The sequence below is a fragment of the Podarcis pityusensis genome (assembly GCF_964106645.2).
Source record: "Podarcis pityusensis genome assembly, chromosome: 1".
NCBI lineage: Eukaryota > Metazoa > Chordata > Lepidosauria > Squamata > Lacertidae > Podarcis > Podarcis pityusensis.
Genome location: NC_138028.1, coordinates 86,486,512 through 86,630,690, shown reverse-complemented (window position 1 = coordinate 86,630,690; position 144,179 = coordinate 86,486,512). Strand labels below are relative to the sequence as shown.

The following is a 144,179-nucleotide window of genomic DNA, read 5'->3' as shown; positions in this document are numbered from 1 at the left end:
AGAGGCTCCAGCAATGCACACCTGCTGTGCCCAGGTTGCTTTCTATATCTGGGGGTGATACACTCTGCATTTCTTTCCAATTATCCGTTGACAGAGGGCAATTGGCATAATGGGGCCAAAGCCATTTGGTGGCTTTACGATAAATGCCTCCTGTCACTTGGTAGACAGGGACATCAGACCATTAGCCCATCATCTGAAAGGAATCTGCAATGCATCACAGGGAGGGGGGGCACACTAATTTGAAATATGCTTCTTCGGCTGCTGCTCTACAGCTGCGTGGAAAAAGGATGCTTTGAGCATATTTTATTGCCAGCACCAAAGTCTTCAGAACAGCCTTTGCTAACCTGGTGCCCTCCAGCTATTTTGGACTACAGCTCCCATTAGAAGTTGTAGTCTAAAACTTTTGGAGGGGCATCTCCAATCATTAAGCTGCTGTAGCTCCTTGTTAATGTTACCAGAGCTTGCTCAGGCTGTTCCAAAAGTTTCCACAGGGATCGATAACCTTGCTTGGCATAAATAAATGAATCACCAGAATCAGACCATTTCCTAGCTTCCTAAGGTAGCCTCCTCTCTGCAGGGGAGCTGTACTCTCTGAAAAGGCCAGCCAGTAGATTAAAGGTGCAAGCCAGCTTCCATGATTGCCTCTATCCAAGCTGGCACTGGCAGTGTCAGCTGCTCCCAGCTTCTGTTCATTACCCACTTGTCCTGCCGCCAACCATCACCTAGTTCTCTGCTCTTTCTAATCATCTGTGCTGAAAGGCCAGGCCCCTGCTAACTGACCATACTTGCACAGTACTTTTTGCATGGTGGCTGTTTTCATCTCAAGGGCTTCTTTCAGGACACAGCTTCCATTTCCCTCTCCTCCTTCCCCACTTTGTGTTCCAGTTGCCTCCGCTAATGCTCACCATTCTGCCTCATTGACAGGTGTTGCTTCAGCTGGGAATGCTCATTTAAACTTGCTGAAGCTAGAGCTCCGAGCATTATTTGATGCAGCAGATATCTTTGGGGTACTTGTGAAGCAGGGTTTTCCACATCTCTTGTTTTTCTGTATGTTATTTATTTAAATTATTAAATTTATTACATTATTTCTATACTGCCTTTCAACATCACAAGGCAGTGTACAAAATATATAGTAAGGCTAATGCTTACAGAAAAAAGAAAATAAGGAGCAAGCATATAAGCCCAAAAATACATAGAATTACTCCTATATATTTAGGAGTGAAGCGTCTGGTTCTCATTTTTTGTTGACTTAGTAATATTAATGGAAGGCTGTCTTTTCTACATGAAAGGAAAATGCACTTACAAAACATTTGAAACCAACATCATTTAAAAAATAATAATAATCCTTGTTCTGCTCTAGGAAAAGGAAAGCCCCACGAACTGTACAAGTTGTGCAAGTTAATAAATCATTCCCCCATTAACCATGTTTGAATGGAGAGTGCCTAGCTTTATTAGACCACACAGTCCAGATCACAGTGTGCCACACAGAGAGAAAGAGTTATGTTCAGAACAACCACACCATAGTCACTCTCTCTCCTTCCTTTGAGAAAACCCCATCCTGACTCTAATGCTCTGTGTTTGCTGACATCACTGCTAGCTGCCCTTTCTCTTGGAATCCCTCACCTCCACTCCCCCCACAACACACACACACAATCATCCACACTTGATCCAAGCCAATAAGCTGATTAGGACATAAGCACAGAGCAGCAGATGCTTTTGAAGTTGCTGCTTAAAGGGGCAGTCACCATGTTCAGGATAGGCAGCATGGCTGGGTTGGGGAGTGAAACATGCTTTGAGGGCATGCTGGCCACTTAGCACATGCTGGCATCAGTGTGCATCTCCTTCAGAGGTCTTCATCCTCCAGTTGTAATGTAAGCTGCCTTAGCAATGCTGAGAATAAAAAAGGTATGTTCTGAGAGACCATGGTTCAAATGATTCAAATACCCTCTCGGTCATCATGTGGGGTGACCTCAGGCCAGTCACCATCTCTCAGCCTGACCTACCTTACAAGGTTATTGTGAGGATGGGGAGAGGGGAACATGTACACCTCTTTGAGCTCTTTGGAGGAAAGGTGGGCTAGAAATGCTAGGGGGGGGGGGAAATATTATGGATGGAGATCAAATACTAAGAATTATCCTAGCTAAATCACACAAGACCTTTTGCATTTGTGCAAAAAAAAACCTCTTCCAAGGCAGGGGGTGGGGGGCAGAGAGAGAGAGAGAATGTCTTATACCTAGTCAGACTATTGGTCCACCTAGCTCAGTACTGGCTACATTGACTGGTCATGGTTCTCCCAGATAGGAGAACCCATGGTTTCAGATAGGAGGTTTTCCCCCTGCCCTACCTGGAGATGCTGGGGATTGAACCTGGGAGGCACCACAGAGCAATGGTCCTTGCTAAAGAGAGAGAGATCTATGAGGTGTTTCCCCTTGTTATTATCATCACCCCATATCAGTGGGAAATGTGTAAACACTATAACCACATAGGTAATAATCCAGACAGGTCTTTCCCACCCTGTTTCTTAAAATGTTAGCGGTTAAAGACACTCAGTGGAGAGCCAGAATGATGAAGTGGCTGGAGTGTTGGATTTATCTATGAGAAACCCAGATTAAAATCTCTGCCTACTAATATGATAAGCCAGTCAAACAGCAGCTGAAAAGATATACATCTTGTAAGGAGATGTGATCACACTGAACTGGAGAAAGAGAGAGGGGGGGGGAAAGGGGTTGTTGGGGGAGCTCCCCCTCCACCTTGCTAAAATCAATAAAAGGCTCTTCTTCACTTCAGTGGCGCTAAGATTTTGCCATCTGTGCAATTTGATTATGCCCTTCCTTGATAGAAGAGACAAGGCACCATTAAGAATCACCTGCTGAGGTTGCTGCAAAAGCAATCAAAATGGTCCACTATCGACTAAAAAAGGTGGGGGGGGATACATACTAAAGAAGACCTGGACTTTTAGGAACATGTGTTCTCTTGCACACAAGCTAGCACTGCATGCTAGTAGAGTACAGCTCTGAAGACCTGCACCTTCTTGCTCTTTCTGTCCTGACTGCCTATGGGTCATGATGGATGCATGAGGATGATTTGGTCAGACTGGAGTTGCAGGTCCTTGGATACCCCTAACCAGACAATTTGGTCGCTTCCAGACAACCCATTTATTGAGCATTTGTCAGAGCTGCTTCCAGATCCTAGCTCACAGAGGATCACGCTAGCCAGCGATCATTAAATAAAAGTCTTTATTGAGTTACAGTTTCCATTCTCAAGCTGCTGCGTGCAACTCTACGTCTCATGGTTAGATCGGCGAAGCTCCATCTGAGTCTCCGCCCCTTGTACACCAACTTAATATCCTAGCCTTGCTCCACCTTTTCCGCCTGACTGTTCTTCTCTGGGTCCCTCTGCCCCCCGGGGTCTCTTCCTTCCGGGATTCCTCTGACGCTGACGCTGACCCCCCTGACTCTTCTCCCTCCTTTCGGCGGGCTTTAGGACCTGGCTCCCTTTCCGGGCTGCCTACTGCGCCACCTTCCTGTGCATTTGAACTTGGCACGCGCGCCCAACCTTCCACCTTCCGTCTGACCGTTTCTTCGCTCCCCGATGGAGGTGTGGCCACTCCTGACTCGTGCCCTCCCCCCTGTTGTGAGCTGCCAGCGCTTGATCCCTGGCGCCCTTCCTCTTCCCTGCTCTCTGGCGGTGACGCTGGTCCTGATTTCCAACTGCTCCCCTCTGAGTCCCCTCTGGCTCTATCTTCCTGGGGTGTCCCCCTAGGCTCCCCCCTTGCCCTGGCCACTGGTGCTCCTTTCTGTGAATCTTCTGATTCACTGGAAAGACTCGGAGATCTCGGGTCGTCGTCATCACTCATCTTTTCTTCTGCCTCCTCTCCCTCGCTCTCTGTTTCCTCCCTTGCCCTTGCCTCTGCTCCTGAACCCCTGACAGCATTCATCCTGATTTGTTTGCAGGGAGATTAGATGATGCCAAGTATTTGTTGAAATTAAATGTTGTAGCACCAAGCAAATGGTATCTCACATTTTCTAGTGCATTTCCCCATCACTTTCCTTATTACACAATGTGGGGAAGGGGATTAGAGGGAGAGCAGGCATGTTGCATAAGACCTCCAAGACAGCTTTAATTGCACAACCTAAATTTGCTAACATGTAATGAGAATCCACTGGGGGATGGGAAGCAACAGTCTGCATGTGCCCCAGTCTGGAATGCAATTGCAACCTTTTAACCATGGTTAGGCAACCTAAGGCCCAGGGGCCAGATGCGGCCCAATCGCTTTCTCAATCCGGCCTGCGAACAGTCCGGGAATCAGCGTGTTTTTACATGAGTAGAATGTGTCCTTCTATTTAAAATGCACCTCTGGGTTATTTGTGGGGCATAGGAATTCCTTCATCTCCGCCCCCCAAAATATAGTCCGGCTCACCAAATGGTCTGAGGGACGGTGGATGGGCCCACAGCTGAAAAAGGTTGCTGACCCCTGCTTTTAACCTTCTTGAATTACTCTCCCAGGCTCTGCCCCAATCCTGTAGAGTGGAGAGCTGTAAAGGAGCCGTCCTCTAGCCTAGAATCTCAATCACCTTGTTCCTTGCCTGCACTAGTGAGAGGTCGCTAGGGAGCATGAGGCCACTGATATAAAGGGAGGTAGTGACTGAAGAGAATCTGACTTAAAAGGAATTCAGTCTGGAGGCATCTGGCTCACAGGGTTCCTGGCATCAGGGCCCAGGTCTGGATTCAACACCTTGTTCTGCTGGTCTTCCCAATACAGCTGAGTCAGAGCCCTGGCTGCAGCTCAGCGTTGAGTCATGACAACAGGTTCTTTCAGGACAGCACTTTAAAGGCAGAACTCTTTTATTCTGCCTGGGATTCTCTACACTTTCTCGGATAAGATTGGACTGAGTGACAGATTGATCCAATCCAATCCAGCCCATGGGCCTAGATCAATCAGGATCTTCTCTGTTGTTTTGACAGGATTATGAAACACACTCCACAGGGATGTCTGCTTGGTCCCATCTCTGCCCAAGCAGAGGGCATAAAAAACATATCATTTTCAACAGGCTGTGAGTTGACTGATCTCATTTACATTTTAAAAAGAGAGTACTAAGGATGCTTGCTGAATTTTATTCTGTTTGTGTGGGTGTTTTGCACTGTGGTGTTTGAGCTTTAAGCAATCTTTAGTCTATTTTGGTAGTGTTTGATGTAATGTGTGCTGTTATTCCCCTGTTAGGAACTCTGAGTATTTTAAAACAGAAAAGTGAGATAAAAAGTGCCCTGGTATGTAATAAATAGCCATTACATACCAGCTCTCCTGTGTGTCTGACCAGGAAAGAAAACGCTTTGCTGAATAAACCACTCGGTGACCTAAGAGTGTCCTGGGATTAAGTGATATGGGTCAGCCAGGACGTCAGCACCATGGACAAGGGCTGGTTTGTTTTGCAGCTCTTGGAAACCCAGCCTTTCGGCACTTGTGCTTCTAGTAAAGGGAGGTTAGGGTGAGTGGCACTCTCAATTGGTGTCTTGGAGAGCGCATCCTCTTGGAGCAGTGGAGAACTGAATTCACACAATAGAGAAGCAGAGTTTGGAGGCTATGAAGCTATTCTGCCATGTAGCCAGGGCTGGAACATAGGAATCATCCTATTGGTCCATCTATTTCAGTATTGTTTATGCTCACTGGCAGTGGCTTTCCAGGGTCTTTCCCATCCCTACTTGGAGTTGCCCAGAATTGAACCTGTGATATTCTGCATGCAAACCAGATGGTTTACCACTGAACTATGGCCCTTCCTTTGTCCGTACTCTGCCCTTCTCCTTGCAAAAGAAAGCTTTACACCAGAAAAAACCCCTTCGCACTTAGATAATTAGCTTTACACCAGAAAAAACCCTGTACTTAGATAATTCTAAGTACAGAATTTCCTGTTCTTAGACCACCAGCCTAAATTACACCATTTCATTTTGTGTTAGTGTTATCTTAAATTCTGAACCAGAAGGCAGATTCCATGTTTTAGATTTTGTTACTATGTGTGTGCTCTAGAAATAACAGCTGCCCTCTCCCCACCTGTTATGTATGCCAACCCAAGCTTATGCCCTGTGCAAGTCTTTAAGGTGCAGAAGAGTCACTGTTGTTTAGAGAGAAGAAGCTATCTAAGGACTCAGACATGGATACGGAGCTCTGCTCCATGTTGTCCACAAACCCAGAGCAGCTTCCAGCATCCTGCTGTCTAGCCCAGCCCCTGGCTCCTTGGGGTGTGTGAAAGAGCTGAAGCACACAGTCTGTTTGCATTATAAGCACCCAGGAGATACCCAGACATTCCAGTGACAGGGGCCAAGGAGATACCCAATTAAAGAGTGATGCCTGGAAATGATACCATGGGGATGTTACTATGGCTACCAGGAATGCTTTCGTTAGAAAATCCCGTTCCTTGGTCTCTGCCTGAATACAGAGTGCAGCCATGCACAGATCTGTTCAAGGTTTTAGTTATTCAATGAGGGCTCACTCTCGTTCTCTGTCTCACTCGCACACATATATGCACACACCTTCCTCAGAAAGGGTGCCACAACTGCAGCAGAGGCGCTGTTCTGTTATCCATTAGTCTTTGACCCAGCCCAGCCTCCAAGTGTGGTGCACGTTTCAGTCACTAAACGACAGCTCGGAATAGACTGCAGCAAAATCTAACCAATCAGGAAGCAGGCACTCCCTGGGCCATGTGGAGCATGCCTTATTCACAATTTTTAGAAAGGAATCCCTAATGAGGTTCCCGCCCCACTACAATTAGCTGCTGCAGACTGGAGGAGGAGGAGGGATTCCCCCCTCCCATTTATTTCTCCCTAGTGGATGAAAATGCAGAATAAATGATTTGATATTAGGGACAGGGGAGGAAGAATGGGATGGAATCCGACACATGCATGCCCAATCCCCACATCTGTTTGTTAGATGGTTTGTCTGTTGGGGACACCTGCCTGTCACATCTGGTGGCAAGCTCAGCCAACTGGTTTGATAAGTGATGATGCCGACTTAATCAGAATGACTGGGGCAGAGGAGAAAAAGCTGTCTCCAGTTGCTTCTTGATTGCTCTTGTACTTCGTGCTATTGTCTAACAAGGAGTTATAATGCTTGAGCCTTTCTAAGGAGGATTTGGAATTTGTTTGTTTTTTAAAAAGATATATAACTTGCATTGTAACCTGAACATTGTAACCTTTACATAATCAGCAGGCTTCATCATCATTTAAAACAGGTTTGTATGATCTAACATAACAAGCACATCTCATTTTTGGTGAAACATAGACCCCTGGACAATGAGAGCGATTAATCACTGGAGAAGGATAACCTGGAGCAAGATAAATTGAGGCCATTCTGCATAAGGAGAAAAAACTAGTTCCTGCTTTATTCACACCCTAGAAAGGGAGGAGGGAAAGAATAACTATCTGACACAATCAAAACTGATGATATTAGCTGTGCAAAGGATTAGACTGTGAAAAATATGAAAGATCGATGGATTCTGAGGCCCCTTCTCTGTTATTCCCCTCTGACTTGACACTCTTTACTTTCTCCTGTCAGTTTGAAGTTCCCCTCCAGAGGGCCTCCTTCAAAGCTAAGTGAAGCATTTCCATGAGGTTTGGCTAAAGCTCATATTGATTCTCTGCACAAAGGCAGAGAAGCAAACTGTATCATTTCAGCCATGAGCCCTGTAATTTTAGGGGTTGAGGGAGGAAAGCCACGAAGAATGAAAGAGCATACACTAGATGTACTGGGTGAATGATGCTATTGTATTCTGAAACGAGACAAAGGATTTTTAAACACATTATTTGGCTTACCAATTATTTGGCTTACCAATGCCAGAATGTCTGTGTAATCAAAACCTATTTTATCAAGTATCACTGTTAAGGATGCAGTTGTCACTGTTTGTATTTGACTGCATTTCATTTTCCACTGACCTTACATTTTACAATCCCCCCATCCAACACAAATACTTAGGCTAATTGTGGTCCATGAAAGCTTATGCCATAATAAATGTGTTAGTCTTCGTTTCTTCGATGGCTTTGCTGCAAAAGACTAACATGGCTATGCCTCACTCCTACCAGGGTCAAGGGACCTCTAAATGTGATTGTATGTGCAGACTGGGGTCAGTTTTCAAAGAGCCAAACCCCATTTCTTATGTATCAGCAGCAGAACATGGGATCAGAATACGTAAACTGCTAGCACAAAGGGGGCCATTGGCCCATTTAGGAGAAGCTTCTACACAAGGCATGGAGGCCAAATCCAGCCCACAAGGCTTCTTAAATGTCCCCCAGCATTGCCTCTGATTCCAAAGATCCTTCCTCTAGAGTCTAGCATAATGTGTCGATCTACTTAATCCTCTTCCGGGCCACATGGGTAGGATTCTTTAAGCCTGCACTCACTCAGTTGTAACAGCAACAGAGCCTCTTTCAGATTTATACGTCTTTGTTGTTTCTACCATAGGTAAATGGGCTTGAGCCTCTGGGTGCATAATAAGTGGAAAATTCTACCCATACTTCTGATGGTGAAAGGAAGCTGACGGTGAAAGGAGCTCTTTGTCTTTATCTTGGTTTGCATGGAAACAAACTCAGTGGACAGAGGAAAAGTTCGTGGCACTTTAGCCCTGGCTTGGTTCTGAATTTCACCCTCCTTAAAAATGAGTCACCAAACCACATTCTCCATGGCAGAAAACCCATGATCCTTTTTCAGGATGAAGAGTGCCTGGTAGGGGAGAATGTCCATCATCTGCCCCCTTGAACCATCCTGTTGAGGTCCACCATTGGGGTCTTTTGCTCCTAACATCAAGTGTTCTTCACCAGGATCTGAAGTAAGGGAGGTTTGCTTCACACTGAACAGCTTGTGGGGTGGGGGGAGAACTGATGATTTGTCTGATTCCGAGTGTTGTTTATAGCTGCTGCACACTGCCAGTAAATGAAATCTGGGGGAATGTAGGAAGTCCTGCTACTAATGCAGAAGAAAAAGAAGGCTGTTTTATTTATTTAAAAAATCACCAATCACTACAAATGTAGTGTAAATGCTTAGGCATAAGTATGCAAATATTCGGGTGACTTCCTGCCATTTCAAATTCCCACACAATTCAAGGGTGTGGGGACTGCTCAGTCATTATACTTACAGCCAAAACAGAAGTGATGCAGAAGATCCAATCATGGAACTCCCAATCATTATTTTTATTTTAAAATGTAAAGCACCAGAGTTGTCTGTGGAGGGGATACATTGATTGAAAATTGATTGCACTGTAACTGTATTGTAACTTTTGAATAAATGCTGTTGTTGGTTTCTTTAAAATGTAAAGTACGGTACATGCAGCATTTGCAAAGTATGGGAACCAGTTTTGACTGGAACAGCAATGCAGGGGGAAGAGATGTTTTAAGCATCCTTTTGATTGAAATCACGCCACTCAGCTGCTATTAGCTCCACTGGTTGGAAAAAAGATAGGCATTCCCTTTCCTTTAGTGGGGCAGTGTGTGTGTGTGTATGCACACGCACAACTTCAATGGGGAAATAGTGCAGGGGAAGGGGTTAAACTCTCCTTCCCGCAACCAGGGCTCTGATTAAAAACCTATCCCAAGATCTACTTTAGAGTTTAAAAGCTGGGGGGGGGGGCATCCATCAGATCTTCTGCATTGGATCTGCCTTGATCCTTATCAGCAGCAGAAGCCCAACAAAGCTTACCATGTAAATTCATCAGACCCTAGCAACGATATGAATCTGTCTGATCCTGCCTTAAGGCACTGGGTGGATGATTGGCAGCCTTATAATTCCATGTCTGTGGGTATAGAAATATGAATATAAGTATTTTGTGTGTATTTATGATTCAGAATAAATGGTTCAGAGTCTTTAAAGAATGGCAATCTGCATTATCAAAAGTATGATGTCTGTTGTCAAAACTGGCAGCATCTCCATCTTCCTTACAGTGTGTATTTCTCCTTTTTTTGCATTTGGCTTCATCCCTGGTTCCTACAAATTGCAGTTGAGGATGTAAGGGATTTGCTGTTTTTGCTGTACCACTTCAGAATGCAGACATAAGGCTGGTCAACACTTCTGCTTGTGCCATGCCTAGAAACACGGGTCCAAGCAGTTTTTCTCCTTGCCCTGCTTCTTTCCAAGGAAGAACCCACTCATTAGCGATAAATCAGAACAAATGACAATCCGGGGAAAGCTGCCATTGCCATTTGCTGTGATTGAGCACTACAGAGCAGTCGGGAGAAGTGGGACAAAAGGAAGTGTGGATAAGTCCAGAAGCTCATATGACTGAAAGCTCTTTGTAGCGTGTGAGAAAATGACATAGTCCCTGCACATAGAAAATAAGCATAGTGAAGGCTAGTGTAGAACTCTTCACCCTGACACTTTGGCTTTCTATATGCAGGGTGTTCACCACCTGACTGCACTGGGAATGAGACCTTCATTTGCTGAAGTTGGGCAGCAACGGCACAAACTGCCCTCACACCTGAAGCTTTTTCATACCAAGATTGGTGGATTTGAAACGTAATAGATGGCACCAGACTTCAGCCTGCAGCATCATTCTACTACGCAGTCACTGCACTGGGAAATCCTCTGCTAGGAACCATTGTTACCCTCCCCGCCCCCAAAAAAGGCAGTCTCCATTCACTTCTTTCTCTGAGCATTGCCTAGAACCAGCTAAACACATAAACACACACACACTAATGCCAGATTAAGCACTAATGCAAAGCCATGGCCTGAACAGCTGGGGAGAGTGCAGGTCTTGACAAAGAGCCTTGAGCCTTCCATTTTCAGGGGCAGGGGTGGGGGAAACTTCATTAACAGGAGAGGAAATGATCGCTGTGCAGCAAAGCATTCAAACCTACTGCTCATTCATTTGTAAACATCCTGAGCCTGTTCTGCCTGGACGGCTCACTTGCTGATTGATTGGGCTCCTGTTGCTGCTGTTTCATGTAAATGTGGAGGCTTCCACACACACTAAGCACCAATTTGTCCTAGGCTTGACCTCTTGCTTACTGTCAGTGGCACGTGAGGAAAAGAATATCCTACTTAGAGTTATTAAGGTGAGAGGCAGAGAGAGAGCGAAATATTTTCTTGTGGCCTCTTAAAGACTACCAGATTGATTATGGCATCAGGGGCGGAGGAAGGGGGGTGCGGTGGGGGTGGTCTGACCCAGGTGTCTTCGCTGAGAGGGGTGACATTTGGCGCGCCACCCGCCTGCAATTCCCAAGCCTACCCTGAGCTGTTGGGGGAAGGGGGGAGCTGCGCCGCTTTGCTGGCAGCATTCCCCCTTCCCCTGACAGCTGGGGGAGGCTTGGGAGTTGCAGGTGGGTGGTGCGCCAAATGTCTGCCATCGGCGGCTTGCTCTGCCCCCGGCTGCAGGGTGCGCACGCCACTCCAGGCACCCAAGCGGCTATCCCACACCTGGAAGGGCACCTGGGCAGTGCGGGCATATGCTCCGCCACTGTATGGCATAAAGCAGGGGTCAGCAAACTTTTTCAGCGGGGGGGGGGTCCACTGTCCCTCAGACCTTGTGGGGGGCAGGACTATATTTTTGGGGGGGAAATGAATGAATTCCTATGCCCCACAAATAACCCAGAGATGCATTTTAAATAAAAGGACACATTCTACTCATGTAAAGACACACTGATTCCCGGACTGTCCACGGGCCAGATTTGGAAGGCGATTGGGCCGGATCCGGCCCCCGGGCCTTAGTTTGCCTACCCATGGCATAAGCCTTCATGGACTAGAGCCCAACTCAACAGATGCATAACATGTTAACAATGGATAGCAAACAGTCAGAAACACTTTATTACATTTAGATTCCACCTTTCCTCTAAATTGTTCAAGACAACATACCGTATTTTTCGCTCCATAGGACGCACTTTTTCCCCTCCAAAAATGAAGGGGAAATGTGTGTGCGTCCTATGGAGAGAATGCAGGCTTTCGCTGAAGCCTGGAGAGCGAGAGGCATCGGTGCGCACCGACCCCTCTCGCTCTCCAGGCTTCAGGAAACTATCCGCAAGCCTTGCAAGCCCGGTGGGAGTTCCCGCGGGCTCACAAGGCTTGCAGGCAGCAGCCTGCAGCCCCGGCGAGTGTCCGCAAGCCTTGCGCGCCCGGCAGGAGGTCCCGCCGAGCGCGCGAGGCTTGGGGCGGCAGCCTGTCGCCCGAAGCACGGGGAGCCCTCCGGAGGGCTCCCCGTGCTTCGGGGGAGTGTCTGCAAGCCTTGCGCGCCCGGCAGGAGGTCCTGCCGAGCGCGCAAGGCTTCGGGCGAGTGTCTGCAAGCCTTGCGCGCCCGGCAGGAGGTCCCGCCGAGCGCGCGAGGCTTGGGGCGGTAGCCTGCAGCCCGAAGCACGCGAGGCTTGGGGCGGCAGCCGCGGCGGGGGGGGGGGAAATAATTTTTTTCATTCATTTCCCCCCCCCCCAAAAAACGAGGTGCGTCCTATGGGCCGGTGCGCCCTATAGAACGAAAAATACGGTATTTGGTTCCTGCTTCTCATTTTTTCTCTCACAACAACCCTGTGGGACAGGTTAGACTGAGAGGTACTGACTGGTCCAAGGCCACCCAAAGAGCTTTATGCTGGGGAGGGGACAATTTCAGTCTCGCTTTAGATAGCACTATCCAACATTGTAACCACTGCACATTGGTTCTATACATACACACACACACACACACACACACACACACACACCCCAATGGTCAAATTATTTGGGTATGTGTGTCACAAATGAGGCTCAACCCCTTAACTTTGTGATGAGCCCCTCAACTAATGTTTTAGAAAGATACAGGGGACATGATTTGACTTTAGGTTTCATTAAAGGTAAAGGTAAAGGGACCCCTGACCATTAGGTCCAGTCGTGGCCGACTCTGGGGTTGCGGCGCTCATCTCGCTTTGTTGGCCGAGGGAGCTGGCATACAGTATCCGGGTCATGTGGCCAGCGTGACTACGCCGCTTCTGGCGAACCAGAGCAGCACACGGAAATGCCGTTTGCCTTCCCGCCAGAGCGGTACCTATTTATCTACTTGCACTTTGATGTGCTTTCAAACTGCTAGATTGGCAGGAGCAGGGACCGAACAACGGGAGCTCACCCAGTCGCGGGGATTCGAACCACTGACCTTCTGATCAGCGTCCTACGCTCTGTGGTTTAACCCACAGCGCCACCCACGTCCCTTAGGTTTCATTAAGCCCTCTATATTTCCCCCATAATTTGAACATTGATACATTCTTATTCTCTCTCTCTCTCTCTCTCTCTCACACACACACACACACAAATGCAAACAGGGTAGAAAGGTCATGAAACACTATAATCCAGATCATTAATAAGGAAACAGGATAAATTCATCAGAGGGCCAGTTTCCTACCAGAGGAGTTGATAGCAAAAGTTTGTGTGCACTTCACATTTCACAGCACAATCTTATACATGTTTACTTGGAAGTAAATCAAACTGTGTTTTGTGACTCTTATTCCCAGGTTAGTAGGCATAGGGCTGCAGACTTAATTTCTTCCTTTTTAAATATAATTTTTATTAAATATTTTCTTGGTTTTCCAGTCAACCCCTAATAATAATAATAATTTATTATTTGTACCCCGCCCATCTGGCTGGGTTTCCCCAGCCACTCTGGGCAGCTTCCAGCAAAGACCAAAAATACACTAAAATATCACACATTAAAAACTTCCCTGAACAGGGCTGCCTTCAGATGTCTTCTGAATGTCAGGTAGTTGTTTATCTCTTTGACATCTGATGGGAGGGCATTCCACAGGGAAGGCGCCACTACGGAGAAGGCCCTCTGCCTGGTTCCCTGTAGCTTGGCTTCTCGCAATGAGGGAACCGCCAGAAGGCCCTCGGCGCTGGACCTCAGCGTCCGGGCAGAACGACGGCAGTGGAGACGCTCCTTCGGGTATACAGGACCGGGGCTGTTTAGGGCTTTAAAGGTCAACACCAACACTTTGAATTGTGCTCGGAAATGTACTGGGAGCCAATGTAGGTCTTTCAAGACCGGTGTTATGTGGTCTCGGCGGCCGCCCCCAGTCACCAGTCTAGCTGCCACATTCTGGATTAGTTGTAGTTTCCGGGTCACCTTCAAAGGTAGCCCCACGTAGAGTGCATTGCAGTAGTCCAAGCGGGAGATAACTAGAGCATGCACCACTCTGGCGAGACAGTCTGCGGGCAGGTAGGGTCTCAGCCTGCGTACCAGGTAGAGCTGGTAGACAGCTGCCCTGGATACAGAATTGACCTGCGCTTCCATGGACAGCTGTGAGTCCAAAATGACTCCCAGGCTGCACACCTGGTCCTTCAGGAGCACAGTTACCCCATTCAGGATCAGGGAGTCCCCCACACCAGCCCGCCCCCTGTCCCCCAAGAACAGTACTTCTGTCTTGTCAGGATTCAACCCCTAGTATATGTGTGGGTTTTGTGTCAGTGTCAACTGGGTAGGTTCTCTTTCTATTTGCTTATTACATTTCCTTAGTAGTGAGAGGGATTGGGGGCAGGGTGTGGTTGGTTGTCTGTAGTTGGCTGCAGTGAGGTTTGTTTGCATTTGTGAGGCGGGGAGGGATTGTTGTGTCAAGTAAGCCGTATTGATTTGTATGTTGTTGGTGGGTTCTTGTTGTTCTCTTGTTGGGCTGTGCATGTAATAAAGTGGAGCCATACTGGGGTGAAGGCATCCTCTTCTATGTGTCCCAATTGTCAGTTTCAGACTGTTGGTTAGCTTTTCTAGTAAGGCTGTTTCCCATGTGATTCAGTACCAGTGGTCCATATTCACTTCTGGCAGGTCTCTCCAGTGCCTGGCTATGAGGCTTCTGGCTGCTGAGAGTAGGTGGGTTATAAGCTCTTTATAATGTGAGTGGGCATTATTATCTTGGAAAATGTTCAGTAGGGCCCATTCTGCGGTGAATTCTAATACCTGTTTAGTTATTTTGCATGTCTCTTGTAGGACTGCTGCCCAGAAGGGTTGGATTTTGGGGCATTCCCACCACATGTGAAAGTATGTGCCTGTGGAGCTGCAGACTTAATTTCTCTTGTCTCAGCATGATAGACATCAAGTAGTCTCTAACAATGCACATTATACATCATGCACATGGTACAAAGCTCAGGAATGTTTCACTGCTGAGTAGTTGTGAATACAGACAGAAATCTGAGCTATGCATAAATGACTGCATAATATGAACAAAGATGTTTCTCCATATATTATTATTAACTTTGTCATGAAGCCCAACTGAATTCAATGGAGCTGCTTTCTCAGCAAATGTGTCTAGGGTTGTGCTGTTTGTCTGCTTGCTGGTTATTCCCACTTCCCTGGGGAAAGTAGTTATGTCTGGAGATCTCTAACAGAGAATCTCTAGCCTCTTCAGCAAACCATCTTTTAGAGCTCTAAAGCAGATGTGGTGTGGTGAACCTGTGGTTGTTTGGACTCCAGCTCCCATCAGCCCCCAGCAAACATAGTCAATAGTCAGAGATGATGGGAGTTGTAGGGCAGCAGTATCTGGAGGGGACCAGGCTCCCTATTCCTAACATAAATGACTGAGCCCTGTGTGCCAAGAAGACCATATTCTCTGCATGCAGCCCTCCCTGTCCACTGAGGTTGGATGGAGATCATGCCCTTTCATCAGATCAAGTCAATAAATGAAGGGAGGGATTCAGGGACTTCTCAGCAGTGGTTCAGCCAACATTGTGGAACTTCCTTCCTAGGTAGAACCATCTGGTTACTTCCCTCTCTGTCCACCAACCAGAGAAGACTTGCCTGTTTCAGCATCATTTTTGCATCTGCCTTGGGCTGAGATGGAAGTTGCACAGAAACTACACACACACACACACACACACACACACACCCCTATCTTTTTTATGTTTGTTATGTTTTTGTTCTTTTACTTGCTTTATGCATAGCTTCAGGAAAGCACAATGACAGACTGACTGTCAGACAAGAAAGAAAGAAAGAAAGAAAGAAAGAAAGAAAGAAAGAAAGAAAGAAAGAAAGAAAGACATCTCATTGCCTTGTACTTTGCAAATAATTACCCTGACCTTGAACAGTATGGACTTAGGAAGCCAAACTGACTGCGTTTGGAATCCAAGTATTGCCCCATCTTTTACACTGACAGATCTGGATGTTATCTCAAATGACTCAGTGGGTTTTTTCTGTAATTGGATGTTTTGATATCCGCTTCTTTTTAATTTATTTATGAAAGGATTGTGAGAATGGAATTGCTACAGTTGCTTACTTTGCAAAAAGCATAAACAAAAGGAAGGGGAGCAGGGAATCTGAGCGTTGTTTTCATTAGAACCAAACCCAACCCCCATACCAGGCTGGAAACCAAGAGCTGCAATAAACTACTAGAGATCTACACTCTTCTCCTGCACTGAGCTAAAAATACTTACAAACACGGCTTAATTTGTGGCCGGGAATGACTGGGGCTCAGCATGGGTTTTCAGTGCCATGGTTCAACCCTGGAACAGATGGCAAAACTAGATTAAAATTTTCCTGAGCAGGTGCAGAGTGCATTTCCCAATAAACAGTTACAGAGAGACTCCACATATGGTTGGAGTTTCCAGACAGATTTAACTCTCAGCATATCTTTTTCCCCCTCTAGAAATCAAACATAGCACTTCAAACAATCTACCAATGAATATACACCCCCTCCCCGATGGTAGGGAATTCCACAATATGACTAGTAGCTTTGGGCGTTGCATCTAATAACTAGAAAATATATCCCTCCTCCTCACAACCTAAATCAGCCCTCTGTCCCAGACACATTAACTGATTAGGCAGTCCAAAAAATAAACACAGGTTGGAAATATGGATTGTTGTTTTCTATCCACATCTACACCCCCAAGTTTTCCCTGCAACTACCTTTCTTCAAGGTCCAGCATGAAGCAGGACTCCCTGAGGGCTGAGAGAGTAACAGTTGATGACACCTGAGCAGATGGAGAGGGGGGATTTAACCCTTTCTTCTCCTGCTGTGGTCTTGAGGAAAAACCCTTTCCCTGAAGCAAACATTTGCTTTGGGAAAAATCCCCACTGGTACAACTTGAAAACTCTGGGAAGCAGATGGGTCAATGGTAACTACAGTGGTACCTCAGGTTACATACGCTTCAGGTTACAGACTCCGCTAACCCAGAAATAGTACCTTGGGTTAAGAACTTTACCTCAGGATGAGAACAGAAATCATGCAGTGGTGGTGCCGCAGCAGCAGCAGGCCTAATTAGCTAAAGTGGTGCTTCAGGTTAAGAACAGTTTCAGGTTAAGAACGGACCTTCGGAACGAATTAAGTACTTAACCCGAGGTACCACTGTACACATAACAGTTGGTATCTAAATCAAACCAAACTATATGGATCCTGGTGCTTTTGCAGTAGCTGATAGATTACCGACATCAATCTATGGACTTACACAATGCTATTTTTCTAGAAAAAGAGGTTCCGGAACTCACTATGAACACCACCCCCATTCTCTTAGAATGGCAATGGCGCCCACCTGAGAGGTGCTGGAACTGAGTTTTGGCTGAAACAAAGTCCTGGACTTACACTTATTTAGACAATCTAACACAATTTCCAAAATATTATTTTTGGTGCTTGTTAATAAAGATAAATTGTTGTCTTTATTAAACGTCCTGAGAATACATATTGGTAACCCATACTAATTTATTGATTAAAAGCAAGACTCTTAAAAGTACTCAATAGCTGGCATTCTTGGACTAAAAAACCATCCCCCTTCTTGTTCTCCTTTAATAGCTAATCTCTGTATATCCATCTGCATACTGCTCTATCTGAAAGGGGTTTAGTAAGCCTGGAGGTGTGGAGGTATAGCACAGAGGTTTGTCCTTGGACTCTGAATCCTGCTTGTTGGTAGAAAAGCACTAGTTTAGAGACGGATATTTAGAAAACAGGTTGGTGATGCAGCTGATGCCAAACAAGAAGGCTCCTAGGCCACAATCCTATACTGAAAGTCCACCAGTTAGGGGGCTATAGGATTTGGTGAAAGCCTCACTGGTCCAAGGAACATGTCAATGTCCAGAACATTGTTGGGCAGCAGGTATGTCTAGGCTGCCATTTTCTCTACAGCCGATTCTCTTAGGCCCGCCTGAATGATGGGCACATCTCTGGGACAACCTCTGTCCTCAACTGTCCTGGCATGCCCAGAACCATAGTGGCTGGATCTCCATCCTCTGCTGCTCACCCCCAGGCATGCACATACCTGGTTGGCATGCCATGGGCTCCCCAACCCACCCAGTGACCTTGGCGCAGCAAGCTAACATCCAGCTGCTCCATCCTTACTCTAAGGCCAGTCCAATAATGCTGTGTCATGGGGCCAGAAGCATTTGGGGTGGGTGGGATGACAGCCACTGCAGACCATCAGGATCTTGGCCTTGGTGCTGGCCTCTCCTCAGCAACCAGAGTGATCCCAGGAGCATCCTGGCCCAACACTGCAGACATGATGGCCAACCTCCAACTCAGGGTCATGTTGTAGAGGATCATGTGGACCACACATCTCTCTCACACATGCCACAATATGGAGATACCAGAAATGCAACTTCCCCAACGATACGTGTTTTCTGGTAGTATTGTTCAGTGAGTCTCACCAAGCCCAGGGCAGCCAGAGTGAGTGTGGCACTGTGTGGGACTGTGAATGTTCTCCAGTGGCCTCATGAAGTATCTTCTTCCTGTCCGTACACACATCACTTCCTGCAGCTGTGGCAATGGATGTCCAGTTGGCTTTTCTTCCCCTGCCCTGGTGCATCTTCTTTCAGGAAGGTCATTGCAAGCAGTTTGCCACTGGTTTTGTGGACAGTGCCCTAGAATTATTCCCTTGGTACCTGTGGCTGCTGCCATGTTTTGCTTCCTGGGCATATGGCAATGTAATACATGTCTTTGTTGGCCCTCCAGAGCCTGTGGGCCCTGACAATCAGATCCTGATGCTGGGCCACCCCCACCCTGATAAAGGGAAAGGTAAAGGGACCCCTGATCATTAGGTCCAGTCATGACCGACTCTGGGGTTGCAGCACTCATCTCGCTTTATTGGCCAAGGGATCCAGCGTACAGCTTCCAGGTCATGTGGCCAGCATGGCTAAGCCGCTTCTGGCGAACCAGAGCAGCTCACGGAAACGCCGTTTACATTCCCGACAGAGCGGTACCTATTTATCTACTTGCACTTTGACGTGCTTTCGAACTGCTACCCCCACCCTGATATATTGGCCAGTAAAATCCAGGACAACAGAAGAGGGTATAGAAAGCGGGCCCTGGTTGGTGGGCATGGCCAATATTTCCTGAGATGCAGCAGGGGTCTCTGCTGCCATTACAGCATTTTTCACTTTCCCACATGCGTGCCTTCCCAATCTCTCCTCCTGGGTTGAGCACACATTGGATACAGCTGCTATTCTGCCAGTGGAACAGAGGTGTGCCCCCCACCCCGGCAAAAGGTGAGTAAAGAATTCCTCTTTCAATCACTATTCAGGTGTAAGTTGGATAGTAAGGTGCGTGAGAAATACTCAGCAAATTCCTTTTAAAAAAAAATTATGAAAATCAGCCCCATGGACTAGGCTTCTTAGATAAAGTAGACCTTGTCATGCCATATTCTTGACCGCAGCAGAGACCAAGTTGCCAGGCCCTTATTCGAAGATAACACCAATACCTTTCATAAATATCTGAGGCAGCTGCTGTGACTCCTGCCCAATTCTTTCACACCCTTTTTGCAATTCTATTATTCTTTCCCAACCTGCTGTAAGCAGTAGAATGCTCCTTCAACCTAGAGCAGGTAAATTGAATAAATAATTATTCCTGCATTGCAGGGAGATGGACTAGATGATCCTTGTGGTGCCCTCCAATTCTACATTATACTACAAAAAGCAAGAAAAGCTTTCCTGCAGTTTCCTGAATTCCACTATTTAAGATTCTCCGTGCCTTAAAGTCCAGGGTCAGCAGTGGATACATCGGTGTCTGAGCATTTGCTTATTTACACATTTTTGGGCTATGAAGTAATAGCTGGGCAGCAGCAGGAAGTACAATGCTCAAGGTAGAACTGGTCCAGGTCCAAGATGCTTCAGCCAAAGCTCGGCTGCCACTACCCAATGCAGCTCAGGACAACAAACCTCCCTCCCTGCACCCCATTCCCAGCCTATTCCTTCAGTTCCTGAGCTGCTTTTCCTATTCAATTTATCTGATGCACAGGGAAATCTAACTACTTTCAGATATTTTATTGTGTCTCTGCCATGAATGCTTAAGTTGAACTACTTCAAAACAATGCACCCCACCTTGATTCGCTTGGCTCTGAAGGCTCCAAGGGGAAGGTGGAACTTCATCAGAGTTGTATGATACTATGAATTACACAAGTTCGCATCACACAATTTCTCCCACACTGCTATTGACTGTGCCAAACGTCCTCCTTGTCCTGCATTGTGGAACATCTGTGACCCACTATTTTCTGGTTCACAGCAAACATTTTCAGGCAGCATCACAGGTTGCTCCTCACTCTAAAGTAAGTTTTCTAGTCCCTAAACTGGGGTTTTCCAAACTTGGGTCCCCAGCTGTTGTTGGACTACAACTCCCATAATCCCTAGCAAGGAAGACCAGTGGTCAGGAATGATGGGAACTGTAGTCCAAAAACAGCTGAATACCCAAGTCTGGAAAAGCTTGCCCTAAACCAGGCATCCCCAACCTGCGGCCCTCCAGCTGTTTTGGCCTACAACTCCCATGATTCCTAGCTAACAGAACCAGTGGTCAGGGATGATGGGAATTGTAGTCCAAAACATCTGGAGGGCTGAAAGTTGGGGATGCCTGCCCTAAACCATCTGCTTGCTGCCTACCCACATTTTTTCTCATAAACACTCTACAATGCAGGCCACACATCTGGGTACTATGTTGCTGGAGACCCTATGCAAGTCAGAAGAAACAATAGTGGACCAGAAGTCTGACTTGGTAAAAGGTCTTTCATATATCCATAGTAATAACCCTATTACTTAGAGTGCAAAGACTTCTGCCCATCCCCAAGAGTTTTGCCATTCTAGATAGCAATTAATTTAAATGATTGAAAAAAGGTCTCTCAGACCTTCTCTCCACCCTACTGATGTAAGCAGTAACACTTGGGAGTCTAGCATGGCTAAACCCTCCTGGAGGGGCAGTCTCTGGGCCATAAGTACTATATGAATTGTGGCTCTCGTTTTCTTCCCCGTTGTGGTATTTACTGTTATAGAAACCAGCCACTGGAAAGCAAGCATATAAATTGGGGGGAAATAGAATGAACGTTACAAATCTGTCAAAACTTTGCGTAGTGCTGAGTTGTATGTGCTTTGGGGGCAGAGCCTATGAGTAGTCCACACACTATTCTAAGAGATCCCATCCAGCGGGACAGGGTCTGCCCAAGATGGAAGCAAACATGGTTTGTGTGGATCTCTTCAACTGAAATCTTCTCTGACATACATGCATAATGAGCTACAGCAAGCAGATTATATACATGGAGCAACATATAAAGTTTCAGAGGTGGATTCAGTTTTCAGAACACAGCTTTCATGGGAAAGATAGTTATAAGCATCATGAATTGTAAACACTGACTTTTCTGAAAGAAGGGGACATTTGCTTACAAAATTAGAATCAGGGATCATGAGTAAGAATGTGTATAGTTATCTCAGTATCATGAGTGACATGTCAGTATTGAGGGTGCCCCAAATAGTCCTTGCTATTTTAAGAAGGTGATGAAATTATAAATTTTCTCCAGCTACACTATTAAAAAATCTATTTTTTTTAAATGGCATCTGCCATTTGGTTGGTTGGTTGGTTGGCTGGGGGGGGGGGATATAAATACTTGCCCATCTACCCCCACCCCACATTGGACAGCAATTAAACCAAACACATGATCTGAGTGGAGTCTTATGTATGTAGCACCTAGCTTCAAAGTACAGGATTGCAGCCTGCAGCCTTAAACTGTTAGATGCCTATCTGTCTACATAAAGTCTGTTGACTTAAGGAGCGTCCCTATCAGGATGCATACTTTAGACAACAACAGCAGCAAAGCAAAAGACACCAGATGGCGTTTGATAAGGACCCCCTGTTTTTGCTTACAAAGGAGGTAACTGTCTATGAAAACATAAATAATAAAACACAAAACCAGGCTGCCCCCTTTCAGAACTGCTGTTCTTATTTGCAAATGTATCCAAATTTAAACCAATTAAGATGGATAATCAACTAATATTTAGTTGGTTGTCCTCAGCTATAAGCTTTTATGTGCTTCTCCACTGATTTAAAGCTGTCTGGGGCATTTGAGGCTGAAGGGGAATCCCCCCCCCCAAAATCACACTTGTCAAAAGGTCAAGAGAAAATGTAAGCAGATGGAAGGCTATTAAATCACATTTCTCCATGCTCTCAGAAGCAATGTTTTTGAATTGTCAAGACATAATATTCAAATTATAGAAACATAGGTGTGCTTGAGACAAAACTTTAGTCTCCACTGAAATTCTAATCAACTCATGAAACCAGCCATCAGCAGTACTAATGCAGCCTTCCCCAGCCTGGTGCCCTCCAGATGTTTTTGACTACACCTCTCACCAGCCCCTGCCAGCACAGCTGATGCTGAAAGGAGTTATTGTCAAAAACATCTGGAGGGCACCAGGCTGGGGAAGGCTGCACTAGTACATGCTAGCTCTCATAGTCAGAATAATAGAAAACTATGTATGAGTAGCATAAAGGCCTGTAAAATTGTGGAAGCTATAGGTGCAGTTAGTGGTGGAGTCAATTTGCTAATGCACAAGATCTGAACTATGGCCCTCTGAACATTATGCTGGACCTGGCTCCTTTATCTTGACAGTTTTTAAAAAGAAGCAATAATGAAGCAGGCATACCTTACAATTCAATCTGTAGTGATTGAAACACAGCCTGACAGAGCCAATTCTAACATACAGAAAACTGGAGTCAATTATGAAGTGCATTATTATCATAGTAAGTGTTAATTCTGCATAATCACGAAAACCATCCTTGATCATGCTGGCTCAGGCTGAGATTCTACAAAAGTTGGAAGGCACCGGATTGGTTACCTCTCTCATAGACCAGGTGTGGTGGGGAACCTTTGACACTCCAGATGAACTACAACTCCCATCAGCCAATTTTTTAAATTAAATTTTTATTTGCCCATTTAACAAAAAAGGGAAAATAAGATAAATAAATAAAAAGTAACACAAAAAAAGCCACCACCATTTCACAATGTGAATACAATAATGCCAATGGCCAGAGTTGATGGGAGTTGTGGTTCAGCCACACATGGTGGGCAAAAAGTTCCCCACAGCTGCTGCAGACAGTCAAAAAATGCTTTTGGCACATGACTGCCATAATATATCCAATAAATGTTTGAATTATTCTGTGCCAGAAAAGCAAAACTCAGATGTCAGATATTGTATCACTCAGTAGAAAACCACCTTCTAAGTCTGAATTAATATTCCATAGTTATGAAGGTCTAGTTACTCGACACAACAAAATAAAGGAATGAAGCTTTAACATGGACTAGTCATAGCTCTCCTGTCAGAGAAGGTGGTAATACCGCAGCCCTCCATTGTGAATTCATCACACACACAGTCCAATATCATAGAAAATTGATTGGCTCAGCTTATCTAGTTGCATGTTGCAATTCTGGAATAAAAATCCATTTAATCTGTTCTATTTCAAATTCAAAATCATTATCTCAATTCCTAGCCATTTCACTAGTAAGGTTAAGGCACAGGCCAAATTACACAAGGGAGTTGTATGGCAGTTAATACTTAAAGCTGCCACTGACTTGATCATTGCAATAAGAATCTCCAGTTTTATTTAGTCACATGTCCAAACTATCTTCTAACAAAAAAATTCCCTCTCCAAGTTTCTGTTTATCAACATGTTTCAGACAACTGCAGGGGTGTCTTAATAACTGAAGTGGCATTGTTAGTTCTTTTAAACACCCTCAACCCAGTTCTTTAAAAAACCCAAAAACAATCCAGGGTGGTTGAGGGGCAGATTGAGGCAACAGGAATAGCCCACAGAATTCAGTACCTTGGACAGCTCGATTTAAAAAATCCATTATGAAATTAAAAATGAAATCTGTATTAAGATGGAGAAGCTACAAACAGCATCATCATGGCTGTATAAATGCAAGCAGGGAAGAAAATGGTTTTTTAAAATACTAAATAGTGGTGGTGAGGAGATGGAAGGAACAAGACTGCATCCAAAACCATACTTGTCTCCTATCCTAATGTAATTAAGGGATTGCAAAGCACAGCATAAGTTGTGGCCCATCAGCATTCTTCAGAGGACTGAGCATTAGGACTGTCAGTCTGCAAACAGACTTCCTGTCTGGAAGAAGCACACAATAAGCCAACAATGTGCTCTTAATATATGCAGCTTTTTTTGTTAGCTGCACTTTGATACATGACAGCCAGGCTGTCTTGTTTGGTCAGCAGGGGACATTCAGGATTGCTTATAAGAGCTCGCTCTCTCTCTCTCTCTCAAAAGAATGTTAGGCATCCAATCAATTCCTACTCTGATCTTGTCTGTTTGGAAGATATCAGCCATAGATTATTTATTTTTAAATTCTGCATACTTAAGCAAACAAGACTAATGGCAAGCAATTTCCTTCTTTGTCTTTCTGTACATTTGCAGACATTTTAATTGGAGACTATGCGTGTTTCATTTTAAAATTAGTTCTTGACTAATATTTGCCCAGCCAGATCTCAAGAAAACAGTGTGTGTCCTCATCTAAAAGGGCTCCGGAATAAGATGAACTGCAGTTCGATATCAATTCCCATTAGCAAGTCTGGGATCTCCTGCCAACACAGCCATTTAGGAAATCATCAGCCAAGGGCTAATGCACCATTGATGCTGACCGTAAACCCCCCCAACACAAATTGCCATCCTTTTCTTCCCTCCTCCCTTCTTTGCCAGTCCCAATGCATTCTGCATTCCTCTTCCCATACACCTGCGGTTCTGAATGATCAAAGGATTCCAAAGCTCCGCTTTGACTCATTATTTTTATCTCTTTTAAATATACAATATAAAACAATATGTTATTGTACATTTGAGCAACATTGGCACAGACATCCTGTAAGTCAAACATTGTTCTGTTACATTCAAACACCATGAGACAGCTTGTTTTCAGCTTCGAGAATGTGCAAATGTATGTCGGTCTAAGAGGCTAGCACCCTGGACAGCTCCTAGCCTCTGCTTCAGATGGGAGGGGACTGGGTGGGGGAAAGGAGGCGGCAGGGAGAGAATGGGTCAAATAAGGGCCATTGAAGGATAGCAGCACAGCTTCCCCAGGACTTCCTTTCAGTGTTGGAAGCAGATACACACACCTCACTCTCCCCCATCCCCATCCCCACCACTGCGATGAAGGAGGGAAAGAAATGATGAAAGGCATTTGACTTTGCAGAGGTGGACAGCAGTAGTATATAACCATCATCTACTTTGTAGAACAACCACTATGGCAGAGCCATCAAACAGCAGGAAAGGGCAAAAAACATGCAGGAATTGCTTCACTGGAAAAGTAAAAGTAAAATACAAGATGGAATGCTCTGAGCTGTACTGTGATTCACAGTAGCAGCAAAGAGATCCAAAACCATGGATACACTGGTGGGGCTTCCACAGGTGAGGTCACAGCAGCTGCTTTTTCCTGCAAAAGGCAGAACTTTGTCAATACGTAATGCCTAAGGTTGACCCATTAGTCTAGGAATTCTCCCCATTTGGAAGGAGGAGGAGGGGAAGAACAGCCCCTCCCTCCCGGGATGCACCCACAGGGCCTGAAGTGCACCCAGCTGGGACAAGGTAATAGAGAAGGGGCAAGTTCTCCTCCGAGCCAGAAGGCAACAGTACATCATGGGTCAGACACCATCCCCATCCCCCAATATTCAGGTGCTGCAGTTGTGGGAAGGGGCTGATGTAATTTTGGGTGTGGCCCACAAGATGGAGGGTGGAAAGACTGGACTCCAGCAAGTCCTCACCCACCCACCCACCCCAAAAAAGCCTGACTGGCTCATGGAGAGCAGCACTCCACCCTGTACTATGGGGTGGGGAAAGGATATGTCCCTAGCAACTCCCCAATCCCAAAACTCCCCAGAGTTTTCCTGCCCCTGTGAAATCCTGGCTGAGAAGAGCTTGGGAGGGGAGAAGAGAGAGAGAACGAGGAGCAGTGCGTCCGGAAAGGTGGAGGGAGGAGATGGCGGGGGTCGGGTGGGGGGTGGTCGGGGCTCTCCTAGCGGTCCAGGCTTATAGTCCAGTGTTTGTTGGAGCCGGAGTCCTTTGTCGGCGCACCCTCGCTCTCGTTCTTGAGGTCCTGGAAGACCTGCGTGAAGAAGTGCGGGTCGGCGTTGATCTGCAGCATCTTGGCGCTCAGGCCCTGGATGATGGCGAGGCAGCGGTCCCAAAAGCGCTCCTTGTCGCCCTCCACCAGAAAGGGCTTGAGCGGGTAGGAGATCTCGTTGCCCATGTAGGAGTAGGCCAGGTAGAGGCAAGTGAGAAAGGAGGCCTGCAGCTCGGCCTGGCTGCCCACCTGGTCGCCCTGCAGCGCCTCGCGGCACAGCAGGTACACGAAGACCAGGTTGGCCGGCGTGATGAAGCCCTGGTCCTGCCAGCCCTGCAGCAGCAGCGAGCGGTCCACGCTGCGGAACCAGCCGATGACCTCGCCGGGACTCAGCTCCTTGAGGCGGTAGCAGCGGCGGCACACGAAGTCCCCCAGGCAGCGGAGCAGCTCGCCCGTCGAAGCCTGCACGATCACCCGCCGCGGGGAGCCGGGGGCGGCGGAGGCGGCGGCGGCGCGGTTGCCGGGCAGCGGCGGGGGAGGCGGCGGCGGCGGCTGCTTGCCGCCCTCCTGGGCGGAGGCGGGCACGGTGGGCACCGGCACGGCCAAGGGCCCCTGCTTGGCGCCGTCGGGCTGGGACTTGCGCGCGTTCTCGCGGTTGCGCTGCTGCACCAAGGGGTCGGGCGCGCCCGCGGAGCCCGGCTTGGGCGTCACCTTCTTGGCGTTCTTCTTCTTCTTGGCCGAGGCGGCCACCAGGCGCTTCCAGGTGAGCGCCGAGATCAGCACGCCTGGCCGCTTCAGGCGGCTCTCGCCCTTGCCGTGCGCCCGGCCCGGGGCCGCCTTCTCGGCCAGGACGCCGCCGCCCTTCCCCGGCGCGCTGGGCGACAGCGACAGCACCGTCCCCATCTTGGATGCTGCTGCTGCTGCTGCGAGCGAGCGGCTGCTTGGCGCCTTGGCTCCGCCGCCCGAGCGCTTACAGCTGCTGCCCAGGCGCGCCCGGCGCACCGGCCATGGGCTGGGGCGGGACGCAGCAGCTGCGCCGGCGCCCTGAGTCGGAGCTTGCGGAGAAACCTCGAGGAGCCGCAGTGAAGCGCGCCAGGACGTACGAGGACTCGGGTCAAGCGGCGCTCAGCAGCTCCCCTCTCCGCACTGGCTGCCGCACTAGCCCCGCCGCGCCCCGCCCGGCCTCTTCCCGAGCAGCCAATCCCGTGCCGCGGCTCCCCCGCCCCTCAGCCAATCGCCGCGAGGCATCGACCCCCAGGTGCCTTCCTTTCCCGCTGAGAATGAGAGAGAGAGAGATCCTTGTGATGATGGTAAGAACAGCTGCACTTCCCGGATCCCAAAATTCAAGAGAAATAATATTGGGGAGGGGAGGGGGGCTTCCAAACAACAACAAAAGAGAGAGCTTGTTTCCCCCACAGTTCCTCCCTGCCAGAGCTTAATCTGAGCCAGCTGAGCATGTGCAGAGTACCTTGTCCCTGAGCACCTATTTGTTCTTATGCAGGTTTGATCAGCAAGTAGGTTTACCGTCAGGAGTGTGTTTTACAGGCGGATATAAATCCTGGTGTCTCCCTATTAGGAGAAGAACTATTAGTCTGTCTCTTTTCCTCACTCCTCCACTAACGGCTTCGAGTTGATGCTTAGTATCTCTTAGGTCTGAGGTTGGCAACCTGCAGCCAGAGGGCCCCCATGTGTCCCCGATTTCAAAAGCTTTATGCAAGTGATCAGTTCAGGCCTCTGGCAACAGAAAGTTGTCCCTTGGCCAGCAGCCAGCTGGGCAGCAAGGAAGACAGAGTGGGAGACAAAAAGAGAAGAAGGTGTGATGTCACCCACACACCCATGATTGGCTTCAGCTGGGCCCACAGTCAGCATGCGGCCCCTAACAGATTACCCCTGGAGATTACTCATGAGAGGTCCAGTAACGGGCCTTTCCTGCAGTGGCTCCCCACTTGTGGAATGCTCTCCCCAGGGAGGCTTGCCTGGTGCCTTCATTACATATCTTTAGGTGCCAGGTGAAAAGGTTTGTTTTTGTTTCTATTATGTATTTTGTGTACCACCCTGTGACCTTCAGATGAAGGGCAGTATAGTAATTTAATTTTAATAAATAAACAATAATAAGGCCTTCATGAGAAAATGGTTGACTACCCTGGCTTAGAAGACATTTCCTAAAGCAGGTGTGGGGAATCTTTGGCCCTCCATGTGTTGCTTAAATACAGCTCCTATCAGCCCCAGTAAGCATACCCAATGGCCACAAGGGTACAAGGCCTAGTACCTTGCACTGAGACCAGAAGTCAGTACAGATTAGCCAAAATGGGTATCATACAAACTTTCCACCCAGCCCCTATCATGATTGATTCCATCCCTATCATGATCTGACGGGCATCTGCAGTCTGCACTTACTGAAGCTTCCAAACTGTCTCCAAGGTGAGGCCCACATAGAACACCATACAGTAGACAATGCATGAATATTGGCAGCCTCGAAGAGCAGGGCTGGGTTCAGGAAGACAGCAAAACTGTGAAATCTAACACAAGAGGAATGCTATCGTGTCGATATTCTGACCTCCCCAAGGTCACCAAAGCTGCCCAACCACAGCAATGGTGTGCGGGTTCAGTTTCAATGAACCCCAAGTCTGCCTCTCAACAGGAACTCAGAAGAACCAATGTTGCACCTGAATTGGCTGAGAAAGAAAAGCTGTATGCCACTGATGGCACTTCCCAAATGTTGGACTATCTATTAATGTCAATCATATAGACCCTTGCAGGACTCTTTATAATAAAAATCCAAGGGGGTTAAGCAGAAGCCACTCTTTAAATCAGGGGTGAGATACCCTTTTTCAGTCCAAGGGTCACTTTAGCTAATGGGCAACCTTCAAAGGTCAGCATTTCAGTGGTGGGCATGGCCAGAACAAAAGTGGGAGGAGCAACAGGTGTAAAAGGCAGAAGTTTCCACATACAGTGGTACCTTGGTTCTCAAACTTAATCCGTTCCGGAAGTCTGTTCCAAAACCAAAGCATTCCAAAACCAAGGTGTGCTTTCCTATAGAGAGTAATGCAAAATGGATTAATCCGTTCCAGACTTTTAAAAACAACCCCTAAAACAGCAATTTAACATGAATTTTACTGTCTAACGAGACCATTGATCCATAACATGAAAGCAATAAATAATGTACTGCAGTCACACAATCAATCAAACAGTAGCTGAACTGGGTTCCACACAGTCACACAAAAAAGCTGCAGAAACAAACACACAAAATAAATAGCAAAAACAGACAGACCTCAGTGTAACACTCAAAACAGAAGTGTGGCACTCAAATCAGAAGCATAATACTCAAAATGGAAGTGTGGCACTCAAATTGGAAGTGTAACACTTAAAATGGAAGTGTAGCACTCAAAATGGAGAATGTTTGGCTTCCGAAAAATGTTGGCAAACCGAAACACATACTTCCAGATTTGCAGTGTTTGGGTTCCATGTTGTTTGAGTACCAAGGCATTTGAGAACCAAGGTACCACTGTACACACATATAAAATTGTGGTTTTATGTTGTAACCGCCCTGAGACCTACAGATATAGGACAGTATACTACTACTACTATTACTATTACTACTACTACTAATAATTATAATAATGATAATAATACCCACCACCACCATACACACACCAGATAAGCCAGAGGTGCTATCACAGTTCAAAGATGCATTTCAGCCAGGCAAAAATGCTTGAGAAGGTCACAGGGGAGGGCTGTTAATCTGTATAGCCTGGGGAATGGGTGTGGCTTGTGAAAAGTCCTGGGGGCCAGACAGAAAAGCCTGGAGGGCTACATCCAAATATACCCAGATAGGAAGGAGTAGAACTGCAGTGGAAATCAATCCCTGAACTTTCCAATCTACCAAAGGATTGCACAAAGATTTAGGGGTCAAGAGTACCAAAAGCTGCTGAGAGGTCCGGCAAGGCCAACAAGCTCAAAGTCCCATGTTGATCTCCAGTCAAGATTGCCCACCAATGGCTGTGGCAGGAACACACTCGGATGTGTCTTGCTCACCCTGCAGCGAAGCAGCTGTAATGACTGTGCTAGCATACTTGCACAGCGCCAGGCCTTTGTACAACAGCAAAAGGGTGTTTGCTGATGACCTTACAACATGTTTTGGCCTGCCTTGTGTGTTTATCCTATGCTTTACCTTCTCAGTGGCTTTAACTGAGGCTAAGGTCTATAGTGTTCACACTCATATTGTACTTGGATGTCTGTTCCACTGCACACCCTAAGGATATTTGTTAATATTTGCTCAACAACCAATTTCTGAGAAAAAACATACAAGTCTGGGATTCATCAATCCAAGTAACAGAATTATCACTCTATCCATCTATGCTGTGTACATGAGTACAGCAGTTTCTTTACCTCTTTTGCTGGAGAACATGGTAAGAAGGAAGTAGATGGTAATCATTCCCATTTCACAGGCTGAGATGTTTCACGGTGGTCTGTCTATCACCTTCAGATTCAGGGAGACTCCCGAGATCATGGAACCTATGCATTACTGTACAAAAGGACCTATCATGAGACAAATGAAATGCAAAGGATATGTTATTTTACTCTTCATTGGACCTACATAGGTTGGTGTGAGTGCATATGCACCTTTGAGCTTCTCAAAACTCTTAACCAGATAAATGAAACCCGTCTGTTTAAAAGTGCTGTGAGAGTTTAAAAAAGAGCGCACTCCTACACCAGCTTGATAATAAATAATATAATTGTACGTACTTTACACCATGTATCCTTGGGATCAACATCAGAATAAGTGAATTACTGGGGGGCAGGAGAGTATACAAATATTCTAACTCATTCTTCATAAACCAGAGACGGTACTGAAGTAAAGCACTTTAGGCGAATACTAAATGTACTAAGTCTTGAACCGGTTTAAACTGGTTAAAAGAATATGTTAGCATGTTTTGTTGGCTGAGAAAAACAAGATGGAACAGCTCAGATCTTATGATAAAGTTAGCAAAAAAAAGAGGAAAGGAATTTGTAGGAGAGCCTTGGATGAGGAGGGGTTGTGGCCTCACTGGATGACCCAGAGAAGGTCCCCTGACACAAGAAAAGGAAAAGTGTGCATTTACTACAGATATTACTCAATTCACAGTCAAGTGCCTCAGACAACATTTCACATTGTAGAGCCATTCCATCACCCCACCTTCACCCCACTTCTCACAAAGAGCAGTGGTGGTAGGCCTTTGTCTGAACTGTACTATTTCAAATTTTATTCACATGGTAGTTTACTACACAAACACATGAGATTCCTACAAATTAGGGAGAAGGCAGGCAGACTTTCACCCTGACATCTAGATCTGCTCTTTTAACAAGGCCTATGCCTAGAGGTTCTTGCTTCAGGAAACTTATCCAGCTCACTGCCACTGCTGGGACTGGGAGTTCTTTTCTCCCTTCTTCAGAAGCACCAGAATAATTCATGTATAAGCATGCTGACAACTCTCTCCATCACCAATTAATCCAGACACAACTTCTCCTGCTCTAGTGTTTTTCATGCTTTCACAGGTGTTTTCCATCACACTGTAATTCTGTTTCTACTTACTTTGAAGCTCCATTGAAATCAGCAGGATTTACTGCTAAGTAAATGAGCAAAGACTTCTAATTGCATTCCAAATACAAGATCACACACAATTTGAATCAAGGAAACGATCACCAGTTACGTTTCTAAACCACACAAATTAAAGACTATTCGTGTTTTTTGAGTGGGCTTCATCAAACCAAATGTTTGGGTTTTTTTGTTCTGAGTTTATGTCAGCCAATGGCACACAGCAGACACACAAAAGTTCCTTGCAGCTCCCTAAAGACTTACTAGATTTATTATGGTGTTTGCTTTCTTGATTTACATTTCACTTTACCAGGGATAAGATTGCCCTATCATTTCTTGGCAGGGCCTCTTGTGCCTTTAAAAGCTGCATTCAACAGGTGCTGCTTTTTTTCTCAGTCATGCTGCTGCTACTTTGTGACATGAAAAATTGCACCTCTTGAGACCCTAGCAAGAAAAAAAGTGGCATTCCCTACAGGGTAATTGGGAAGACTGGGGAGGGGGGAGTTGTCTGGGCTGGAAGTGAATGACATCAATAAAATGCTGTTTGCATATGAGCTCTGTCTGAAACTGTTATCAGATCCTTGTCCTTCCCTAGTCTTAACTAACCATTTCAAAGGGAATGCAAATGCCTGTGTCTTGTGCCTTGGGTGCAATAAAGTAATGTTGCCTCTGTTTTTGTGGTTTTGTCAGGTTGCCCAGCACATAGGTTTTCCTATGCCTTATTTCAGAAAACAAGTAAGTCTTACATTAAATTGATAAAAGCAATGCATCTACGCAGCATTCATTGTTCTTCTAACATACACACTCACCCCTCTAACCCTTCCCATGTTTTCTTAGCCCCAAATCCCATTGAGCTCAATGGTAGTTACTTCTTGGTTGCAGCACTGTAGCCTGATATTGGAGCAACCTTGCCCTTTAGTCCAGGGATGGAGACCCACTGGGCCTCCAGATGCTGTTGGACTACAACTCCCATCTTCCATGATTACTGGCCATGCTAGCTAGGGCTGATGAGAGATACGGCTATTATAAGAAGAAGAAAAAACTGCTTCTTTTCCCTTACGGGTTACCAAAGAGCCCGTATAGAGTCCTCATGTAGGTTTTCTATCGGTAGGAGAAAATAACAGAGGCCAACCAGAGAATATTGAGAAGCAAAGCAGCTAGTAAGCCTGATCTTTATTAAAGCTGTTGCAACAGGGGCTCCCCAAACACACAGGAAGGAGGAGGAGACCCTGAACATTGGTGTGCAAACTCTTATATAGACATTTGAAATTGCCTCCCCTGTAGCTCAAAACCACCCCCAATACATCATACATACATCACAGAAGGGGCGGTTAGAGACAATGGGGAGGCTTTTCCATTTCCTTCCTCCTTGCAGAGAAATATTTGAGGTGACTGAAAGAATCAAAATGGCTTTAGGACTGTTTTCCTGTACTGTTTCCAGACATGTGGTTTATATATTTATGTATGTGTTTACCTTGTACAGTTATGAACATTTATTTTATATACAGTCATACCTTGGGTTACAGACGCTTCAGGTTGCATTTTTTCAGGTTACGGATGCGCTGAAACCAGGAAGTACCAGAACGGGTTACTTCTGGGTTTTGGTGGTCACACTTGCACAGAAGCAGAAGCGCTAAATCATGCTTTGCGCATGTGCAGAAGCACCGAATCGCAACCCATGTATGCACAGGCGTGCCGCTGCAGGTTGCGAACGTGCATCCTGCATGGATCACGTTCGCAGCCCGAGCGTCCACTGTATATAAGACCTTAACATTCCTATAACAGGGTGGTAGTCAACTAATGTGTTCTGTCAGTGCAATAATTTCCACTTGTGCAAAGGGACTTTGCCTCCCTCTCTTCTCCCTGTGAATGCCCCACACCCTATCCAAATCTGCTGCAAAGGGCTGGGGAAACCCCCAGAGCATATTTGGATGGTGCGGGAAGGAGGTGAGAACTTTCCATTGCAAACAGAAAACCTTTTGCTGATGGAATGTTCACAGAGTGCTGCTACGCTTGTTACAACCCCTGGAACCCACCAACACAGGTTCCCCATCCTTGTTTTAGTCAGTGGTAGAGCACAAAAAATGATCCCAGTCCATTCTACAGTGGGATTGCAGACAGACAGACAGACAGACAGACAGACAGACAGACAGACATTCTCTCTCCTGCAGTCTGAGGAGAAACAGTCCATTCTACCACTTCAGGACTGTTGCACCTCATCCTCTCCAGATTTTACAGCATGTGCTACTGGTGACTCACTTCTGGTCACTAGCCTAGTTTCTGTGCTTAGCTTGCTTACAACTTCCCTGCTTTGGAGATTTTACTTCCATCTTTTATGCTCTTCTATGGCAGATGGGGGAGCGGTAAACCAGAATAAAGCTCATAGTTGACACCTGAAGAGTTCTGCCAGTGGATATGGTTTGGATAAGCACGCCACTACTGCTGCTTAGCATTTCTGAAGCTTTAGCTGAGTGCTGTATGCTGTGCTACAAAACACAGAAGTGTTGGTGTCACCCCATGGCTTGCAATTTACACAAGAAAGACAGGGCAGTGAGGGGTGGACCAGTGAGGAAGGCCTGTGGGTATGGAGGATCAAGCCACGTGAGGCCAGGGGGTTCACAAAAGCCTGCCCTGGGGCTTTTTTCCTCCTCGATGTTCCTGCTTGGAACTGTAGAGGGTGTGTGTGTGTGTGTGTGTGTGCACGTGCGCATGTGTATCAGAGACAGAGCGAAAGAAGCATCTGCAAAATGCACTGCAGAGCCCTAGAGATAAGCTATTTCTGTGCTTCCCCTGGTGTGCTCAGCCCTAGAAGCCACTGATGTGTATGTTATGAAGGGCAGCTCGAAGAAAAGGGAGCATGGGGAATGGGAAGGCAACTAAGCTGTACCTCTGGGTGGCAACCAGCATGAAGCGGAGGAGCAAGACTTTCAGATGCAAGAGAAGGATGATTGAATCCTTGCCTGCAGCGCCAACATACAGTATACACAGGAGGAGACAGTGTGTTGGCACAGAGGCCATGTCTCCCAGCCTTTGCCTAGTGACCAACAATTAGCTTTCAAGGGTGTTTGTTTCTCCAGCTAAGGGAATACCTTCCACATTGTCAGGACCAAAAAGTCTGAGTCTCTTTGCACCTCACATGGAAGCCAGAGGCTGTTGGAATGAATAATGCACCTTCTTTCTCTGCTTTCAGTGTCTCATGCAAAGGGAGACTTTGTGAAGGGAGAGTCCATGTGCTCTTGTGGATATATATATCCCTCCATGTGTGCATATGTAGATGTGAAAGTTATCCCTTTGCACCAGGCGTCAGAAGGGTGAAAGGGGGAGTGTGGCTCACTTGCACATCCCTTGCTTTGGCCTCACATGTGAGACCACTTGCAGACACCCACAGGAGCAAAGTGGTCCACGAGATAAAGATCCGCTTAACTCCTGCCACCCCTATGTCAAGTTGCATAGTTACTAGTCACAATGATTATATTCTATCTAGACTGACAGAGGCAATATGTCTCGGAATGCTTATTTTTAACAGGTAAATTTGATTGATTGACTGATTGATTGATTGATTGAATCAAGTGAGTTTGCCAAAGGACTGCATAGTCCTCTTTGAGGGGGCATGGGGAAAGAGGAAATCTGCTTCATCCATCCATATACTCTCCAAAATTACAAACCTTATTGTAGCCTTCATAGGTATTGCTCTTAGAAGCTTGTGGGACGCTGATTTGGTTAAGACTGGGGGAACTCAGGATGTGAGGCTTGAGGGTTTCAAAACTCCCCCAAAACACACCTCATTTCCTATATTCAAGCATTTGTCCACTTTCAAAGCTTAATTTTCTTCCCTATCAATATTTCAGTGGCTTGAACTAACTGCTACTTTCTCTTTGGAGCCCTCTAGTGTCCATGAGGCTTTATGGCTTTAGGCACTTTCCCCATGAAATTATTACCATAATATCCTTCAGTTCCCATCATCCCATACCATTAAAACACCTGCAGCATGTTAGCCCCCTTGCAAAATTTAAGTGCCTTACCACACTACCAGCACTACTGATGGCTACCAGCTACCAGCTTTCACTCTTGTAGGCAGTATGCCCCTGAACGCCAGTGGCTGGCATCACAAGTGAGGAGAGTGCTGTTGCACACAAGTTTTCTTTTGAGCTTTCCATAGGCATTGTGAACACAGAGTACTGGAGAAGATGGACCATTGGCATGATTCAATAGGGCTTCTCTTATGCCACAGTACTGCTCTATGGATGGAGAATGAATGGTGGTGTCAGCACACCTAAAAACATCAACTCCCAGACTATTACTCTTCACAGTATCTGACTCTGCTCTGCTTATTATCCTGCACTCCCAGTTTTCTCCTTGCCTACTCAAAGCACCAATTATGCTAAATGTACCAGCATTAGTTCCTGTGTTTCCATCAGGGCTTATCCACATTTGAGCATTATTTTGTTGTTAATCCTTGCTTTCTCAATTAGAATTCAACCGGAGTAATCCAAACCTGCACGTACTTGAATTTATATATAAGGCACAACTTTGGTCTTTCCCGTTCATACCAGTAGGAGTTCCCTTTTGTGTTTGCCCCAGCCTTCTGATATGTTGGTTCTGTTACACCAGTTAAGTACCAACAGGGCATGCATGCAGGTAGCTGCTTGCACACATTTCAAATAAACAAATCCCATACAAAAAGTGTGGAAAAGCACGTAGTCAGGCCATTGTAAAATTGCTTGCAGTTTTCTATTTTTTGCAAATCTGAGCGATCAAATGGGGGAGGGGGACCTTCACTCAAGAGCACACCAAAAATAGTTACATGAGCTCTGCCAAAAAAGAAATGAAAGCATTGTGGAAGACACAAGAACTTCCCACGCTGGAGGAATGGCAGATGAAACTTATGGACTATATGGAATTGGCGGAAATGACTGGTAGAATCCGTGACCAGGGAGAAGAGTTGATGGAGGAAGATTGGAAGAAATTCAAAGACTATCTTCAGAAACACTGCAAAATTAAAGAATGTTAGAGTGATGTTGGATTGAAAATAAGTGGTTTCCAGCTGTACAGGTTAAAGTTAATGATAGACTAAGATTAAAGATTAAGATTAAAGATGTTTAAAGAAATGGAAATTTGATATTAAGAGGGAAAATTTTAATGTTATATGATACTAAGACCAAGGATTAGGTTTAAAGAAGTTGAAGTTATATATCTTAATATTTTATTAAATTAAAGTTAGGGATTTAAAAAGTGGAAAAGAAACTGCTGGACAAATAATTTGGATTGGAATACAAAAGAGGGAGGTATGAGGAAGTCCAGAAAGTAAGTAATTTAAAAATGGAAATGGAAAAGAGATATTGTTTTTAATTGTTATTTTGTTGTTGTTGTTTTTTGTTGAATTTTGTGTTGCTTTTTGTGTGTGTTGTCGTTATATGTATTGTGTATGTTTTTTTCCCTCTTTTTTATTGTTTAAAACTTTAATAAAAATTATTTTAAAAAAAAAAAGAAATGAAAGCATTGAGGAAGTATTGGTCATGGAAGGGAAATAGCAGAAAGCAACAACTGATCCACCCACACCAAAGCACAGAAATAAACTGTCTGCTACCCCCAGTGGAGTGGTTTAAAGCTTGATTCTCCCCCCCCCCCCCCGTTTATTGAATTATCCCTATACTGAGTAAACCCAAACTTACAGGGGAAAGCATGAAAATTTGTGTTTTTTGAGGGTACTGTCATGTGGACTACACAAATTAATCTGTTTGATCAATCTGTTTGACAAGATTGTATGACTGACTAAGGAACTAAAGACCTCACCCACTACCCATTGCTTTATCTTCAGCTAATACTTAAGGTGAAGCTATCGTAGGGTCCATGTTTTCTTCCCCCCTTTTAATTACCTATTTAGCTTTCTGACTGTTGTGCTTTGATTCCATATCCTTAACCAACAAATGTACAGTATGTTTTCTGATTGACAAACCAATTAAGATAAATGCATATCTGATAATTAATCTTACCCATTTTTCTTTCCCTTTCTTATCTCACTCTTAATTGCTTTGTGTGATAAAGATCTAGTTACGTCATGCGATTAAGAGTGAGTTATTAATTTCACTCTAGAACATTTTCATGTGTCTTCTGTTACTATAGCAAGTACTATCAATGTTGTTGCACACTGTATAATTTTGGATTAGGCATGGGTGACCTGTCTGTTTTGGGTGGTGTTATATCCCACCTTTTCCTCAAGGAGCTCAGGGTTATCCCTGCTCCTCATTTTATCACCACAACAACCGTGTAAAGCAGGTTAGGCTGAGAGGCAGTGACTGGCCCAAGGTCACCTAACGGAATAGAATGGTGGCCCTTTGGAAGTGTTTCTCTTTAGCACAAGGCAGGGCACCTGATCTTTGTGGACCCCTCTTACTTAATGCATCCCCACTGTACTCCCTAAAAGCATTTCCAGAGGATTTGGAGATCCTCTGGAACAGTATGGTCTGTGGCACAGAGCACTGCAATTGGTAGGAGGAGATTTGCACACCTAACCCATCAGGGCTTATTTCTGATTAGAGCTGCCTAGGAAGGAAATTCTTTTTTAATAATTTCTATTGAAATACTTTCTTGGTTTACGAAAGTACATGCATTCTCTCGTTTTTTCAGGTTGTAAAATCTTTTCTACAGATCAGTTACATTTGCTATGATTAGTGTTGTGTACAGTATAAGGTCGGGGAAGAAGAGAGCGGGGGAGAGGAGGGGGCTTGTGGTGAAACTGATATTCTTTTACATAGTGTACGTGTGGGGTTTGGTGTCAGCATCAACTGGACAGGTTCTCTTTCTATTCGCTTATTACATTTCACAGGAAGGAAATTCTAATTAGAGGTAAGCATGGTAAAAAATGAAGCAGGGCAGTTTTCACTCTGGATTAGTTAATCCAAAATAGTTTTGTCTGTGGTTTTACCCGTCATACCCTCTAAGTCTGCCAGCTGTCAGTATGTGGCCGCAAAGATTACTCTTGAGGAACTGCAGCTCAGGAGATGCCAGGGACTGAGCCTGAGTCCTTCTGCATGCTCTACCACTGAGCTAAGGCTCTTCCCCAATAGAGTGGCGCCCTCTGCTGCACATGAGGACAGCCAGCTTGCTTGAGGAGTAGGTTGCATGGCACATACATACAGCTCTGTCCATGAATCCCCCACAACTGCTCCCTGTCCCTCAGCACCTGCCTCAGTTCTGCTAATGGTAGTAGTAGTAGGGTCTCACCTTGCAGTCATAGGTTCATGGGCTATTTCTCTACTCCTGTCCCGCTGAGTGTGTTTGCAAAGCTCCTGATTCATCTGGGCTCCCTCGTCTTCAGGCTAACTATATACCGGTACTTGTAAAATCCAATATGCTCAAACAGGTGGCGCTGCATCCTCACCATTATTCACACTGAAAAGGTAACACAGAAGCAGCCTTCTGTAGTTATCGCCTAGGTAGTTTATCTCATAGCAACCTTTTCTGGATCTCTTGGGGGCAATTTAAAAGAACTCGACAAGTAGTCAGATCCCTCAGCAACTACTCTGTTCTTCTGCAGGGCAAACAAACGATACCATAATGTGGAAACGTTGACTACCTGAAAGATCAGGGATAGCAAATGCAGTGCCCTCCAGAGATGCTTTGGACTACAAGTCTGATTGGCTATGCTGGCTGGGGCTAATGGGAGTTGTAGTCCACAATGTCTGAAGGACACCATGTTGTCTACCCCTGCTGAAGGTATTACTTACATAGAATCACAGAATCATAGTGTTGAAAGGTACCCAAGGGTCATCTAGTCCAACCTCCTGCCACCCAGCCAGATTTGCAGGGTATGAATATGATGATAATGATTCAGGGATATACAGAATTCTTGAGTAGGCATGGAAGCCTACCAAACTTAATCATTAAATAGTACTAGTTAATATTATTCACTTTTAAAAAATTAGTAATACAGTGGTACCTCGGGTTAAGTACTTAATTCGTTCTGGAGGTCCGTTCTTAACCTGAAACTGTTCCTAACCTGAAGCACCACGTTAGCTAATGGGGCCTCCTGCTGACGCTGTGCCGCCGCTGCACGATTTCTGTTCTCATCCTGAAGCAAAGTTTTTAACCCAAGGTACTATTTCTGGGTTAGCAGAGTCTGTAACCTGAAACGTATGTAACCTGAAGCGTATGTAACCCGAGGTACCACAGTAACCATAGAAATATCTTAATGTTAATGTGTTTAAATAAACTTAAACACTTGCTGTAGCATGGAGATATGGGTATATTTGTGAAGACCTAGTTAAAGTGGATGGGGTTTGCTTAAAATAGCATCCGGCTAGAAGCCAGGCTTTTTTGGCAAAAGTACGGTATGTTAATATTCTTTCGTTACTGTGGATGCATGTTTCCTGAATGGGCATCTTTCACCCTACAGGGATGGGGCCTACAACAATATGTACCGAGCTGAGAAGTAAAACCATTGGCTGAGTTTGAAGGACAAAAAGGAGACAGAGGGAGGGTGTGAAGAGAGGCAAGGGTAGAACATCAGGCTTTGTTACTTCTCTGTATGAGACTTGGGAGCTTGTCTTCCTCTATGTATGTATACTCTACAAATGAAGCAAACATTACAAAGCTCCTTAAGTCTCCAGTGCCCTTTCAACCAAAGGAAACTAAATCCAGAAGCACTCACATGTGTGCCATGTAGTGGTTAGAATGTCAGACTAGGACTGGGTTCAAATCCTCACTCAGCCATGGGCCTTCAGCCATTCACATATTAACCTACCTCACAGGGATGTTGTGAGGACCAACTAGGGGTGGGGAGCCATGTATGGTCTCCTGAACTGCTTAGAGGAAGGGTAGGGTTAAAATGTAATACATAAGTAATAACCATGAATTTTTCACTGCCAAGGGAAGTGGGGTGGGCATGTGTCTGCCTATCTTCTGCTCCCATGAACATGCCCACGACCAGCAATCTTTCCATCCATTCATTTAGAGGACTAATTCCCAAGGATTGCACCAAGGCACATTAGCATGCCATGGAAGAACTCCTGGTATCTAGTTAGAAATACATACATTGAACCATGAAACGCTCCTGCTCTCGCTCTCTCTCTCCCCCCTCTCCCTCTCTCTTTGGACTCACCTCCTTCCAGTCACCTCAGCTTTGGAAGTGAATAGCTTTGGTGCATCTCTGCATCAGGTTCACCTGATCTTGCAGAGTTGCAACAGAATTACCTGTCCTTGAAGAACTAACTCACCCAGACTCACCCACAGACATAGGAACTGGCATCTTATGAAGGTGAATGGCTGTTATTCTTGCACTCTAAAAGTGAAAAATTAAGTGTGTGTGTGTGTGTGTGTGTGTGTAAGTGTATCTAATTTGGGAAACAGAAGTTTTTGGATAAGAGCCAAGCCAAGCTCCACAGTTCTGATTCTTCCCACCAGAGGGGGACACTAAATCTACGACCAATCCACAATGCTTTTTGTATGTTGTTATTGTATGCTGGTCTCTGTTTGTCCATGTATCTCTTCCCTTCTGGAATGGAGAAAAGCTACCAAGTTTTCCTTGTGCTTGTTATATGAAGGGGACCATGAATTGCCCCAATTCTGCTGCCCCTTCTGAGATCAGTGTGAGATCAGCACACTACATAGCAGTGATAAAATTATGGGCCCTGGGGTGTTCTTGGATCCAGTGGAGCAAGGCAGGAAAAAATAACAGTAACTGCATGTGTGAACAAAAACAGAAAGACCAGTTTAGGCAGCACCTACCTTTTAGGCCCTTCAGGTGTTTACACCCATTTCCCCCCTTCTTGACTCTTTCACAGGAATAATCAGCTGAGGTTCCTAATGATGGGGAAACGGCTCTGTGAAAGTCTGACTTGCTGTTCATATTGTGGAACAGGGAATCATTAAAGAGCCCTGGGAGAAAATGGCTACAGGGCATAAATGGGGGGGGGGGGTTCGGGGATCCGTGGCTGTGCTTGGGTCCAGCTGGGAAGTCTTTGGATGGGTGTTGATTTTTGACCCCAGCCTCTTCTCCACTTTTTCTACATACATGCACCAGGGAGAATCAAGAGTCCTTGGAAAGGGCTAGACAGAACCAGCCCCTTCTAATATGCTACAGGAGCTGCTGGTGTCAGTCTTTCCCAGAGTCCACAGCAGGTATGGGGAATGGTGTGCTCGAGATGTTGTTGGACTCCAACTCCCATCAGCCCCAGCCAGCATAGCCAATAGTCAGGGATAGTGGGAGTTGTACTCCAATACCTCCTAGAGACCCAGAGCTTCTCCATCTCTGGTTTAGAGGGCATTTTACTGCTGGCATCGACAGCAAGGCTGCTACCTTCAGACAGCTGGGCAGGAAATAATTGCCACTTGTTCAGAGATTATTGGCCAGAACATGGAGGGGAATAAAAAGAGGAATCTGTCATTGCAAGGAATATTAAACACTGTGGAGAAGGAGGAAGGGGAGTGGATGGAGAGAGTTTTATTGCCTCCGTTTTGGAACTGTGTTCAAAGGCCAGTTAGCGCTAGTTCAGTACTACTTTTCACTGAATGGAACTGATCGCTGGGAAGAAAGCTCTGGGATTTGGCCAGGAAATACCTTTGTTTGGATGGTAACATCGGGCTGTGAGTTATCCTGAGTCCGGTGTTGCACTTCCAACAGCAGCCATTTCTGGCTGTCTTAGAGGAAGAGCAGAGCAGCACAGTGCAACAACAGGAGCAGAGAAGACAACTGATGATTCACTATCAGCATGAAGTAGTTAATGCTGAGGAACACTTTAACCTGTGTGTACAAAGCAGGCCCCTCAACACACACACACACACACACACACACACACACACACACACACCAAGAGTCCCAGCCAGCCCAGTATATGTCAGCTCCAGAAATGACAGGTACAATATTTTAGCAATCCCACATCATATGCACACACTCAAATCTACTGATCAGGTCTCTTTGTCCGGTGTGTACAAGACATTCACCGCACCCCTCCTTGCTCTTCCCTTACTCATCATGGCACAGAAGGTCTTTGTTTTGCCTGTCTGTTATCAAGGAGACCTGCCATCTCCTCCTTCAGCAGGATGGTTGGTGGGGGCACAGGTGGAGAACTAGTGGAGGCCCAGGGCTGAGAACCATAAAACAACCGGGGCGCAGCTGGGAACAGAGGAGTGAACAGAGAGAGGGAGGGAGGGAGGGAGGGAGGGAGGGAGAACAAGAGCAAGATAAGATAGAGAGAGAAATGCAAACTATGTCATGGGAAGAGATGGAGGGTGCATGTGGAAAGCTACCCTAGGCCCATGGGAAAGGAACTCGGGTCCATGGGCTGCCTCCTCCCCCAGCCCCTGGCATCAAAGCCTCCTTGCCTGTCAGTGTGAGAGCTGCCCGCCCGTCACCCACACACCTGCAGCTTAAGTGGGGGCTGGGACCAGACAGAATGTTGCTCTGTCACACAGAGGGGGAGCTGGACTAAGTCACCTCCCCCACCCAAGTTTCTCTCTGTGGCTGCCAGAGGAATGTGACACCCGCCCCGAGACCAGACCCACTGGTCTGACACAAAGAGCCAAAGCAGCAGCAATTTTGCGCCACCACCCATCCCAGCCTGAGAATTTAAACAGATACCCAGAATCTGTTTGCAGTGCTACAACATTGCATATCAAATATACCGTATACCAGAGCACCCTGAAGCATCTGCAGAGAGACAGCCGGGCCATGCACACATAATATTGGTGGGCAGGAGGCAGGGAAAGAAGCTCCTTAAATCTCTCTGCACTTACCTATCTCAAATCTACCTACCTATCTACCTACCCAACTATCTACCCATGGGCATAGCCAGGGGGCAGGGAGGCAGCTGCCCCCCCAATCAAGTAAATAAATAAATAAAGTTAAGTATTTTTCAGTTAACTGACCAATCATATTGAAGATAGCTCAGTTCTGCTCCCCCCCCCAACACAAATCCTGGCTGTGCCCATTTATCTACCTATTATATTTATATCCCACCTGTCTTCCAAGGAGCCTAATATGATATATATCATTCTCCCCCTCTCCATTTTATCCACAAAACAACCCCACGAGTTTGTTAAGCTCAGAGGCTGTGTCTGACTCAAGGGCCCCCAGTGAGCTTCATGGCCCAGTAGCGATTTGAACTTTGGTCCCACAGCATCCCTTCCAATTCTCCTGAGGAATGGCAGCATTCCTCTTCTATGTTACATTTTCAGGATGCAAGCCTATACCTGTGTATCTGGGAGTTAAGCCCCACTGAGCTTCTGAGACAGGTACGAGATGGTGCCGTGAGCCAGTAATGCTCACCTGGATATTGCCAAAGGCCAGAGAGTACAGTATTTTAATAAAATCTCATCAGCCGGGCAAAACAAAGGAGGATCTAATCCCAGAGGAATAGGAAATTCAGTCCCTGGAGTACAGAACAGTGGAACAGCCTTGCCAACCTAGTGCCTGGCTGTGATGGATGGCCGTCCTAGTCCAAAGCATCTGGGGGGCATCAGTTTGGTGAAAGCTGATGGGGCCTCAGAGCTCATTTTAATGTTGCTGCTGGGTACCACCCCAGAATCTGCCACCAGGAGGCAGGCTTGTTCTTCTCTGGCTTCTTTATTCCCTTCACCTTGTGGAAGCTGGCTGGTTCCTTTTTGTTAAAGCCCGTGCTTGAAAGATTACAGCATGCCAGCATATGGCATGGAAGCGACCACTTGCACAGATAACCTGGGATGTGGACTAAGCTTTTTGTCCAATCTGGTTCACAGCTGACCTGCCCACCTGTGTCTGTTCAAGAGCGGAGAGCAGCAAATCCAGCAGAAATCATCCATGAGCAAATGCAACATCCTTGGAATACAGTGACAATGCTAATTGCTCCATTCCCAATGCACTGGGGAAGGGGCTGCCCAAAAGGGGCTGGGAGAATGATGAGACAAAATATAATGCAAATGGGCTCAATCCGGGGGTGGAGGTAGTGTCCTTTAGCTTACCATGGGATGGCTGCCAGATATATCACATTGGTGTGATTGCTTCTGGCAACTGAATCTAACAATTTTGCTGGAACAGAAATTTCCCTGTGGGTGATCCAAGCCAATCAGAGATCATGTAATGAGCAGAACAGCATCAGAACACTACACTGGTCTGTCTCTCACTTCTGCCATGGAGCTCATTTGGTGGCCTTGAGCAAGAATTTCCCCTTCAGCCTCTGTCCCCCTCTGCAACACAGAAATAATACTACTACCTTACAGGGATAGGTTGTAAAAATTAAAAGAAAATGTAATCCCAGCTCTTTGAACACTTACCAAAGCACTATATATGTAAATGCTTATTTAGTATTACATCTGGCATTATGATGTTCTTCAACACCAGTAAATAAAATCATGGGAGTAAAAGCAACCAATTGGATTTGGCTGTATATGCTGGCATCAGTATTGGGAAATGATAGCAATTTTAACCAAAAAGCAAACATTTTTGCATAGTGTCAAAAAAGAAGGCATTTTCCAGCAATGCCAAAAATGATTGCAAAAAGTGATGAGTAACTTTAGTTCAGTGCTGTCCTTAACGAAGTGTTGCTTACTTCTGGATAAGTTTACATCAGACCTGTATGTGAAAGTTTTCCTAGCTGATTCTATGAACACATTTCAGTCTGGATTGTGTCACCCCTGAGGGCTATTAATGCAGGACAGAAAGTGGAATGAACTGTCTAGCCAATGTAAGTGTTCTATTTGAATTCCAGATGTAGGAAACCTCCCCACAAAAAGAAAGAGGTAAACATACTTTCTGAAAAATAGCATTAGCAAGTACCAGATTAACCGGAAATGTGGATCCACCAAACACACAAACTGGGTCTGCCTCCTAGTGGATCTCTTTCTTACCTGCTCAGAGATCCACATGCTTCCACTTATTCTCTTGGTCATCAAATTGACTGCTCAAAGGGATTGCCTTAATCCTCATCTAGATGATAGTTTAAGAAAATTATAAAGCTAAAACACAGGCACCTCCGTGGTTGGTTGGTTGGTTGGTTGGTTGGTGGGTGGGTTGGATGCTTTGTGATGTCATTGTTGCTACATGTCCACACAAGTGAAAATGTCCCTTGCTGGCAGAAGAGCATGGAAAGATAAGAGAGGTAACATCTTGAGTCTAGCAGGGTCACCAAAGCAGCTCATCTGAAAAGAAAGACTCTCTACAGCCCTGGTTACAGTAGTGGTGGAAAGACACACTCTTGCTAAAGCATTTGGCAACTCTTTGCTGGTTGGTGGGAAAACATTGATGCTTTGTGAAGTCACCACTGCTGTTATGTGTCCACATAAGTGAGAAGACCACCTGGAGGTAGGAAGAGCATGGAAGATTAAGAGGAGGCAACATCCCAAGTCTGGCCGGGTCATCCAAGCTGCTCAGCTGGAAGAAGAACACTGCACAGCTCTTGATCCATTTCTACTTGTAACCAACAAAGATGGCACAGGAAGTAGACTGGCTCAGCAGCCAGGCTGGTGTGTGCAAGATAAACCTCTACAGCCCTGATACACATAAAGACCAGGAACGTAAAGTGATTTGCTTTGTCGACGTTGCCAACCTGAACTCAAAGGAGAGAGATGGAGCTACTGGTCGATCCAAGAACATCTCTGACCCTGACAATGAGCTGGACTTGGCGAATATGGAAGAGAGGGAGGTCATCATAATCAAGGACAATGAGCAAAACAGCTGCTTTAATACTGAAGGAGCAGTTTGCCTTTTCAAGCAAGGCTCCATTGATGATGACAATGTTGTCAGCTGGCTCAACAATGACCTCCAGAAATATGCAGTTGGATTCCAGCATGCGCTGTCATCCTTAAGAAAGCCTCGCAAGACTAAGGTACTTGACTTAGCATCCAGGAACAACAACAACACTTCTTCCAGCGCCGGTAGTGAGGGAGGGAACTCAGATGACATTGCCTATTACGCCAATAAGCTCTGCAACTTAGTTGTTGAAATGACACGCAAGGAGATCAAGGAGAAATGGGAAAGCTCAGGGAAATGCACCCGCCATATCATTAGCCCCCACAGCAACAGGAACAAGGTGAATATAGCTGAGAATATGGAACGATGCAAGACGCCTCCAGAAATCAAGAGGGACGACCCATTTTCAGGTGACATGGCAAACCACAATGACTTCAAGCAACATGAAGCCATGTATATGGACAAAGAAAGGAAAGCAGACGACATGACTTCCATAAGCAAAGGGATGATGGTGTATGCAAATCAGGTTGCTTCAGACATGATGCTGTCTTTCCTGAAGACCATGAGAGTCCAGAAAGGTAGGCACCCTCCGCCAGCATGTGCCGTTTTGAAAGAGGTACTTATGAAGCACACCAAGGAAATCGTATCAGACTTAATAGACTCCTCCATGAAAAACCTGCACAACATCACAGGGGCGCTCATGACAGACTCTGATTTTGTTTGTGGACTGAAGAGGAACCTTTACAAGGCTGGAACCCAGAAGACAGCAGAGGTTTTGGAAGTCATGGTGAAGCGCTTGTTTAAACTCATCTTGGGAGATGATAAGCAGTACAGAGCTCAAAACTTCACCTTTGCAACCTATAAAGCAGGGGGGCCCGGGGCCATTGCAGCCAGGGCATGCAGTTTTCATCCATGAAAAGGGAGTCTTGTGACTATGGAAAGGAAAGAGCAGGTGGCCCATGCCCAAGGAAACATTTTCCAGCAGGAACCAAGGTGCCGGACAAGCAATCCCTGGATATGTATGCCAGAGAGCTTCTGGTAACAGCATTGCAGCAGATACAGCAGCACCTGCTGGAAAAGAACAAAGACTGTAGACCTCGTGAATGCAACACCTCCTCATATGGCTACATTCCCCGTGACTATGATAGGGCGGAGGGGAGCTGTGGCCCAAAATTCTCACACAGGTCATGTGACAGAAAAGCAGACCCCTGCCATTCGGACAGCCTGAAAGATAAAGGACATCTCATAATGTCCATGGTCCAGAAGATTTTGGATGAGGCTGGCTTAAATCTAGACGAGAACTGCGGGGACAAAAACAGGGGATAGGAGCAGAGGCCTTGGTGGGGAAGGAGCTTCCCAAACCAGAACCAACATAGCAACATCAAATGCATATGACAATATGGAGCAAGATGGATTCGAGCACATTTATCGACCAATTGATGGAATCTGTGATGAAGATGATCTCTCTTTTCATAACTAAAGGCATTTGCTCTGGTATTAGCTAATTAGATACCATCATCACAGCCCCACTGCAAGCAGCAGTGGCATGAATTCAAACTGGTTGATAAAACGGTAGCTGGGCAAGATCATCGATTAAAAGCAAACATTAAAAAGTCAGAAGAGGAGAGAGGCCCTGTTATTAATTCCCTCACCCAAGCTTAACAAAAGTAGACCGGTAACAGCCAGCTAGTTACTAGGTGTTACCCAAAGAAACAATAGTGCCTAACAGGACTTCTTCTGGTAGGTGGGACAGGGTTAGAAAGTACACCACCATCCTCTTCTCGATCCTGTACATCTTAGGAAGGCCCCTGTTTCAGCTAGCTCTTCTCAGCTTATCAAAAGCGCATTTGGATTAAATCTACCAGAAACCCAATCAGGTCAATGTTTTGTTTTGCATTAGAGTTTGAAATGCTACCCTTAAACATGGCAGCAGCCCTTGCAAAACTTGGTGCCTTCCAGATGTTTTGGACTACAACTCCCAATAGTTGGTGGCTGGGGCTAATGGAAGTTGTGGTTCAAAACAAGAGGGCACCAGGGTTAGTGAAGGTTGCATGAGAGGAGCTCTGAATAAATGGGAGATCAGTTAGGGCCCCTCCTGTCCTCCCTCACTTCTAACACTAACATCTGTTTAGCCGGATGATGCTCTTTCCTTCATGGTCTCTCCTTTGTGGCTGGAATTTTGGTGAACCACAGACATGTCTGAGATCTGAGCTGGAACACACACACCACAGCTGCAGGGGGGCGCGGAGAGTAGGTGTAGGAGCCCCTGCAGAAGCAGCTTCTACAGAGTTTCACATGTGTGAAGAGCATAGCAGCCACTGGCATAAAAAAGTGTGCCCCCTAGAATGCCAATGAGCTCATTGCGGCAACAATTCTGGTGCTCAAAGACCTAAGAAAGTGGCAAGTACATGGCTGTGTGTGAAGTGTAATCAAATGCTGTTCGGTGTCAAAGCCTAAAGTGGTCACTTGAAAGTCAAGGGCAGATCCACACTGTACATGTGAAACACATTCAATGCACATTTAAAGCACATGACACACACACACCCAAGAATCCTGGGGACTGTAGTTTGTTAAGGGTGCATGGAATTGTAGCTCTGTGAGGGGGGAGGGAACTACAGGGAAATACTCCTATCTCTTTAAGTTTTTTCTTTTGAACTTTAAAGCTGTCGCATAAAGTAAATGGGGGAAGGGGCTCTAATTTTATGGGGTGGGCTCTGATTTTGTTTGGAGCAGCAGTGCTGGGGAGTTTAATGCTTCTGCCCTTTCCCAGATCTAAACTGCCCCTCCCATATCTGCTTCACATTTAGTTTCACAGTGGGGGGAAATGCAAATGCAATGCAGGCACCTGTATCCTCACACTGCACTTATTTTGGCCCTGAAATGCACACACCATCTATAAATCAGTGCATCACATTCCCTGTGCTACTCATATACATCATAAACACTGCCTCCTACTCATTAAAGAGTTCCAAGGATTCCTTTGTAGACAAACAGAAGGGACTAACTGGGCTGATTGATTCTCTTAATATTTTGTCTTTCAAAGGACTAGTGATTTATTTTCCCCTAATTTAATTAGGAAACAAACTCCCAGAATTCACTGCATCAGCACGTGATGTATCCTGTTCTCCAAGACTTCTGGGGAGCACTGGAGATTTGACAGAGACTTCCTTTTTGTGTCATCTTGCTTTGGGGGGCTGGAGAAGATTTTAATGTTTCAATCTCAATTGAGAATTCTGTGTTGACGAATACCCATATTTATACAGTTCCTGAAGTAATCAGAAGAAAAGTCATCACTTATGTCAATTTCCACTTGTATGACACAGCACAATTTGGAATGGGGGGAAATATATAGGTAGACAAAACAGGTTGGCATAAGTCAGTGTGCGGAAACCGTTTTCCTAAACAGCAACTGACAATCTTCCTAGAGCACCTATCTCATGAACCATGGCATCTGCATCCACAAAATGTATGACAAACTATAAGTATTGAGGTGTAACAAAGCCAATGGTAACACTTCCAAAGTTACCAACAAAGAAACTTTTGGAAGTTCTACAGCAAAGTATCAAAACAGCTTGGTGCCTTCATTATCTATCTTTAGGCACCAGGTGGAAACATTTCAACCAGGCATTCGGCTGATTAACATTCTCTGGCTTTTTAAATGTGTTTGTGGAATGGAGTTTTAGTTTTTTGTTTTTATTATGTGTTTTGTATTCTCATTTTGTATTTTTCTTTTGTGAATAGCCCTGAGATCTTCGGCTGATGGGTGGTGTACTACTGCTACTACTACTACTACTATTACTACTACTAATAATAATAATTACAATTAGTATGAAAGGGTGAACTGAAAGCCATGAACCTGGATATCCTATCATATCCTCTATGGTACCTTTTTGGATTAAAATGAGAGGCTGGTCAGTGCAGAGAAGGAAGCAGCCTCCTCCTGGCTGGAAGCCCATATCCAAAGGGCCAGTGACTCAGGGCAGGAGGAAGGGACTAAGTGAGAGGCTGGAAGGGGTGGCACCGCAGCAAAAGCAATCCCCCCCAATGCTCCCCGACACTAATGAAGATGAAGTGAGCCAACTCCTTTCTTCTCAAAGGGAAATTTAGTAGCTAAGAGAGAAAAAATGCTTTCAAGTGTATTCATCTAGAACAGGGCCCGGCGGCTAGAGATTCCTGCGGAGTGAGCTGGGCCTGGAGACATGAGTGACACGCCGAAAACAAAACAAAACAAAAACCCAGACATGTAAATGCACATAGCAAAACACAAAGAGATGGATGCAGGTGCATGAGCCCTACGGATATACAAACACCTAGCCTGCCAGCACGCAGAAGGACACAGGACTCTCCTGGCTGGGTCACTCCACAACCCAGTTAGCCTGGTATCCTGTTTCCAAAAGAGGCCAGGGAGGTGCCTCTGCAGAGGTGTGTTTGTACGAAAACTAGGGATTGTCATACCAAGCTGCACATCTTGAGTGCATACATGCATGCACACATACAGCTTGACCCATGCACACAAGTGCATGGAAGGTCACAAATACACCAAAATGTAAGCACCTAAGTAGGGTTTATGCCTGCATGGCAGTTTTGAAGGGATACCGCCATGCGTGTGCTGCAGTCTGAGCATGCACTATGGATTTTGCCCACGCCAGGCTCTTCCTTGTTTCTGATCTGCTATACTGTAATCAGCAGTGAGTACCAGATTGGTGTAGGTCATGAACTCTGAATAGTAGGGTTCATAATACTGTATAAAAAATAAGATACCTGAACGTTTGAGCTATTATCATAATGTCAGAGCCTCTGTCTATAATATATAAGAATGATTGGAGAACAGGTGAGGCCTCTGCAGACTGACTGGAGGTGGGCAAACATTGTTGCCATCTTCAAAGCGGGGTGGGGTGGGGAGTCAGGAAGACCTAGGCAACTACAGACCAGTCAGCTTGACATTGATACCAGGAAAGGTTGTAGAGCAGATATTTAAGAATCCAGTCTGTGGGCACATAGAAAAGGATGCTGTGATTACTAAGAACCAGCATGGGTTTCTCAAAAACAAGTCAGGTCATCTTTCTTTTGTTGACACAAGTTGGGTGGATCAGGAGAATGCTGTGTATGGTAGGTTAGTATCCACACACACACACCTCTGTATCTGCCATCTAGGCAAGCAAGAGGCATTATCAGAGTTCAAGGACGCATTCCAGACAGGTAAAAATACTTGGGGTGCAAAGCAGAGCTGGTAAGGGGTGTGGTCTGGGCAGATGAGGGCTTGGCTTGGAGAGAGTTCCAAGGGTCAGATAGAGGCCTGTGGGCCACTCCTGCTCTGTTTGAAAAAACACAGAGAGAGAAGCCTCTGTGCCCCTCTAGAAATTTGGTTTAATTAATGTACCTCTTCCCACTGCATTTTGTGATTAGACCGTCCCCATGCCAAGTATCCAATAACATTATTTTATTGTGTCCCACATTTTTGCCAATGTGGAACACCAGCACCAGATAATAGCAATTTGTAGTGCAGTGCCATACAGTTAAATAAATACAATCAGAACAAAAGTAAAAAGGGAAAGGGGGTTTGGTTGAGTTGGGATAGGTCACAACAGAGCCTGCTGGGCATGTACTTCATGCATACAAGTACACATCCCAGATGTCTGATGTTTATTCTCTTAGTGATGCTAGCTGAAGATAGCTTTTTCATATGGTGCAAGAGTGGCTCGGTCTCCCAACCACAGAGCAATCAGGGGAGACGTACACTCCTTCCAGCTTTTGGCCACCAACAGGGCACACAAAATCCAATTACGTAACCCCTCTGTCAAGGCCCATAGTGTTGGAATATAACTCAGTATGGTGGGAGCATCTGAGGATATTAGGGGTTTCCCCATTACCAAGTTAATATGGACAATGACTTCCGTCCAAAACAATGCCACTATCGGGCATGACCTTTCTGGTCTTATTCTAGCTCCTGATCTCCCAGCCTGCTCCACAAATAATCCTTCCGCTCATGGAATTGTGGGGTTGGAACCAAAGAAGTCCCTCCTCTGTGCCTGAAAATAGGACTATCTGCCTCAACAGATTCCTCACTGTGAGCCACAAGCAAAACGGAGGCATGTTGTAAGGTTCCAGAGCAATAGCAAGTCCAGGCCCCAGCAAAACAATGTCAGTAGTTCATCATAGCTGGAAGAAATTTCCTTCTTGACTTTTAGGGTCTCTAGCTTATCCTTGACAGCCCTTTGGTCAGCAAATGTGACACATATTTGTAAGCTATGCTGTGGATATATGGTGCCACACTGCTCTCATTATATCACTGTTACATACAAATACAGAGGTTGGACTAGCTGATCCCTGTGTCTTTTTCCATCCCTGTATCTCAGGCTTCAGGTTTGTGGCCAAATCAGGTAAGAAAGAAATAGTTTTAGCCATTAGATCAAAGTGGCTGGGGAAAACCCACTTTCTCTGTTACCCACAAACCACCACCACCTCATCTCTCCAAAATGAGAGAGGATGAACTCCAGAAATTTAGGATGCTACCTTTACACTGGGTGTGTTTTTTGTGTTGACTCATATTGTACAATGTAAGGAAAGGCAACTAAAACCAGTCAATTTAACATTCCTTGAGGCAAATGTAAGTAATTGGCATGACCCAGTTCTAAGTGTCCCAGAACCATCCTAGGCTGGACACAGGATAACAATCAGAATGCAAATTTCTCATTTACAAGCTCAAAATATCCACGTTCACATAGGCAGACTCAGCAGGAACCCCAAATCCTGCTGGAATATCTTTTTTATTTTATTTTTTTAACTTCAGTTTTTTAAATGACATCTTCCTAAAAGACTGGATCTATTCTGTTCTTGGAAACTGCCTTGGATTTGTGGATGAGGCGGACTTTAAATAATAGAAATGAGCATTGTTTCAACAGCAGGGATGGAACTCTGCTTTTATGGCTGCCATCTCAAAGGGGCTTGTGGTGACATTGTCCTGAGGACAAGTGGAAACGAATTGGGAGGTGAGCAGTGTAATTATACAAGTTTCCTGCTGAGAGCCAGGGAAGGCTGGAGTCCGTTGCTCAGTTTTTGCATTTAGCAGAACTACTGTTAGCTGTACAGCTTCCCTGGACTGTGCTACAAGAATGTGGCGATATCCACCAACCTAGATGGCTTGAACATGGGAGTGTACAAATTCATGGGAGATAAGGCTATGGGTGGCTGCTAGCAGTGACGGCTGTATAACTGCCTACGTGATCAGAGGCAGCATTTCTGGGAAACACAAGTAGGTAAAGAGCTATTGTATCCTGGTCCTGCTTGTGAGATTCCTATGGGCATCAGGGTGGCCACTCTGAGAAACAGGAGGCCCCTGGTATAATCCAACATGGCTAATACCATTTCAAGCTCAGATGTTGGAGGGCTTGCATGTTGGGATGCTCCATCCCTCTGCCTCATAAAGCCCCCAAACCCTACACATAGAAAACTTTCATGACATCTAGGCCTCCTGACATGCTTGCTCTCTGTATGCAGGGAGGTAATTCCCATCTTCCCATGGAGCAGCATCCCATCTGCACTGGTATTGTGTTTTATCAAAGCCCAAAATGTGGTCCCTTCAGTCAGTGTATATGTTTCTGTACTTACATGCTCAGTCCACCAGAGGGCACTCACACTCCAGCTTGCTCCCAGCACCTGTTGGCCAGATGTGCGCATGGAAGCCTGGGACTGGTCTTTTTAGAGTTCTGCTGCACAGACTTTCTAACTGCCTTTTGGATTTTCTACCCCACTTCCCCATCTTAGTTACATCCATGTTAGATGTGGACAGGAAGGAAGCTTTTACCCACTACTTTGGGTATATAGGCAACTCCATAGCTAGCTGGTCAGCTAGCCAAGGGCCATTCAGTGATCACACATCCCTCACGGCTGCTACTCTGCTCCCTTCTAAAGTGCTTTTGCCTGGCTGGAAGCTATCCTTGAACTGTGACAATGCATCTGATTGCCTGAATAGAGAATGGATAGGTGATAGTTGGGTGCTGTGGGATGTGCCCTTTTTATATTATTAGTAATGTGTTTTAAATATTTTTGTGTATTTTAATTTGGTATTCTATGCTTTATTTTTTAAAAGTAAGTCACTGAGAGAAGTTTTTGTAGTAAGCAACATAACAACAACAACAACAACAATAATAGAGAGATGCATGTGGTGGCCTGGGGGAGAGATGTATAGAAACCTCCGACTTTTGCCTGGCCAGAATGTCGTCTCCCGTACAAAGGTAAGAACCACTGCTCTGCTCATTTTTGCCTCTGGCCGTGTCAACCCACCATGTGGCCCCCAGACAGTTGCCCACCAGGGAATGTGGCCCTCAAGCTAAGAAAGGTCCCCCACCCCGATGCATCATATACAGACAACCACTTCTAGAGTCAGTGCCTGGATCATGTACAGACTGCCAACAAGAGTAAACAGCACCACCAGCGTTGTACAACTAAAGACCAATTTCTCACCAGCAGTATATGTAATTAGCCATTGCCCGCCACTGAGGAAGACTGTTTTGTTGTTCTTTTAAAGGCAAGGGACAAGATAAGGGGTCTTCTGGTTCCATCACCACCCAATGCCTCAGGGAATCCTCCTGTGTTCTGGGAGAATTTGCCCACTCCTACAATCATGTCAAGATTTCCTGGCTCCTCTTAAATTCATACTCTGCCTATATCTTTCTTTAAAAAGCTTTCCCTAGAGCTCTCCTGCCCCAACTTCTCTGTTTCCTACCTTTTCCTCTATGTACCCCAAGATCCCAGAAGCAAGGGGAGGGTGTGCCCTTTTTTCTGTAAGCGATAGGTAACAGACCTACCTTTCAGTGCCTCCAGACTGTCAATGTTTTGTGGGGACTGTCAATGTAGCAGGGAATTTAGCTTTGCCACCTTAGTGCAACAAATCTACTTTTTAAAAGAAACAGGCCTTTTGTGGTTAAGAAAGTGTGGCATGAATGAATGATGGACAGAGAGCTTGTCAACATGGAAAGAAAAAAGGAAATGTAGAAACACTCAACGGGCAAACCAGGACGATTCTCGTTGTCTTATAACCTCCCCTCACAAACAGATCAAGACGAATGCTCAATAAATGGTCAGAGGTAGTATAATCTCCGTGAATGCACAGACTAAGAGGCAACTTGGACAGGATGGAAATCAGCAAACAAAGTGTGACCCAGTCACACAGCAAGGCTCGCAAACATTGAAATCCTTCCAAACTTGTGGGAGAGGATCTGGGGACAATGAGGCCACATCGGTTAGATCAAGAAGACGCATCCAACAACCCCTTTATTCCCCCCCTTTTTACCTCATCAGGGTTTTTTTTGTTTTGTACTGTTTGTGGATCCCTCCCTCCCCCAGGGAGAGCTGCCTTGGTCTGCTGGGGAAATGCTCCTGTACACCCCTCCTCGTTCTGTGCCTGCCTCTCTCTCCTTCTCTCCCCAATGTGTGGGAGTGTGGTTTGGGGTCGTGGTGGGGAGGGTGCCACATGTCACCGCTTCACACAGCTGCTGCTGTTTAAACCAGCTGTGCAAGGCACAAGCGGTGCTGGCAAAGGCACCCAACTCAAGCCGGGCTGCGCAAGTGATGAAGCCTGTACTTAGGCAGCCACAAAATGGCAGGAGAAAAAAGGGCATTTCTCCCTTGGCAGGGTCACCTGCTTTTGATTACAAGGGAATCTACAGGCCAAGGCTGTTTCTTTCTGCTCACTCTACCCGCCCTCTCTCTACCCCACAACACTCATCCCCATACACACAAATGGAATCCAGACTCAAATCTATTTGCCAGAGGAGAACTTTTGAAAAATTGTCACGATCCATTTCAGAGTTACAGGAATTGGTCTGATACAGGAATGGGGAAATCGTCCCAGCTCCCCTCCAATCCTCAGCCAAGCGGCACAGCCAATAGTGAGAGATGGTGGAAGTTGTATCTCTACAACTTCCAGAGGGCTACTGGTTCTCCACCCTTTGGACTGATGGAAATGCTTTAAGAGAAGGCTACAGTCTTTGCTTTCAAATTTGGTCTCTGGAGACCATCATAATGCAGTTCATAACCTTGAAGCTAGTCAACTGCAATACACTCTGTGTGGGGATGCCCAGGGGGACTGCTGAGAAACACTTGCTGAGATAGGATCCAGCAGCCCACCTTTGAGGAGGGCCTGATTGCTAGAGGCACATTACACCATTCTTTCAGCATCTGCACTGTCTGACCTCCTGTTGTCTTCTAGGCATAGCTGACGAAATTCTAAAATATTTTTACAGCCAAATTACAAGTTTGGTTATTTCAAAAAGCAAGCTTAAGCTGGTCACTTATTTAGAGGAGGAGAAAGAGAAGGAGGAGGTGGTGGTAGTGGTGGAGGTGAAGAAGCCATGTAGTCCCTATTCAGAACATGTTCCTGATCTAGATTGTGACTCTGTACTCATTTCTTGCTACAATCAAATGCACATTGGTGGTTGCAAACAAGGTAAATAGTCATCAGAGCAAAAATGTGGTCACGAGTCACACTGGAAGCAGATTCCAGACTGGGGTCACATGGCTGCTTTCCCCCTTCAGTATAAAAGTACCCAGTTTAAGTGCCCCCCTCTTTTCTTATTTAAAAAGTGTGAAATACATAATGTGGCCATTGGGCTGCAAAGCTGAGAGTAAGGTGCGTGCTTTCAAAATATCATTTTTTTAAAAAAAATGATATTTATTGAAAATTTAAAATTACAGAAAGAGAAAGGAAAAAACAAGAAAAAAGAAAAGGAAGAAAGGTATACAAAAAAAGAGATTAAACAATATAAGTCAATAAAAACAAAAGTCAAAAAACAAAACAAAACACACAATACATCAGAATCAAAAAAAAACCAAAGATAAACCAAAAAATTTAAAAGCAAATCCAATATTCCCAAATCCTTATCTTTCATTAACTTGCTTCATCGACCTCCTCACACCTCCCTTTTTTGTATTCTAGTTATTAATTATCTCAGCAAATCCTTTCCATCTTTCACAATATTCTGTCATTAAATTACCTTAATCTATTTTAACCTTATCTTACCATAAAAAGCCCTAAAGCTTAAAACTTAAATCTTATTTATACCTAATTCTTTTTAACAAAACATATTTATACATAATTCTTTTTAACATTTCTACTAAAGCCAAATAGTTTCATTCAACATTTTTCTAATACTCATTAATTTTACAATGGTTTTCTAAATGAATTTTTAAAACTTTCTTCCAATCTTCATCCGTCGTCTCTTCTTCCTGGTCTCGGGTTTTGTCAGTCCTTTCTGTTCCATCCATCTAGTCCATCAACCTGGTGACCTTCTATCCGAGGCTCTTAAGTCTTTTCCACGTCCCTTCTGCAGGTCTTCATGTTTATACCTGCACTTTACTTTATCTTCTGCTGATCTTATTCTTAATTTCCTTCCTTTCTCTTGGGGAGACTCCAACTTGACAATATCTTTATCCCTTCTCGACAAGTCAGCCCATTTTCCATAGTCGACACTGAAATCCAAAAGATATTTAAAGGCATGTTTCAAAGTCCCTCCAAGATTAAGGGCCCCCACAACTCCGAACTCCCCCTGGCCCAAAGCCAGATCCGAAAAGTCAAAACATCCCTGCATAGGGGGGTCTATCCAGCTTCCCATCTCCAGACCAAACAGTACTCCATCTCTCCAAATCTGACTTTCTCCAGGTTCAGTCGTCAAAGACAGCAACTTATGTTCCTGCAAGGCCGCAGCTCTCTCCATTTCTGGTACTTGAGATTCAGCAACTACCTCCTCCTTTATCTTCTTCACCACTTGCTCTGTCAAAACACATTCCTGGATTGATTCCTGAGTGGTTTCTATATAAGTATTCACTGTTTGTCCAAAATTTCCAACTGCAGCAGTCATCAAATCCATCTTCTCATGTAGCTGTTCCAGTAAAGCACTTGTCTTGCAAAAAGCAAGCACTAAAGCTTCTTCTGGGCACATTCTTGTTCAATGTCAGTGTCTAGTTCCCACCATCTTTTATCTCTACAGCTGTAGAATTCCCCAGATCGACTCCAGCAACAGTTTCACAAGCTCCCTCTAGAGGAAACAATTTCTATTTGTATCCATCTTTTTAAAAGCAGATCTAGCAACAAAGTTCCTCTCGTTTTCCAGATATTTTGTTCCTTTTAAGTGCAAAAGGGAACATTGGAATCAATATGTTTCTCTTTTTTAACTATCTGTCAAAAGCGTTTTGTCCACAGTCAATGAACTACCCCAAAGTGTCTGTCTCTGACACCCCGCTCCCAGGATCAAGACGGTGGAAATTTATCTTTTTTTACTCTCTCTTCTGCAGGTTTAAACAGTCTAAAAAGATTCCCCCCTCTTCTCCTGCTTCCAAGGGGGGTTTAGTGATTTTAACTGATGGAAATTTAGTCCTTTACAAACGACTTTCCAGGCTCTAGCTTGCAATGTCTTTGCTTCAATCTATTTACAAAAGCGGAAGGCGGACTTCCTGTTTAGACCTTCCCGCTTCGGTGCCAAATTAATAAGTTTCTTAATCCAATTTTCCGTTCTACTCACGGGCAGTTGTTTAAAATCCAATTGTCCACAGGAAAAAGTCAGCGCTCTCCGGCAACAGCAATGCGGCTTCACTCCGTGAAAAAAGCAGTCGATTCAAAGCACCGCGCCATTCACCCCATGTCGCTCCGGATCCCCGAAACCGGGTTTCCCTGCGAGCAGAGGAGGCACAAAAGGTGCCCGCCGAATCCCACGTCCACAGGCTTCTCCCGCCTGTGGTTTTTAATGGGTCTCCGCCTCGCCTCGGCGGTCCAGACCCTAGTTCTCACGAAGCGGATTCCTCCTGGTCAGAGGAAATCCGCCATTGCCGGAGGCACTAACCCGGAAGTGCTTTCAAAATATCAATCTGGATGCCATCTTGCTGAATCTAAGCAGGGTTTGAGTGTGGTGTGGTCAGTGCTTGGATGGGTGACCACCTGAGAACCAACAGGTACACAGCCTTAGGTTTCATCGTGGAAGAAAGGTGGGATATAAATGTAAGAAAATACATACATTGCATTACATACATACATACATACATACATACTAAAAGATACAGTGGTGCCTCGCAAGACGAAATTAATCCGTTCCGCGAGTCTCTTCGTCTTGCGGTTTTTTTCGTCTTGCGAAGCACGGCTATTAGCGGCTTAGCGGCTATTAGCGGCTTAGCAGCTATTAACGGCTTAGCGGCTTAGCGGCTTTAAGAAAAAGGAAACAAACTCGCAAGAACTCGCAAGATGTTTCGTCTTGCGAAGCAAGCCCATAGGGAAATTCGTCTTGCGGAATGACTCAAAAAACGGAAAACTCTTTCGTCTAGCGAGTTTTTCGTCTTCCGAGGCATTCGTCTTGCGGGGCACCACTGTATCTCCACCCAGGCAGGCAGAGCTAAGCACTTTGAAAGCACAGATCTGGCCAGATCTATTCTTTTAAAGGAAATCCCCTCCGCGCTTGGGCAGAGAACAGAGCTCTTTGATCCACAGCCCACACTTCTGAAAGATCTCAAAATGGCATCCCTTTTGTGCGTGGGCTGAATGGATGATTGGTGTGAAACAGTGTTGATCAGATCCCTCAGAAATATCAGCTCTCATCATGCATGTGGCCTCAGGCGGCTATCTCTAAGAGAATGAGACCTTTAGCAGAAAAATGGTTGCCCACTCCTATCTTAAAGCAGTTAAGCACAGCATTTGTGTAACATATTAGGCAAACAAGGTCACACAGAGTGACATTCTTGGTGGTTTCTCCCCAGTTTTAGAATTCCTTGGCTCCTGAGGTTTGCCCAGACCTGGGCGTCTTCTAAAAGCACTATAAGACTTTGATTTGGGCAGAATGTTAGGACATATTTACACAACAGCCTCAGACTGATCTAATAGTCATTCACCCGGCTTTTGCCAGAGAACCTTTAGAAGTGCAGGTCTGGGGAGCTACGGGGCAGAGTTCAGGGAGAGAAAATTATCAGCACTGTATCAAATTGCATCCCCAAAATTATTGGGGGGAGGGAGCCATGGTTGTTAAAGTGGTACAAAACCTACAAAGTGAGAGGTTTCAAGGGTCTCAGCAGCAGCAGCAGCACACCCCTTGGGTTTGAATGGCCTCTGGAGACTGGAATGAAATGATGGTCCCTGGAGACTTGTGGCGCCTGTGTGATTTAGTTACACATATATACAGACTGAGCATAAGATGGAAGGGTCCATGGCATTAACACATCAACAGATTCTGCTCCCCCATTAGGTTTCTAAGGGGACAGGTTCCAACAGCATGGCTTTGGATTTTGCACAGAGAACATGTCAGGCCTCTGTGTGCACTTTCCAGCTTCAGTCCCAGTCTTTTTGTTTCCTCTCTCTCTCTCTCTCTCTCTCTCACACACACACACACACACACACATACCCCTTCTGCAGACTCAGATCTTGTAGCTATAATATTGCTAGGCTGGCAGGAACCCTGAGGGGGCATCCAGCTCAATCCCAATCCTATAACAATAGGCTTGCAGTCTAGGTATATCCTGATGCAACTTCTGTAGGTACTTTTTAGCTCTGGAGAGTATTAGTGCACAGACTGAGAACTCTGAACACAGTACTTTTCTTTTAGAACAGAACCTGACTAATCCTTTAGGACCCATATTCTTTGGCAACATATTTAATGAAAATATGTGCTTTCTCCTATTACTAAGTGTACCTGTTATCTTCTCTTTTATGAATATTTGGAGTGTATGGAGGAACTTGGGAAAGAACCATAGTTTAGTGGCAGAGGTCATGCAGAAGGTCCTCAGATTAAAAAGAATGAGGTAGATAGTGATGTGAAACTTCTGAAACCCTGTAGAATCACTGCTAGCCAGAGCAGCAGTCAATACTAAGCGAGATGAAGAAAGCGGTTGACCTATGTCCCTAAAGCTTGCTGCTTGGCATGCCTGGAAAACACAAAATAAAGCTATGCATCTTGCCTGTAGTCCAGATCTTTGCCCAATGTCTCCCTCTAGTGGTTGCTAGGGCCAATTCATTACACTTGAATGCCCATACTGTTAAAAAAAATAAAATATTTAGTTTAATTACTAGCTGAGTCAAAAAAAGAAAAGAATAATTGCTATGCACACAAGAAAAAACATACAAGATGCCACAGGCCTGATGGAGGGTGCAAAACAGCACCTGGGAGAAAAGTTTGACCAGCGCAGGGGGCTGGGGGGAAGCGCAATATTGAGATAAGGGAAGAACTTCTCCCCACTTTTCGAAATGGAGAGTTGGCCTTCTATGACCTCATCCCTTCATTTGTGAAAACACCAGGCTATTGAGTTTTGCTGAAGACTTTTTGATATAATGGCACCATTGCTAGTCTCCCATCCATGTGGATACTGTGCTGAAAAGTCTCCTGCTTCCAATGGCATGATCCTAACTCTGCTTACCTACTTGGAAGTAAGCACCATTATTTTCAGTGGGACCAGCTTCCATTTAAGTACACTTGGGGCTGCTGTTCCATTCATTTGCAGAGGTTCACTTGAATGCTTGCTGCCTCCTCCTGCATTCAACTTAAGACTGTGATCAGAGGCAGACTTTCCTGGCTTCAACACCAGCCATTATTTGTTCTTTATTTCTTCTGCCTGCGCTCCTGTTGCTCAGTTTTACCATCTAGCCTGATGAAGAGCTACAGAGAACTCAGAAACTAGCACAGTGGGGAGTCAGTGTGGTGTAGTGGTTAGAGTGTTAGACTAGGACCCGGGAGATCAGAGTTCAAATCCCTACTTAGCCATGAACCACACTGGGTGACCTTGGGCCAGTCACTGTCTACCTCACAGGGTTGTGGTGAGGAATAAATGGGGGGGGGGTAATATCATGTACACCCTTTTGAGATCCTTGGAGGAAAAGGTGCTATATAAATGTATCTAAGATATGAATTTTGGTCAAGATCCACCAGAAAGGAACAACCAAAATGATCAGGGACTGAAGTGACTCCTCCACGAGGAAATCCTACAACATTTGGGGCTTTTAAATTTAGGAAATAGGCAGGCAAATGAGGAAGGATCAGGGAACAGGAAGCCCAGGTCCAGGAGCCAAAGTGGCCCTCCAGACCTTTCTAACTGGCCCTTGAGAGCCTTCCCATGCCACTTCCTGGCCCTGCTCCACCTCCTCCTCTTTTGCCTGGCTGGAATACGTCCTTCAACTGCAATAACGCCTCTTGCTTGCTTGAATGGAAAAATGTGTGCGTATAAACCTCTGGATTTGGCATGGATTGAATGTACCCTGGTGATTGAATGTATAAAGGCAAGAGTCACATATGTTGTGTCGTCCATTATTTTTTTTCTGCCTCTGGCCCAACCAACCCCAGGTAGGTGGCCCCCCAGAAGGCTGACCATGATAGAATGTGGCATTTGGGCTGAAAACAGTTTCCTGCTCTTGGTTGAGGTTATGAAATTATGCACAATGTAGGCAAAGTGGACAGAGACATTTTTCACCCTCTCTCATAATACTTGAACCTGAAGCCATCCGATGAAGCTGGATGGTGAGAGATTCAGCACATAAACCTATGGAATTCACTTTATCAAGACACAATAACAGTCAGCATCTTAAAAGGGAATTAGAAATATTCATGGAGGATATGGCACTCGATGGCTATTAGTCATGATGGCTGTGTATCCAGTATCATAGTCAGTATGAATCTGAAACACTAGTTGCTGGAAAGCACAAGTGGGGAGTGTGCTGCTGTGCTCAGGTCCAGACTGAGGACTTTCCAGAGGTATCTGGTTGGTCCTTCTTATGCTCTTATGCCTTGCTTTTGAGAAAGGTCCCTAGCAGATGTTACACAAAGCATTGGAAATCAGGGAAGACTATGTTACAACAGTCCACGGATATGGCTCACAATTATTAACAACCACACCCACACCCACAGGGTTCCCAATTTGTAAAGAATTTCAGGGGGATTAGCAAGCAGACATCAAGAACCCACAAATATTAGAGCAGATTTGTTTAGATCCAGTTGCCACATCTAAGCCTGTTTCTCTTCCCTCCGTGCATCCAGTATCTGCCTTGTTGATCGACATTTCATACAGCGATACAAAAAAACAACAACCCCAAACCCAAGTATCTGCCTCACACCCAACATTTTTAGAAAAGATCAACAGAGAAAACAAGATGTGATGGACATAAAGTTTCAAGGAAACCACAAAATACCAGGTTTCAAGCTGTGATTCCTGCATTGCAGGTGGTTTGCTTCAAGGCCCTTGGGGTACCTTTCCACTCTACAACTCTATGATTCTATGAAGCTGTGCAAAAGAAAAGGGAGATTAAATATTTCCAAAGGTCAACCAAAAACAGGGAGAAGAAGGAATTAGTTGAAGCTGAGGCAAGAAGGGGTCCTCCAGCAAACTCATCTCCTTAGCCCAGGAAGCTTTGGAACCATCTCCTACAGAAGCTTTTCGCAGGACACCAATGAGCATCTGTTAGGGGTCAGAATCCTGCCAGGGAAGCTAATCTAACAACCATTTGGGGGAGTTGGAGGAAGCCATGATTTTCTGTTGCTGAGACCTCTGAGGTCCTTTTCCAGAGTTAGCAGTTGGGTCAGATTCTCTTGTGCAACCCCACCCCCACCCCCACCCCCACCCAATGGAAATGTCTGATCAGCAGTGCAATGATAGGATGGTACGGGGTCGAGTGCCAGGGAAATGCAGGCTTCAAAGGACAAGGCTTCGTCACCCCCAGATCTGGAGCTGTCCTTGCATCTGAGGGAAGGGCTCCCAGCAGCCAGTCACCCATCCTGAAACCCCATGTGCTCTTCCTCAGCCAGCCGAGATGAAAGCTCTGTTTGGCCACAGCCCTTTCAATAACAACCACCCCCACTCTTAAGCCCTAAAATTAGAGCTTTCTTTGAGCCCGAGGGTGATGCCAGGGAGAAGATAGCACAGCAGTGTTTATATACGCAGGTTTGAATTGTTCTCTCCCCCCCACCCCAGCCCCACTGTCTATGTTGCAGTAATTACAGAGTTATGGCCTGCCGGAGTTTGGTTGTTTGCAGCCTGGCTAGACATGGCATCGTTCTTGGGCATCTGGCCTCGCCCAAGCGGCAGCTGGGAATGTGCTGGATCATCAAACCGCAGCTCACCTCAGCTCCCAAAGCAAGGTAAGAGCCAACCAACCTGGGGCAGATCAGTGGTCGAGCCACACCAACCTCTACTGGCATGGGTTCTGCTACGAGCGAGCTACAGAATAGGGTAACCATGGTACACTTCTTCTCAATCCTGCCTACACCACCCAATGACTGCAGCTCAGTGGGCTCAGGTTCAGTCCCTGTCATCTCCACATGGGGCTGGAAGAGACTCCTGTCTGGACCCCTGGAGAGTTGCGCTGCCAGTAAATGGAGGCCCAGTGGTCCGTTCTGGAGGTCTTGTGCAACAAACCCACCTCCCACAAAGACTGGACTTTTTGCAGTAAGGAAAGCGATGGGGAAACACACTGGAAGTGTGGGATAACATTTGCTTGATGCAACATTGTCTAACCTTACTGCAAACAAATTATAGAATCATAGAACTTCTAGAGTTGGAAGGGACCACAAGGGGACACTCACCCCAGTGAATAACAATGGTGAGCTTTCCAGCTGTTGCTCATAATGTTACCAGTTGACCAAAGCAAGGACGGAAAAAACCTGTTCCAATTTTGTGCTTTTAACAGCAACTTGATATGCAGATGGAAGTTGAGGGGTTTTTGTGGGGTGGTGGTGGTGGCATTTAGGTTACCCTTTTCTATGTCCTCTGATGCAATTCAAGGTGCAATTCAAGACACAGAATCAGGGTCAGATAATATGTTCAGACAGCATCCAAGGTCTGTTGAGTCTCTGAGCTCTGTTACTCTTCTCTGCATCAGAAAACCAGTTTTTCAAGTCCTGATTCCTTCTCAGTAACTGGGTTTCTAATTGGGTTTATCTGTCCTGCCATAGTCAACCCAAATCATGCATCCAAATCATGCCTTGGCAGAGACTCGCACAGAGAGACCACTGACAACTTCAGCACACCAAATCTACTCAATACAGCACTTATTTGTTTCTGGAGCAATCTGGTGTTCCTCAGGGTGGACATATAAATCACCTTGAGATGAATGTAAAAGGGGGTTAGTTAATTAATTAATAATGATACGGATGAAGATGCTGATGATAACAACAACAGTAAATAATGTTAGGGGGTGGATTTTTATTGTACCAACAATAAATTGCTTTATTCCCTCCCCCCCCCCTTTTTTTAAAAGGTTAAACACCTAATTTGCCATGGAGAAATATTCAACCCAGTAAAATGTTCAATGCATTAAGAATGTGCCCATACCACAGACAACGCCTTTCAGATGCAGGTCAGATGTTTTACATCTCCTGATATACAGTTGTTGTTAACCTGCCCTGGGACTGGCTGGCTATAAATACAAATAAATACATACATAAAACACAAGCAGGGCAGGTCGGATATGCTTTATAGGCACCTCAAATCAGCACTGAATGGCACTAACCACCAGTATGGAAATGCTCTCACGTTTTAGTAATTGAATAAAAAAAGTCAATATTCTTATCACCCAATGAATTGAGCTGGTCCTTTAAAAAGAAAAAGAAAAATTCTGATTGGGGCCATAAACCCCAAGCTAAGAACATAAGAAGATCCAGCAGGATAAGGCAGTGGCCCACTTAGTCCAGCATCTTTTTCTTACAGTGCCAGTCAGATGCCTGCTGGAAGCACCCAAGCAGGATTCGAGCACAACAGCACTCTTCCCTCCTGTGGGTTCCAGTAATTGGCAATCAGAAGCATACTGTCTCCAACAGTGGAAGTAGCTTTCAGGTTGCTACAGTGCAGCATGGTCTTGCTGCAGTAGTTTTCAGTTACGTCGGGGTGGAGAACGTGTGGTCCTCCATCTCCCATCAGCCCCAGCCACTATGGCCAATGGTGCTCAACATCTGGTGGGTCACAGGTTCCCCACACCTGGCTTAAGCAGTGAGAATCATAGAGTTGGAGGGGCCTAGTCAACAATTCTGAAAGGTCAACAACCCTGAAAGGCAGCCCAGTATTAGTGTTCCATTCAGTAGATGAGGGCCAAGAAAAGAATGGCTTGCTTAAGGTGACCTAGTGAGTCTCTGGCTGAGACAATAGTTGAACCATCGATTGTCCAGCTCAAGGCCTACACTCTCATCCACTATGTTATACTGGCAATGCACAAGTAAAAATAGAACTTGCTAGGAATCAAGGTTGCCTCTGCCAGCCTATGGCTCATAACATCCTCAAGACATCTCAACTTGCATTGACCTCCAGCCAGGTTTCAGAATGAGGAATTACAAATAGTATTTCAGTTGGGCAGGAGCAAAGCAGAAGAGGAATATCCTGGAAAAGGCAAGAAGCATCCGAGATGCTGGATGCTTCAAAGAGAAGGAAGTCACAGGGTCCATCTTTTCCAGCTTTCTGTGTATTTTCAGAGCCTCGCCCACTGGGCCCCCCATCCCCTCACCCAGCACAGAATTGGGCTGAGCTCTCAGAAGCTCAGAGCAGCAGGACATTCACCATCAAAGAGGATTCCTCCCTGGCCAGTTCCAACCTGTTTTCTGCCAGCCCTGCAGTACAGGGGAACTGAAATGGGCTGGGCTCTTCCAAGCCCAATGCAAGGCTTGGTCCAAGGCTACCTGGAAGAGCCTGTTGTTTGGGGGGCAGCACAAACACTCACATGCTCAGAGCAAACTGCCCTGTTTGCACTTTATTATTCCTATTAATCATGTACTTGGCATTTGCACACACTTTGAAGTACTATATTATTATCCCTATCATACAAGGAGAAGGAGGCAATTACTAGGCCCGCTTTACAAAAGGGTAATTGAAGCCTCATCCAACTCCCCCCCCCCCCTTGCAACCCCCATCCACTAAGTCTGCAGCTCAGGTGAGTTTTGAATCCAAACCCAGCATGCAATGCAAAGCACCACACTTTCTCCCTTGAGGAGAGGAGGAAAGTTGTTCTGTGCAGGTGGAAAAGTTATCTCATCCTGTACATTGGAATATTGTTGTTGTTGTTGTTTATTAAATTTCTATACTGCCTTTCATCCAAATTGCCGTTTGCTCCAAGTGAGCGCTAAAGAGCAGTATTCCTTGGGGGAAAGCAGCGGGACAAGAGGAAGTGTTGATAAGCCTTCTCTCTCATACAGAATTTGGAATTTGTCTTTTTCAAGATGAAGCTTGCCACCTCGATTTTTGTTTTAAGTCTTTGTTTTTATGTCATTTAAAAAGAATTCAGATCTGCTATTCAACTACATTTTGAAAGTCTGTAGGTAAATGTTTAAAGCTGATTTGTCTTATTAAGTAATAATTGACCTGACATTGCAGCCGTACACTGCACCTGCGATTTTGGATCCACATGTAAATGTCCTGATAGCAGACCACTAGCTTACTGATGTTAGGTGTCACGAAAGGGCAGCAGATTGCTGGTTTACCCCATACACCCAAAGTATTTTTGTTTCATTTTTACTCCCAGGCAGTCATTTGTAGAATTTGTTGTCTCAGATGTGAAAAAGATGTATGATCAGGCTTGGGTACTATGCACTTTGATTTGGGAGGAGGTGTGCAACTTGCTGCTCCACCTCAGGCAGCAGAATGTTTTGGTCTGGGCCTGGGAAGGTCCCAGGTTTATTCCCTGACATTTTCTGGTAAAGGTGGGCAAGACTCTTATCTGATATCCTGTAGTGCTGTTGCCCATCAGTATAGACAAGACTGAGCTGGATACGTACACCAAAAACTCTGGTAAAAAGCAGCTTACTATACTCTTATGCAAAGCCTATGAAAATAATGCCATCAGAGATGGAATCATCTGTCTCTAGACCCTGTTAGATTAACCTTTTAAATATGTTTTGGGGAAGGGGTTATTGGTTTGCTTTGTTTTTGCTATTATTATGTACTTTGTGGTTTTTATGGTGTATTTTTATGCCGTGAACTGCCCTGAGATCTTTGGACGAAGGGTGGTATAAAAATTCAATAAATATATAAATAATAAAGATATGCATAGCCCAGTTTAGTGGGCCTTTCAAGATAAAGATGCATATACATTTACTTTTGTGTAGGTCTCATTGGTTCAACTGGTCTTACCTGCTTCATCCATCTGTGCCATGCAGGAGTATGTCCCAGGTGGCCTGCAGACTTCCACATGCCATTATTATTGTTACTGCTATTATTCATTTGATGTCTATGCTGCCTTTCTTCCCAACCAGGAGCTGTGAGGTATTTGTTTCCCCTGTCTTGGTCTGTACAGCCACAGCAGGCTTCCAGCAGACTGACTTCACTCCCAAAGGCGCACTCCTCTATTTTCTCCAAAGACGGACACCAACAACAGTCTGGCCCTCAGAGAACGCTTTCCTTGTTAACTTGCCTGCCAATGATCCCCCTTGCACGATTCTGGGAGGTGTTCTTCATCATCTGCAGAGTTCATACAAACCTCTAGTCAGGCCTAGGAGTTTTGCCTTGATTCTTCCCAAGCTGGCTCTTTGGCTCTTGTTCAGTGAGCGCCAATATCTTGGCACCTCTTAGGCTGCATGGATGGGCCTGGGTGGCATCCCACTTTCTTCCAGGCAGGCAAAACTGTAAGGATCTCTGGGCCACGAGAGCCAAGAAGCCCCAAACCCAGCCACGGTGGACCACCCCCACCAAACACCCCACCTTGCCTCTGCATACTCTCCATCCCTTGGGCTGTAATTAAGCTGCAGCTGGAAAGCCCCAGCACCCAAGAGCAGGGGATGGGGCCGACCGCAGGCAGCTGCAGGCACCCACATGAGAGGGTGGATTAGAGGGTGAGGCCCCACCCAGCCCATTGATCTCCTCCAAGCTGATCAGCAGGAGCAGGCAGAGGCGGTAGCTTTTGACACACACTGCTGCCCCTCCTCTGCCCTAGTTTCCATGGCAACTACAGACACAGTGGCTTTGCTGCCCAGTCAGGCCCAAAAACTTCTAGGCCGAACTTGGATAGGCAAGGGCTGATTCAAACCAGCTGCGGGAGCTGCTTTGCAGCACCAGAACTTCAGCCTGATTGCACAGCTGAGGAAGTTAATGGCACTGGGCATGAATCCATCCATATAGGTATCTCCTGCTCAGCACCGGCAATCTCATGATTCCTTCTTCAGAAATCGTTACTCCTAGGTTATACAGGCAAGGAGCTGGGTAAGGAGCCGAGTAGAGACAAATGCAGTTTTATTTTAAGTCTAATTTTAATTGAAATCAGATTTTTGTAATTAAAAATGAGTATAAGTGCCTTGTTCAAAATTAACCAGATTTAAGCAAAATTATTAGTAGCAATAAGCATGTTGAAGACTGCTTTCCACTGTAAAAGAGAGGGGGTGGGGTGGGGGGTATCTGATTTTGGAGGTTAAGTGTGGTAAATGCATTCATTTGCCATAAGAATGACTCTCAGGAGAAAGTTATAAGAACACCTAAAGTAAAAGGCATTTTCACCTTGGGCCAGTCACTGTCTCTCAGTCTAACCTACCTCACAGGGTTGTTGTGAGGAGAAAATGGGGAGGAAGGAACCATGTACACGACCACCCTGAGCTCCCTGGGAAAAAAGTTGGAATATAAATGCAATAAATAAACAGAACTAAATCAATTTCACTTGCAATCATAAATCACAAATCACCATTTGGACACCTTTGCATTAAACAAACCCTAGGGTAATGTGATGAAAATTATGAGTAAAATGTGCACCCTGCAAAGTTGTGGAATTCTGCTTGGGATGTTCCTCTCACTTTCAGCTTCTTCTTCCAAGACTTCTCACTGTCCCCTTTATATTTTTTGTTTTTGTTTTCCAGAGTAGCTCTCCAGCCATGTTAGAACCTCCTTTGTTACCAAGAGCAGATTTAATCATTATGCTGAGTATGCCGTAAACAGCTAAATTAAGGACCTTGCTATGATACAAAGCACAGCTGGTCTACTCTCTATGCCGAGCAATTTTAAAAATCCCCATATAGGGTGGGATTTTAGGGGGCTCTGGGGAGAATCACAGGCATGGATTTTTATTCACGCCCAGCTGTTCTCCAAGTACAAAGCCATTCCATGAATCATGTGAGAGAAAGACCCTTCCCACCCACTTTCCCTCTACCCTGTCCACTTTTGGTATGACAGGCACGCCAACTTTACCTTGCACTTTGCAGCTTTAGGGTCTTCAAAAGGGAAAATGGAGTCAAAGACTGAGATCAGGTTAGCAGGGTAAGAAACAGGTGAGGCTGGAGAATACTTAGCCACTTTGAATAAAGCTATTAGGAAGTAGAAGTGGGGAACCACAAGTTGGGGCTGGGCGATCCGAGGACCCAGAACATCAAAACTTTGTGCAGGGTCAGCCCTTAAACATTAGGCAGAGCGAGGCAGCCTCATGCTTTTGAATGTCATTGAAAGAGCAGTGCATTCCTACGTTTTCATTTACTGTTACAGTATTGTACTTTTATTGCCAGGGAGAGACGTTTCTGGGATTTTCTGCCTTAAGTGCCAAAATAACACAATTATCCCAGAGCTACTATGCACCTTGACTTGGGGCTGGGGTGCTATTTGCTGCTATAACTCAGACAGCAAAATGTATTGGGCCTTGTGAAACAATAATGGAAGGTCTTTCTTTGAGCTACTGATTTATAGCCCTTCTTTTGGAAACACTATTTTCTTCACCTGAGCAATAGACGAGAAAGGGTGTCACTGGCCTTCTGGAAGAACTGGGGGACCTTCTTCCTTAATGCTAGTTTTGCCTGTCACCTCCGACACCAGGAGCAGAGTTGGTTGGGGTGCTGCTGTGATTGCTCCCCCACCTTGTTTCAGGTTCCTTTTCAAGCAAGAATGGAATATGTCTGCAGCTGGGCGTTCCCTGTGCATCGCCAGTGCCCCTGGGGGAATACCTCTCCTCTGATGGGTGTTCTGAGCAGGGAATAAATACCAAAAGCCTTACTCAGAGAGAGGGAGGGAGGGAGAGCTCTTACAGTTGCTCACTACCTTCCTCCAGGAGATGCAGTGATCTCCAGCAAGGGAAAATCCCAGTGTGATATAAAAATATTTGCTGATCAGTGCTAGAACTTTCCAGAAACTGAAAGGAATTTGGAGTTCAGAAAAATTAGGCCAACCGGAGTTTGGGCTAAGTTTTAAAACTAATAAAGATGTCTGGGGAAAAGAAAGGACTTATTGATTATGCTTGCAATTTCTGAAGCACACAGACACCCCCTCATAAGATTATTAGCTTGTAGCTTCTGCTTTGCAACTTGGAAGTCCATAAGAATGTGCATGCATCAATTAATGTGCCAAGATTCCCCAGTGAAGCTTGTGACAGGCAAGAGCCCATATATAATGACATTTCAGATGGTTAACAGGCTCACCCATTGTCTAGTTTTCTGGGTCTTTAAGCAGAGCAGTGGGACAGCCTCACCACCAGCTCTCTGTTATTCTCAGGTTGGTCTTACCCTGGTGCTTATGGAATAGGTTTGCCATCTTTTTTTCTGATAAGGTCGGGCTGTCAAAGAAGTCCAACAAAAATGGAAAACGAAGTGGAAATTGCTGCAGTTAGTGTGTTTGTCTGTGTTCAGAAATGGAAGTCACTAAAGTGAATCTGATTGGTCTTCCTTCACATCACTGTTGTTTTTAGGTCCACAGATGATGTGTAATGAATGACATTTTTACACTGTTTTGATGCTTCCTTTATATTGAAATGAATTACGTAAGTTACATAAATAGATAAGTTATATAACTTACATTAAATTTGCAGACTTTGTATTTGGCAGAAACCAAACTGCAGCATAATAGAAACATCGTTGATTGTAAGAAATACAAGTTGGAACACAAACTGCCCACCTTTTTACATCCCTAGACTCAGGGCTTGGCAAAGCCTGGGTATGGTGGTTAGAGCGGGGATCACCAGCCTTTTTGGGTCTGTGGGCACATTTGCAAATTAGATAAATTATTGGGGGCACCACATACACATTGCAATCTATTCTATTTGCTACATCAGAATGCTTCTCTGATGCCTAATTTCAGCAAGGGGAGAGGAGCCTGTGGGCACCAGGAAAGGAGGGCACATGTGGTGCCTCTGTGGGCACATGTGGCAACCCCTGAGTTAGAATGCCATACTAGCTCTAGGGACATCCATATTGAAATCCACAGGCAGCCATGACACACACTGGGTCAGTCATCATCTCTCAACCTAACCAACCATGTAGGGTTGCGAGCATAAAAGAGTGGGGAGGAAATTAACCATGTAAACCAGCATGAGCTCCTTGGAGGAAAGGTGAGATATACATGTAATGCAAGCAAGCAAGCAAGCAAGCAAGCAAGCAAGCAAGGAAGCAAGGAAGCAAGCAAGCAAACAAGCAAACAAGCAGGCAAATAAATGGCCTTGAAGGCATAGTTAACAAAAGTGCATCTGAACATGTGAGCATGTACAGAGTACTTTTCTCTCCACCTGCTGGGCAACAGTTCTCTTGCCACAAAGCATTCACTTTCAGCAAGAGGTTGAAGTGTTTATCTAGGCTGAAAGATTCCACAAAAAGGCCATTCTCCTTTGAGGATCCCGTAGAAAGGAGTTTCAGCAAAGTGTGGCTTGTCCCACTGCTGCAGCACTAGACTGAGAGAAGCTGCACCCGTCCAAATTCACCCCGGGCTCTTGCATTATCAACTAGAACTTGGTCTGCCCATATGCAAGAGATTTCCTCTCACCCACTGTAACAAAGGATAGCGTTAACTCATGTGCATAATGTGTGTGTGCCACCAGTTTGGTGCTGTCAGATGCAACCAGATGCATGCCTGGTGTCTCCCCACTGTTACCAGTCCAACTAAGTTGTGCCTCCTGCCACATCCTAGCAAAGGTGATGTCAGGGAGACCACAGCATCACATGCAAGACCCTTCTATGTCATGCAGTTACTCCAGTGTGCTTGATGTAACGTAGCCTAACACTGTGCTAAAACCTCTCATGTGCCCTTCCCAAAGAAGCAGAGACGTTTGGATTTTGCTTGCTGTCTGTTCTGCTCCCACGGCATGTGGCCACTCGCTTCCCTAGGCGGGTGTTTGTTCAAACCTGGGCTTATTGGTAAACAGCATCAAATGGGAAATGGCTTCATTGGAATGCAGAGCTCTTTTTAAATGTGATCAGAAAGCAGCTTTGTTAATGGTTTTGCTGTAAGGTTGCCAGATTGCATCCTGGAGGTGCCACTTTTACCTTCCTGGGTTCTGTCCCTCACCTTCTTCCCACTGACAAAACTAGAATGCTACTGGCTTTGGCACACAGAGGAGGAAGAGAAAGGAGAAGGCACAGGCCTTCCCACTGTACTGCTAAAGGTAAAAGAAACCTCTCCAGTTTACAGCCCAGCAATCTTACTGATGACTTTTTTGACTAACAGCCTCAGACACATCAAAAGACTGCATTGGAGATTGGTCCACTGGGGCAAAAGGGCCACTGCAGTCTACCCACAGCCATCTCCCACCTGCCCGCTGTCACAGTTACAGCGGGTGGCTCTGCCTGTCACTGGCTCTACCTCTACCAGCTAGAGAGCTTGTATGACAAACTAGGATGCAAGAACTTAGTTTACTGGCCCTTATGTAAGATATGTGTCATGTTCCAGTCTTTAAAATTAAATTGTTCAAAAGAAAAAAAAGGCAGGCAGTTCACCCAGTGTTTTGTGGAATATGGTGAGATCAGATGGGAGATTTGATCCATTTTGCAGCATTTATTTTTATTTAAGTTGGGGTTCTGATGTTTCATCAGATGAGCCTTTGGTCTGATCCAGCAAGGCTCTTCTCGTGATGTATGTCTGTGCATGTGTTGGCGGGAGGGATTAGTAGAATGCCTGCTGCTGTTCTTCCTCACAAGCTATATCAGGCACCCTCTGGTGTATGTTCCTTGCTGGACAGGTGAGCACTGTGCAGCTGTTGCAGGGGGTGAGCGCTGCGGGATTAGTAGCTTGAGCTAGGGGCAGGGCTGCTTTGGGAACGTGCATTATCATCAGCGGTGGCCAAGCGAGATCACAGGCTCCCAGCCAAACCCCCTTGCTTTGAGCTTGCCAACGGATGCTGAGTTCAAAGGGCTGAGGTGTGATTGATGTGTGAAGACAATTCTCCCCCCTGCTTTCCCCAGCAGCATGCGCGCGCCTGCACACACACACACTCACTCACTCCTCCTTTCCCCAGCCTGCAAAGAGGTTGTGGAGAATGCTGATGGGAACAGAGGGATCCCACATGGGTTTAGGAAGAGGCCAGAACATTTAAGGACTGGGGCAGGCAGGATGAAGTGTGTGAGGGCACTGAGCTTAGACCTTACCATGAGGCAGCTCCAGCCAACTGGGCTAGATCAGCCCTTCTGAAGAAGGCAAACCGCATGTTTGCTTCAGCATACCCTCCAACATTTCTCCGATGAAAATAGGGACCTCCTAAGGAAAAGTGGGACATTCCGGGGTCAAATCAGAAACCGTGACGGTTTCTGTAAATCCCAGACTTTCTCTGGAAAATAGGGACACTTGGAAGGTCTGCTTCAGGACTGAGAGGATCAGACAGATTTTGCCTCTGATACAGATACAAATGAGAAGGAAACACGAATGGGCTCATGCTATCAGGATGCAGTCTCGGCAGTGCCGGGAACTGGTGAGACTTACATCTCATGGATCAGGTGTGGGAGCAGCAACCACACATTGAGACCCAGGGGCTAAGGATCAGTTTAAAAGGCACATTGAGAGATTAGTAGGGGTAGCCATTTGGCAGGGCCAAGGGAGAAAAGATTGAGTTAGAGTGCATGTAAGGGAGAAAAGAAGAGAGAGGAATTAGAATGCCAGCAATGGCACAGGATCTAGCCAGAAGTGTGAGGAGGACCCAGGAGAACTAGAGGCAGTAGCACGTGGTGGGGGAAGTCATCTTCATAATTTGCACAGGACACAAAATGTTTCTAAAGTTGCTCCTGAACAGAATATTCTAGACTCTCTCTAGCAGATCAGATGTAAGCTTTCATATCAAACTCACAACTTAACTGTGACACAGCACCAGTGGTCAGTATAGTCAGCAAGAGTCCTCCATCAACAGTTGTTTCAAGACTGAAAAGGGAATTCTCTGCACTCATATGGAACAGATTAGCAGAACAGATTAATCCATACCCAGTGGAGGCTGGCCCATGAGGATGAATGAGGCACTGCCCTACCAGCCTCAGTCTGCCATCAGCCAGCTCCCACCTGCCTGCCTTCTAACTTCCACCCCGTCCAGGGGGTGGCACTGCCTGCCAACTTCCTCTTCCTTAGTCTTTCATATGTGGAACTCAACCAGAGAGACTAGAATAACTTGGCTCTGCCCGTCATTGGCTCTGGCTCCACCTATTGTTGGCCTTCCTCCTTACCAATGTTCACGGAGACCAGCCACCACCACTATGCAGACCCATAAGCAGAGAGTTGAAGGAACTTGAGGCACCAGGCCAAGACAAGCAAGCTCACAGGGCTAAAGGATGAGCTACACTACTTAAGACTTTGTAGAGGCATGGAAAACAAAGACGGCCAGCCTATGCAGATGTCTCTGTGTGTACATGTACATGCACATATGTTTCTTCTGGACAGAACAGCAATAAGACCCAGCTGAAGGCAAAACTATTCCTGAGGTTGACATCTTTTTTCTTGACAGCAGCTCTGGGTACTTCCACACAACACTTTATTGTGGCCTCTGTGCAGCATCCACATCAACATGACGGCAGCCTCATCAAAGTGCCACCCCATATTTTCTTGCTATTAGATTAGGATTTACCGTTTCGGTGGAAAATCTGATAAGTAAAACAAACAAAATTTAACAGGCACTCTGCTCCCGAGTTCCCCTTGCAGCTTGAGCACACCTTGAGCACACTGAGAGCTTACAGAAGGAGGGGTTGGCAAGGTAAGCTTCCAGAGGTGCCAATATTGTAGTGAGCATTGTGGTAGACTTTTCTCCCCTCCCCAATTCATCCATCTAGAGGCCCTAGAGAATCTCGTGTGCCCCCTCCATAGATAGAAAGGCCTTCCAGGTGCTGAGGTTCCTCCCACAACCTTTGGCTGAGTGCAAATTAAATAAATAAATAAAAGCTGACAGCTCCAGAATGTGAAACCAAGATACCACCCACCACCAACCAACCTGTAGCGCTTTGGAGCCTTATGAAACAAGGTTGCAGGGAGCTCCTCCCTGGCGAGGCCTGTGCACCGTGCCCCTGGCTAGACTGGTGCACCCTGCCCACTCTTCCCTTCCCTTCCCGTCTGGTGTTCCTTTTGCAGAGCCTCAGGGCCAACATTATAGGCAGGGTGGGGATTTATCAGACAGCACCAGATACCAATAGGGTGACTCATCGTTACCCAGCCCATGCAGGGCAAAGCGGGCAACAAGGGCTGTTTAGGATGCAACAGCTTGCTTCTCACCAGAATCACCACCACACAAGCACAGGCCCTGAATTCTCTGCACATTGTGCTCATACGTTGGGACCCCAGGCTGCCCACCTAAAAGGGTTGTTGGGCATTCGTAGCCAGCAAGCAAGAGCACCCAGTCTCAAGTCATTTCTGTCTTGGAACAATGTAACTTGGGACTCTTTCCAGGGCCTTGCTACTGTCCTATTGGCGTGTGGGAAGCCTTTCCCTTACTAAATGATCATTCTGCTCCTTTTGTGCTTTTCCAAATTAGGAAATGTTGAGGTCCTCCCCAGTGCCACCCCTGTTCCCCTTTCCTAAGTACAGCAGATTCTTGGACAGGATTAGAGACACCACTGCAGCCTTGATCCAGCAAACATTTTCTGGCTGCAGCAGGAGTCCTCAGAATTTGCAAGTACCGTGGCAAACGCCCCACACAAATAATCTCAGCAGCCCATGCATGTTGAGACCATAAATACAACATTCCCAGTGTGAAGGCTGCCTGATGGATCACCCATCAGGATGAGTGCCATGGAGCTCAACTGCTGAGCTTTGGGTGGAGAGACTGGCATGTTTCTTTCCAGGGGGCCCCCATGTGCTCTTTTTCCTGCAGTTCCATTTTGCAGATTTGGCATAAACCAAAGCACGCACGTGTGAGCTATTGTGAGATGCCATGCAAAGCAAGTAGACATCCCTAGGCTTCACCCAACAACAAATCTCATGTCTCCATCATTACACCCTCAGACACACACCATCTCTGATTCACTTTTATTCTCACAATAATAAAATAATTTACCAACCACAGTTACCATCATACTACATGCCTACAGTGCCTGTATGGGACACTGGAGTCGGAGGTCTCTGTGCCCCCACCCTTCAATCTCTTGCTAGAAACATTTATTTTAAACAAACTCAGCATTTTTAATTTCTCTCTCTTTCTCTCTCCTGAATAACAAAGATACTAACGGCAACCAAAACAGGTCTTGAATTGGTCCAGCGTGAAATGTGGCAGCTGGTATAGCTCAGTCGGTAGAGCACAAAGCTCTTAATCTCAGTGTCATGGTTTTGAGCCCCATGTTGGGTGAAAGATTCCTGCATTTCAGGGTGTTAGACTAGATGACCCTTGCGGTCCCTTTCCAACTCTACAATTCTATGATTTCAACCCAGGATTTTAAAAAAGAAAAAACAGGTATTTTGTTCTGTAAGGGCTGCCTGCCACCTGAATGATCCCAGTGTGGGATTTGTAAGATACATCACGGGGGGGAGGACTGAGTGAGGTCCTGCAGAAGGAACCTACGTAGGTGTCTCCTGGGCCTTCGAACCACAGCTGGAGATGCCAGTGGCCAGAAGCAGCTGGAGTTAATGTCAGGGATTCCAGCTAAGCCCAATGGCGTGCAGCTCTTTGTGCTTCAGAGGTGCCAGGCTCGCGACTAACACCCATGTACAACCGAACCCCTTGAGTGCTCATGCACAAGTCAGAAAGGAGGAGAGGAAGTGCCAGGGAGATGATGTGAAACACAAACGTGCCAGGCTGCCCAAGCCGTGCCTCCTGCTTTTTGCAGGGCTCCACTGTGCCCAGTAGAAACCGCAGAGTCTCTGGAGCGTCCAGCAGGGGTCACGGTCTTCATTTGCAGACGCTGACCCACTCTGTGAGCCGGCACTCCTCGCAGGCCACGAAGCAACACCAATGGAACTTGCAGTTGCATCGCTCGCTGCGCGTCTGCCGCAGGATGTTGTGTCCCCGCCCGCAGCACAGGCTCTCGCAGTTGTCCATGCCTGGGCTGGTCTTGTTGCATAAGCGCCCTTGCGTCCCCATGGAGTCCAGTGCCGGCTCCCGCTCGCAGAAGTCAGGTGACTTCTCAAAGTAGATCAGGTCGCTGATGCCGGCCCGGCGCCTCTGGCGGGCGTGGCTCAGCTCCATCTGCCCTGTGTTCCTGTTGTGGGGCCGGATCAGCATGGCCCCATAGAAGCGCTCCTTGAGTAGGGAGCCCACCAGGCGGAACTCAGGGGTCACCTGCCAGCACGTCTTCAGTTGGCAGCTCCCCGAGGTGCCGTGACACTTGCATTTCCTCCGCATGTTCTCCATCACCACCTGCCAGGGGCACAAGCAGACAGTGGTTAGCAGAATTCAGCTAAAGCTTTGCCTTGCACTGCAGTTTTGTATTCCCCTCTAGCACACCTTGTTCCCAATGGGCAGCTTGGCTTTGCCATCCCTTGGAACCAGTGTATGCTGCTGGGGCAAAGGGCTCTCTATGCAGTTTTGCCCAGTTGAAACAAGTGGCCACACAAAGGGTTCTCCAATAGCTTGCTTCATCTTGCTGGGCCAAGGAGAGCCACCAGAACTCAAACTGCTACTTTCACGAAGCCGGATAGCACAAATCTTGAATACAGCAACAGCCCAACTTTCCAGGTTGAAAGAACAGGACTAAAATTGTATATAAAACATGGCTAACACGCATACTAAAAACAAATATAAACAAAAGCATCATTACAAACAGTGTTAGTATCAATAACTGTTTAACACAAATGTAACTGCAGGCTCGTCCACACTTCCGCTTGTGCCGTCCCTAAGAAAGCACAGATCCCATCAGTTTTCCACTTGACCCACTCCTTTCCAAGGAAAAACCCGCTCTTTAGCAATAGAATGGAACAAATGGCAATCTGGGGGAAACCCAAATTTCCATTTGCTCCAACTGAGCACTAAAGAGTAGTTTTCCCTAGGGGAAAACAGCAGAGCAAGAGGAAGTATGGATTAGCCCTAAATCATGTGTCTGGATGGGCTTGCCAAAACATTTTTTTTTCCAGACAGGTATCAAAGCGTTCATCCGCACTTCCCCTTCCTTTGCTCTTTCCAGGCACACTGTGATTTAAAGCTCCATGTCCAAGTGCCCTTTCCCCTGTCCCTTCTGGAACTTTCCCTGTGAAAACCTGCTCTTTAAAGCCCAATTGGAGCAAACATCAATTTGTGGAAAACCCGAATTAATGTTTGCACTGGTTCAACTTTAGCAAGCAGCGAGTTCCAGAGTCACACTGACACAGCCACCACACCAAAGTGCAGAATTAACATTCTACGGCACTTGTAAAAAGTGCAAGTAACACAGATCAAAGTGATCCAGTAGGCACATAGAGGGAAAGGCTTAGGAAAATTAGTCCCAAGTTGTTAAGGGCTCTAACAGCTTGAACTCAGCCTGGTACATCTGAATTTCAATAATGTGATTAATCATTGTCATCTATAACGGAGGGAGGAGAGGTCCTTCCGCATGTGGGATGTAGGTGTGAGCGGCATTTGCCCTTCCCAGGATTCCATATAAATAGATCCAAACTGTTCCCAGTTGCTATGGTGTTCATTAAGAGGTGGGATGAGGATAGTTTGTTCAACCCTGTATGGGTGCAGCTGTTGTACCTGGTTACATGCAGCGACGTGCGGTCAGGGATTACACGGCTGCAAGAGGGTAGGGCTGTTTGCAGAGTGAGAATGAAAGATGAAGCTGATGCTCTAAAATTATGCATCAGTAACTCAGATTTAGACAACATTCATATCACAGGACCTTTTCATTTAAAAAGAAAGAGAAAAAAGCTGGCTTTTTAAAAAGGTACTTATCTCCCCCTCCCCAACACACTTTATTTTGGAGACTTGCTGCGAAGTACACAGGGCACTAAGGTTCCTTTCTGTAACTATAAAGGCAAGAAATGTAAAAGCTGCCTTTCCTGATTTCTGCAAGAAAAAACTAAAGCTAAAATGCAATTTTAAAAAATTGAAGCTGCAAATATGCACAGCACAATGTGTAATCACCCCTCCCTCTCAAATGGAAAGGTGTGTGTATACTACTTCCAAGTATTGAGCAACTGCATAGACAAAGGCCACAGAAGAGACATTTGAGTTTTGTTTTGGATTCCAAATTTCTGGTTCTGCGAGAAGAAATGTAACTTTCAACATCCTGATTTGGTTTCCCAAGCTCTAACTATTGCAACTGTGTTTATTCCGAGTTTTACTTGATCTGAAGCTCCATCTGGGACTCTGGACTGAAATGATTATTGTTATTAAAGTGGGCCCTGCCCAAGTTTATCATCTTAAGATCAAAACGAGACACATTAGGGAGGAAAGAAAAGAAAAAGGGGAAGGAGCAGGGTCAATCAAGACTCTTCAGAGTAAAAACAGAGAAAATGAGTTGTTTGCCAGGTGGAAGGGCGAGAAATGGGATCCATGCAGGGAACAGAGAGTGCAAGTTTAAGACTGATTAAAGGGCTGGAAACTGTAGATAGAAGGGTCTAAGCAGCAATGCAGAGAGAAAGAAGAAAGGATTGATACAGAAGAGGAGAACATTGAAATATCTGAATATACTCACAAGAGGTTTAAAGCTAAAACAGGGAGAAAGACAGACTGCTGCAAACTCATCAGGATAACCAGCATAAATGATCTCTCTCCAGTACAGGGAAGAGCTGCCTACTCATTGTATGGCCAACCATCTCCAGAATCCTGAGGGAGCATGCTTTTGCCCACCTGCCTGGTACCTATACTGAATGTTCAAATGTGTTCTTGGTACTAGAAAAAAACGTCCCGAAGCTGAGATTCACCGGGGATGGGGGTGGGAGTGGAATCACCAACTAGAGAAGGGATGGAGGAAACTGGTTCTCCAGCTGCTGCTGAATTGCAACATCCATCATCCTTGACCATTGGTCACGGTGACTGGGGCTGTCAGGAGTTCAGTAACATCTGAAGGGCCAGAGATTCCCTGCCCCTGAGCTAGAGGGTCCGGCCGTAGCATCTATCTCATATTATGTTTGGATCCAGCTAAGATGACTGGTTTGGCACTGGGATGCAGAAGACCTTGGGGCTAATAGAGAATTAGATATATTGTACAACAGAAGCTTCCACTTGATTGGCATGTAATGAGGCCCTGAAGGTTAAGTTAACTCTCTGTTTGACCTTGCATGTATGCTTGGAAGGCCTAGGTCAGGTGTGGGGTACCTTTGGCCCTCCAGCTGCTGCCGAACTACAACTCCCATCATCCTTGGCTATGGATCACACATGCTGGGCTGATGGGAGTTGTAGTTCAGCAACATTTGGCAGGTCAAAGGTACCCCATCGCTGATCCAAGTATATTGGGAGGAGAATGCCTGAAAAGAAAGCAACTGGGAGGGAGGGTCAGCAGTGGCTTTGGTGTAAAGGGCAGGAGGCTAAGCTAACACTCATGAGTTCCTCTAGGAATAAAGATGGGCAACTTGGAAAGAAGTACCCAAGGTGTGATTCCCTGCATAAGATCATTTTAAATAAGTGGAACAAGCCTCAGCCTGGGATGGCTTAATGCTGGATTCATCCTGGCTCAAGATGCGTGGGTGAAAAGACTCGTGAAGGATGTCCTTTTGCTGGCTTCCTGGGCGGAAGTGCCCTTGTGTGAGGTTGCTTCTACCCAAGGAAAAGCCCAAGCACAAAGGTGGTGGGAGGTGCTGTGGAGAGAGGGAATGTTCTTTATCCAAGTTTGGATAGGTTGCTAGGCAGAGAAGCCTACTTGCTGCTTGAATGCAGCTCGCCCATCACATGCCCATCTAAGATCTGGAGGGTACAGGATTATGGCCCCCTTTCTGTTATGTGTACTGAGGCCTGGAGCAGTGGTGGAGTATGCTTGTACCTCCCCAACCGTCAGGCAGGCATGTTCCAACCAGGGAAGAGGTGACTGCCTCCAGCCTGGGAAATCCCGTCTTCCTAATGGGTGGGCGAAGGCAGGAGAGAGCTGGGACTGAGAGAGTAAACTGATGCCACTTAGCCCAGACACCAAAAGCCCTGCCCTCTTTGGAATCTGGCCACCCTACACCATATCTATAGTTTCTGGGGCAGATCCTACAAATGGACCCACATAGTCTCTTTGCCTTTCACTGCTGCTTGATGGCATGCAAGAACACAGCTCCACCTTATGAATTTCTGTCTGCCTCAAATGGCTATTCAAAGCACAATGTCAGGAAACAACAATAACTGTTCTATCTTGTGTCTGTTCTTGGAACAACAGGCAAGAGTGAACAAGATGGGGGCCCTGGGAAGCCCAGCTGCAAGTCTGTGCCTATCTATTTAACCTGTTTGAGGGGCAATTGGCAACACACCATTTCTCAGCATGATATACCTCGCTGGGAAAAATAGAACAAATGCTGTAAAGCTCTTTATACACTGTTCTTGCTACTGGCTTGGACTTACGGCAGTCTTTTCTGCTCTGTTTGCAAGCAGGAAACTATTAATATTAGCGCACCTGGGAGGCATTCCAATACATAGTAGATTCTACCATAAGCGAATTAAGAACGTTATCAGGAAAACTGCCAATGTCTGTGTGTGTGTGTGTGTGTGTGTGTGTGTGTGTGAATGAAACAGTTTGCTACCCACCAAGCCAAACTCAGTGTACCAGTGAGGTACACCTACCAGGTGTTTTGACAATCATCTTGCTCCTGCAGTCCCAGGTAGAGGCAAAAACAAGTGTTATAAGGCTCCTGGCAACCCATAGTACACTTTTTATGGCAAGTCACTAAGTGTGCAGACAGGCTCCATTTAGCTATATGCCACCTGCTCCTGCATGCATGCTATAGTAATTGTCAGGCAAGTGCATGTGTAGAGGGAGAAAATGGGACTTTGTTTATTCTGCACAGTGGTACCTCGAGTTACAAACGCTTCGGGTTACAGAAGCTTCAGGTTACAGACTCCGCTAACCCAGAAATAGTACCTCAGGTTAAGAACTTTGCTTCAGGATGAGAACAGAAATCATGCTCTGGCGGTGCAGAGGCAGCAGGAGGCCCCATTAGCTAAAGTGGTGCTTCAGGTTAAGAACAGTTTCAGGTTAAGAACAGACCTCCGGAATGAATTAAGTTCTTAACCAGAGGTACCACTGTATATAATTGTGTACCAAAAGTCCTGTTTCCATTGGACACAACTTTCAGCATATTGGATTGCGCTATCTTGACTTCTGTTCACACAAGTTTAGCACAGAGCCCACACCCATTGTCTCCTACTCTTTGGCCAGATAGCCAGGCATTTGCCTGGTTTATTTCTTGCTTACTGTGGACTGGTTCAAATATCCAGAAACAGCATTGAGTGCAGCAGGACATAATAGCACATGGCTTTAAGTCTGAAGGGGGTAGGTGTGGGTCTGTGCAGTAGGTCACCTTCACTTCTAGCAACCTGAGACAGAAGTGCTTTAAAAAATAAGATGCTCCATATTCAAGGGCAGTATAACCCTGATTAATGGGTGCTGGAAGCAAGGAATAGGGAGAGGCTAGAGCCTTTTTAGAAGCTTGCCAGGGTGACCTGGCTGGTGACAAGAGGACTGGACCAGATGGGACTTTTGGTCTGATCCAGCAAGGCAAGTTATGTCCTTCATGGGTGCCCCTCTCGCCTTGGTAGCTCAGAGTTTTCCTAATGCCACAGCAATGCCAGTTGCCACAGATCCATCTCTTAACCAAGCACAGCTGCAGCCCAGACTGCCTTGCCAAGGAAGCTCCTCCATGCCTCTTAGGGAGACAAAAGGGGCCAGGGCAGGCACACGATATCAGCCTGCAGAGCTAGCCAGTGCCATCTCCCCACCAAGTGCTAGCCCCGCTGCTTGCACAGATTTGATGGCAAGATCAGCCACACACACCCCACACATGCCAAAAGCAGCAAGCACCACCCCCTGCTATGCAGGAACACTGTAATAAAGGAAATTAGCACCAAATTACAGAGCACTAATAGGCTGGAGCCATTATCCCCCTTGCAACCCACCTAGTGGTTTGGAAACCATTTCCTGTGTGCTTCCCCTACTGGGGAAGGGTGCTGGGGAACAAAGTTCCCATCCTGCCCAAGGCAGGGGCTTCCCGAAGGAACCTGTGGGAGGACAATGTTGCTCCCCCTCAGAGAAGCCCCCCAGAGACATCTTTCCTAAATCAGAGCTCTGTCTATACCATGCAGAGGGGATAACAAAAGGTCATTCACAGCAACCAGGCAGGGGCATGTCTTCCTCTCCCCCACCTCCACTCACTCTCCAGCCCATTACGCTCAGCTTGAAAGTACAACTGTTCAAAGGACACCTAATCTCAAAGAACAGCTGCACAGTACAATCCTATTGCATGTTTACTTGGATGAAAATCCCACCAAGTTCAATGAAACTTACTTCCAAGTAAGTGTATATATAGGATTGCAGCTGTAGTGGGGTTTTTTCTTTTTTCTTTTTAAAGAAACAAACCACGAAGAGTCTTTTCTCTGGCAAAGGATCTACTGCAATTCTGTCAGCAAGGGACAGTTTCTGCAAGTGGGTGGAACACCCACCAGCACGTTCCAGGAAAGGCTTCGTAGGAGAAGCCAGAATGTGGGTCTCCTTGAATAGTGCTGGTAGGAGCCAAGGTTTAGTTTCTTCACTCCCATTATTCTACCCTTTAGGTCACAAAGAAAGCATCCGGTGGAAAACTGGTCTCAAGAGGGAGAAGGGCAGAGAGAATCAAAATGCTTTTTTAAAGAAAAAGATGCTTAACATGGTAAGAAATTGGGGACAAGTATCCCATCATCATGGGCCAGTTCTAAAAAATCCTATTAGGGCTCCTCAAAATATGCCTAGTTTGTTCATATTAAGTAGAATTGCCACTTTATTAAATTAACTTGCAACTGAGATATGTCCCATTCCTCCCTCCCAGGTCTCACCTCTAAAACCCACCATAAGAACAAGCCCTTTCTATCACCTTGAGGGCCAGGTTACAGGTTTGAAAGGTCTTTTCTGAAGAATGCTCTCTTGTGGAGCACGTCCTATGCCAGTAAACTCCAGTGAGGGTAACCCAATGATAGCATAAGGTAGGCAGCAAAGTGCTGTGATCAGTGCCCACTGGCTAAGTCTGATACACCATTTCAATACACTGTAGAAATACTACATTGGGGCACTGTGGGCAGTGCAGTCCTGGAACCCAGCTGGGGTACGTGGGTGTCAATGTAATGCAAACTGTGCAGCTGCTATGTGTCATTGCCAGGCCCAATCACCATTCTTGGATATATGCCTCTTTGACAGGGCCTTTTGTGGCTCCTGTGCTGCCTGGATCTTACTCTGCTGTCTCCTGATAGTCTTTCCATTGCACGCCTATCAAACACATTGATATCATGTACACACAAACACACACACCATCATTCTCCTGCTTCAAAGCAGTTTCAGGTTAGTCCTAAGAGATGAAAGAAAGCCACACATTTTGGCTGGATATAGCAGTCAAACACTGGTTCTAGCAACAAGGTGAGCCTTTCTGCTCCACAGGAGTAAAATAAGTGCATTCTTTTTAATTGCCACTGGTCAAAAGAGCTTCACAAAGCAAAGATCAATGGGCAAGGTGCATTTGTAGCCAGTGTTCAAACTCCCATTGTTCTAGGCACATTTTGCAACAGAGAATTTCATTAGGGTAAGCAGTTTCTGAGCTCTGGGCGCAGTACTGTGCCTAAGATTTCAGATTAAAACTGCAGAGTGGAAGGAAAGGAAGACCTTTTTCTGCCTCCCCACTTCCAGCTATTGTGTGAAGACTGGAGAAGAGACCCTCTTAAGAATATTAGGGGGGTGGGCAGGGAAAGGACTAGACCATGTGAAAAATGAACATAGTATTTTAGTTGCAGTTCATTCATTTTCAGCTTTGTATTCTTGTTATAAAAAAGGGTGCCTAGACATTCTGTTGTTGTGCCCATAACCTAGGTTTAAGGTGCCATTTAGCTTCTAGCTTTCATATCTCAGTTTCTAACACTGTTTGTAGCAATCCCTCCTTCCCAGCTGTTGGACCTTCTTTGCCAACCAAGTTTACGCAGCTACTGGGGCGATGGAATAAAAACTTGCCCACAATATCTTTGCTTACTTTATTTTTAAATAATAATCAAACAGCTGCAAAACACCTCTTCTCAACACCACTCCTCACCAGTATTCTATAACAGTACACACTACACCACTTGATCAACTTAAATACAGTTTTCAAATAAACAATTACCCTATCACATCGCTGCATTCGGTGCAGTAGGTAAACTCCCCCCTGCTAATTAGTTAAATTGTTAAGATACCTCAGGTGTGCTAAATTGTGAAAAGCTCACAGATGTTCTGCCATGCAGGTTATAATTACAAACACACACACACCTGAGTAGCACCACTGACCACATCAATATTAAGAAAACCCAACACCAGCTCCTAACACTGATACTGGATCCTAACATGGGACTCACTCTAACATCTTTTTTATAGAGACACTTTCTGCCTCCTTGTTTTGCTTCCAGTGTTTTGAAAAATGGGTAACCCTTTGGCGGAACACACTCAAGGCTTTCCTTGCTGGTCACTAGAATTAAATTTCTGGCTGCCATTAGCAGTCAGATTTATCGACTCTTGGGGATCCAGCTCCTTTCCTCACTGAAGCATAATATCTTATACGTCATAATATATTATACATCACGTATCCCCCCACAGATTTTTGATTTATATATTTTTTTAAAAGGAGATTCCATTATCAGTCTGGGCATACTGTTCCATCCAAGTATCCCATACATAACCTCGATTTCCCTGGATTTCAAAAGCACTGATTCTTGTACCAACCTTGGTGGAACAATGGTTCTCCTAAATGCACAGATACAAAGCAGTGGCAGAGTGGTCTGACTCTGATGGATTAGGCAGAGAGTGCAGGGCTCCTTCCCCCTTGTCAAGGAGCCAAAAGGTCAGAGTTAGGGCAGGCTTGTTTACAGGAGGAAGGCTTAACCTGTATTAGCAGTCATTAACCTGGATTAGATTTCTCCTATATCAACACAGCAAGGGCATTTGAACTGCAGATTTTACCTTTCCATCTCAAAGGAATGATAGAGAGAACGGAAAACATTTCAGGCCAGTGATTTTCAACCAGTGCGTTGTGGCACCTTGGGGTGCCTTGAATGATGGTTGGGGTGCCTGCCTCTGTCCCTCTTTCCTTCCTTCCCTGCTTCCTCTGATGCCCTCTCATGTCTCTGCCTCTCAAAGGCTTGTACTGCTGTTTGTTGCAGCAGCCCTTGGCAGTGCTGGCATGAAGTGGTCTTGCTTAACACATACGTGAGTTAGTTCTCAGTGGTATATATCAGTGGGACAGTCACTTGCTTTTCCAATGGATTCTTAAAACAGTCCTATTGGACCAACTCCCCAGCTCACTGCATACCTGCTGATTGTGTGAGAGGACTCCTGCACCTTTTACGATTTACACAGAAGGCCAAGCTTCACCATGTATGGCTTTTCACATCAAAGTCATGCAGAGGCAGAAAAGCCACCCATGACCCCTTCTAGAAAATTCTTGTAAGGCACTGGAGCACTTTCAGGATCTGGATGTGCCAGCCTTCAGTACTTGTAATTGATGAACTCATATAAATAGAAGTTGGCCCTATATGACTGGACATCTCTCTTGTATACCTTATTTTGAGATTACTTATAAGTAACATGACACAGTTCATGGGCTTCCTTCTATCCTAATGTGATGTATCTCAAGTACTGATGTTCACTGCGGCTGACTTTATAGTTAGGAATGGTGAATCCAAAATAGAGTTCAATTTACCATACATACATTGTGGCCACTTCACGTAATTGGTACTTTAAACATATATCATAAAATAAACTGATGAGCAAAAGACTGAAGGCTGTTATGATGCGCAACAATCCCAAATTACTGCAGATTGTCTTCTGAGTTCAGCGATGCAATTTTTAGGAACATTTCTTTTTAGGATGCAGACTGAGAGGTAATAGAGGAAGTGAATGTGCTGGGAGAAGTCATTTTAAGGTAACAAGCTTTTTTGTCTGCAGTCATGCATCTATATTATTTAATTTGCAATGTTAAGCACTGCTCAGTTTCCACTTGCATATACTACCCTTGAGGATGTCTGGTGCACTAAGCTATAATTAGAACACTATTTCTCTTAAATTACAAAAAAAATGCATTGTTAAGTAATCTTTCTTTCTAAAATATGGAACACATTATACTAGTGCTTGAACACCTACATTGGCTTCCTGCTGCTTTCCAGGAACAATTCAAAGTGCTGGTTTTGAATTTTGACCTAAACAACTGAAGTTAAAATGAAATTAAGGTGTCTCCAATGCTTACTTCTACATTTGCATAGAGTGGTCACAGATTACAGACAGCTCTGTTCACAGGTATCAAGTGCAGCCAAAAACTATTTGTGCTGAAGAGCTTTGTCTAGCAATGATAGTAGTACAGTGGTGTCCAAACTTTTTTCAAAGAGGGCCAGATTTGATGAAGTGAAGGGCCGTGAGGGCCCACCAAAGGGCCGACCAAAGTTGTTGACCTTTTTTTAGGATTTTACCCCAGGAAATAAACTGCCACAGGGGCCAAACTAGGCCCCTGAAACGGACTTTGGACATGCCTGTCTTAAGAGGTCCTCCGATCAATCATCTTGCTGCATAAATTAATCCATCCAAATGCTTGCCTAACACTTCCAGACTGTTGCCGTTTTCAGGTGAGATTCAGGTAGGATTCATATACCATCAAATTCAGGTTGTGCAATTATAGTTGATTGGAAAGTCAACTAACAAACCCACCTTCCAAAAGATAAGACTTTTGGAAATAAGGGAAGTGATGGGATAATGCACTGGAAAGTGTGGGAGGTTAAGTGACACTGCATCAAAGCAAGTGTGGGATAATACTTGCTTTGATGCAATGTCATCTAACCTCCCTGAAAACAAATCAGAATGAATGCTCAATAAACCTATCACCTGGAAGCACCCTGCCTCTAAGGGGCTTCCCCATTCTCTTCAAGGGAGTGGGCAAGTCCATGCAGACATCCCTCTTTTTTCTGTTTGCATGTTATTAGAAATGGGTGCATCAGATCAGATAGGTGTACCTATACAATGCAGGTGAGCAATCTGCAACTCTTGGCCCAACATCTTATGAGTGGCAAATGGGAAAAACAGGTGGAAAAGGACAAGGGGGAGGGAGAGAAGTGGGTGGCAAAAAGACAGAAAGGGAGTAGCTGCACCCACTTCTGACTACTGCTGTCTGACAGATTACTCCCACGGGAATGTGACCCTCAAATGTGTCCATCAATAGAAAAAAGTTGGCCCTCCCCAGCTGTACAGCTTAGAGATGACTGCACAATTTTTGCTAGGCTTACTTCCACTGAAAATGTTCATTGCCATTTTCTTCCCTTAGCAATTAACTTCTTCATCCATCTTTTGTTATTATAAAACCACTTTCTAGTTGCAGGTAATGAATTAGTAATAGTAACTCTCACTGGATTTTCCTGTAGAACTATTAGTTGTGGGGGAATAAAGAGGCTTGAACCTAGCTCAGATCATGGGTGGCCACCCACTCAAACTGTTCAGAATTTTAGCATTCAAACCTAAATCAGCAGAATGATGTGATTGACTGAATCTTTTCTCAAAACCTCACAAATGCTCTTCTCCAAGATGGGGGTTACTGCACTGGCTGATCTACATCTCAAAGATTCTTTGACACCTTAAAAACTAAAATATATTGTAGCGTAAGTTTTGATGGGCCAGAATCTACTTTGCCAGATGCATGTACAGATAGTATCTCTACTACCTGCAGCTCAATGGTTTCTCAGTGAAAACAAATATTCTGAATACAGAGCAATTTCAGAGATGTGCATGCAGATCATTAAGCAGATCAACAGTTTTAATCATCATGAGCTACTTTTGTGCAAGGAGACTGTGTCTGTGTGTTCACAAGAACAGGGTTTTAAAAGTATGTTACAAAGAGATGACAGTGGCAACACCAGCTGCCACTTTACGGGCTCCATTTCACAAGGCAGTTTACACCAGGAAAATATAGTGCTGGAACTGGTCATTGTACAGTTTGTGCATGTCAGATATGCATACATTTTAGCTAGTAAATTTTAGACAAATTCAGGGCTTCTAGCCATGATGGAGGCTATGCACTGCCTCCAGTGTTATAGGCCACATGCTTCTGAATACCAGTTGCTGGAAACTTCAGGAATGGAGTGTTCTTGTCCTCAGGTCCTGCTTGCAGGTTTCCCACAGGCATCTGGTCACCCACTGAGAGAACAGGATGCTGGACCAGATGGGCCATTGGCCTGGTCCAGCAGGCTCTTCTTATGGCAAAAGTGAAAACATGGTCTTCTATATTTACTTTAAGAATTTGCTCCCTTGTGCCACTCATGAAGGTATCAAGGTATGAAAACCATCCCTATGTTGGGCAGGTTGTTGCTACAATTCTGGAGCCAGATCTATGATCACTTCTTATGGAAAACAGAAATTCACCAAGCAGGGTAAGAAAACAGAGGTCCATCTCTTCCAGTATTCTCATGCACATTGTGTCCAGCTAAATGCCATGTCAGTCTCATAAGCAAAGAATAACATTATAGTCATTCTAGTCATGGTGGGATAAATAGTCAACAAATAGATGAATACAGTCCATGCCCTGTTTGCTCTAAGCATTCAGTGACTACTAGAAGTAAACTGCTTATAATCATGGGTGTTGTATTTGCTTTCCAGTGAGCTTGGAATCAGACTTGAGTATGCAGAGCAATGGGGCCTTTTCTTATGGATTAAGTAGTTAAACAGAACAATAAATCTCTTGAATTACCATAATTTTCTTGCACGTTCCACACTTCTGCTTCATCTAAAATGCAAGTATGAGAAGCTGTGCATCAGGGAAGCAGAGATGAGGATGGCCCTACCATGCTATTATTTCTGCTGGTAAACAAACCACAATTGATGCTCTTGGTTCTCAGACTGCTCCAGGCAGGGATCAAGCACTGGCAGAATGCAAGCACAGTACACTATGGGAGGGCTTATCCACACTTACCTTTCCTCCGCTCTTTCCAGGCATGATCCACGCTTTAAATCTTCATGTCCAAGCGCCCTTTCTCCCCACCCTTCTGGAGCTTTCCCCATGAAAACCTGCTCTTTAAAGCTCAATCAGAGCAAACAGCAATATGCCCAAACCCCAAACTGATGTTTGTTCCCATTGAATGCTAAACTGTGGGTGAGGGGAAAGCTCCAGGGCAAAAAAAGAAAAAGGAAACAAATGCTCAGACACAGAGCTTTTAAGCACAGACTTGTGCCTGGAAAGAGCAGGGCAAAAGGTAAGTGTGGATAAGCCCTGACTCAAGTCTGAATCTGATTGAATCAGAAGTTGCCATCACATTAAATGCAGACAGCATTTCTCAGTTACGCCAGCCCTGTACAAACCATCTTGGATCAACCAGGTAGATGAGTGTCTGAGCTGGAATGATCAGCCTCGTTTATTTCTATAAACTGTCTGGGTTATTGCCTCCCTCCCGGAAACCTTTTTCCAAGCCTTGACTCCAACTCCCCACCCAACCCATCACTGCGCTTTCAGCTCACCTGCCGGCCAACACGGTTGTTGTGCAGTCTCATGCGAGAGTGGATGTCTCGGTAGGTCTCCCGGGAATCTAAGAAGTCCTTGGAAAATTTCTCCCCATAGTCCACATCGGGGCTGCAGCCCCCCCACTCCCAGGAATCTTGCAGGCCTGGGGCCTCAGCTGGCATGTGTTCCAAGTGCACTCCATGCATCATCCCCTTGCCTCGGTTCATGGCCTCCAGCTGGAGACGGTGCAGCTTGAGGCGGAAAGCTTCCTCATCCCCACGGCGCTTCTGGTCACAGCCACATGCCTGCAGCTTGCCCAGGGAGCATGCATTGGAGACAGCATGTACCACCCCTGCGGCTGCAATGGCATAGGCAAAAGCACTCTCACGGAAACCTGCAAGAAAGAGCACATTTCACTTAGTCACCATTGCAATGCTCACCACCCACATAAGATCCTCCATTGCACTTGCACAGTACAGTTGTGTGAAGGCTTAACGGCTTGCCCATGAGCTTATTCCAGGGATGGCGAAACCTGAAAGGGATTGCCCTTCAGATTTTGCTTGGCTACATCTCCCTTCATCCCACACTGGCTGGGATTGATGGGAGTTGGAGTCTAACAACACCTGGAATGTGATAGATTCCCCAATCCTTGTTGTGGCCCCCTGCTGTCAGACACACATAGCAGGCATTCCAACAGGCATGGCCTTTTTCAAGTCACAGCACAAATCACAGCACTTTACACCTTTGGCAATCCTATCCCCTCAAGTAACAGAGGTTTCAGGCAAGAGATTTTGGAGATAGGTGAAGGGTTAACCAGCCCCTCTTCAGCGCCACAGCCCTACCCTTTATCCAGCCCCACTCCCCAGCAACTGCTTTTAACCAAGAAAAAGGAATTTGGAGACCTGATCATAGATCTTCCATATCACACTGTCTTTTGGCCCATAGGAAAACAACAAACTATGTTCCTTGATAAAGATGAGGCGGCAGTTCTGATCCCAGCCCTTCAGGACGACAGATAAGGGACTGGTGTCCTTTTATTTCAGACAGCTGCTCAGCTTCAAAGCTTAAGCACTGCCTGATTGTTCATCCCCTTGTCTGATGGCCTAAGGCCTGTGAATGCTATCTTGTCAAACAGTCCCTGTCGCCTCCATGGGTGATTAGCTCCTAGACCTCTATATGTGCACATTGGGAGAGGAGTGTTCGTTGGCTCCCGTACCACAACTCTTGCTTCACATCACATTAGGCCACGCTTGTGAAATAGGTGAGTAGAGTTCACCTCCAGATGATTAAGGAAGAATGAGTTTGCAAACTGGAATAAATTTATTCCCCCAAGCCCACTTCATTTGTGTGATCAAGTGAGCTATTAAAATTTGTTCTGCCAGGGGCCAGGCTGGTGACTTTATAGACAGAGTCTGTACTAGGCAGCATGAGGACTATGGGAGAAGGAGATACAGGGAAAACAGGATCTTGCCTGTGTATTCTTGGCTTCCTCCTGACACGCTTATCTGAACATGGGGGTACAGGTAAGTCAGATCTGAACACAAGCTGTAGCTCCACACTTTCACTGTCCAAATCTGTAGCAATTTCTTGCTCTTGTCACCCACTTCAGTCTCTGTTGAATGATGCACAATTCCTACTACGCTGAGGTTACTGGTCAATAGTCCTGAGTTATGACTACCCCATGGGTGTTAATGCTCTGGGGTGTACTGAGCCTCAGTCTCCACAACACAGTCCTCTTCCCTCTGCTACAAGAGGTCCTTCACTGACCACCTGACCAAGATAGACAGAAACAGAAACATGGAGCAGTTACTGCTTTCCTCTCCTCTGCCAGGATTCAAGGGGGCAAAAGGCAAGACCTTGCAGCTAAGACCTCTTTGGCAGCCATGGTAGTTGCTGCCTTACATTTTCCAGAATGGAGTTCCATCCAACATTCTGGGCTTTGAGCGTGGAAAGCCCTAGAGACCACCATGTCAGGGTGAGAAGATCCTACTAAGGCCCACTGCAGCAATGGACAAGGCAAAGAGCTTCCTGTTTAAACCAACCTTTGAAAACTAGGTGCAGAGTCCATTGACCATTGGACTGCTATCTGGGCAATCCGTATTTTAAAGCTGGTTCTAAATGTGTTTTGTTGTATTTTTAACTATTGTTTTTGACCACTTCATATTTTATAACAACTTGGGGGAAAGGTAGAATATATATTAAATAAACAAGCAGACTAGGCCTATGCTTACTTATTACCTTACTTATTAGAAATTATTTTCCCTGTACACAATGGACCTCACTTCTAAGCTAAAAGAGTGCACAGGGGTGCAGTGTTAAGGTAGTTGTCCTTTAGTCTCCTGTGCTCTGGTGTCATACTATTGCTTAGATCTCAGGCTGCTGCCAGAGGCCAAACTTTGGGGCCAGGAGTTGTACTAGCTGACCTTGGAGATCCATTCAAACCCTCCAGTTACGAGCAATTTGAATGGGGAGGTGAGGATGGGAACTCTTAGGCACCATAGAGTCTCTCACCATTGCAAAGCTTGCCAGCTATAATTAGAGCACGTTTCTGGCTTTGGCTTTGTTTATACTCTCTGAGATGCGCTGGAGTCACGCAAGCTCCCACAGCACAAGCTGCAGGCTGCAATCCCCATAGCCCAGCATTGTTTCACTGTGCAGAGGGGAATTTCCAGAACTGAGTTTATCAATGAGAGAAGACAAACTCTGCTCAAAAGTCTGCTGCCAGGGAAGGTTTCATATTACAAGCAGTAACACACATGAACACACACACACACCGTGACAAAATATCCTATGCACGAAGGATTAAGTATGTGTGTTTTATGAAGTATGCAAGTACACATCAGATAGATAAGATTTGTGATTAAGTGTGTTTATGAGGAGTTGGTGGCTTTTATTTAGGACAATAGAAGCAGCCAATAAGCTGATTGCTATCTGGCCTAGTAAATCAGGCTAACCAGTTTCCTAACTATCCAGTATGTTGTTTTGGCTTAGACAGGCATTAATGAGAAGCCTTGGAATTTTAATTTGCACACATTTAGCTCTATTCATATATGCAAGTGAGCAATGACAACTCATCTGCCAGGAGAGGTAGCAATCCTATAAACACCCCAGTTTTTTAGCAAGACCCAGTGGAACCAGCCAAGAGGATTCCATAGGCCCCAATGACACCTGTTTGTTTAATGCAGGCTCCCCAACATTTTGGGAAGTCTGAGATGCATTTGTAAATCTAAGAAATCAAAATGGGCAACACAAAATACCCACGTCACAGAAGAGAAACTGGCAATGCTTAGAAACACCCCCCCAAAAAAACCCACAAACAAAACACCAATACCCCACCAAAACACACAACATCTTGCCAACAAACAGCAACCATGCACCCTCTCACCAAATCTCCCAAAGTAAATATTAAAAAACCACTCAATTAAAAAACAAGATGAGCAGAAAGCTGTGGCAGGTTCCAAGAGAGGTGTCTGAGGGTACTGTCGCATCCACAGACACTACATTAAGGGCCCCGGGTTTAATGTGTCAAAGGGGATTTTTCTGTCTGCAGCCTCTGCTCCCAGCTTTTCTCCCAGGTGGGCAACTGTGATTGCTACCGTGGTATCATGACAGCCTCAAAGGCTGAGGAACCAATAGTGATACCAAGGCAGCGCTGGGACTAAGCACCACCACTGAACCAGGGGTATCCTAGCATAAGATTCCAGAGATTCTGGGACCAAGAAGACAGAGATCCCTTAACTGGGAACTCCTGAGATTGGACCAGAGACTGCATCACTGCCTAGGACCAGCATACTTACCTCCCAGGGGCCTCATACTATACACACAGTTTGTGGGGAAACACAGGCAGCATGTCTGGCATGATCTCCCGTAGGGGCAGCAAAATGCAAGCCTCCAGGCCAAGAGCTGACCCTTTAAGGCCACCCACTTTTCAAGGCTGGGGTGGAACCCAGCATGGGGTTCCCCAGCTGCCAAAGCATGAAAGGATTCATTATGGTCTCAGACACTGTTGGAACATGTTGCTCACTAGGAGCTCTCCTTGGTGCTGCTTTGCAACCTCCCCCCCCCCACTGCCCCCATGGACTCTTCTTCATGACCTGAACCGGACACTAAAGAAGAAACAACCCAGAGGCCAGAACCAGGTTGCTTCCTCATTGAGCATTTAGTGTCAAATTGACATGCATTGTTCACGCACATTCTGGAATCCTCTCATGTTTTCCCTAGTGCTGCTTCTATCTTTTCTTTCTTACTGCAGAAGGTCAGATACTTTTGAAAGCAGAAGGCAAAATATCTACCAGCGTAGATGCTCTTGCCACTACTCTTCTGCCTGTTTTTTGAGGCACTATCTGATTATCAGGATGGTGAACCTATCACAGTTCAGCACATTCACTATAACCTTTGTAGCAGGTACCATTTTATAACCCCGTTCTAGTGCTAAGACAACTTTCTGACTAATCCAGAACAAAGACCACCCTTCTTCAATTTTCATCATGGCTATCTCAATTAGAATTCCCAAACCTATGCACGTAAGCTCCACCGAGTTTGATGGAGTTACTCACAAGGAAGTATACAGAGGTGATGTTTATTTTTTCAGTAGTAAAACAGACCAGTGCAGTTTTTGGTTTTTTTGGAAAGCAAGTGAAAGTAATCCTTTCTCATTTTGCTAGATATACACATGGCAACAGCCTACCAAAAGTTTTTAGACAACGGGGGGGGGGGGTGGGGGGGCGGGGGGGGGTTCCTTCCCAAGTTCCTTCCCAACAACCAAGCAAAAAGTGAGTAACTAATGACATTTAGTTTTAGCAAATAAAATACTGCTGTTTCTAATTGCTTTAGACCTATATAGAAAAGGGGAGAAACACTATAAAAAGCCAGGAAATGTAAGAAGGAACTGAAGTAGGATAGAAGACTGTGGCAACTGGGGGAGATATTGGGAGGCTACCAAAAATGAGGTTGGGGCCACATGTTGTCCACCTATGGCTTAAAATGGAAGAGTGCTACAGCACTAGACCTCTAATTTAGAAAACGGGGCAAGAACCCTTTCTGGTCACCACCATTTTAGCAACATGCTCTTTCTTAGAAACTTCAAAACAATCCATAACAACCTTTCTTTTATATATATTTCACGAATAGCAATGAGCAATCATGCTTAAATGAATGAACTGCTAGCATTCAATAACTTGATTTTATTTTAAAGCATGGCTCACAACTTGTTTTCTAAGTGGCCACTCAGAAAATCTGACCTTCCTTTCCCCCATTATGGCAGCTATGCAATGCCCACTGATACTGATGGAACATAGCAGAATAAATATAAAAGAAAAACCTGTCTGGAAGCAGCCCTCATTCTGCACCCAAATATTCCTAGCTCCCACCATCATGCTCCCTCTCTCTCGGGTTTCTCTATCTCTGTTCCCAGCTACAGCTTCCTAAATTTCTGAGCTTCAGTTTATGTCCAAACTTTCTAATTTCAGCATTCACTGTCCTGCCTATTCCACCATCCTTGAGCTGTGAATTATTTTCCTTTCCTTTTGATTGAATTATCTGAACTAGGCATGTGACACAGTTCTCTACTGAAGCTATGCAGGTCTGGTCCTGTAAGCTGCCTGGATGGGAAACTTTCTCTGAACCATATGCACGTCTTTCCCAAGAGCTCTGGAAGGAGGAAATAAATATTTGCTATCAACAGTATGCTAGGACCTCTCAGTCCCAGAAGCCCAAACACAACATTGTTATTTATTTAACAATTAAACCAGGATTTTCATCCCTTCCAAGGAAAGGAAGTGCAGAGAGCAAGTGCTGTAGTTGTGGGATGATAGGTGCTCAGTAAGTTGTTCAAAGGCTGCCACAGACAGTATTGCACAAACGATGATCAAAGAGGCCATGGGGTGGTTTGAACAAAAAACAAAAGGGAATATCAAAGTAAATGTGGAAGGGGGGAGGTTTTGCATTCTCTCAGGAAAGGCAAGGTGAAAACCACCTATGTCGAAACTGAGGAAGTTAACTGAAGGGTAGTGATCTTTATTAGCTTCTTCGGGAATACTTATTGCAATGCATACAGGACTGTTGTTGTTTTACGTGTGACACATTCTGCTATTATTACTACTGAACATTGATACGCAATGATTATTGCAATGATTATTTGTTACTAAACAAACCCTATAAAAGTTATCTCACGAACAAAATTATACACTGGGAGAATTGTGATCAGGTCACAGTAGTTTTGAGGTGACCACCAGGAGAGGGTGTGATTAGTTTCAGGGCTACAGTTCTAGATATAGTCAGCAGCAAACAACCCAAAAAACAACACTTTTGGACAGGACAATAGTCAAGGCCAGAATTAAAAGGAAGGAGTGTTATTCCTTTCACAACAGCTACCCTACATTGTAGCTCAGTGGGCAAGAAGCCTGCATGAACAGGTCCTCTAGAACGAGAGGTCAAGTCCCACAGTGGTCCCAAAGGTTGCACATATGATGTACACAAATCTGTACACAGTGCACTTCTGTTGGTTTCAGTGTGAAAGAAACAAGCATTTTGGAAGAGAAAGGAACAGGAGACAAAGAGACAGGGAAGAATGAACACATCAGCAGCAACTCACAGTAAAGAGACAGTACCTTGAACAGGCTGGAAATTCAGTGGGAAAGAGTAAAACAATAGGAAACAGAAGCGGGTGAGTTTGTCCCTCATACTTCTAAAATGGAAACGTAGTGACTACAAGCCACTAAAGTCCATCTTTGGGCAACCTGTTGGCAACAATAAGTTTAGATGGGAAAAGGAGACAAAATGTTCAGGTGGAGCTGCAGCACAGGACATACTGTCTCCCCCTGCTGCATGTCCCATCCTGAAGATGTCTGAAATGCAGAATTGCTGAGAAGTGCAGCTTACCTATCAGCTGACCAACAGGAAACAGAGACAGGCAGTTGAAACAGTCATCGCTTTTATTGAGCAGCATCAACAACGGAGGGAGTTCTAACAACATCTCATAAACATGGGTTTTTTTATTTGCGCAGGACCTCTATGCCTCTTGAGGACTAGATGGCTGGCAGGCAGCCTAGCAGCAGAGGGCAGCTTCCCCCACCACTAAACCTCCACACTGGGTACGTCTGCCACCTGCTACAATCCTACAGCCCACTTCCAAGAGACAGGAAGTCTGGGGGTGGAAAAAAAGGTGGAAACCCCTCACTGGAACAGCCAGTTCCCCACAGGTCACTGCTGATATAGGCCTCGCTTGTGGTCTACACAGCATGCTGGGCATTGGTTGCAGAAACATCTTTGCCTCTAGGAGTGTAGAAGGACCATCTCCACAGAGGTGGAGATAGTATCTAAGAAGGAGCAACAGCTGCCAAGAAGCAATTCCTGTGACTGGGTGTCCATGTGCAGCTGGCACATTAAAGTTGCCAGCCATCCAGTCCCACTCCCCACTCTCCCATCAGCAGTTCCCCCTGATGTCACCTCTTGGGAAATATAATGCAATCCCTGAGACAATAGTCATCTATCCTGTGCAGGAAGCTGCCATGGAGCTCTGTCTCTGGCTAAAGTTTGTTCTGCTTCATGTATCCCCAAGTCGGCTCCTACAAAAAAAAAAAGTGTCATTAGTGTTTGGGTGGAGTGGAGGGGTCAGTGTCCACTAAACGTGGTTGTGTTCCCTATAGCCTTTCTCGGGACATTGCAGGAACTGATCTACAGAGAGAAGAGGGTTGTGGTCTGCAAAAACTCCCTGGCCTGCAGAGTGCATTGTTGCCCTGTCTGGGAGACACAGCCACAACCTTTCGGAGCAAGAGTGGGCTGTTAAGCTAGTACACTTTGAGCCACATTGCAAAGGGAGACTTTGTGCTCCTGGGTGCTTTTGAGTGTTCAGGACTTCTTGGGCTGCTCAAGGGAGAGGGGTATATAGGATATTCAGGAGTCATACTCTGAAGCATAGGCGCCACTTTCCTGACCAAGGTCTTCTCTTGCTTACCTTGCTCTGTTCCTGCAGCCCCGAATGCAGCCTGGGTTTAACAGTTCATCTCTGCAGCAGGAGGACCTGTAACATTCTGAGGGAGGACAAGTGTCATTCATTTGCTCTTTTCATATTTATCATTGCCTTGGATGTTTGTGCAAAAGTGCTCCCCTTAAGAACACAAGAAGCACCTGATGGATCAGGCCAGTGGCGCATCTAGTCAAGCATCCTGCACTCCCAGTGCTCAACCAAATGCCTGTGGAAAATCTCCACCAAGTTCTCACTTGGGTAACTGCGACCTTCTAGACATGGGGGTGGATTGATGTAGCCCCATGCTACAACATCACATACATGCCATGCAGCTTAATATACAAGCTGAATTCCTTTACATGTATACTCCTGTGCATGATTTGCTCCCGAATGAATCACAATCCTATCCTCCAGTACATTTTTGCAGTGGGCATATAGAGCATAAGTGTCACTACAACATGCTGGAACCAACTTTTGAGGGAGCTCAGAACCAGGTCTCAGCTTCACATATCTTCTCATGCCTGTTTGGCCCATTGTTTGCTCCTTACACCTGCATTTTGTATTGCAAGTGCAAAATGGCATAACTGCATAGGCATAGCACTGTCATCTGCCAGCACAGCAGAATTTAGACAACATTGCACATGTCTCTTTCACAGAATACAGCAGGCCATCTGCCACCATCCCGTTTCCAAGAGATCCTCACTTTGCAATGGGCTGTAAAGGAGCTTCACCAACATGAACAGCCTGCTAGGAGAGGCTGTTTTTGCAAGTGTTTTTTGTCTGCTAAATATGTAGGTAAGGAAATTCATACTGTGAACATCTTGTTGACACAACGTACGACAATTACAAGAGAATATAATACTGCTGGAAGTTCCCACAGAGTTACAAAAATGCAGAGGAAAAACTACACACCCATAGCTGCATAAATCCTGCAAAATAATGAGATGTTGCTATATGATAAAGTTTTGAGCACGCAAAGGTAAATCTGATTTTCTGTTCCTCTACAACTAATTGCTAAAACGTCTCTCCAATGGAGTTCCTCTTGGTATACAGCATCTGAACTGACTGCAGTGTGCCCTAGTAACCGAGGGCTCCTCAGTTAGTTCCACGGTTCCTCTGGCAATGTCAAAACTTGGATGATTTCCTGCCCAGGGTGCAGGGAGAGTCTGCCATGTCCCAAGTGCTGCTGCCTACTGCTTCCCCCTTCCCAACTCCTCCAAAGGCTATGCGGCCAGCCAGTTGAAACATGCCTCCCTTTCCCTCTCCTCTGCCCCATCTCCCTCGTTCCCTAATTAAACTGCAGGTGAACCCGCCAGGGACTGGCAACACGCCAGACCTTGAGCTCTCTGCTGCGGATCTTAACTTGCCTCCCTCCATCTTCCAAAGCAGCCCCTGAGACCTTGATCGCTCTAGCTGCAGAGGGCTGTGCTAGGGAGGTAAGAGACAGCCTCCTCTTTGCAGGACTTCCTAGGTGGAATTCAATGTTGCTCTTCCAATTTTTCCATCTGCAAAAGCGTTCCCCTCTCCTCCCTCAGCATGCCCTTTCTCCAAGCCAATTTCAGGGGCCTTGGGGGCATGCAGGGGGAGGGGAGTCCCATTATGCAAGCTATGCAGCTGCTTAGGTGAATCCCACCCACTGTTATCTATACAGTGGTACCTCGGGTTAAGAACTTAATTCGTTCTGGAGGTCTGTTCTTAACCTGAGGTACCACTTTAGCTATTGAGGCCTCCTGCTGCCGCCACCACACGATTTCTGTTCTCATCCTGAAGCAAAGTTCTTAACCCGAGGTACTATTTCTGGGTTAGTGGAGTCTGTAACCAAAGTGTCTGTAACCTGAAGCGTCTGTAACCTGAGGTACCACTGTATATGCCTAAACACTGCTAATGGTCAATTTCTTTCGCATCATAACAAACTTGAGATATATGTAAGTCATAATCAAACCATTTTACAGATAAGGCATTGAGGCTGAGAACCAGTGAATTCTGGATCCATGGCTAGGTAGAAGTTTTAACATTATAAGACTGCAAAAGAGCTCAGGGGGGGAATAGCCTAACAATGAGAATCAAGGACAAGCCCTGTGCTGAAACACATTTTGGGAGCCCCTCAACTCAGCCTAATGGCACTCTTTTTGACCTGACAGTTTTAACAAAGATGGACACAGACAAATGACACCCCCCTCCTGACACAAAGGTTGGTTTGCATGTGAAAATGAGGTGCTAACAAGATATATATATACAAGTGGGTTGTGCATATTCTATGGTTCCATTGTCTTGTGTGAAGATACATTTGTGAGTAAGTGTCACTCACTTGCGCATCCTTTTACACTTGCTTCCATCCCACACAGGAAAGGTCTCATAAGCACACATTGCATGTTACAAACTCTTCCATTCTACCATGTCCTATCTTTGTGCCTCCCAGAAAGCATTGTGATTGTCAGTGCACTGGCTTTATTACCAACTTCCACAGCTACACTGGGCTTGGAAAGATAGCCATTGCTCCTAAGTTGTGTGGTAACAGCCACCATGTCCTGATTTTCAGAGAATTTTGAGGGAGCCTAATCCCATTTGCAGGCAGCTGGTGGGCGCTTTGGGAAGATTCAAAATTTAGGATGCTGCAGAGAAGGCCTTGGTTGGCTGGGATCCTGCTCTGTAGAGAGTAATGTAACATTTAAACTGGCACTGGCAAGAGCCCAAGAAATCAAGGAACTATTAAACAGATTCTCTGGACAGGATTTAATAGCAGTAATGTTTTAAGTACCTTAATCAGATAGAAGTATAGCTGGGAGCTGGAAATTGTTAGTTTCTTATGAGAAAAGGTAGAAATGTTAAGAGGAGGAGAATTAATCATAAGCTCCCCCAGGCTGGGGAAAAGGAAGAAAGCAATAGGAGGATTATTCATCTCCTCATGGCCTTCCTAAAAACAAACATTATACAGTTGAATAACTGACAAATCTAAGGTAGACAGGGAGAAAGAGAACAGAATATTTTGACTGATCTTCCTGTCCTCTACTCCCACATACGAGGGAATCCATTCTTTCACTATCCCGACTAAGCTTGTGTCAAACCCATGTCCAGCTAATGATCTTCAATATCATGCCAAGTGATGTGCACCAAAAGACGTAGAACTTGAGGGACCCGCTAGACTGGTGGTTTTCTGCAACATACCATTGGCACAATAACAGTACATTAGTGGTAGATTCATCTCTTTCTTTCTCTTTGGAGATCACTCATAGCTGAGTAAGATTGTCTTTCATGAAAACAGTCTTAACAGTGAGTCCGTGACTGTGGAGGCCAATTCTGGATCCACACGTCCTTCCACCGTGGGGACATAGGTTTCCATGTGGGAGTTGATCACGGTGAGGGTTTGCCAAAAGTGCCTTCCTCTTAGCTCGTTTCTCCTTTTCGCCCTGAGTTTGTGTTTCTTCAAAGTCCACAACACCTTTGGTAAAGGCTTTTCTCCAATTGAAGCGCAGAGTGTTTGAGGACCGGGACATTCACAGGGAAACCAAAATGCTTGTTTAGAAAGCCATTGTACTACCAACTTTACTGTACACTTGCAAAACATGGACCACTTATAAATACCATCTCCCAACTCCTCGAAAGATTCCATCAATGGTGTCTCCCAAAAATTGTACACATCACTTGGAAAGACAGGCGAACTAATGTCAGTGTACTGAAAGAAGCAAAGATCACCAGTGTCAAAGCAATGATTCTTCAACATTAACTTCGTTGGTGGATTCATACTGGTTTGTTCACACACCATTCAGCTTTCTTTAGTTGTTCTTAGATGCTTCCCCAATATGACTGCACTGCTGCTGTCTAAAGGGGACCTTTCTTAACATTACAGACCCTAGAGCTGCCAAAACTTTCCAAGCTGTGACTCTCCAGGCTGGAAGAATCTGGCCAAATTTCATTGGGACCACATGGTCCTCTTGCTGACAATAGCATCTGAGGTCAGAATGCAACTATACTTTATTCCTCACCCCCAAACATTGGAATGTAAAAGGTTAGCTATATGCTACATGCAAATGTGCAACAGCCGCAGTACCATTTAAAAGAAGAAAGAAAGAAAGGCTGAGGGAAGTGGAATTTAGAATGGAGAAATGGTAGAAGGAGGGAATGCTTAACCCTTCCTCTGTCCACCATTTCTCCTCCACAGATCATACTTAGAGGCTCAGGGTTGGCCCAATACATTTTAGCACCTGAGGCAGCCCCCAAAATGGTGCTTCCCTTCCCAACAGGGAAAAAGAGGTAGGGGAGGATCTACATCAGGAACAAAGGGGGAAAGAAAGACTAACATTGGGATCTGCTCCCTCAGTGGATCCCGCCATCTGAGGCAGTCACCTCACCTTGCCTCATGGGTGGACCAGCCCTGAATAAAGATCTACATTGGGATCTGCTGCCCCTGTGGATTCTGCCACCTGAGGCAGTCACTTCACCTTGCCTCATGGGTGGACCAGCCCTGCAGAAGCTTCGTTTAGCACCCCCACCCCCTTTGGGGGTTATCGAAGGAAGGAAGGAAGGAAGGAGAAAGAGAGAGAGACAGAGTTCTGTCCAGAAGTAGTATGCATGACAGGTTGAATTAAGGAAATGCTTGGCGTAAATAGAAGTTGGGGGATCCAGGAAGCAATGCATTAAGAATGGCCCAAAAAAATTTCCATGATGTGCAGTATGCAGTGTATCAGCTTCTATTGTGATTTTTCTGCAACAGTTTACCAGGGAGAAATAATAATCAAGATGCACCCTTATTTTATTGGATCTGGCAAGACACAAGCATTTATATCAAACATCTTTGTTCCCACACCACAAAACTGCTTCACATCTACCTTCTACCAAGTCTTCAGAAGGTCTTGTTACCAGAACTTGGGCATCCATTCAGTTCAGTCCACCTAGCTGAGCCAGGGTTGGAAGGAGACGGGTTTTCTGCAGCCAGTTCTTCAGCCTTGAGAGACTGATGAGGCTTTCTCTCTCCCTCCCTCCCTCTCTTTCTCTCTCTCACTTGGTTGGAAGAGATGATGAGGCGTAAAAGATCAGGGACTGGTATAGGGAGGAATGGAGTGATCTACAAATTATTTAAAGTGAGGAGCACGCATGGCTGAGCTGATGGCAGCGGATGTGGGAAGAGGCATGAAAGATTCAAGGGATCTGTCACTTTAGGTTACCAAGAACCATCCTCGTAAGCAACAGAAATTCCCAGGTGAGACGCAGCGAGACACAATTCACCCTCCCCCTTACAAGCAGCATTAATGCAGGTGACAAGGGACTCGTGTATCTGCCCCTTGCCATCACTCTGCACACACACATCCTTGTCAAGGTCCAGGGAACGTTATGGAATTCCCCTCAAACAGGCTCTATTTCGATTGAGGAGTCAAATTCTTGTTCCACGATTCAGGCAAAAGCAACAGAAAAGGGCAAAAACTTAGTAGCTTTGTATGGTCCTGATCATTAGGAGGAATAGCTTCATAAGCTTTCTGGAGGGCAATGGCACTGGACAATGGAGGGTAAATCAGAATAGAGGATGCTGCCCAGCTTTTACAACAGACTGGGGCAGGGCCTGCACAGTGACAATGGATTAGAGAATTTACAGCACAAGCCTATAGCACATTTACTATGAAGTAAGCCCAACAGGCCTTGAGCCCAGATAAATGTGTATAGGGTTACAGTCTTCAGCTGACAGTCGTTTCTTCTTTTGAGAGAAAGTGGGGAATTGGGGCGGGGGGTGTTCAGGGATAGGGATCCCTAAGAGACAAGTATCAGAACCTGCAGAAATGTAACATTGCCAGGATTCCTTGGGGGAGCCATGACAGTTTAGAACCAATCTACTATATCAGGCATGTCCAACTCCCAAGAGACTGTGATCTAATCCCAGTATTAAAAAAAACCTGGCAGTGATCTACCCATTGTCACTGGAGGGAGGAGGAGCGTGCGTGGGGAGGGTGGATTGCCCAGAGTTGCTGAGCTTTTTGGGGGGAGGATTGCAAAGAGTTTTTTAGCTTTTCCCCAGTAACTTTTTGTACACAATAAGGATCCTGCGATCTGCCAGAATCAGCCGGGGATCTACTGGTAGATAGTGATCTACTGGTTGGACAGCCCTGTACTGTATATTTTGGGAAGTGGTTTGTCTGTTTGTTTTCTATGCATTGGACACCTCTTGAGATATTGTCACCAAACAAGTTGGAATAAGTGTTTCAGAGGTGGAGGTAGAGCTCACTGTTGATGTTTGGATGCTGGTTGCCATTTTGAATCAAATGGTGGACCTAAACATGACTTCCGTGTGACATAGTTTTGGCCACATCTCAAGACAACGTTGCCAAGCTCAGGATGAGGCTTCCTGAGGTGGGGTTTATGCCAATGTTTGGATGCCAAGCACCATTCTGAATCAATACACGGTGAGCACACAGCAAACAAAGTCTCCCTCCTTTGGGTGATTAGTGTCAACAGTGTGCATGCAAAGCAAATAGTCCTTCTGCACTCCTTTTTATCTTGAATTCTCAGACTATGCATAATATTATGCAGCAGTAAGTTCCACCCACTAGTGAAAGCCTGTGGGTGGAAATTGTTTCATTCAGTTAGTAGCGAAATATTTCCTTAGGGCTTTCCATTTGATAACAATCTGAAATTCCTAAGGTCTTCTTACCTTTGTCCTCTGCTAAGCAATATTCTGAACAAAGCTTTCATATTGCTTTGTAGCTAAGAATGGGTTTGGTATGTCTTGAGGCTAAAGAAAGAGTGATAGTGCTGAACACCTTTAGGCTTCTATGATTCATCTCATCCCCCTCCATATAGCTCTACCAATCAGCTAGAGTTAGGCAGGGCCACTGCTCCTCAAAACTGTCACAAGCACATTGAAGCTTGCTGTGGCATAACAGGATTCTGGTTTATTCAAGTGCCTTCTAGCAGCTGGGATTCTTGCAAAGAATGCTGAACCTTGATGAAATCCAGCAAGGCAGGTTCAGAAACAGAAGAACATCCACAAGACCAATTCAGTTTAATGTAAACAGATAGTTCCCAAGAACACACCCCTGAATTGTAAATCCAACCACTAAATTGTAGTCAAACAAACAAACAAACAAACAGATGTCAGCCCACCTCTGTCCAAATCTAAAAGATTATTTTTCAATGTGATCAAACTATCAGATTTCCATTTCACAATAAAGCACATGTGGAAACCTCTGTATCACAGGTGTTCATGAGCTTGCCTTAAAACCCAGAAACATGGTACCAGATTCAACAAATCCCCATTCCATCATTTCTTTCATTGCTCTCAGATTTTTAACCAGCCAAGCGCCCACAAGGATGTGATCACTTTTGCCTGCTCAGAGCTTTCACAGAGCCAATGGCAGGAAGAGAACTCTAACCTCTGCTGAAGATGATGCTTTCATAGGGGATCTTGTTCTTGGTCTCCAGGCTCGAGCAATTCCAGCGCTGATCGCGGAACTGGTGTTGGCACTCGTGGATGGCGATCTGGATGCCTTGAATGGCAGAAGCCGTCACGTCAGGATTCCGCACGCACACCTCCAGTTGTCGTCGTGTCAGACCAGGCAAGGTCAGGCACACCGTGTTGGCATTAAGCACAGGTTCCAATGGCAACTTCAGGCCCAGAATCTCATTGGATAAGGAGCTGGGAAGAAAACAGACAAGTCAGTGGTGCCATCACCACGTGGCACCAAAGTGACCTTAAAAGCTAACATTTTTTCTTAGAAAGCGAATGTCAACATCCAGGATGGGCAACACCCACTGCTGCAACTATCTCTGGAGCTGATACTGCAAACTGCAGAGGAAAAAAGGAAACCTTTTAGCAAGGGAAACTTTGCAATCTCCCTTGAAAGCTGCTTCCAAATCGTGATTGTTCTTAGAGCTAGAACATCCCAGGTTGAAGCTACATAAGTATGTTCAATTTGTATTTCACTAGCCAAACTGCTTCCATGTTGGTTATGAAGTTTCCAGTGTATAGTGCATTTTTTATGGAAAATACCCTACTGAACTACCTTGTTTTGTATTTGCATTCTATAAACAGACTTTTCCTTGCCCCTTATGAATATTCTTTTACCCTGAGTTTTTAGAAAGTAATCCTTACAAAATGAAAGGAAGAAAGTAATCCATATAAGTTTCTACCTTTTTGAGACAAAGGGCACGATTCAACTAAGTTGTTGCATGTGTGTAATGAGGCCTGTTCCTGCAATGGGACTCCCCCCCCTCACCCCACCCCCAATGCCCTAAATCAGCAAATGGTGAAAAAGTGTCATTATGTGAGTGGACCTCATTCTCCGGAAGCATACCCCACTTAGCACTATGCTGAATTCCAGACAAGTACTCTGGGTCAATATAGAAAGGGCTACAAAGATAACCAACAGAGTTAAAATAGAGTTAACATAGTTAAGAACTCTTTACTTCTTAACTTCCATAAGCAAATTGAACAAGTCCACCATCATCACTGGAAGCCTTGCACAGCCACCCAGTTTTGAAGTTTTGTTATCATAAAAGCTAGATAACTACATATTTACCTCTTTTTTAAGAAAGAAAGAAAGAAAGAAAGAAAGAAAGGAAAGCAAGCTGAATTTATCTAAAGACCAGATTCCCAAACCACTTGTGTTGAATGTTGCTGGCAATTATCCATTAGGTTATTGTCCAAATGCTAAGGTCTAAATCAGAATTCTCAGGCATAATTTGCCCATAATTTGCCATATTCACACAATATGGGATGAGTAAAAAAAAAAAGGCAGCATAAATATTAAACAAAAGAGTTATAAATATCATACAGCAAGTTACTATTTCTTATTAAAAGTCCAGACAAAAAAAAAAAAATGTTTGTGCCTGGCAGCAGACTGAAAGCAAACTTGGCACCAGGTGAGTGTCTCAGGGGCATTTCCATGTTGCACAGAAGGGAATCTTATTAGATGTCTGTATCAGGCAGAACTTTCATTTATGTTCTTCTAATTTGATGACTTAGATGTTTAATAGCTACAGATGTTTCAGATAGCTCAGTCAGTAAAGCATGAGACTTTTAATCTCAGCATTGTGGGTTTGCATCCCATACCGGGCAAAAGATTCCTGCATTGAAGGAGGTTGGACTAGATGACCCTTGTGGTTCCTTCCAATTCTGTGATTCTATGAACTGGAAGGTGTTCCCTCAGAATTGTCCATGATCTCTGCATTTTGGACTGTATTTATTTCTTTAAAATATTTCTATATTGCCTTCCATTAAAATAACATCAAGATGGTGTACAATAAAATAATGCCATGCAAATTCATTTAGTTGTGTTTTTAGATTTTTTTCCCCATTGGATGTCCTTATCTGGTTTTTATGTAAGTTGCTTTGGGTCCCTCTGTGAGAAAAGTGACAAACAAATATAATAAATCAATAATTCAAAAAACAATTCCGTACGTAATAGAAACAATCCTATAAAAATAACACATATTGAATACAGTAGCCATGAACTGTTCAACTGTTTATAGAGATGAGAGAAAACTTAAGTAAACAGATTTTTAACAGCTGGCAGAAGCTCACCACAGCAGGTGCCTTCCATATCTTGGTGGGGAGTTCATTTCACCGACTAGGGGCCATCATGGAGAAGGCCCTCCTCCAAGTTGTGAGAGATGAGCTTCTGTAGGTTGCAGCATAGCTAACAGGGGGCCCTCCCAAGATCTCAGTGAATGGGCAGCTCAGTATGGGGAAAGGCATTTTTTCAGATCACCTGGTCCTAAGTTGTCCAGGACTTTATAAGTTAAGAACTGTACTGTACATTTACTGTGACATACACAGTGCCAGGATATTGTTTCCTATAAATAACTCTCTGCTTTTTTCTTGTCAACACAGCAATCAGCTTTGCAGTTTGATTCAGATCCTCATTTATGATTTGTCAAAGGGGGAGAGAACCAGCCCATGCTCCTGTGTCTCAATATTCCCAGCCCTCCCACAACCACCTCGATCTGTGAACAGCCTAGCGAGTTACCAGTCCAGGTGAACAGAGGGAGCGAGAGAGACGCAGGTTAATAGACAAGAAGGCTTTAATTACACGGCAAAGTGCTCCCTTTGGCGGTTTTAAAAAACAGGGACTCCCGACTCGAGCCTCTAATGACTCAATTTGAGGGGAGATGCAAAAGGTGCTTATAACTCACTAATGACAGTGCTTGATCAAAGGTGGAGGAGTGAGGTACTGAGTTCTCCACACCAGCTGGGTCATGGGTTTCACATCAGCAATAGAAACTGGCCTGTTCTCCCAGCCGGAGAATTTCCTCTTGCTCAGATCACGGCCATCACTCATATTTGTCTACAAATCATCTGTTTTAGATCAGGACTACACCATTTCTGTTTAGCCGAGACAAGGCTAGCACAAGCCATGCAAGCCTGTCTTAGAGAATAAGCTCATACATATGATCAAAATTGCCAGCCAGCCACAATCTGCATAATGCAGGTGGCAGCTGCCTGGGAGATTCTGTGTCACTTTTCTAACCATGTAGCAGCAAAAGCATAGCAAGATGGTGAGCATGTGTTGCGTAAGGATGAGTGACGATCTCAGATTCCTGTAGAGCATTTTTCCACACCCTGCCACCATTCTCTTGGTGCTGAGGTCAGGGCTACCAGCTTCTGCAGATGACTGGGTTGCTGTGCATTTAATAGTTGTGTAAGAGGGAGGTTTCCACCTTTGTACATCATGCTGTGTATCTTCTCTCTACACAACGTGACTCTTCCTTAAACTCCACGTATCGGGAGCCTGTGGACCTACAGATGTTGCTGAACTACATCTCCCATCAGCCCCAGCCAGCAAGGCCAATGGCCAAGGATGATGGGAGATGTAGTCTGAGGGCCAAAGGTTCCCCACACCTGTTCTGCTGAATCTGGCAGCTGTACCAATACCTGACCTCAAAAGGTTCCCCACACCTTCAGAAAACTCTATTGGCAGTCAGACAATTGGCAGCTCAAGTTTCTCCTATCACCATAACACCTTAGTGCTTACCTGGCAGCTCTCTGCATACAAAGGTCACCTGGGCCCATCTGAACTCAACTCAGGGCTGGCGTCAGGAGTAGTAGGTTTCAATGGACATCTGCTGAAGCCCATATACTTGTCCACTCTCTAGAACCTCCTAGTCCTCCTCCTTTCACTGGGGCAGCCTGCTCACCTGCCTTCTCTGCGCATCCAAGCAATGGCGAGTGGAAGGAGAGAGAGCAGAGCCCTCCACTTGCTTTGTCCCAGGGTATGGTCAGAAGATACATGAACCCACCACCTTGCTGAAGCTAAGCAGGTCTGGGTCTGCTGAGTGACTGTATGGACAAAAACGCCCCTTGCAGGCCAAATTAGGACCTCTGGTGGTCCCATTTGGCCTAGAGGCCAGTGATTACCCATGCCTGCTTTAGTAAGTGGGCTAGTTAGTATCAGCCTTTCTGCCACCAACACTTGTAGAATGAGTGACCAAGGCAGAAGGGAAAGAAGAGTCAGACAAGACAGACAGGGATGGTGGCAGAGTAGGGGTGGGGGGTTGTGATAATGGTGGGAGGGGCTAAAAAAGCATCATCAGTGGGACACCCTGCCCCCTAAGGGCATCTTGCCCAGCAGCCCTTCAAACCTGGCACAGTCACCATCCAAAATAATTCTCAGCCTCGTCAGCAACCATAACATTCTCAGGTTTAGCTATGGAAACCTTTGCAAGTCACAACTCATGTTTATCCACACTTACCTTTTGCCCTGCTCTTTCCAGGCACAGGTCTGTGCTTTAACACGCCATAATATCCAAGTGTGTGTTCCCCCATTCCCAGGTTTCCTGCATGAAAACCCACTCTTTCAAGCTGGACTGGAGCAACTGTCAATTCAGGTTTTCCGTGGATTGACGTTTGCTTCAACTGAGCTCTAAAGAGTGGGTTTCTATGGAAAAAGTTTTTTGGGGGGAGGGAAGAGGAGCTTGAACACGGAGCTTTAAATCATGGACAGTGCCTGGAAAGAGCAGAGGAAAGGCAAGTGCAGATAAGCCTTTGGGCTGTAGATCACACTTCTGTTTATTCTGGATCCAGCACTCTCCCACTGCTGATTTGGGAAGCAGTACACAAATGGCATTAGTTACAATCCACCATCTATCCTGTATCTATCCTTTTGTTTCTTATGAAAATGTTACCTTTAGATGCATCTTCCCATCATGCCAGCTTCATTATGAACTGAGGAAAAGGAACGGCATAGCTGAGTTTTATGCCACTAATGTGTACACCACCTTAGTTTCCCATTCAGTGCACAGGTGTGTCCTCTGCATGATGGAGAGTACCCCACTTCCAACCAGCTGCCAATCCTTTATTTCCCCTCAGCTAATGAAGTCATGCTTTCCTCCTGTGAAGACGCCTCCTGTGAAGGTACACGGGAGCGGGAGATATGCTGCTGCTACTTTGAGAGCAGAATAGCCCCCGTCCTAGACTTGCCGAGGCCAGGGAAATATACAAATGCAGAAAATTGCGGAACAGCATAAGAAAAGCTGTCATGCTCTTAGCATCCCTGTAAACAGCAGTGGCATTGGTTGGGTAGAGTGTCTCTGTTGGGATACTGCCAGGGAGACAAAGGCCATCATGACCCCACGTCGATTCCGGACGATCCATCGATCTCACGTAGATACAGTATCAGTCAATTAGCGACACGAGCTTCCAGAAATAGCTTGCCACATTCCAGAGCTGGTGCACGCTCTTATCAGCAGAGTTCGCACAGCGAAAGATGCACTCAGGAGAGCATATTTATAACTTTATTCAGCGTTGGTCAGAAAAACAGAAAACATGACTGCCTGCTTCGATGTCTCAGGCACAGAGAGAGAAACGAAAGCAATAGACAAACAGAAACTTCCTGTGAGCAGGAAATACGTAGGCTGTGACTCACAACAGCCTGTCCCCTTTTTAAGGTGGAACGGAAATATCCTAACAGTCTCGCCTTTGTCAACAGTGGGCTTATCTGCATATGGGGGTGGCCATTTTCCCTGTATGGGGGAAACATCACCCCTCACTGTTGGGGAAGAACAGCAATAGAGCTCAGATATATGAGAGGCAGTTGCAGTAGTTATCTGTTAAAGCACCTGATCCCCTTTCCCTGTGTTTACCTGTGTGGACTGCTGTCTCCTGGCCTCACCAGGTGCAGAAGTCACTGTTGGGTCATGGGCATAGCCAGGGTTTATTTTAGGGGGGCGGGCATTATGTTAGGTGGGGGGGTACCAAATTATCTCTGATGTAATTGGTCAGTTGGTTCAGTATTTTTATTTATTTACTTGATTTGGGGAGACAGCTGCACCCCACCCCACCCCGGCTACACCCATGTGCTGGAAGTTGGTGTCTGAAGTCCCAAGATGAGGTGCCTGTGAGCGTTCTAAGCAAAGACCCGTTCACAATGCGCTCAAGTTCCGAAGCATGTTCTGGAGGTGGGTTGTTTAGTGCAAAATGTTCCCTTTGTGCATCAAGCGTCCTTTCTCCAGAGCTTCCACTCACGAGCGTTCCCCCTTGTGGGCTTTAAATGTCTATGGCATAGGGACAAATTCTATCATAGGGACACATATCCTATCATCAGAGTTGTGGTCTCTTTGTGCGAGGTTTATATATAGTGATACCTCTGGTTGCGCACAGGATCCGTTCCGGAGCTCCGGTCAGATCCCAAGGAATTCACAACCGGAGGTGCCGCTTCTGCACATGTCGTGGTAGAGCGCTTCTGCGCATGCGGCAAAACCTGGAAAAATACTTCCAGGTTTGCCGCATTTGCATCCTGAAGGATACGCAACCAGAGGTGTGCATATCCAAAGGTACTACTGTACTTCCTGTGGCATATATCCATATCCCATGCTCCACTGTGACAACATGATGGGGTGGCCATGAGTATCTGGGCAGCTTAAAAAACAGAAACCAAAAACCCCTCCCATTAGTTAATAGGAAGGAGATTTCTTACTCCAGGTCTGTGGGGTGTAAGGTTGCACCATCAATAGGGGTGTGATCATGGTCTTGAGGCGACAGTTCAAGTTTGCTCCTCCCCTGTGCCAACCCCATCCAGCCCACAACTCCCCTGTTTCAGTACTTCTACCAGCACGGTCTCACTGGCAGAGCAGATTTGCAGTGCTCTGTCAATGTAGCTCCTGTTTTGTCAGCACAGCAGGAGTTCTGCCAAATCCTATGTCTTAGCAGCCAGCAAAACTGAAGTACAGGATTGCTCTTTTTTTATATGACTCCAATGCCTACGCTGGTGCTAAACAACCTAACATTCCTTCAACCCTTCCCCACCTCTTCCTTGATTTGTAAGCACTGTTAAGGATATGCAGGTGAAGCATCCCCCATGCTGTCGGTCTACCAGGTATCATAGGTGTGTCACTCTCACAGAACAGCAGGCACCAAATAGAAAAGCAGGTACCTTTTGACCCGTTCGAGATTTTTAACAGCAGCCCAATGACGTTTTTCTTCAGACACAGTCAGGTCTCATTTATTGCAACAGTCAAGATTCAGCATATATCAAACCAGTGCACTGCGACTTAAGGAGACCTGAGGCTAAGCTGCCAAGAAAAGGCAAATGGTTGACTTCATACTTTACCCGGGACCACACACGAAATAAGCTCCACCCTCCTGTCTTATAAAAAGGAAATGCAGTAGCAAATCTGCAATATGTCACCCCAACACATCCAGATAGTGTTGAAATCTGATTACCAGGCATCAGACGCCATGTACACAGGATCACACCCTTGTTTAACTAATTGGGAAAAGCTAACATCCTCTGCTTCTGTACTGAGACAATCATTAACACAGGTTGGAATCTGTACTTCATCCATGTAGGCTTACCCTCTTGCCATGGGAACTGTGAAAAACCTGGGATAATTACTAGTTGTCCCCTGGAAACCAATCCACACTTTGACTACAATCTTATATGTATCTATGCAAAGATTCCTGCATTGAAGGGGGTTAGACCATTTGATCCTTGTGGTCCCTTCTAACTCTAGAATTCTAAGATTCTATGAAAGAATCTGAAATCCATGGACCTTATTTGCATCTGACCATGCTTAAGAACAGTCACTAGTTTTGCAAATATATTGGGGCAGTTTATGCCTCTTCCAGCTCCTACTCCTGGCTGCATGTAGCACCCCACAGAGAATATTACTCAGGGAACGTTCCACTCCATATTTCCCCACCCCAAAGTAATAAAAAGATCATCCAATTTGTCTAGTGGAAAGAAATTTGTACTTCGATCCATGGGCCCCAGGTTCAAGTCGCATCCCTATCACCAGCTCTGTATATTACTTATTTCATGCATTTATATCGCACCTTTTTTCCATGGAGCGCTAGTCCTTGTACAAGGTTCTCCCCTTCCTCATTTAGTCCCCACAACAACCCTGTGAAGGCTGAGCAGCAGTGACTGGCCCAAGGTCACCCAGTGAGCTTCATGGACAAGTAGGGATCTGAACCCTGGTCTCTCATATCCTAGTAAGACACTCTAATCACTACACCACACTGGCTCTTGGGCATCACTGGACCCTCTGGCCCTTTAACACATCTGTAATGTGGGAACCGCAGAACACTGTAAGAGCAAACACAAGATCAGAAAGTAGGTGCATTCGAGAAGACCTGTTAGAATCGTGAACTCAAGCTCCTCACTCACCATACTCCCTTTTACACCCACACAACCACAGTCCAACACTGCTTGCTTGCACACACACACACACACACCTCACCCACATAAAATACACACACATATACATACTGTATGCCTCCTTACTGGCAACTCCTGCAGCCAAGCTGGTGCCAAACATATTGCTCTGCTTTCCATTGGGCCACATCAGTGAGCGGGTCTTGTTGTCTGGGCAGCCTAGAACCTCCCTACACACTACCCAGGCTTGTGGCCCAGGAAGGTCACTTCAGTGCTGCTTGCCCCCTGGCTTCACCCCCCTGGAGACACAATCCATTGTCTCTCAAGACAGAGGGATGCCGACAACAAGTCCATCACATTGTCTGTTCTACCCATACAATTGCATAAGCAGACACTAAGCAGAAACACACTCTGTAGACATTAATCCTTGAATGTACATAACCAATTCTCTCTCTCGCCCCCCCGCCCCCACCCAGTGGTTTGCCTTACATGCCACTGTGCCTCAGTTCTCCTCTAAGTGTTTCTTATAATAGATCTGAAATGCATTTTTCCAGACCTTCACATTGGCAAATTCCCCATGGATTACCGGTAAATGCAACAGGCCTTCTCGCTCCCTTTGCAGCTACATCCTGGTGGAGAGTGTCAAGCAGATGCTGCCTTGATATCTTCATTGAACAGAACCCATTCCACTCACTTGGGGTGGCTCATGATGGCCAAGGGATGGTTGGGTTGGATTCTGAGAGCCCAACCCACTGTCTGATAGAGGGGAGCGAGACTGGTTCAATCACACTGGGTACAGAGCCTCCGGGCCCCAGGGGGCATCTCAAATATGATTTAGAATGAAGGGCAAGAGGTTGAGGGGTGCTGAATTTTAGTATCACATGGGGTGCTGCTGAACCTTGAGACCCCAAGATCCGCCACTGCCACTATCATTCCCCACCTACCCTAGCCTTAAGCATCCTTCCACTGTTTTAGTGTTGAGAAGCAAGTGTCTGGCAGTCTTAGGAACTGACTGTAGGCTTTTTCATTTATCCCATTTGGCAGGCAAGTTTCTTGTGCTATCCAAGTCTCACCCGAACCGGTGTCCTTTCCTCCCCCTCACATCCTGCCATCCAAATAACCGACATACACTGACATCGCTCCTACACCCCTGCGGAGATCATCCCCACCCCCGCAGAAGCAAGACTTCCTTAATCCCCCTTTCTTCATTCTCCCTCCCCAAATAGACATTACAACACACACACCACATGCACATGTTCTTGTCTGGCCCAAAAAGCACAAGGACTTTTATTGGGGGTGGGGTGGATCCCGGCAAAAAGACCCACAGAGTTTGGGGAGAGGAAAGATGGAAGTGTCGAGAAGGGCAGTTTACCATGTCTGCTCTTTGAATCTGATTGACCTGTGCTCCCCCCACCCTCTCACTCTATAGCACTAAATGAGTTGAAACACGATTTCACAGTGAAAGGCCCGCAGGTCACAGGCTGTGGTTGCTACTGCTTTAATTAATACAAGTTCCAACTGTAATAAATTATATTTTTTGGAGGGGTGGCAGTAGGGGGTGGAGAGAAAAAAACTAACCCAAAAATAACTATTACAAACAAAACAAAGCAAAATGGAGACGGGAGGGGGGAAGGAAGTATATATAATTATTAACCCTTCCCCAGACTCTCAACACAAATGTTTTGTGATGGGGGGAGATTCAATCAGGAGGCAGATAGTAGCACACAATGATGAAATGAGGAACATTTCCCATTTATCCCGAAATGGGGGAAGGAGAGAGGGAGCCGTAATACCTGTTTGAACTGAGGTAACCTTAAGAAACAGGAGGCTGAGTGCACATTACGCGCTTCAAGTACATTCAAATGACATTTCCTCCCACAAGGAAATTTGGGCACTGTAGTTTCTTAAGGATTACTGGAGAGATAAACTACAGTACCCAAAAGCCTAAAGGGTGGAAAATGTGTTTCCAATGTGCTTTAAAGGTACAGAATCATAGAATCGTGGAGTTGGAAGGGATCCCTGAGGATCATCTAGTCCAACCCCCTGCAATGCAGGAATCTCAACTAAAACATCCATGGCAGGTGGCCATCTGACCTCTGCTTAAAAACCTCCAAGGAAGGAGAGTCCACACTTCCCAAGGGAGACCATTCCATTGTCAAACAGCTCTTACTGTCACAAGGTTTTTCCTGATGTTTAGCCAGAATTTCCTTTCTTATAACTTGAATCCATTGGTTCGAGTCCTACCCTCCGGAGCAAGAGAAAACAAGAAGATGAGAAAACAAGAAGATACTGGAAGATGGCTATCCTATCTCCTTTCAGTCTCCTCTTTTCCAGGCTAATTATGCACAGACAAGCCTGAGTCTTCCACTTCTTGAGGTGACCTAAAGTTCAAACAGGTGTCGTAGCTTCCCCACAATTCAAAATAAATGAGAAATGTTCCAGCATCATCACAAAACAAAATCAGAAGTTTGTTTGAGAACATGTGATTTGACCACCTATACTCATCCGAGACAGTAGATTCTCCTACCTGGATGCTAGACCCTCGAGGTGTTTAGGAGAAGGTCTTCCCCACCACCACCTCCCTCACAAGCTCTAGCAACATGTAGGCTCCCAAGCCTTGATCATTGCCTCTGGGCTGCAGACTGTAACGGCTGGCAGAGATGCCAAATTTTTTTCTACCTTCAACACCTGTGTGGCAAAAGGCAGAAATGCAGCAGGTGAATTCCCAGCACAGCGCTGCCATCGCAAGCAAAAGTTCTGAGGCATTTCTGCTTTTCACCGCCTCTGCTGGCATGGCAGAAAAACCCTACCAGGAAAAAGAAAAAGTGGGCAAAGACAGGACAATTCACCCTGTTCCCAAGGCAAATGACAGCAAGTAACAATTTTTAAAAAGTATCCACGTTTTAATCTGAATCAGGTGCATTTGACTATTTTCAAGCACCCAGACTGGATGTGCTCTCAGAGCAGGCCTCCCTTCAACCAGGGGCTTATCCACACTTACCTTTTGCCCCATGTTTTCCAGGCACAGGCCCAAACTTTAGCGCTCCATATCCAAGAGCTCTTCTTTCCCTGCAAAAACCCACTCTTTAAAACCAATGCACAACAAACGTCAATTTGTGTTTTCAGTGGACTGCCGTTTGCTCCAATTCAGCCGTAAAGAGCAGGTTTCCATGGGGAAATCTCAAGAGCAAAAAGAAAATGCTCAGACACAGAGATTTAAAGAGCAGGCAGTGCCCGGAAAGCGCATAGGAAAACTAAGTTTGTCCTGTCATTATTGGATCCATCAGCCCCCACCAACATGGAATTATGGGAGTTGTGGTCCCAAACAAAAGACTGGAAAAGGCTACTATAATCCATTCATTATTCCCTTATTTCACTGGTTGTACCTCCTATGTGCCCCCACCCACCCAAATGTAGCATGGTAATCTGATATCCAAGAGAGAACAGGACTAAGGCTAAACAAAAATGAGCAATGCACTTATTCTTATCAATTCACACTCCCAGGAGGGAAGTGACTGTATCCTAGGTGTCCCCACCAGCTTTAACTGGGCATGACACTCTAATAATTATGAGGCCAGTCCGCTGCACTGTTAAAACATGCCCTGTTTCTACTTTGTGTCTGTGCCCCTTCTAACCACAACCTCTTGATCAGTAGTATTTCCTTTTGAAATCTAACATCACAACCAGAAATCTAGGATCCACTGCCTGACTCTCAGCTGATAGCAGAATTTGCAAGATCACTCATGTGCAGAGGGATGTGTGGCCCAGGGTGTTAGGAAGCGCTCACTTCCCCCAAAACCCATTCCAAGAGATGACTCCTTCCTTGCACCCACGTACAGGAGCCTGAGTGAGACAGTTACCTTGCATATTATTTATCCAGAGGGAAGGGACTGGCTCAAGGGCTCCCAGGAAGAGCCGGTGTCAGAGTCTGTGCCAAATGCAAGGCTCACTCTGAGCCCCAAAACAACCAGGCCCCAAACTCAGAGGGGAGGCGTTTCTGCTCTTTGGCACGGATCAGGCTCTAGCCCTCAAGGAAGGGACCTGCCCTTCGAAGAAAACGATTAAGACATTGTGTGTCTTTCATAACAAGGCAGCTCAGAACAGCGCGGCATTTCTCCCTAATGAGAGCAGCCTTCTGCATGCCTTGGCGCATGCCTTTCATCCAAGCATCCCCAAGCCTTTTCCAAACATGATGCTGATTGATTGATTAATTAATGAAATCATCACCTCCCCCCACCCTTTTATATAGGCATGTGTATATATGAGAAAATGCTTCCAATCCCACGGGGTCTTTGAGAAACACAAAGTACATAAACATTTTTCTCCTCTGTTTAAATGATTCACAAAAAGGAACAATGTGGCTGCTAATCCGCCAGAATGATACAACAGCCAGGACTCCAGAAGTGAACACAGAAATCCAGTTTCTCCACTAGACCCCAAATTCTCTCCCTAAACTGGAAAAGTAATGATCACCCATCCCATATGCTTTGAACGTTGCTTCCTTCCCATTGCTAGAATAGATATTGGTGATTATATCCTCCAAATTTCCTCTTCTTCTATGAATGGATGTTCATTTTCTGCTGACAACTTCACTGTTAAACCTATTTTGGGTTAACACAAATGCCACCCACATACTGGTCCTTGTGGGTAATTATTTATTCACTTTCTATTCCCACATACGCATTTTCCCATTCCCAAAAATCTCAACACGGGCAATCCCAGTTGATCATCAATATAAACCTATACAGAAGGGAAAAGGGACAGCGAGGTGGGATAGAAACTCAAAGCCACCCAGTGATCTTCATGACTAAGCCAGGGATTTGAACAAAATTTCTCACGCCCAAACTTAGAACTCAAACCATGTGCTTAAACTCCAGTCAGATAATTGGGGGGGGGGGGTTGCTTGGTTCTGCAGCACTTCCACATAAAATTACTAAATTGGGTAGATGCAATGAAACCAAAAGCCATTCAGCTGAAAGCTTGGGACTACAGAAGGATCCAATGCACCCTAACAGGTTACCCAATCAAGAAAGAAGAGAAAAAAGTAAGGTCCCTAATAGACTACCATCGTAATATAACACAACCTATGATAACACAGAGCAGGACAGATTACTGGGTTTATATCCTATACAACACTCTTTATTAAAGCTTAGCTAAGTGTAGTACAACTGACTTTTGGGAAACAATGAGATTTTCACCTGCTCCTGCACACCAGAAGGATCCTGTGCTGGAAAATGAGTAAGGCCCACTCAGAGAAAAGACTGCCAAATTTCTGAGAGTCTCAAATGAATGAATTCAGTGCGATCAAAAAGAGCTACCCATTGCCTCAAGCAAACTGGTGTTTTGTTCTAGTCGTAGATAGTGTCAATCCTACCCAGAGGATAAAACCAATGGATTTTGCTCTATACATGGCATTGGGACTCTTAAATTCCCAGCTCCAAAGCGGGAATTACGACTGGTAAATGAGAGCAGACATCCAGTAGCCCGATCCCTCAATTTCTCTAGCACCACTTCCAGGAGAAGAGGCACAGACCCCTAACCCAGAACTCAAAAAGTGACAGAGGAATGGAGGCTCTTCCCCAAAATGTTTTCATGTCAAAGCAAATGCCCATTGGCAAGAATTTCACCATTACGGATGGGGTGAGAGAATATGTCTGTAGAGGGAGATGACAGCCCGGATTATAAGGTGCTGGGGGGTGGGAGAGAGAGGAGGCGTGAAATAATCCTGATGACTAGAACCACTCGTAAAAGAGACAAATCTGCTTCGACACTGCATTCCTGGGAGAGTTGTAATTATAGAAACGGCTCCCAAGTGACATCTCCTCCAAGCCCTTGGGGGTTTCGAGGGGCTGCATTAGGAGGGGATATGTAATTAATCTCCTCTTAGCATGGTGCGTATGCTGGGGGCATTGGAGCTTGGAAAGGCTGTCAATTCCGGGCTGCGTGGTAAAGGCCTCGCCAACGAGTGGAGAGGGTTTGGAAAGCGGGGAAGCCAGAGAAAACCAAAAGGAGACGGTCTTACCTTTGGCCCCAGAGACTGAGGAGAAGCAGGGGGCAGAACCAAAGAAGCAGAGTTTGTCCCATCTTGGCTGCTGAAGTTTTAGTCTGTCTACCAGCTGGTTCTTCTTGTTTAAGGGCTAGTAGGGTGGGGATGGGGGTAGGTTGTCTCTTCGCTGCTTGCTGCTGCTGCTGCTGTTGTCGTCGATTTGCGCTTTTTCTCTCTACTCCTGTCACTTTCCCCTGCTCTTTTAGGACCTCATTGATCGCCTTGGATTGGAGAGGGAGGTGTTTTTGTTTTTTCGACAGCTCGTTGCAAAGATTTGCAAGCCCAAACTGCAGCGAGCACCTCGGGCCTGCCCTCTCTCTCTCTCTCTCTCTCCCTCTCTCTTCCCCACCCTTCTCGTTCCTTCAGCAGGGCAGCTGGTTTTCGAAGAGGCGTCGAGGGTTAGTCGTCGTCGGTGAAGGTAGCAACGGGCTCCACGGTTGTCCTCGGAGCTCCATGCGGGCAGGTCCTCCTCCTCCTCCACCCCCCATCCGAGAGCGCTGGGAAGAAAAAGAAGGAGGCTGGCAAAGATCTCTCTCTCTCTCTGCCTCCCTGTCTTATGTACACACCCTCTTTCCTTTGCAACTTTTGAACCCCCCACCCGGCTTGCTGAAGTTGCAAGCAGAGGCTGCTGCGACTCTATCAGGGCAGGGTAATCTTTCTCCGGGGGGAAGGGAGGGGGCAAGGGTGGGGTCAGGCCGGGCCCGGCGGGCACGTGCGGCCCCCGCAGCCCGCCCCTCCACTCATCGCGGCTGCTCCCGCGATGGGGCAGCTGGCGACCGAGCCGCGGGGCGGAGGGCGCACGAGGCAGCGCGCCGCGACCGGCGACCACAGCGGAGGCGGATTCTTCTCGGCCTGGACGGGACGGGAAAGCAGCAAAAAGCTCTCCACGCGCAGCAAGCAACCGCCGAGCCAGCGCCCCAAGCCCGAGTCCCGACACGCCCGTGCAGGAGCCCTCGGGCGGGCAGGCGGGAAAAGGACGGGCCGGGAAGCGTGTGCCAACCGCACACCCTGAGACATGCACCCTCGCACACACACGCACGCATCTGCAGAGACGCGCACAGCCATCCCGTGCAACCCCGGCCACACTTGCGCGCCCACCTCCTTTGCAGAAGTAACGGCTCCAACGCTGCATGCACGCCCACACGTGCACGGCCCAACGCTGAGAACACGCGCACAGGCGCGCATCGCCATGCACACAGGTATCAGGAGAAATGGGCGCACAACACGTTCGCGCAAAACAGGCGCAACACCCAGCAGTCACAAACATTATTTGCATAGATTATTTATATGCTGCAGACTCACTCGATGTATATTTTTTGCTAACTATCCACCGGACTTTCCAGCCCGGGCATGCGGCTGCATCATTGTGTGTGGCCGAAATACAACTGCAGCACCTACCGACACAGTTGCAAATGACCACACAAATGCATGCACAGCTCTGCAATCCGATAGCTCAAGGCTCGCATACACATCACCATCATCTGGCCAGTTACGTATAACCTGTTCGTATGCGTCCTCGTGTAAACAAAGAATCTTGCAAACGGGGTCCATGGATCCTTCTAGGTACACATGTATATACAGCCTTAGCTTTTCCATATTCACACATACAGGTACAGGGTTCATTAGTTACGTTATTGCTGTATCCTGCTCTAATATCAACAGATATAGGGCAGTTTAGGAATATTTTAATTAATAGACAAATTGCCCCATATGTCATTCAGTTACACAGCCCTGCTCTTTAATCATTAGATAGCTAGGACTTGTCTGTTCTGGGTAGATGGAGGGGCTGCTGGTAATGGCTGCTCCTGCCTCATATAGGAGTCTGGGCTGTAGATGGTGTTCCTTATGAGGCCTTGACTATTCGGTAGGTGCTGTAGGATCACCAGAGCTATTTGGGTTTCTGAAACCTAAAATTTAAAAATTATCAGTTCCCATCATGGTAATGAAATAGCCTGGGGGGAAATGGATGGGTTTGTTTACAAAATGTATTTTTATTAGCATTATTTGTACCTACATTTATGACACTCAAGTACTTTTAATGTGCTTCAAATCCCTGTTGAGGGTTTGAGAAATATCTGCATGTCTGCTGCCATTCTTAAGCATTAAAGAAATGGGATTATTGGCTTGAAAGGCTTGTTGAAGTTTACAGTCATTGATCAGAATGCAGATAGATAGTGTTAGCTTTAAACTTCCCTTTAGTCCAGGGGTAGGGAACCTATTTCAGCTTGAGGGCCACATTCTCTTCTGGGCAACCACATGGCAGAGGTGGGTGGGGCAAGAGGCAAAAGTAGGCGGGGCAACAAATGTAAAGTTTACCTTTGTGCAGTAGACTACTTTTCTACACCCTCTCTCTCACACACCCTCTCTATTCTCCACCCAAGCAAACGGGAAAGCATTATTTCTTATTATTATCACTTTATTCACGATTCATCTTACATCCAAAGGTCTCAAGGTGAATTGCATAGCAAACAAGTAAATATTAAAGACGCACATGAAAAGTGACCACACCGAACATCCCCCAAGTAAATATTTCCCACCATGAAATTATCAGAAGCAATCACCACAAAACAGCAAGCAGCTAAAAACATCCAAAAAGCAAGCAAGGAACAACTATGAACATTCAAATACTTGGGTGCATTCAAAAGTCCTTAGCCTGGAGCTGAAAAAGTGTCGGAGCCAGACATACTGTTCTGGGGAGAGCATTACAGAAATGGGGAGTCGTGGCACAAAAAGGTAGGGGGGACATTAACAACTGCTTAATCACATGTCATCCTTATTCGTATATATATATTTTATTTTTAGAACAGGAGGGAATGGGGAGCAGAAGGCTTATTCCCCCCACATCTCCAAGGACACATTGCAGCTGGGTAAAAATACAGGGAGGGGCAGTGAGAGTATGGCCTGGAGAGAGTTCCAAGGGCCAGATGGAGAGCTCTGAGATTCCCCACCCCTGCTAGAGATTGCCTTGTCTTCTCTTGCTATATATTAGGCCAAAGTCTGTGAGCCCTCAAGCTGATTGATTTCTTGTGCAGCCCCAACCTCAGCGCCCCACCTCCCCTGCACCTCCCCCCACCATCCAGGTAAGGGGCAGTGACACTGCTGTCAGGGGGCAGCTCAACAGCAGCTTCTGCCAGTATTTCCCCTTACATGTTTACATTACCCAAGTTTTCACTCCTGCACAGGAGTTATCTTTTAGTCTAATCTACTTTACAGGCTTGTAGTTGTGAGGATAAAGTGTGGCAGGGGTGTGGGGTGTGAACCACACGCTGCCACCCTAAGTTCCTTGAAGGAAGGGCAGGGGTTTAAAACTGGAATAAATAATTTGCCCGGTGGATTGATCAGTTAAAGTTCAAATAAATAATGACATTTCTTTTTTTTAAAAAACAACAACCCGTAACTCCCAACCATGGTAAAAGTGAATACATATTTTTCTGTTTATTTTTCTGAATGCTAGCATGCACCTCTGTAGTCTTCTGTTTCATAATAAACAGCTTTTGATACTTGTGGTTTCACCTGAGAATTCAAGGGTTTTGGCAGTGCATTGCTCACTTTGAGACCTCATGGGCCGAATCCACATAAAGGTTTGGGTGTTGGACAGATGTGCATCCAGTGAACATATATCCCCCCATCCCCGTCTTACTCCTGCTGTGACTAGATGGCTCTGCTTCTCAATGGATGCACACATAGATGGAGCAAAAGGCAGACGGGAAATTGTTAATGTGAATTCTGCTATGAATTCTGTAAATAATAACATGATAATAATAGGGAAAGCTGATGCATTAATATAGAAATTTAGAGTGTCCAAAATGTTTCATACATACTATGCCAGTAATCTAGAGTGTGAAAGGTAGATCAGATCTGTTCATATCCCAGATGGAAAAATGTCTTGATCAGGACCAGCCCAAGACATTTTTCTGTCTGAGACGAAAGACAAGATGGTGCCTCCTGCCTATTCCAGGTACAGAAGCTGACTGGAGTGCAGAGGTGTACCTAGGCTCTCTTGTACCCTTGGCAAGGAGCTGTACCCCTGCCCCATATCCTTGTGCCCTTGGCAATCACTGTCTCTCTTTGTCTTTCTTCACAATTTTTGCACCCTCTTGCGCCAACTTAACCAACTTCTGGGAATGCCCGTGCTAAAGTGAAAATTGAATTTGCCTTCAACTCTGATGATGGAATAGCATCCTGAGGCAGCAGGCTGGTTCTGGGGTGGACAGGATAGGCTGTACAACAAATGTAATTCTGTCTTCCAAAAGAGTGCCGGGGGGAGGGGGGAGAGAAACAGCCACGTGCTTCCCCTACTGCCCCCCGTCATCTGCCACCTAAGGCATTCATCTCATTTTGCCTAATGGTAGGGCCAGCCCTGGTCTTGCCAAATGGTCTGGCAGTGCAGTCCTCAGCTGAAACTGCTAGCTTGTACAGTGCACTGACTCGCAAGCATTCTGCAAATATCTGCCTACCTGACTCTAGTACTTTTGACGCTTTCCATCAAATTACCTAACATAGTTTCAGAAATTAAGTCAGCGCTAACTGTAGTCCACAAAATGCTTTTTTACCATAAGGAACGTGTTTGTTTTTAAGCTGCCACAAGACTCTTTGTTGTTTCTGTTGGACTACACAGCAACCCGGCTACCCCCTCTGGAAATTGTTACAGAGCTATGCAGCAGTGAGAACATTGGGAGGATTCAGTTGAAACTCGGAATGATTTCGATAAAACTTTTTAAGGATTAGCACATTAAGATAAACTTTTGCAAAGACAAATCAGGTACTTAACTACAAAAGGAGAGAAACCTGGCGAGGCAGCAGCACTGAGTTTCTTTTAACCACAACCTGAACACGAGCCAGCAACTGTGAGGCTCTTGCATAAGAAAAGGTGAAAGAAAAAGGCAGAGATTGGGCTGTGTTACAAAAGGTTAGCGCTTCAGGTAGGAAGCCAGTGCTCTTCTTTGCTCAGTTCCTTTTATACCTCTAACTCTGATAAAGAATGTGTTGAGGATCTGGGCATCCAGTTATGAAAACATCAGGAAGAATCAAATGTAGGAATTGATTGAATAATAACTGGAATTATTAAACATTAATAACTGGAATTATTAAAAAAAAATTTTTTTTCATCTTTCATCTTGTTATTTATTATGACAAATGTACGAAGTTGCCTTGGTCTGAATCAGAGCATTTATTTATTTCATTTATAGCCCACCTTTTCCTCCAAGGAACTCAAGGTGGCTATGTAGCTCTTCCCCTCTTCACGGAATCCCCATAACGCCTCTGTGAGGTACGTTAAGCTTAGGGTTGCCATATTTCAATAAGTGAACATCTAGACAGAAAAGTTGTTTACCTTTTTTGCAAAATCACAAAGAATTTGGCCTTTTTTTTTTAGGAAGATCGGCAAAATTTAGCCAATTTCTGCCAGGACACTGCTTCCGGATACGGTATTCCGTGTATGTCTGGGAAATTCCTAGCAACCCTAGTTAGGCTAAGAGGCTTTTATTTTCTCGGGGATTTTTCTTCATTGGGAATCTCATGACACAAGCATGATAAATTCCATGAGGTTGGGGAGTTCTCTGGAATGGAGGATCCTTAAGCGCTTTGGACCACAGTGGATATGGGATTGTGGGGTTTATCTAGAATCATCCAGAACGGCAGTGGGGTTTTCCTCTGCTATTTACAGGTGTTCAAATAATCCCTTTCCTCTCTATAATCACAGCCTTTGTATAAATGGCCTGTGCTGGGTGTTTAAATGTGGTGCACCATGACAGTAGCTGGCTCTGCATTTTTCCACCTAGGCAAAGATCCATGTTTTTCTGTAGTCGAGATGGGAACTGTTATTACTTGGGGCTATGACTGGGCTATAACCTTATAACTCTATGTTTGACCCTTATGCAGGCAGATGCTAATCTGCCAAGGATGCCCTCATTTTAGAGAATAACCACAAGCCTGCAATTCTGCCTAGTGGATTTTTAAAACAATCCGTCAACCCTGTGTACTCCAGAAGGCTTCCTTCAGGAAGCGGCTTAGACTCTCTATGTGGGACCCTCAGAGAAATAACCACTGAATATTTGTCTCCAAGGAAATTATAGAATCTCTTTATCTGGAGGTTTTCAAGAGAAAATGGGTGATTGGCTGCTGGGTGTCATTTAAATTTAAGGAATTTGCTGGGTATGACCCATAGGAACTCTTCCGGATACATGATTCTATCAATCTGTGGAAACAGAACATACTATACAGACACCAAGAAACATCACTATGTTGACGGAAGCCTCTCATGCTGACAGCAAAGCCCTTGCATGCACAAAACATATCGCCCTGTCTTAAGCAAGCATGACTTTGGGGCAAAGCAGATTCTGTACCACTAAGCCACGCCCTCCCCCTAAATTTCAAGCTCGTTCTTGCTATACCTAATAAAGACTTAAATATCTTCAAATATCCAGCCCCTCTGGTAAAACTTTGACATCCTTCTATTTCTAACATGGCAAGGTCCAATGACTATGCTAGATGAAAAGCATCTGCAGTGCCTACTTGGTTTAACTAGCAGAATCCCAATCCCTTTTTTAGTTCTCTTGTTGTAAGCTAACAAAAGCAGGCTCTACATAGGAGCCCAGGAGGCAGCAAGCATAGACGCATTGCTCCATCTCTTCCACCTGTTGCTCCAAACCAGCATACCTCAGGAAGCCCACTGCATAACATTCAATCTGAAAAAAATATTATTATTGTTGTTGTTGTTGTTGTTGTTAATTATGGCTGACTGGCAGAAGCTCTCCAGGGTTTCAGACAAGAATCTTTCCCAGCCCAACCTGGAGATGCCAGGGACTGAACCACTGAGCCACAGCTCTTTTGCAATATATAATTGCCATAAAATTTAATTCATCAACTAAACGCCAGAGACTAATGAAAGATTTTAAACTCCTTATTGTTGACAGTTTTGAGGAGGCTTGGCCTTTCCATCAGAAGGTAAAGCAACATTTATATCAGCGATAGGAAGCTGGTTGCCCTCCAGGTGTTCTGGACTACAACTCCCATAATCCCATGGGCCTATACTGGCTATGCTGATGGAAGCTGGGAGTCCAGTAATAACTGGATGGCTGCAAGCTCCCCATCTTCGATTTACACACACAGTTTCAGTGAAGTAGTGATCAAGGTGACCCAGGAGAAGTCACCTTTCAATATCAGCCTTCTAGTTACAAGGCAAGGGTTTAGGGCAACAGAGATTTGCATATTAGGCCCTTAATGCCTTTCAAGGGTCTCGAGATCCCTGATAAAACCTTAGCAATAAAGGGGCCTTACTCAACAGCACTGGCAGCTGAATCACAGAAAGTGCTGGATTTTCTTCCAGACTCACCAGAGACTTTCTAATCTGATCTCCTTCCATAGAGATGGGGTTGGGCAGGATAAACAATCAACAGTGGAATTAAGAGGAAAGTCTTGAGTTCATTCCATTGAGAACAACACCTCTTTAAGTGCCAATCTGCCATGTCCCAGATAAAGTACTAGTCTTTGTCTCCTCGGGAGCAATGAAAGCTGAAAATTAGGCCTCACCCTCTTCAATCCCTCTCAGTCTGGCCTGTAGGAAGCTTCTTTCACTGTGACACGAATTCAGGCTGGAGGTAGGTGGGAGGAGATAGGAGGTGGTGGCTGCAGACTCACCATACATTTGAAACGCATTCCCCCTCCTCCAGAGAGTCCTGAGGAAGGAAAAAGAGGCAAGGTCCTCTTGTGGATCAGGAATTTGGTCAAGAGGAAGCAGAGAGTAGGAACGAGGACAATTCTCCCAATGGAGCAGGGCTGTCTAATCTGCGGCAGCTGCTTTGGATAACCTTGCCCGCCCTGCTGCCTCTGCTGACAGCAGCACTGGCTTCTGAAATCTTACGAGAGATTTTCAAAACTTTGTGAGATCTTGCATGAGATCTCAAGAGATTTTGGTGAGATCTTGCCAGAACTCGCTGTCCCTTCGCAACTCAGGTCAGGGAGGCTGCAGTGGCGTGTCACGTTCCTGTTTCACCTCAGGCAGTGAAATGGAATGCAACGCCCCTGCCCTGGCTAGGCCCAGAATTGTTTCACTTCAGAGATTGAACTTTATGAGACACCGTCTGAATATTATTTGAGCCATAATGTGTTTGTAGCTACATAAGCCGCAAAAGGTAACTTGGACATTCATCTGAGTTTCTTGCTCAGATTATGTGTGGCACACCAGGGGCCTATCTTCCAGTAGAAAATCTCTGGATGAAATACACCTTTCGAAGTGAAATGTGTGTTGTTGTTGTTTTTGGAGCTGAGGGGGTTGCAGAACATGTGTTGGTCACATTTTTGGTACACACAGACATATGCCTATGCAGACAAGCATTTTGATACCCCCAAACTGAACACCTGAAGCGGGGGGGGGGTTTAATTGCTAGTTTATTCACAAGGACCATATGTTATTAATTAAAAACTGGTTTGATCTTGAACAAAATTAATAAACAGATTATATTTATTATTCTTCTATTAATAGCCTTTAAAATCACATTTCAGGGAATTTCCACTGAAACAAAATTGCTAGGAAAGTGTGATTCTTCAAACTAAATTTGTTTTTTGGCATTTTCTCCTCCTCCATCACCCATACTTGTTGTAGAAACCACTTAGTCTCTCCGCAGTCTTCAGTGTCAGTCACCTCCCTGCTTGGTACCAACTCCCACCTGAGGACCACACTACCTGGTTAGGCCCACAACTTCCCCTGCCAGTGGGAGACCACAACAGCTGCTTTGAGAAGTGCAGATGCTTGTGGGGATCCTAAATACACACATCAATTTCCAGTCAAATATGAAGGGAAGTGCTTTGATCTGTCTCCAAACCTTAATGACATAATTGGTTCCAAGTGAAGGTATCCCCTTCCTGCTGCTGTTTTACTAGAGCCAAAGAGATGATTTCACAGTCACTCGAGCAGCAGGTCTTTCTCTCCACCCCCAGACTCCATTACAATTTCTTCCCTTAAAGTAGCTAATTCACAGAGGACTGGTGTGCCTAAGTAACTTGGCAGCTTTTTGTGGCACTACAATGTTGGATGTGCCTCCCATTCTGCATCACTGCCTAACTACCGGTAAATATGTTCATTGTAGGGACATGTGGTTCTGTCTTTGTACGTTGCTGAATGAAGGCATGAACCTGGCCTCACTATTTCGCTCACTTGTGGCCTTATGGTGTTGAGTGTCTGGCTGTGATGTTGCTTGGAGCAATATTGCTCTCTCTCATTAACATGTATTGTTCGCAAGTTACTCACATGCATTATGCTGTTTCCATGTTTAGTACAGCTGACTTATTGCTGCACAGATTCATGTTCTTATCAGTGGAATCACTTCATTTTTGCTGTGCACCCATTACCACAAATGACCAAACACTTTGGGGCCATTCCTGATTCTGGTGGTACTTTCTCAGTGTTCTACAGGTGGGGAGAGAGGAAGCACTTAAGCTGTTGGTGATTCTTCTGTTGTCACTCACTGTGGTTGTTCCTGGCAACCTGCTGCAATTTGGCTATTCCAGTAGAAATAGAAGGAAATTCAATTCTGATAAAATACCTACTGAAAGAGATGTATACCAAGACTGTTTGCCAGTTCTCATTTTTGTTTAGGTTTTATGTAATAATAAGTGAACAGGAAGGAGGTGAAATATTTCCTAGTCTCCATTTTAGAACATAGTTGATTATTTTAATGCATGTTGACAATATGGTTTTGGTTTCACATACATAAATACACTGGAGAAGGCTAATGAGAGATGTTCAAAGTTTCTGCAAGGAATTACTCATAATTTATTCCAAAACAAAAGTTGTAGTGTTTCGTAAAATACAACCACAACCCCTGCCCCAGGTGCAGACAGACTATGGATGGGCATGTAATTGAACAGGTCAAAACCTTTACATTTCTGGATATACTTTCCCTGGAAAATGCTCCTGGCTACCCCAGCACATTGTTAAATTTAAAACTTTCAAAACTTCTTAAGCAATGTGGAACTTTACCTGTGGAACAGGTGGAAGCTTAGTAATTCCGGCACTGAATATATTCACAAGAAAGATGACGCCATAGCTCTGTCAACTCTAGGTGTGGGGACGTGAAAGCATTAGTTCCCTTGAAAGCCTTCAAAAAAAAATTTGCCGATCATACCTTGCTCTGCCTCAAGGCATTCCAGTAGCTCAACTGCGAACAGTAATAGGCTTTAAGATCTGCTAATGAAACCCTCATTCTGCATTGGCTTAAGCCCTACCTTATGAAGAACCCACATTCTTTCTAGCTAGGAAAAAAAGTTAATGTGAACTGAGTGCAGCAGTGTGTAAGCTTAGATCAGCAGGATGGCCTAGATTTACTTCCTTAAGTAGAAACAGAGGCAAGGCATAGTAAATTTTGGTTAAAAAAGAAGAATTAACAATTACAGCATTCATCAGGGCATGAAGATGAATCATTATTATTTTTCCATATACAAAAGGGTCCAATATTGTGATACCTTTCAGAGAAGAGAGAAAAAAATTTGGAGAAAATTAAGGATGGAGAAAAAAGACTGAGGGCGAAACCGAACTCACAGGAGATTTTAAAAGAGATAAAGCTATACCAAGTACAATATATGAAACTGATGAATCAGGAGATAGAATGGAAGGTCAAACAGATGAAACAAAAGACCTTCGAATCGGCAAATAAGTGTGGGAAATTACTGGCCTGGCAAATGAAAAAAAGACAAAAGCTGAATACGATTACGAACTTGGTAGTAGAAGGGAAGAATATACAGAATCCTGGGGAGATTCGGAAGTGCTTTCAAAATTATTTTAAACAGTTATATACGCAGGAAACCCAGAAAGAATTAGACATTGATCGGTTTTTGAAAAATAATGGATTACAAAAAGTATCTCAAGAGAGCAAATCAATATTAAACTCTACAATATCTGATCAAGAGGTGGAAGGAGCCATTCAGAATATGAAATTGGGCAAATCTCCAGGACCGGATGGTCTAACTGCAAAATACTACAAATCTTTGAAAGAATGGTTATTGCAACCGTTGAAAGAACTTTGCAATGAAATACTACGGGGAGGAAAAGCACCCAAGTCGTGGAAAGAAGCATACATTACACTTATACCAAAAACTGAAGTGGAGAAGACACAGCTGAAGAACTACCGTCCCATATCCCTACTTAATATGGATTACAAAATTTTTGCGGAAATTATGGCTAAAAGATTAAAAAATGTATTGGTAAAAGAGATTCATAAAGATCAGGCGGGCTTTCTCCCTGGGAGACATCTGTCAGATAATACGAGGAATATTATCAATATTTTAGAAAAACTGCAAGTTAATATCAATACCAAAGCTGTTTTAATATTTGTAGATGCAGAGGAAGCCTTTGACAATATTTCTTGGAGTTTTATGAAGAAAAATTTGCAGGGGATGGGGGTAGGCCAAAGTTTCGAAAATGGTATAGGTGCAATTTACTCGGAACAAAAAGCTAAGCTCATTGTGAACAATGTAGTTACAGAAGAATTTAAGATAGAGAAAGGAACAAGACAGGGTTGCCCAATCTCCCCATTGCTTTTTATATCGGTCTTGGAGGTTTTGCTCAATATGATTAGAAAAGACCAATTGGTTAAAGGTATACAACTCGGAGCTAAACAGTACAAATTGAAAGCTTTTGCTGACGATTTAGTTTTGACTTTACAGGAGCCAGAAGCTAGCACAAAAAGAGTATTACAATTAATCCAAGAATTTGCTCAAGTAGCAGGTTTTAAATTGAACAAGATGAAAACTAAGGTATTAGAGAAAAACCTTACAGAGATTGAGAAAGAGAGGTTTCAGAAAGAGACAGGATTAACAATAGTTAACAAAGTGAAATATTTAGGGGTGCATATGACTGCTAAAAATGTGAATTTGTTTAAAGAGAACTATGAAAAATGTTGGTCAGAAGTGAAGAAGGATTTAGAAACATGGTCAAAATTGAAGCTATCATTGTTGGGCCGAATTGCTGCGATAAAGATGAATGTATTGCCCAGAATGTTGTTTTTGTTTCAAACATTGCAAATTGTGGATAAAATGGACTGTTTCAAGAGGTGGCAAAGAGATATGTCCAAATTTATCTGGCAGGGCAAAAAGCCTAGAATAAAATTTAAGATATTAACAGATGTGAAGGAAAGAGGGGGATTTGCCCTGCCAGATCTTAAACTTTACTATGAATCAGCCGCATTTTGCTGGCTGAAAGATTGGCTACTTCTTGAAAACGTGGACATTTTGGACTTAGAAGGCTTTGATAATGTGTTTGGATGGCATGCATATTTATGGTATGACAAGGTTAAAGCGCATAAGGCCTTTAAGAACCATATTGTCAGGAAAGCATTGTTTAATGTTTGGGTGAGATATAAGGATTTGTTGGAAAGTAAAACACCAAGGTGGCTGTCACCAATGGAGGCAAAGGCATTGAAAAAAACTAATATGGAGACAAATTGGCCAAAATACTGTGAAATTTTAGAACAAGTTGGAGATAAACTAAAATTGCAGAGTTTTGACAAATTAAAAACTAAAGTTCGAGATTGGCTTCATTATTATCAAATAAGGGAGGTTTTTAACCTAGATAAAAAGATTGGTTTCCAGGAGGAAAAATCCAAATTGGAAACGGAATTGTTAGAGCCTAAAACAAAAAATTTGTCAAGAATGTATAACCTGCTGCTGAAATGGAATACACAGGATGAAATGGTTAAGTCTGCTATGATTAAATGGGCACAAGATGTTGGGCATAACATTATGTTTGCTGACTGGGAACGGTTATGGACTACAGGTATGAAATTTACGGCTTGTAATGCTTTAAGAGAAAATATAATGAAAATGATTTATAGGTGGTACTTAACCCCAGTCAAGCTAGCAAAAATCTATCATTTGCCCGATAATAAATGTTGGAAATGTAAAGAAAATGAAGGTACCTTTTTCCACCTTTGGTGGACGTGCCCAAAGATCAAGGCCTTCTGGGAAATGATATATAATGAACTAAAAAAGGTATTGAAATACACTTTTGTGAAGAAACCAGAGGCCTTCCTCTTGGGCATGGTCGGCCAATTGGTGCGAAGGGAAGACAGAAATTTTTTTATGTACGCGACAGCAGCAGCAAGAATACTCATTGGGAAATATTGGAAGACACAAGAATTGCCTACCCAAGAAGAATGGCAGATGGAAGTGATGGACTATATGGAACTGGCTGAGATGACCGGCAGAATTCGAGACCAGGAAGAAGGGTTGATGGAAGAAGACTGGAAAAAAATTAAAATATATCTTCAGAAATACTGTAATATAAAAGAATGTTAGAAAAAGGTTGGAAAAGAATATTAGGCCGTATTGGCAGACATGGTATAATGGAATAAGTAAAAACGAAGTGTAAAATGAGGATAGAGGAGAATTAAATATTTTCGAATGTTAAAATAAGTAAAAGAAAAGAAGGTTAGAAGGATTTGCTGGAGATACGATCTAAATTAGAATACAAAGCAGGGAGGTGAGAGGAAGTCATGGAAATAAGTAAAAGGGAAAAAGGTGGTAAAGGTCTAATTTGATTTTTGTTATTTTTTATTGTGATGCATGTTTATTCTTTGTTGAGTTTTTTTTTTCTTGCTTCTTTTTTATTGTCTGTTTTTTGTAACATGTGTATGGTTTGTTTTTTCTTCTTTTTTTGTAACTTTAAAACTGGAATAAATATTCTTTAAAAAAAAAATATTGTGATACCTTTCTTTTATGCTCTTCTTCAGCGATGGCCTTTGGTAATATTTCATAACATGGTGCCCTGTGCAAGGCCAAAATTTGACGCCCCCAAATGGATCTTCTCAATTATTGATCTCATCCATTTTGCGCCCCCTCAGCTTTGTGCCCTGTGCAGGGGAACTGCCTGCACCACCCTAAATCCAGCACTGCTCTTTCTTACGTATAGCCTTTATTATGGCTCCAAGATTTTCAGACATTGGAGGGACGTTACGGCAAGCTTTCAGTTAACCAATGTTTGTGTAGAGGATATTTTTCATAGAGGTGTTTCATTTATACATTCCAGAACACCAAATTTTTTGTTCCGCCGTCCCAGTTTATAGCCTTGGGAATGAGCTGAACAAAAAATTGTCCTTTACTGAGAGATCAAAAGAAACATGTCTGTCACCCGCCCTGTTTCTTTATTTGCTGTGGCAGTGCAGAAACTAAAATTAACACTGGCAACCGTCATGGTGACACTTGTCATTATCCTAATTTGATTATTTGGTTTACTATTTCAGTATTTTCACCATTTATATTGTTTTAATACAGTTTTATACTGTGCAATTAGGTTTGTAATGACCTATGGTTAAAAAATCATATAAACCTAAACTTAAGGCGGGACAAAACACGAAGCAGCAACCATACAGGGTCATGTTTGACGTAATTCTGTATTTCTCTGTCTTCTGAATGCTAGTTTGTATCCAACATTAGCCATACTCAGAGTAGACCCTGACATAATGAACTTATGCACATTATTTACAATGGGTCTACTCTCAGGAGAACGTATTGAGGAACAATCCGCAATAATTACATTTCCCCCTGTCTTCTGAAATTGGTGATGTGCCTAAAAACCCTAACAACTCTGCAACAAAGAAGCTGAGGGACTTTAATTTCAGGTGGGGATTTTGCAGTACACACCATACATTTAAAGTATATTACTTCCCTGCAAAGGGTCCTAGGAACTGTGGTTTGCACCTCACAAAGCTACAACTCCCAGCACCTCTAAGAAACTACATTTCCCAGGATTGTTGGAGGGAAGTCGTGGGAGGAGAGACTTGAAATTCAATAGCACCAGGAACTGAACTGAGGCTGGGGAGGGGAGGGGTGGAATGGGGGGCAGGAAACTGAGGCAAGCTATAAGCAGGTCTGGTCCTATGATACAGGAAGCTGAAAAGACCCACTTGAGGGGGTTGGTGGAGTGATAGATGAAGGCAGAATTTGTGTCTGAATGGCAAGGCAAGACAGCATTGTATTTGAGTCTGTTGCTGCATTACTTGCATCTTATATGGTTTTTATCGTATTTGTAAGTAAGGTCATATGTGATAACTGAAACCCATTGTAGGAAAAGGGAAATTCAGCGATAACACACAGCACAGCAAGGAGACCCTTGCTCTTGGAACTACAGGCATGAGAGTCCGGGAGAGACTTAGAGCAGTAATAACAAAACAAAACAAAACAAAACAAAACAAAACAAAAAGCCCTGCTGGATAAAGCCAAAGGTCCATCTAATTCACCATCCATTTCTCACAGTGGCCAACCAGTTGCCTACAAGCAGGACCTGAGTGCAAAACTGCTCCTCCCTTGCAATTTCCAGCAACTGGAAAAGGGCAGACTGAATACTTCTAGGTGGGGGGAAGATCCTACAAAAAGAAAACCCCACCCTAAACCCAGCTGACTGCTGCTTCTGTGTGCACCTTCCTGCCCAGTGTCAGGGAGCAGTTTGAAAACCACAATTCAAGCCGGATGATGATGATGATAGCAGGGAAGTTCCATTGTGACCTGCAATGAACCCTCTAGTAACGCCTGGGGCAAGAAAGCCCAGAGGAACCCCTTTTGCTGCTCCCACCATGCTGGGAGAAACCTCTCATTATCTGCCTGTGTTGTGGTGAGGCTGACACATGGCTTCACTTTGGGAGAATCAGATGTTCCTATCCCCGTCATGGTACACTGAGCTACCCGCTCTACACATCCCAGCTGCAGCACAGGGGGAAGCAATGAACCAACAGAGGGCAAGTAGAGGTCTGTGTGTATGTGCCCGCATGCATGTTTGCCCATATGCAAACAAGCAGCATGTATGGCCTCATATGTGATTGCATGTCCACAGCTTCCCACCTCACCAAGCCATATAATACTAGGCTTCTTTCTTTGGTGTGGGGATCTTTTTTCAGTTTGAATTGGCATAAATATAGATTTGGTATATCTTTTTTCATCTGAGGCTGCTGAGCAATCAATATGCACTGACAAAATGCTGCTTGGAAGCCTGTGTTCCACTGACATAAATTGTATAGATGTTGGCGCTCAGAATCTTAGGTCTTCCAAGTTTTATCTCTGCTCCCCTCCAGCACTAAGGTTCCCAAGGCCAAGGCTGTCACACCTCTCATGAGATCATAGTGTGTAAGTCAGTAACAGATGCAGGTGCATGATTAATCTGCATGACTATGAGGGTCAGTGCAACATCAGAGGAGATCGCAATCAAGAAAAAGGCATAGAAAGACGACTCAAAGGCAGTGATTACAAAACTGCAAGGGAAGTTTAACAAGAAACAATTCCTCATGCTGACAGGTCCTTAATACTCCCCCAAATCCCACTTCTGATCTCAACAAAACCAGGCCAAATACTATTGCTTCTAGTTTTTGGTAGATTCTACACCTTTCCTCATTAGTAGAATCTTTGCACCTGGTAGACCCATCAGCATAAATCTAATGCACAGCTAATCAGTCCAAAGAGGCTTCATCCTTAAGATGGGAGTAGGAGCTGCATCAGGAGAAAGCAAACAGACCATGCACCCTCTTGGACTATGTTGACCCACTCTGCTAGGGCACACACACCTGGAAGTTCACAATAGCAATGCTGTCTAACCCAGAATGCTTCTTTCTCAGCAACATGCAATGCTACATTAAGCCCTTGGCGCCCTCTGGTGGGAAAAAGGTTCTTCAAGCTGCCATCAATAAGTTAATTAGGGAAGAATTCTGTGTTTCGTGTCTCCATGCATGAAAGAGAATGAGGGTTCTGGCATTAATTTATTCTTATGAGGCAGCTTAGGAGGGGGAAAAGAGAAAGAATTGATGAATTATTATTATTATTAGACCTCCCCCAAATTGACACACCTAAAAAAAGGCTGATGAATGATTGTGTGTGATGACTCCTTGATGAATGTGTGTGACCTACCTGCACATGTCACTTACCTGCTGGGAGCCTCACTTATTCGTCTGCACAAGTGAAGTGCTAGAGGTTTTCCACAAGTGACTTTGACAATGTAAATAAGGAACACTGCTGCAAAGCTACAAAACATATAGGACATGCCTTTCATACCAAATCAGTCCATATCCTAACTGAGTGGTCTTGACATCAAATACATCATAATTCAACCCCAGCATCTCTAACTCCACAGGAGCTCTTGACCTGCAAGAGACATAATCAACACTCTTGGACATGCTCCCAAGGTCACTTAACAGCAATGCATTAATGTTAGGCAAAGTCACCTTCATACCACTCTAAATGCTCTGATTAGATAAGAACATAATAAAACCCTGTTGCTAGTTCAGACCAAAGGCCCAACCAGCCCAACATCCTATTCTTACAGTGGAGCAACCAGATGCCTATGGGATGAACAAGAAAATAGTTTAAACTTCTAGTTAAATTACTCATCTGTATCAAGTGCACTTGTGAACACTTCCTTTTGCAACAATGGATTAAGACACTATTAGTTTAAATAGCTTTATTAATGCAGAAAGAAACAGCAACCCCAGCTGAAGGTGGGCAAGGAAGCCATGGGAGCGAGCAGTCAAGCTCAGGGAAACCTCTGCTGTTCTCTCAAACACAGGAAAGATCCATTAATAAATGAGGCACAACACTTCCCTCCAGGGAAACTGTGCATGGCCTATAGACAGAGACCCACATAGGACCAAGATGCTGGGGATGGTGATGGGAGAATGTCAGGTGACACTAGTCTCCCGTCTTCAGGAGTGTATGTCCAGTCAATGAGTAATGGAGGTGCAGGGCCTGCCACAGAGGAGGTTATAGCCAACAAGTGCTGGAAACTGCAGGGAACCAAGGTTTCAGAAACAATCCATTTCCATGCTCTGGGGATCCAAGGCAGTCCAGAATGATCCATGTTCCCTCAAACCCATGGCAGGCTTGATTATGCTCCCTGTCTTTGGATTCTGTGGCAAGTTGGCCATCATCCTTGCCCTCATGCTCTGGGCCATCCCTGCCCAGTGTCCTTTCTGTACCCACTCAAATGCATAAGCTGTGCTCCTTGCGTACCGTGCACTTCCGGCACTGCACCACACAGCACCAATGGAAGCGGCAAAGGCAGTTCTCTTCCAGGAGAAGTGTTTCGTCGTGGTGGCCGCGCCCACAACATAGCAGGTCGCAACCACTCATGTCCATGGCGGTGCTGTTGCACACTCGTCCACGCGTGCCCAGTGAACCCGTCTTGCGGTTAGCCACGCAGAAGTCAGGTGAGTCGGCAGAGTAGATGAGGTCCTGCCGGTCCGGGGGCTTGATATTCCGTCCCACAGGGATGAGTGTCTTGCCATCGTTGCCGCCCATCACTTTAAAAGCCCCATTAAAGCGTTCAAGGAGGCGGTCACCCACCTCCCGGAAAGGCGGCATCTTCTTCCAGCAGGTGCGTAATGCACAGGAACCCGAAAGTCCATGACACTTGCACTCTGTCCGCATGTGGTTTTTCACTGCCTGGAAGGAGGAAAAGAAACAGCCATTGGAGAAAACAATTCATACCTCCAAGAACACACTGCAATGGTGAAAGTGGCAAAATCAAAATCAGCTCACCACAGAGCTGAACTACAACTCCCATCAGCCTATGCTGCCTGGGGCTGATGGGAGCTGTAGCCCAAGACAACTGGAGGGCACTAGGTTGGCAAAGGCTGCTTTCAACTACAAGGGAAGGTGGGGTGGAAGAAAGCTCATTTTGAGCCTAAAAGAGAAAATGAAAATGCATGTCATCCACAGTCAGATTACTGTGTTCTGGCCCTCAGACCCTGAGAATGACATTGCCTATCAGTGCCTTACATTCACAAAAGAGGAGGGAGGTGATGTCAACAGCACCATGCTTTAGAAGCCAGATTATGAAGGAGATAATATCTCAGGAGAACTAGGTTCCCTGTCCCCACCTCCTTCCCATATTCTGAATATGGACCAAAAGACTCTGACTGGGTTACCCTCTTCTACATGTGAGAGCATGTAATACAACAGTAATATTTAGCATTTATGTGATACAGTACAGTCCTGGAACATTTGGAACGCTTTACATATGCTATATCAAGAATTCTACAACAACCCTGCAGTGTAGGCCAGTATTATTATCCTCATATTGAGGGTGGTAGGTTGAAATTGCCAGTTGCCTAAATCTACCCCTACAAAGCTTGTTGCTACTGGATTTGATCCAGGCTCATGCACCTCCCACATTTCAGTACTACATCACATGAGCTCTCTAAGCATGTAAGTGCATAGATCTGTCTGCTTTGCATACCTGTTCATAAACTGTCTAACTGTCCCCTCTGGCCTTGTGTATTATTATCCATTGATAAATTGATGGTTCTGATGGGGATCATGAAATCTTCTTGTTCTGCCAGCCAGTATGTTTTTGGTGGTAATCCAGGATGAGCCCCAGGACTGATTGAGGGGATGGAAAAGACAGGCAGAGGCAGGAGGAGGAAGAGGATACCTAAAGATTACAGAGGGAAATTCAGGTGGCAGGCAGTGAAGGCAGGTTGAAAGAGATGCCTAGCCTATCAAGGGAACATGCTTTGGTTATAGGGCATCCAGGGTTGAATCATGAAGTTAGAAGCAAGCTTGCAGAAAGGGAGGGAGGGAAAATACAAAGAGTTTGATGTGGGTGGGTAAGAGAGAGAGTGCATGCTTGGGATGGAGAGTTGGGAATAAACACTTCATCCAACTCTAGCATTTTTGCACCATTAAAAATGATGGCCAACTAAAGTTAAGGAACAACAGCTTAAAGCAGGCCTGATCAGCTAAAGGATGATTTTTAGATATGAATTTGAGGTGGGTATAAATACTTTTGATAATCAGTTGTTACTCTGATGTGTGGGATTTTATGGTATAGCTGTGTACAGATCTTCTGGCAGGGAAGTGTTCCTCCAACTCCCAATAGTAAAAAGTGTCCAAATTGTTCTACACATATTTCAAATGAATTAATAGTTGGCATAGTGTTGGGGCAGGAACTCTGGCTTGCTGTACCATGGAAATGAAGCCCAGTGAGACAGGGATGGCCAAATACCCACTGCAGGCTACAGCCCTTGATCTAATTTTATGTGGCCTTTGGCCAATTTTTTTAATCCCTCTGCAAGCGCTGAATTCAGGCCTCTGGAATGAGCAATCTACCCAATTTCTGGCAGCCTGCAGGGCAGTGAGGCAGGGGGAGAGAGAGAGAGGAAATTGAGGTGTGTGTGTGAGAGAGAGAGAGAAAGCGAGAGAGACGGGGGGGGGGGGAGAGGGAGAGAGAGAGAGAGAGAGAGAGAGAGAGAGAGAGGAAAGGGGTGTCAGAAAGAATGGGGAGAAAAGAGGTGGACCCTTCCACTTTTGGCTCTGGGCTACCGCTGGCTTTCGCCTCACTCACCAACAGATTACCCCAAGAAAATATGCCCAACAGAAAAACCTACACTGATTTTCTCCACTTGTTGGTCCTAAAGCCCCTACCTCCAGCTTTATGTGCACATGCCTATACAGTATTAGCAGATAACATGGCAGCAGTAGTGACAGTGTCTGCAAGCAAAAGGGACTACAGCATGCTGCTGTAGCCACAGGATACTCTGCCCCATTACTGCATGGAACACAGCATGGCCAAATGCACATGCATAACAGCAATCCTTAGCCCTAGAACCGGATGAGGGCTCAAGCTGTGTGAGAGCAGTTGGGGTGATGACCTTGACCATAGAAATAGGTCTGGACACAAGGCAGGGCTGTGTCACTGGAGTGGAAGTGAGGATATGACGGGCAGCCAAGTTAAGCCTAAGCAGGCCATGTTCTGGCAAGTTAAAAGGGCAGTCACGGTTCTCCCCACCCACCAAGGAAGAAGGCCAGGTTGCCTGTGGAGAGAGGATTCCAGATACCCACGTAGTGAGGGGAGGCTGCCCTTACCAGGCGTCCCGCTTCGTTGTTGTGCAGGTCAATGAGAGTTCGAATGTCGCTCTTGCCACGCTTGCGCTTAGCGTCCATGAACTGGCGGGATTTCTCATAGCCAAAGTCAACATCATCCCCGCAGCCGCCCCACTCCCAAGCGGAGCCCTCTGACCCTGTGATGGCGGGGGGCAGAGGAGGCGACCGGCTCCGAGTCGCCTCACAACCGCATGGCAGCAACTCGCCCATGCTGCAGGCCTGGGTGACGGCATGGCTCACGCCGGCCGCTGTGATGGCATAGACAAAGGCTGTCTCCCGGATATCTGTGTAAGAGAGTGAGAGGGCAGAGCAGGGGAAGAAGAAAGAAATGGAGAACATCAAATGGAGTCAGGTTTAAACAAACAAACAAGCCACTAGTTCATGGGCCTGCCAAGGGTAAATCTGGCAAAAAGCACGGCCTTTAAAAAAGCATAACAAACAGAAATCCAACCAGTGAAGATTCCCCCCGCTGCAGTTCCAGGGTGGGTGCACCTGTTCAGTTTCTGCCTCCCCTTTGTTAAACACATTTTAAAAGTAGGGTGAGAGGAAGTAAACTCTGCTCCTTAGTAGAACTAAGTTGCCAGGCTTAAGAACCTCTTGGCCCTGCCTCCAGTCAGCTATCACCCAAAGAGGCCTATCTCGGCCTCCAATATTAACTTCAAACTCCAGCTATCTGTAGAAGTCTAACGTTGCAGCCTTATGCTGGGAGTAAGGCCCACTGTAATCAGTAGGCCCGCTGGTGACATTTTAAAACTAGTGAACGCACTCCCCCTCCAAAAAAATAATAATACTGGGAATTGTAATTTATTATGGGTTTTAGGAATTGTAGCTCCGTAAAAGGTAAACTACAGCCCCCAGGATTCTTTGGAGCGATGTGCTTTAAATGTCTGCCTACGGCTGCGTGGGACTGGACTATACAGGAAGGAAGTACTGCAGCTTTCCCAGCTGAGGGGACACAAGGGCTGGCTGACTGGACAAGAGGCTGCCGCTCGAGTGGCCACCGCGGGCTGTTTTTGTTCGTTTGTTTTTAACCCGAGTGAGGCAGCAGCTTGGGGTGCCATGCAAAGGGCGGCAGAGCGGGAGGCGGTCATAGTTGCCTCACCCGGCACAGTCCGGCGGGAGATTATCCCGCGCAAATCTCAGCGAAAAATGCGCGGCAGCTACGGACGAGAATTGCGCGGCCCCGGTTGAGCTCTTCTTGCTCAGCAGCCCGTCGGAAAACGCGGCGGGTGGAAAAATCAATCTACTCCAATAAGGAATTGCTTTGCTGCCCGAGCCCGGCAACCAGAGGGCAAGGCCGGGTTGGAATGCCCCCTCGCTCTCCTCCTCCTCCTCCTTCTCCACCCCAATAACCTGGATTCTTATTGACAGCGGGGCGCCAGTCGCCCCTCCGCCGCGGGACACGAGTTCCAGGCATCCCTCGCCATGCCGGGACCTGCCGCAGCCAAAGGGGGATTCTCCTTTTGCTTGCTCCGGCACCAGGCGCCGCACCCGCCGGGGGCTCAGTCTCTCCCGTCCGCCCGCCCTCCTCCTCTCACTTTGCCAGCAGTCGCCCGGCTTGTTACAAACGCGGAGCCGCCCGCCGGGCTGAGATACCAGGAGCGAAGGACACGGAGGGAGGACGGGATGAAAACGGGCGGGCTTCTCTGTCTGCGTTGCA

The 144,179-nt window shown here is 45.5% G+C and overlaps 3 protein-coding genes, 1 long non-coding RNA gene and 1 pseudogene across 12 annotated transcripts in view; 2 read left to right on the top strand and 3 right to left on the bottom strand.

The window, feature by feature from the left end:
• Window positions 1-24,922: 24,922 nt before the first annotated feature.
• On the bottom strand, window positions 24,923-68,743 carry CDK5R2 (cyclin dependent kinase 5 regulatory subunit 2). Of its 6 annotated transcripts, XM_080976629.1 has the most exons (5): window positions 45,606-45,735; window positions 41,511-41,585; window positions 39,009-39,176; window positions 30,599-30,748; window positions 24,923-27,483 (listed from the first exon to the last, which is right to left on the bottom strand). In XM_080976629.1, the coding sequence occupies exon 5, from the start codon at window positions 27,110-27,112 to the stop codon at window positions 26,162-26,164; it is 951 nt and encodes a 316-aa protein (XP_080832755.1). In that variant the 5' UTR covers window positions 27,113-27,483; window positions 30,599-30,748; window positions 39,009-39,176; window positions 41,511-41,585; window positions 45,606-45,735; the 3' UTR covers window positions 24,923-26,161. The 6 variants fall into 6 exon arrangements, with proteins under 6 accessions (XP_080832755.1, XP_080832756.1, XP_080832754.1 ...); XM_080976630.1 differs by lacking the exons at window positions 41,511-41,585; window positions 45,606-45,735 and adding an exon at window positions 68,515-68,743; XM_080976628.1 differs by lacking the exon at window positions 41,511-41,585 and having other exon boundaries at window positions 45,606-45,695.
• On the top strand, window positions 45,834-48,066 carry LOC308460318 (A-kinase anchor protein 4 pseudogene; annotated as a pseudogene). Its single transcript has one exon. The product of its transcript is annotated as an A-kinase anchor protein 4 pseudogene (transcript).
• A 734-nt stretch (window positions 68,744-69,477) lies between the features above and the next one.
• Window positions 69,478-96,778, top strand: LOC308460413. Its single transcript, XR_013978561.1, has 3 exons — window positions 69,478-69,579; window positions 88,469-88,524; window positions 96,738-96,778. It is a non-coding gene; the product is annotated as an uncharacterized lncRNA (long non-coding RNA).
• On the bottom strand, window positions 77,528-122,296 carry WNT10A (Wnt family member 10A). The gene is made up of 4 exons (XM_080976603.1): window positions 121,640-122,296; window positions 107,398-107,660; window positions 92,091-92,467; window positions 77,528-78,868 (listed from the first exon to the last, which is right to left on the bottom strand). The coding sequence occupies exons 1-4, from the start codon at window positions 121,699-121,701 to the stop codon at window positions 78,401-78,403; spliced, it is 1,170 nt and encodes a 389-aa protein (XP_080832729.1). The 5' UTR covers window positions 121,702-122,296; the 3' UTR covers window positions 77,528-78,400.
• A 16,786-nt stretch (window positions 122,297-139,082) lies between these two features.
• Window positions 139,083-144,179, bottom strand: part of WNT6 (Wnt family member 6) — a gene marked incomplete at its 5' end in the record, with an annotated part of 50,569 nt that continues 45,472 nt past the window's right edge. For all 3 annotated transcript variants that reach the window (XM_081000768.1, XM_081000767.1, XM_081000769.1), the window contains 2 exons: window positions 139,083-140,077; window positions 142,502-142,803. In XM_081000768.1, the coding sequence (XP_080856894.1) occupies window positions 139,616-140,077; window positions 142,502-142,803 (764 nt within the window). In that variant the 3' untranslated portion in view covers window positions 139,083-139,615. The remainder of the gene's footprint in view (window positions 140,078-142,501; window positions 142,804-144,179) is intronic.

What these genes read in the sequence shown, in the direction of transcription:
- CDK5R2 (XM_080976630.1), bottom strand. Translation starts at nt 27,112, where the DNA reads ATGGGGACGGTGCTGTCGCTGTCGCCCAGCGCGCCGGGGAAGGGCGGC.
- WNT10A (XM_080976603.1), bottom strand. Translation starts at nt 121,701, where the DNA reads ATGGGACAAACTCTGCTTCTTTGGTTCTGCCCCCTGCTTCTCCTCAGT. An exon ending in CTCAGTCTCTGGGGCCAAAG is followed by an intron (nt 107,661 to 121,639) that starts GTAAGACCGTCT and finishes TTTTCTTCCCAG; the next exon opens with CTCCTTATCCAATGAGATTC. An exon ending in ACAACCGTGTTGGCCGGCAG is followed by an intron (nt 78,869 to 92,090) that starts GTGAGCTGAAAG and finishes TGCCCCTGGCAG; the next exon opens with GTGGTGATGGAGAACATGCG.